General features: G+C 38.1%; 1 protein-coding gene and 1 long non-coding RNA gene across 3 annotated transcripts; one reads left to right on the forward strand and one right to left on the reverse strand.

Moving 5' to 3' along the window:
• Positions 1-17,920: 17,920 nt before the first annotated feature.
• LOC129080612 (uncharacterized) lies at positions 17,921-19,752 on the reverse strand. Its single transcript, XR_008530188.1, has 3 exons — positions 19,723-19,752; positions 18,638-18,743; positions 17,921-17,959 (listed from the first exon to the last, which is right to left on the reverse strand). It is a non-coding gene; the product is annotated as an uncharacterized LOC129080612 (long non-coding RNA).
• Positions 19,753-20,039: 287 nt separating this feature from the next.
• Positions 20,040-111,785, forward strand: CUL3 (cullin 3). Of its 2 annotated transcripts, XM_054585608.1 has the most exons (16): positions 20,040-20,566; positions 42,195-42,392; positions 61,535-61,648; positions 78,586-78,746; positions 79,748-79,862; positions 81,337-81,565; positions 86,051-86,196; positions 86,929-87,105; positions 88,310-88,480; positions 89,049-89,156; positions 92,724-92,848; positions 93,505-93,601; positions 95,870-96,004; positions 103,136-103,322; positions 107,429-107,574; positions 110,015-111,783. In XM_054585608.1, the coding sequence occupies exons 1-16, from the start codon at positions 20,501-20,503 to the stop codon at positions 110,144-110,146; spliced, it is 2,307 nt and encodes a 768-aa protein (XP_054441583.1). In that variant the 5' UTR covers positions 20,040-20,500; the 3' UTR covers positions 110,147-111,783. The 2 variants fall into 2 exon arrangements, with proteins under 2 accessions (XP_054441583.1, XP_054441584.1); XM_054585609.1 differs by lacking the exons at positions 20,040-20,566; positions 42,195-42,392 and adding an exon at positions 43,547-43,640 and having other exon boundaries at positions 110,015-111,785.
• The last annotated feature ends 32,394 nt before the right edge of the window (positions 111,786-144,179 follow it).

A 144,179-nucleotide genomic window follows, 5' to 3' on the forward strand; every position in this document is an offset into this window, starting at 1 on the left:
TTTAGTGCTATTCTCTGGACTTCAAGAAATGTCTTAAATTCATATATGTATGAGAATATATACACATATATTTTTTCTGTCCAGAAAAAGTCCAGCCATTGTTAATATAACCAGAATGATTTGTGCAACATCGATGTAACCTGGCAGCTAAGGAAAGTGGACTGGAATGCGCATGCATAACAATGATGATGTCAGTGTACTAGCCAGTGGGGGCAGTAGATGCTGTTGAGTGATCATGTGTACTATGCGGCCATTGCATTAAAAAATGACTGAGCAAGTAGAGCTATGAATCTGCATCAAATTGATGAGACAGGGCAGCTTAATGGTGATTAGGAGAAATGTGTGAGGTCCCAACGTTCCTACTTTGAAGGGGACCAAGGTGTCATTGTCCTGCATATATTGTTTCCCGTATTTTGTATCTTCTTCAATAAATGTCTCTTTTTTCATTTTACATGGCTGGATACTTTGTCCATTGTTCATTGTATTGCACCTCCCAACTGATAAAGAACATTGAGGTAGTACTCCTTATTAATTGTTTGGCCTGGAGGGGTGTACTCGTTATGGACAACACCTTCCCAATCAAAAAAGACAGTTAACATGGTCTCGATCTTGCTGCGACTTTGCTGCACCTTCTTCAGGCGTGGAGAACCAGACAACTTCCATTGGGATGACTGGGCCTTCATCTCCAGACCATAGCTATAGACCGACCATTCATCTCTGGTTATGACTTTATTGAGGAACTCTGGTTCACTGGTAAGCAGTTTGAATCAAGTCATTAGCAACTGCAGCACGATGTTCCTTCTGCTCGGGTAGCAGAAGCCCTGGAATGAATTTTGCCATGGCACATTTCATGCCAATATCCTGCGTCAAAATCTCGGGCACAGAAGGTTTCGGAATCCCTGGATCACCTTCTAGTTCCCGCACTGTCAGTCACCGGTCTTTGTTGATTGCAGCCCATATACGTTCAGCATTCTCAGGTGTCCTGCTTGTTGCAGGCCTTCCAGAACGTGGATCACTTTCAGCAGGTCACTCCACCTACTTTGGAGCATTTGTGCCACACTGTTATTTGCACTGCACTCATTGCATCGTACCCAAAAACCTCAAATATGTGTGTGCATGTGTGTGTGTGTGTACACACATGTATATACATACACATATAAAATATATATTGTGATGACAGCACAAAATAAGAATGTAAATATGTCAATAATTTTTATATTGACTACATGTTGCAATTGCAATATTGTGTATATATCAGACGCATATGTGTGTGTGTGTATATATTCACCATATATATTACATATAAATATATATAAAACCTAAAGAGATTACCAGATGCTTTTATATTTTCTCAAGGAGCACTGAATGTCAGATATGATCCTGGATCCATTATCACCATTAACAACAATTAGTCATGAATGGATTTTTCAGATTATCTTTCACCCAGAAAAAAAAAATGGGCCCATAAGGACGGAAGACAGGATAACAACTCTTGTTGAAAGAAAGATTTGGTCAGCCTCAGAGCATGTCCAGGCAAGATGAACTTCAGTGGGGCTCTGCAGAGGAACACGGCACAGCAGGTGTGGCTGAGGACCCCAGCTTCAGAGAGGGAAGCGTGAGTAAAAGATGGTGCAAGAAGAGGGGGCAGCAGTGCCACCAAATACACATTTGCCTGCTTTATCTTTCTGATGGAGCTCGTGCTTTGACGATGGTACCCTTTTTGCTAGTCCACTTTCACAGCTCTGCTTTCAGGTTATGGACTTCAAAGTCAGTAGGAGTCTCCCAAGTCCCTGAGGTTCTTTGGATTCGTCTCAGTAGGTGGATGACCTTCCAGAAATGAGCTAACATTTCCTATGGCATTTTAGGATGCTGAGCAGGGCTGGCTGTGAGCTAAGCTGCTGAGGATACGTTCTTTGCCTCTCCCTCCTGCCAAGCCTGCTCGGAGTCCAGTGGGCGGGCAGGTCTGTCGGGAGGTGGTCTCTGCTCCGACAGCACTCTGAGCTGGGCCTACCATCCCCCACTGAAATAACTGAGGGCCTATCTTGTATGAGAAGCCTAGCCTTTTCCTGAGAGTGATTCTTTTCCCTTTTCACTAAGTTGAGATGGGCGCTCATGCTTCTGACAACTTTAATCTCCTGTCAGCTAGAGTCTAGACAAATGCCAAAAGGGACATTTGCCAGGGAGTGGGATGAAGTAATGCAAACAGCTTAGGTGTCTTCCAGAACTCGTGGGTGGCTTTGAGGTCTACACATACATTTTTGTATGAATCATTGGTCTTGTAATTTCTATAAGGAATATACTTCTTAGCTCATGTTCTTTCTAGTACCTGTTCCTGAAATTACATATATACATGTTCACCACATTTAACGAAAACTACATTATGAGCTTTCTGAAGACTGGGATCACTTCTGTCTATTGTCTTATTTTTACTTTTATCCTTGGAGCTAAACAGTGATTGAATGAATAAATGAGCAATGAATTGATTTATTCTCTTGGTGTTATGTAATCTATGTTGATTGTGCATCTTTGCTGTAGTCATTCTTTAAAAGGAATAATAAGATGAATTTGGCTCAATAGGACCCAGCTTCCATGTCTTCATTTGGGAATTCTACTTGAACATATTCTCCATATTTTCCTTAGAAATCTTATACAACAAATCTTTCAAGCTGTGCAAAAGCAAATTCTTAGCTTCCATTAGAAACTCTGGTTCTGCATTACAATCATACATTTATAAAATTTAACTTACATGTTTTTTTAAAAAAGACATTAAAATATGTTCAATATTATTAATGAAAGTCAAACAGTTTTAAATTAACAAAAGACATTGTTATTACAAGATTTTAAAAGATCTGCTTTATAGGAGACAGCTATATCAAGGTATTACTTACTAAAAATTATTTGCTAATAAGCAATTGGGCAAGAACACTCAGAAATTGGAGTTGTGGAAACAAAGAACCCTTTCCTCTAAAGCACCAACTCTTTTTCTACTTGCTATGTGAAAATAATAATAATGGAGATCACATAGAGATAAAATAGTATCTGCACAAAACTGTATGCTGTGGAAAAAAACAGTCACATACATTATTTCAATTTATTCTTACAGCAATCTTCTCAAAGAGAATTTACATTATAGTCTGTTTTATTAATAAAAGAGTAACTTAAGGCCCAACTGAAGTGTAATTGCGGGAAGTATCTCCAATGAGACTGCAAGGGTGGGCTCACTGATTGTGATAAGCTGCTGACTTCAGCTGTGAAAGCCGGAAGTGGAATTTTGTGTAGAGACTGTCAGGCTACAGACTTGCAATTGTAGCTAAAACCGTACTTTATGTTTGACCCCTGGACAACCCTCAGATCTCAATTCTAACGTCTCTTCCTCCAGGAAGCCCTCCCTCTGTTCACAAGGCTGGGTCTGGTCTCCCTAATACACGCTCTCATGGCACCTGGTAGCTTTCATGCATGGTAGTCACCACAGTTGTCTCTTACAGGCTTTTTGTGTGGCATTATTTGATTACTATCTTGTCCCATTGGCCAGAAAGAATGCTGAGTTATCATGGTATTTCTGGAGTGTAGCACACAGTAAGCATTCAATAAATACCATAGCACTAATGAGTAAAGCAACACATAAATATTCAAAGGAAAGAATAGCAATTCTTTTGCACAAGATTTTTGATTGATGTTTACATTTTATAAGAATTTAGAATAATTTTTAAAATTAAAATATAGCAGAGATCGAATTTAATCAGTTATTGCTAAATTACATTATTTTTACAATTACCCATATGCATTAAAAGACCATTTAAAACACTCTTAACATCAATAAATCAGTAATACAGCTTGAACTTACTTTTTTAAAAGTTGGTTTATTTTATGCTTTCTTTATGAAAGCATAGGTTAGGTGCTGAATTTCATTAATTGTTCCTCCCTATTAGCCTGAGTACCCTATGTTTAAGAGAAAAATATTTGACTCACTTTATTTATAATAATATATTGTATTAAACTGAGGCTGAGCAAGAAAGAAAGTGGTAAGAAAATTTGAAGAAATAACAAAAGTCATAGTACATATGGATTAAATTTATAGGAAACTTGATCCTACTTCTTTCTTTAAAAAGTTTTATAAGGCAGTAAGACATACAAAAAAATTTTTTTTTAAGTTGACTAATGGAAGAAAAGAAAGTTTACAGATTTTTTTCAATTCTCCTTGATCCATAATAAAATTATGTATTAAATGTGAAAAAAATGTAGCTAAATCTAAGTTTGTCTAATTAAAAGTGTAAGAGTTTTAATATGGAAGATTTTGGTTACTTTTCTTTCAGTCTAAACACTGATAAAATATTAAGAATTACAATTTTCTTAACATTTTTCATATTCACATATATACAAATATATAGTGCATCAAGATGTCCTTAGACTTAGACAAAGAAAAGATTACTTAAATAAGCAATTGCAGAAGTGAAAAAAGGATTTGGGGGGAAATACTTGAGATAATTTCCTTAACATAAAGACTCTGGAAATACGTAAAAGTGAATGAGATCTTTAAATAAGAGAGTCAGAGCAAGCCAAGAGGACTGTGTGAGGAGAATAAAAGGAAATAGAGGTCAGGGAAGTTACTAGAGTGGGAAATAGGCAAATCTATAGACCGCTGAAGGTTTCCATAAATATGAGCTTTTTCCCTGTTAATCTGTAATTTTCTACTCATGTTGTTTAGCTTAATAGTAGAATTTTACCTTAATCAAGATTTAAGTAGGCTTACTAAAATTCTTGAGTGTTTGTTTTGGTGAATTCCATGGTTACTATGATGCTGATTCACAGGAGTCTGACATGAATGATACATAATGTTAGAAAACTGAGTTTCAAATACACTTCTCTTTTATATCCTCATTCCCATAATAGAATAGAAAATTGAGTCTAATGCTGCTGTGCTACTGACACTTCAATAAGATTTAATTAGTTTCTCTGACAAAGCAGTAAATCTTTAAATTAAAGAGTTCAGGAGTGCTTAGCCCCATAAATCCTCTAAGGAAATTTAAATAGAAATAATAAGGTTTAAACACATCTTTTTTGCTGCTTCCCATGAGGCAGCTAGTGTTGGCCCTTGACAAATGGCGAGCATAAATATACCTTAAATCTACGAGTCTGTTTCAGGCATTTAGTGAAGTACAATTTCACAGAGTTAAGGAATTGGAAGTCAACCTCCAGAATATCAAAAAAATGATGAAGACAAACTATCAATCAATCAATAAATGTCACATCCTTCTATTAAAAAGAACAGCCGCATTTACTAAGGGCTTAAGAAATGCTATAGATTCTTTTAAGTGCTTTACATGGATTGAATTTTTCTTTAACCTTTCTATCAACCTCACGTGGCTGGTGCTATTATTATTCCTATTTTACAGATGAGGAAACAAGGGGCATAAACAGGTTGAGTGACTTCCTAAGAATACGCTGCTAGAGGATGTCAGTAGCAAAGGCTGTGGGTGTGCCAACTATGTTCCCTTGGGTCTTATCAGTGTAGTGCACATCTCAGTCCCAACTGCCAGGGCCCAGTGCAGCTGAGTTTGTGCTGTGTGCAGGACAGGCCAGAAAAGCCAGAGCTCGGACACTGATCCCCCCCTCCCAGGGTCTCTCAATCAGTGATGGATGGGATTTGCATTAAAATATCCCAGGTTCCTTTTCCCTCCCGTAGGATAACTCAGAGTTGCGTGTTCTATATTGGCTACTAATAATTCCCAAGTAGGGTAAAACTTTCGTTACCCACAGTCATAACTTACTTGAAAATTCGCCATTCGGTTACCTTTCCTCCCTTGTCTTATTTCCTAAATTCTTACCAGTGATTCCTGGGACCACCTCCCAAATAAACTGTTTTCACCCATATCCTTATCATAGTGTCTCTGACTAGGGGAACCCAAACTAAAAGAGAGCCCTACACAGATTTAGAACCCAGACAGCCTGGTTGCAAAGCCTATGTGTTTAATTACTACAATATACTGGCTATTCTCCCTCAAATTTAATGTATATTTTACAAAAATTACCTTAAAATATGGTAGGAGGAAGAATCTTTGTATATTTTTTATACCCTACTTCTTGTCAAGAACTGTGAAAGTTCTGAGATTTTACTCCCCTTGCCTGCCACAGTTTGATGAGAGCTGGTAGGAGACATGAGATTCCTGGGTCAGAGACATGAGACTACAGTGCCCACAGCAATAGCAGTAGCTAGAGAATCAGCATTTGCACCAGCTTCCCTAGGCCCATTTCCCACAGGACTGTACAGGTGAGCCCTGACACACAGACAGTGGACTGTGTTATGGAAGAGAACCCTGAGTTTAGGGGACCCAAATCTTTTATACTGGACAGTAAGCAAGCTTGACCTTTGCTCCAGGGAGAGGCACTATCTCTGTCTTTCAGGGATGTTATCTATACAAAATATTTTGAAAAGATAGTCTGTAATAAGGTAATCAGTGCCTCTCTAGAAAGGTGTGCAGATATGCAAGAAACCCCAGGAGAATGGATTTTTTGTGTGTGTTTGAAATCAAGAAAGATGTTCACAGTTTCATTACACAGTGGAAATATGGTTATTATGCCTTACAGAAAGCAGCAGAAACAAATAACAAAATTTGAAAAATTATGTTGTTCTTAACGTTTATGTCTTTGTCATTTTGTTTTCAAAGCATCGGTACATTTTCCTTTGATGCCCACAGTAATCCTGTGAGGCCAAGTATGTCACAGCTGATGGAAAAATGACTTAGAAGATGAGGAACTTCACTGACACCTAGTGAGTGGTGGAGCCAAGAGTTCACCCCAGGACTCCTTAGTCCAAAGCTGCAAAACATTTACTAGTAGCCTTAGAGTAGACAACAACTGCCTAGAACTTAAAACACAAAAGCTAGTGGATCTCTTAATTTCTTGAATGCTGCCACATTTTCATGAGTTGGGTGAAGAGAGAGATGCAAGCACAGAAAAGGACAAAAATATATTCTTTTTAGCTTTTTAATGCTCGCCTTCCCTTTTCTTTGTTCATGCTGTTTTAAGGTGGTTTGCACTGTGTAAATCAGTCACTGCTAAAATAAGTCAAGTCTCAGAAATGTCACAAGTTTCGAAGTGAGCTGTGAAAAAAATTCCAGAATTATCAGAATTACAGCATTTTCACTGAACTAGATAGAATAATATTTATTTCAGAATTTCACGCATTTTTTTCCACTGGGGAAATGTGCCCAGTTTGAGTGCATTCGAAAGCTCAAGCTAACATTACGTTTGGACATACTATTTATAGCATCAGGGTGCTGTCATTTATGACATATATTATACCTGAAAAAAGTATAAATCAATTGTATTCTAGCCAATTATTGTTCAAGTGCATGATGGAAATTTGTTACTTCAAGGAATCCTATAATGAATCCATTTTGTGAAAAAAAAAAAAAACAAACCACACTGCACTTAGAGAGACATCATGATTAGTAGAAAAAGTCTGGGCCAAATAGGAGAAATCTGGGGATTCCAGTACTGCTGACCTTTCTGTCACTTGTATTAACAGGCAGGGAAGTTGAACTAGATAATCTCAAAGTGTCTCTAAATGCAGATTCCCCTTTCCTGGAGCGCAGCGGCGAAGGACATTGGTCGTAGACTCAGACAGATGTGGTCTGACTCTCAGCTCTCAGTGATGCCACTTACTGGGTGCTCAGCAACCCCATCCCACAAGTTATGTAACCTTATACCTTTTCTTAGCCTGTAAAATGAGGATAATAATACACACTTCAAATAAGGATTTTGAGTATTAAACTATATAATGCTTCTTAAGCACTTTGTACAGTGCCTGGCACATACTCAGCACTCAATAAATTACAATCAATATCATTGTTAATTCTGCATTTCCATGCATCAAGCTCATTCACTTTGAGACTTACTATAGCACATGCACATCCTAGACTTTTCTCTATTTCTAAATAAAGTCTCATTCTAAGTCAATCCATGCATTCATGTATTGCCTAACATAATATTCAAAAATTTCAAACCTATTATTAAGTTGAAAGAACTATGTAGTGAATACCTAGATCCTACAATTAACATTTCACTAGATTTGTGTTATCACATACCTGTCTATTCATTTCTAAGTCCATCCAACAAGCCTTCCTTTGAAATTCAGTGGAAGACATCAGTACACTTTCCTCCTAAACATATTGGCCTGCATATATTAAATAGAGTCCATAATGTTTTTCTGTCCTTTTTTTTTTCTATTTGAGGTAAAACATAACATACAACAAAACTATGAATTTATTTTTACATTTGGGGGTGATTTAAATATTCCAAATTGACTCTTTTGTGTTGACTTAAATATTCAAAATTAAATCATCAATTATATTTGCTATAATCTTATAATGTGTTGAAATGCCTTTAAAATCCTGGTGTCAAAGGACAATCCTACCTTCTAAGTCAGCTGAACCATAGCACATTTTTCTTTGGTGGTTGTTTTATTTGGGAACAAGTAATTTGATCCTGGTGTTATATATTCAAACCCATAAAGTAATAAACTGTAATAAAAAAGCGTTCCATTACTATGTGGGGTGATAGATGTTAACTAGACTTATTGTGGTGGTCATTTTGCAATATATACATATATTGAATTATATGTTGTATACTTGAAATTAATATGATGTTATAATCAATTGTATCTCAGTTTTTAAAAAACAAGAAAAATAAATAAATATATAAACATGTAATGAAACATGAAAAATGAATTTTGAGGGTCAGTGATGAGACAAAGGTCGCATTCTGGTTCTAGAATTTGTTTGATTCTACCATGTTTAGGCACTCATACTCAATAGTTCCCATGAGTGGCACTAAGGCAAACACGAGTAAGAGTTCTGCTACTAAAAGAAAAGGCTTTAGCAATCTCGAGACTTACTGGGTGTACTTCAAGAGAAATGATTCTGACATCATTATCCCCTAAAGAGCACCTGTTCAAAGTGTTTTATCATTCACCTACACCCTGCCCACCTCTCATATGTTTTCTGTACAAAATAAACCCTGGACAGAACAAAAAGAAAAAGAAAAAAAGCCAGTTCCACTACAGTTACTGAAAAACATCAATTAACCATAGCTGGGACACTCATATATTTCTAAAATTTCTGGTGAACTAAGGAAATTCATTATGGTCCAAAACCTTTATTGAAACTTTGGTTCATTTCTCTAACATGCTAGGTTATGTCTTAAAGTACACAGACATGGTTTTCATGAGTAAAGACCATAGTGACATAGAATTAATGAAGCTGCAGAGGACATGAAGAATGACTGCCTGTAGGACCTTGTTCCAACCCCAATGAAAACCCACTAAGGAGTTTGTTTTACTCGCTAGTATGTTTGTTTGGTTTGCTTTTCCATTTCTTTCATGTCAGAAAACAAAGCCTGAGTGGATGGTTAATTTTATGGGTCAACTTACTTTACTTGGCTAAGGGATGCCCAGGTAGCAGACAAAACATTATTTCCAGGTGTATCTGTGAGGGTGTTTCCAGAAGAAATCAGCATTTGACTCAGTAGACTGAGTAAAGAAGATAAACCTATGGGGGGGGGCGGTTAGGGGGGTAATTATCCAATCCTTTGAGGGCTCCAATAGAACAAAAGGTCAGAGGTTATTCCCTGCTTGGCCTGGGACTTGCATCTTCTCCTGCCCTTGCACATGGCCCTAATATGGTTCTTGGGCTTTCAGACTCAGTCTGACTTTACACCTCATTCTCCAGCTTACAGAAAGTTAATGGTAGGACTCTTTAGCTTCCATGATGATGGGCCAATTGTTTATAATAAATACATTTATCTATGTATCTAGCAAGCTGGCTTTGTCTTGTTGTTTCTCTAGAGAACCCAAATCTGATTCTTAGGTTGTCGTTTAAGGTCTTGCTATCCATTGTACTAAATTTATTCTGCAGGCACTGAGAGCTTTTTCAAAGCAAGGTAGTGGTCCCATAGGTGGTCAGGGCATGGGTAATGCAGCCACGCACACTTCCCACCAAGGATCTGTTACCTGCAGTTAGGTGAACTCGGGTAAACCAGTTTGCCTTGCCCAAGCCTTGAATATCACTATGCTTTGAAGCTGTTGCTCAAAATTATACTAAGATAGTTTTTCAGGGTCTTAGGCACAGACTTAACATTGGTTGGCCATTCAGCAACATTCACTTAGTGCCCTCTAGGTGCAGAGTGCTCAGGACGATACCAAAATACATTATATTTGATTCCCAACTTTGAGGAGCTTTGTCCTGCTATAAGGTGTGAAATAGAGTATGTGAAATTGATCATTCAGTAGAAAAATGTGCATACTCTAGAAGTGGAGAAATCTTAAAGTAGATTTAAAAAGTTTGAATTCCTCTCTCACAATTTACTTATATGGTGGGCTTTGGTAAGCTACTTAACCTCTCCCGGATATGACAAGTTACTTAGTCTCTCTGAGAAATGACTTTTTTGCCTGCAAAATGAGGAAAACAATAAAATAAGAGCAGACATTAGCTGTTTATTATTTGCAAGGTGCTGAGCAAAGAGCCCTTCAATTTCCCTAACTCATTTAATTCTCAAAACTATCTCATGCCCGCAGAAACTGTTGTTATTCCCTTTTTACCCAGGAGCACCCGGGCCATCCAGCTGGCTCGTGGGGTGCCTGGCATCAGACCCGGCGCCCTTCGTCAGGATGCTAGCAATACTGAATCACGCACGGTCCCTGTGAAGATGAAGTGAGCACGGCTGAGTCATGCAACAGGCATGCAGTAAATGTTCGACCCCTGGCAGCACCCCTTACTTTTGCAAAAATGTACCCAAATGAAGAATACTCAGAAACTTGACTTCAGATGTTTTCTTTCTTTAAGGAAGTTAGTGAATGTAAAAAAAAAAAAAAACAAAAAGCCATGAATTAAGGATAGATCTGACCTAAAATACTAACTTGTATTCCCAAAGGGAATTTTCCTTGTTACACAAGCTCTTTAGTCTTTGGGAGACATACACACCTTTGCTACTGAACAGTAAAGACAGGATCAAGAGCTTGAAAGGTTCAAGAATGATGGATAAGCATTTTGGTATCAATCAAGTAGAAACATTTCTGAACAAAACATCCTAGTACAAAGTGCTCACATACTTACCTACTCATTCTCTTGATGAGGGTCTAAGATGAACCAAAGGTCATACTTCATTCTGGGGTGATATCTTGATTAATTTCCAGTGTAACATGGAGAGAAGACAACCACTTATCAACAAGCAGGCAGTGGAATGAAGAAGGGAATCCCAGGACACCCCTCAGCAGCCAGGCAGGGGAGGAGGAGCTCCCCGAGAGCCAAACCAGCCTCTCCCAGGAATCTTAACTTCATGGCTCTTTCCCACTTATTGGCTCAAGTAGGGCACATGTTTGAATCTTTTGACCACATTATTTTTCCCACGTATTTTACATAGCTATGTTTGTCTTCCTGGAAATCAAGCAAAATGCTAAAGAAGTGGCTTTTCCCTTCCTGAAGATCCCACCCATTGAGGGAATTTGCTTGTTTCCTGGTACACTCAGTCTCGGTGATGTAATAATTGAGGCCGGGGGCTGGTGGCTGTGTCCAACAGAGGAGCCGCTGGCCGTGGGGCTCAGCGTGGGAGGCTGAAGGGTTCGGAGAGACAGCCCAGGGCCTCTCGCACCCCGCTCCATATCGAACCATGTGTATGCCTCAGCAAATAGCTACTTTGGTCCCTCTGTGTTTTTGTGCACTTGGTTTTGCTTTGTTTTGTTTTTTTCTTAAATTTTTTAGAGTGGAGAGTTTGGAGAGTAAAGAGTCTGTTAATCACCTGTCAAGTTGTTCTATGTGGGCAACCAACCACCTTGTCTTCATTTGCCTGTGGCTACCCTTGTCCACAGATCTCATAAAAGCAGACAACAGAGAATAATGTTTCACCAGTGCCTCTGAAAGAGAAGCCTGTGAGCCCTAAAAGACGTGTGCAGCTGTCTGTGTAAATGTGTGAGCCCATGGTGCCTTTTTGAAACAAGCTGTACCTTTCTGTATGTCCCTGGCTGTGATGTTTTTCTTTTTGATCACTTTATCTGTGTCTGAAAGATGTAGGTTTATCTTCTTTACTCAGTCTACTGAGTCAAATGCTGATTTCTTCTGGAAACACCCTCACAGATACACCTGGAAATAATGTTTTGTCTGCTACCTGGGCATCCCTTAGCCAAGTAAAGTAAGTTGACCCATAAAATTAACCATCCATTCAGGCTTTGTTTTCTGACATGAAAGAAATGGAAAAGCAAACCAAACAAACATATTAGTGAGTAAAACAAACTCCTCAGTGGGTTTTCATTGGGTTTAATGTAGTTGGAGCCTGAGATCATGCCCCCATCATCAGACGAGCACCCTATTATTACACACACACGCATGCACATACAACACATTTCCCTTTATACCCCCTCAGAGGCGTCCATCATTGTGTAAAATCTCTTCTGAGATAAATGGGTTCTGTACTAGTAGTTGGTGAAAGCTGACTCCCAACTATTCTACCCCAATTAATTTAAATGATGCCCATTCCCCCTTGCCACTGGGAGTGGGTTAATAGAGACATGTAATCTATTAGTCCTGGCCAATGAGCCAGGAGAGAGTCTTCTGCGACTGCTTCTGGGAACAGTTTTCTAGCTCATAACACAGATCCATAAAAAGAAACAGTCTGTGTCTCTTCTTCCTCTAGTCTAGACTTTGTTGTACCTGGGAGTGATACCTATCATGACCGCAGCCACCTTCCCAGGAGCCAAAGCCAGGCCCAGGAGAGCTGTTACAGAGCTGGATCATAGCTTGTGTGCCATGTCTGGGACCCAGACCCACACCGGACCCTTCGTCATGTGTGAGACAATAGATCTGATTATTGCTTATGCCAATTTGGGTTGCGTTTGCTGTTACTGGCACCAAAAAGTAATTTAGCTGATTCAGATACACTATTTTTATGGACAACCTTCATTGTTAAGAGTTATTAATTTCGCATATTTCTTGAGCTGCTTGTATACTTGATTGTTCTGATACCACCATATGATAATTGCTAATATTCTTTGAGTTCAAATTACATGCCAGGTATAGATACAGAGGAGAATCTGCTGCCTTGTTTTAACAAGTGAAATTGCTTAGAGTCAAGAAATTTCTAATTCTTCTTTATCCCTACCCATGGTCACTTGTTACCATGTATTACTGGTTAGTGTAATGTTAAGTGGTAGCCACGTAAATTCACCAAAAATTGATGGCAAGTGAATTGATCAAACTAGACCCATAGAGCCAGTTTCTTTTGCTTCTAAAAGTCTGAACAATATTATAAAATGGACTTCTTTCATATCAGTAGATCTAAAAATTACTTCAGGTTATATAGCATCACATATTTAATCAAAATTTTAAGGCTACACTGAATTTGGCGTGCATTTAACACTAACAGTGAGACTCACTGTTTTTCAGTTACTGTAACGACGTAAGGTCCAGCTTTGCCGCCCTCGCGTGCAGGACAGGGCAGAGGGGAAGGACGAGCGCCGATCAGGAACCGGACCACACACGTTCCGTAGTCCGAGTTTATAATTTGTGTGTTTCAGAAAGAAACAATACAATAAAAATCATGAGAAGTGACCGTTGGGATACCGCATTTTGTGTGTTTATTTTTAAAAGTCCATTGCTTACCCTTACAAGCAGCATACCAGGTTTAAAGTGTCAATCCGAGAATTGTGGTGACACCAACGTACAGAGGAGGTGTCTTAGTGTTTTAAAGCTTGGGGAAGATTCTGACCTGGATTGAAAGTCAAAGCAGAGTTCCCATCACTGGTTCTTATCAGTTGTTTTTAGAAGCCTTCCTGTTCCCGGGCCTCGCTGGCCGGATAGGTGATTTGGGACCTTCCTCCATTGGTAAGAGACAGCTAGTAAACAGGCCTAGAGAAGCAAAAGTTATAGGGAAGATGAGTGCTGATAGGAAAGCAACGTGATTGAGAGCACAGAAGTGTAGATACCGGATACAGGTGACAGGGAAGCCACCATGTAAGGGGTGATGGGACTGGGCATTGAGAAATAGGTCAAGCAAAATAGGATGCTATGGGGGCTGCACAAATAAAGGTCAAAAATGGAATTAGAAATTAATCACAAAATAGATAATATTCCTGGAGTTCAGACTATAGGATAGATGGGCTACATATTTTAGCTACATTGTTTCACTTAATTCTCACACTGGCCTTGTGAAGTTGAAGCAACTATTAACCTAATTTTAGCCATGAGAATAAATGGGGCTCACTTGATACATTGTAGAACTCATATTAGGATCCAGGTTGTCTCATTCATAGCTGGCACTCTTTACCATGAGGCTCCATTATTTCAGAGTTTAAAATATTAGTGTCCTGGCAAAGCACAGCCAGTGACTGACTGCTGCCCTATATGATGGTTGCAAATAAAAACAGCCAAAGGGCCTGGCCTACCCCCTGGAGAAATCCAGCCTCACAGCTTCACAGCTTCCAAGGCAGTTGGCATCTTTGATCAAGGAAACAGGTGCTCCATCCTTCAAGTGTTGACAGCACTTGTTAGACACATGCCTTGGGCATCAGCCTCCATTTACCTGCTCAGCAAGCCACCATCCTTCAGTGCAAAGACTCTGTAATAATACAAGGGGGCTTTTAAGAGATAACATATGAGTATATCTTACCTTCACCAGTCCAAGTCTTGTTCACAAGCACTCTGCACGGATAGTCCTTATTTGCCCCTCTAGAGCTATGCTCCACCCTTCACATTGCTCTGGGTCTTGGAAGGCTGACCCTCATGAGCTCCATCAAGAGCTCCTTTGCCTCCTGGTTCTCATTTAGCTTCGTCCGTTGGGAGGCACCCGCCAGAAGTCTGAAGATAGGAAGAGGGTGAGGCCAAGGTATTTTGTCCCCTGGCTGCCTCCACACAGAGCCAGCAGTTTGGGTCCTCTCCTAAGCCCTCAGTTGTCAGACAGCCCTCTCCTATAGCTACAGAGAGAATTTTCTCTCCAGGTTCTGATGGCCACTTCTACTCTCGGGCCTTGTAGCCTCGAAGCGCTCCAAGGCTCCCTGCTGTAGCTAGTCCGGGGTGCTTCCTCGTTCCTGATCACTCCCTAACTCTGCCCACACTTCTGTAAACAGTCCCTGCACTAAAGTTACCTTCGACTCCCTGTTTGAGTGAGCCATCTGTTTCCTGCCAGGGCCCTGACTGACACACAGCAGCAACAAGCTTTGCCTAATTTAAGCAAAATGCAATTTGGGGAAGGCATGTTTGGAGTCACGGAAATCAGGGGAGTTGGGGGGATCAGGGTGGGAGAACAAGCAGGAATCAAAGGACTGCTGGAAAGTTGAGGAGCAGGAATGCCAGCTAAAGTCACTTGCTGGGAAGAGCCGAGGCCACCCACAGCCACTGTCTACATGCTCACCAACTGGCCCTGTGTCCTTTATCCACATACTCAAGAGTTTCTAGGAGAGGGCCTGGTTGCCTGAATCTGCATTATACATCCCCAGGCCAACCTGAGAAGTGGGAGGTGGGGGCTGGGGGTCAGAGCCCCTTGGCCACTGTGATAGGAAGTAGACACCACTCACCACCACCGACGAATGGGAAAACCCTTCACAATAAGAAATCAGGGTGCTAAAAGGGAGTAACGCCCCAGCAAAGGACAAATGTTGCTATAATAATTAATAAAATCATACATACAAATGGTTTGTTAACTGGGTTAGATATACAGTTGCTGGATTTATCCTAACAAGGTGCCCATGTTGCACCTCTCTTAGAACTGCACGTTTAAGGGGTCTTCTGCCCAATAACCTGACACCCAAGAACTAGAAGATTCAGAAACCAGAAACTACAAAAAACTTATCTCAAGACAATTATTCATTATATCACTTTTGGGCTAGAAACTGGCCCCAACCATTTTTTTATTTGTTAGTCTTTGAAGGTTATTTTGAATCTCTACCAGCAATCTCTTGTTTTAATCAGATTTTGATTTTTACTAGCTCCATACATAAGAAAGAGTAGTTTTATTGTGTACAAAAGACAAATACCTTATGGAAATTTAAAGATAATGCTGTTTTATTACATTTGTTGACTGTTGTATTCATAATTCACATGATTACTAAATCTAACATAAAATTTCGACTCTTTACTTTCATAGTTCTTTGGAACTATGCTTTATCTCAACCCCAAAATTAATTTACTTCATAAAGACAGAGCTGATGACTTAAGTCAACATACACTTTCCTCATCATGAATGAAAGCAATACGTATTTGTAATTGTCCCCTGGAGAATTTCTTGATACAGTCACTGTTATCAATAAAAGGAAATTCTTTTTCTTCAAAATAAAATGACACGGATGCAATGCCTCTAATTTTCAACTGAGAATTTGTGTTGTGTGAAATTAGGTTATTTGGTTGTATATATAGATATTTTTATTTCAAAATTATTAATTTACTAGAAAAATGGGGAATAAATAGAACACTGACCAGGCCAACTAGAAAGTTTCCAGGGCTGCCAATGAGTTGATTTTATTCAGCATGACAATGTGATGAAAAATGGAGATGGCTTTTTATAACAGGCATTTTGAAATTTTTCTTTAATTCAAGATGTAACCTGTCTCATCTGTTCTTGTGTCTCATATGCTCCTTGTTTTGACGATATATGTATAAAAGTGTCTATGGTTATGTTTCAATGGAATAAGAATGTTACTGCTTTAAATATATACAAATCTAATGGCTTACAATGCTTATTAGTTGCTTTGTGGAGATAAGTAAGAGAACAGAAAATCTAGCCCTTACTTTCAGAGAAGTGATATCTATAGATCTTCCCCTTCCAATTTGAAAAACATACATCTTTCCCTAACACAGTCTTAATCCATTCAAAACCTTTGAACAGGTTTTTCTAAGTGAATTGGTAGGCCACCAGCTGTTTTAATAACCAATATTAGCACAACCAAATCAGCTGGTCTGATACAGTGATTAAAGTGGCTTGGTATCCTGGATATCTAGAAACTCATGCTGAAGAAGAGGCTATTCCCTTTTACTGGCTTCTCACAGAGCGTAATTTCCAATTCTAGACTGAGATGCAGAACAGGGGCTGGCGCATTCAGCCTTCCAGCTTTGACTGCATGTGTGCCATACAAATAGATGGAAATGGGGCCACTGTTTTCCTGTGTCAGGACACTGTCAGCAGAAGTGGGAATACCAACCCACAGGCATGCAACGTCTAGTGAGTTCCAGTTTCAACACTGCTTTCTCTGCTAGATCAGGTGGCAATTGACGGAAAAACTAATATCCTGAAAGTTAATTGCTAGTTACAAGTCTGGAGTATCATTAGGTATAGGAGAAGAGTCTGCTCAGCTGCTTTAGAGAGTATTTCACATACATTTTGAGGATGCTGGTCTCTTAGGAAGAAAAAAATCTCTGATTTCTGGACTGGAATATATAAGCAGTTGTTGCTAAATCCAACTTGGGTCTGTGGTTTCCAAATTTTGAGACGTGAAAAAGAGCTATGTAGTCTGTGATGGATGGTCTCAGCTGTCTTATTCACCTTTGTGCCAGGTCTAAAGCAGCCATTCAATGAATATTTTTTGAATAAATGAAGAGATAACTGGACAAATAAATGAGCAGGAAATTTCTTGATGGCAGTGGCAGATGAATTCATTTTAAAGAGTTTTTCTGGGTCTTTGTGACTAAAAGCCTAACAGAAGACATAGTTGAGAGTGATTCTTTTAAATGCAGTCAAATTTCGCTTAAACAAAATCAACATATAAAAAAATCTGTGTTCACAAAACAAATAAATTAAAGGGTGATTATAAGCATCACAATTACCTGGAAACATGTCTTACTGTAGAGGGTTCCTCAATGTTGTCCCATGACAATTTCTCAGGTTCACAGTGGAATGAGAAATATCAGCTCAGTGTCAATATCAATTTAAGACACTGTCCATTATTCAAAATTGACCTTTCCCCATTCATGTGGTTAAAATACTAAAAAAAAAAAAAAAAAAAAAAGATAATGGACCTAGTTTGTGCTAGTTATTCCTTTTTAAAGCCCTTATTTGCCAAAATAAATTGGGGAACCTATATTGGTTCCCCAGGTTTTTGAAAGTATTTTATTGGTTTGCTAAATCCAAGTGTTGGAGACTAGCTCCACTTTTAAAATAAAATTCATTTTTATAAAAGCATAGAAATATTTCTTTTTAGAAACTTACATATTGAGTAAAGGAAGATAGTATAACATTGGCCTTAATTATCTATGATAATAATAGACAACAGGTGTTGAGTGGCTACTCTGTGTTGAGCATTGTTCTCAGGCTTTTTGAAATGTATTAATTCATTTAAATTTCATAGCAGCCCAAGAAGGACGTATTATTATCCCTACATTACAGATGAGGAGCTCCAAGCACAGAAGTCTTTGCTCCAAAAGACATAAAATACAGTGAGTAAGTTGGTAGAGCTAGGAATCAAACGAATGGCTCCTGAACATACCTGTACATTCTTATATTAAGAAACTGGGCCATATGACATTACAGTCAATTTAAAAAAAATCATTGGTTGTTGTATTCTCATGACCATACAAATGGAGGTTCAATCACCATACATTATAAACTCCTATCCAAGACTCATATTATCTTATATTTAAATTGGAGTCCCTCCCAATCTTACCTTATCAACCCAGTTCTTGATGACCTATTTTTAGCTTCAGTGTTTACACAGATATTACTTCAAGCAACATCCTCATTTCTTAAGCTCTTGTTTTGATTAGCAAGTACTGAAAAACAAAACAAGAAAACATATTTTCAAATGGGGCATTTCAACCAAATAGGAGATGAAAGCATACACTCAAATATGGTCATTAGGATTAAGTTAATTTAGGGCAAATTCAACTACTAAACATTTGTATTTCAATATCTATCTATCTATCTATCTATCTATCTATCTATCTATCTATCTATCTATCTATCATCTATCTCTCCGCAGCTTCCAAATGTAGATACCCATCCCAACAGTAAGTTCTTACTTAAAAAGAGATCACAAACTTTAGTGAGAACTCACATATTTCTCTGCAGTGTCAGAACTGCAAATAAAACATCATTGGGGCAGAGTGGCAAATTAGAAAGTAAAATCCATGACTGATAAATCAAATTAGACGTTTTGACCACAATGAAAAAAATAACTACCAAATTTTCAGTAAATTGAATCAAAAACAATATTTTTGTCTTTCAAAAGCTATAATACTCTTGGTAGTGGTTAAATGGTTAAAAATAGGTTTCTATCATCTTATCTTCTATGTAACACCATTTACCAAAACATTGCACTACATTTTGGGATCTGTCATTTTATTTCAATGGTAAGGAAAATAAATTTTAAGACTAAAAAGTCCTGGGTCCCTCAGAGAGTATCAGCGATTGAAGAGGCCCCGGAACAGTTTAAGGAAATTTTGTGGATTAGAATCTCCACCCCACTGTCTTGGAGTTGGGGTGTGCACATCCAATCCGAATACATTGTTAAGCATACGGGACCCTAATTTGACACTGCAGGTGACTCCTGCACAAACTCTTCTTTCAACTTGCTGGCTTCTGCTCAAGTATCCATTCCTACTAGTCCACATGCCCTAGAAAAACAGAGGAACCAGTTCTAGGACGTAGTTATCCACCTTGCACCCCACGCTCCTCCGGAGACTATCCTCCCGCCCCAACGCCAGCCCCTGCCCCCTCCCTGGCCCAGCTCAGCGAGACCCGGCCCTTTACCATCCGGCTAGGGCTCTCCAAACTTCCCCCGCCCACTGGGTCCACGTGACCAAGAACCACAAACCGACTCCACCAATCAGCAACTACCTCCGTTCAGAACCCGGTCCCCGACGCTCCCCTTTCAAATAGGCAATTTACTCCTCCCGCCCTCAGCCCCGCCCCTTTCCCCACATCTCCGCCCTGCTGGTCCCTCCCACCTTCCCAACTCCCCACTCCCCCCTCCCGCTCCCCGTCTTCGCCCCGCCTTACCTGGGGTAGCGCGCTAGTCCTCTTCTCGCGAGATTTGAGCGTCCCTTCCCCAACGCGGCGGCCGTCCGCCGCCTCCTCCCGTCCTCCCACCTCCCTCCCCCCAATCTCTCCACTCTCCGGCTCTCCTCCCTCCCTCCACCCCCTCCACCCTCTGGGCCGGATCTCGTCTCGCTGAGGCGGAGGAGGAGAAGGAGGAGGAGGACGTTCGGCTTGCGCAGTGAGATGTTTGTCCGTCGCCGCCGCCGCCGCCATCGCGGAGGAGCGCGATAAAGGGAGCTGAGTCGGACGTGAGGGGACCCCGCGGAGCAGCCGCGCCAGCGCAGCACCCCCCCCAAACGAACCTTGGCCGCCGGAGCCTGAGCCGCCGCCGCCCCCGCCGCGGCCGTCCAGGGGCCGGCCAGCTCCCCAGCCCAACCCGGGGGCCGCGCCGCCGCCCCCAGCGTCGCCCCTCGCCTGCCCGCCCGCCTTAAATGTGACACCGGCGCCTCGGAGAGCGACCCAAAGCCGCGGCCGGGAGGGTTCGGGCACCATGTCGAATCTGAGCAAAGGCACGGGCAGCCGGAAGGACACCAAAATGCGGATCCGGGCCTTTCCGGTGAGTCTCTACTCGGCACCCGGGACCCCGGGGCCGGGGAACCGGCCGAGAGCCGCACGCTAGGCCGGGGCTGAACTCCCCTAACAGGCCGCAGGCCCTGCCTCCCCTCCCCCACGCCGCCGGCCGCGGGGCGCGAGCCTTCCCGGCAACGGGGCGGCGCGGGGCCCCTGCGCGGCCGCCCTCCGGGGCCTGGCCGTTCCCGGTGCCGGGTGCCGCGCCCCCGCCCGGAACTGCTCCTCCAGCCGCCCCGCGGGCGTCGGTTGTGGCTGGGACCCCTTCGCCGGCCCCTGCACCTCTCCACGTTACTGGGGTGTATCCCCGACCCCTAGTGCTCCTCTCCCCTCTCAGTTCCCGGGACTCCCAGACCTGCGGGGATGGGGACTATCGAAGTTCTCCTTGTATGGGGCCTGTGTGTAACTTTTCACGTGTGGTTTCGCTGTGGTTTCACAAAATAACCCAGCCTGCAAGAGGGCCAGCCGAACCTTTCGGGTGATGAAGGGGACTGTCCTTTCTCTCTCCCCCACCGGTCCTCAGGAAGCGTTATGCCATCAGCCTACCCCCGACGCAGGGACAGTGGTTCCACGTAATGCTCAGTAGTAATACACTAAAAACCTCAGGTGTATTTAAAGCATCTTTCGTCCGGAAGGTTCCGAAGCACCGTACAAACTCTTGTGCAGGAATTGCCTCTCCTCCCGTAGGAGGGTCAGGAGAAACAAGCAGTAAAAAATTGAACAGCTAGTTCTCCATTTCTAAGTCCTGGAAGCCCAAAGAAATGGGTAGTCAACACCCTGGATCGCTTTACTCTTTAGGTTTTAGTGACAGCAAACATACTCTGTTTAGAAACTTTCTTTTTCAGCCTTACGTGGAGTCGTCCGCTGGCGGTGTTTAGTATGTAGGGTGTAACTTTGGATGTTCTGATTCAGATAGTGAATGGCAAGCAATTAAAATGTATTGTTGTAACAGAGAAATGGACATACTTGCCCATATCGCTACAGTAACACGTATTTGTCAAGATAGACAAACTAACAATTGAACAGAAGGTTTTAAAACAATAAAACTAGAGAAGTATCTTAGGTTTCCTCAGACTCGTAGACGTATCCTATGAGCGGGGCGGGGGCGGGGGGGAAGGGGTTTGTACTCACTTTTTATAAAGCATGATTTTTCTGAAGTGCGGTTTGCAGCGAGGAAAGACTATTAATTGTCGTAGTTAAGTAGGAAACTTACCCAAAGAGCTTGACCTCTCTGAATTCTTAAAATTTAAAAGAATACACCTGATTTAGATTTCTGAGATCGTAATAACAAGTACTAATGCCAATGTGTGGAAACTTCCTGCTTTCTGTAAATATACGTGGGATATACTCGGGGGAATTAAGTGTTTGGAAGGGATTTTGAATCTTTGAAGCTTTTTTCTTTCTAAGTAAATGTGAGAAACTACAAAGTGAGATATTTCGACCAAAGAGCACTAATGCAGTCGACTACCTCGTTTTCCCCTGTACTTAAACGATGAACTTGGTTTATGTATTTGTGCGTAATGTTTTCCTACTAAACCAGTTCTGACCATTTTTTAAGCAAAATTTAGAATTATTTAGTATTTTAAATAATATTATAAAACAAGTTTTCTAGGAAAAGTTTGCTGTTCTTGGAGTCTGAGTTCTTCTACTTCAGATTATTGCTAAAATGTGGAATAGCTCACATTTGACATCCACTTACTTATCTTAACATTCTGATTAACCAGTTCAACCTTTATCTTTTATTGTCAACTCTTTGATCTCTATAGCTTTGCTTGTTCCTACCTGTTCTCCCATTTGTTCATTCATTCAACAGATACTGACTACTGTGTGCCAGGCACTGTTAGAAGGACTTGGGATATATCAGTGTAGCTTGAAAGATCAGGATTGCTGCTTCTGGATCTTGCATTGTTGGGAGAAAATTCCATTATTACTTTAGTTGGAGAGTATAATATGTGATAGTACCAAAACTGATTTTTTTTTAAGTAGAATTATGATTATGAGCTAATTTGGATCCTTTTTGTCTCTAAATTTGTTTTCCTCAATTTTTCTAAAATCCTTTAATGAAGTTTATGACTAGTGTTTGACAATCAAGAGTTAATAATTTTTTTAAAAAACAATTTTTCATTATTGTTTAATAATTATTAACATCATTCATAAGTAGTTCCCAAGGAAAAGAACCATTGTCGTTTTTTCGTATACAAGTTTTTAAGTCACAGTTTCTTGAGCCTTTATTAAGGATAGAGATATGCCTCAGTGGTATGGTATTTCACATGGGTAAATGAGCACTTACAGACCTCTAAAATTTCTCTTCCAGGTTATGATCTTTTGCATAAGTATAGTATGCATAGATTGCTAGTTAGAAGTAGTAAATACATAGGGTTCCATAAAGAAAAAAATACTGTTTATCTGTGTACCTGTGTACATACAAATGCTGTATTTTACATTTCCATTTGGACATACAGTTACTATAATTTAAGGGAAATTATAGTTTAACCAAAGGTCTGAAGTGTTCATTTCAGATTCTGTTTTATAAAATTGATGAGTGAAACATAAAAATATGTTTGGGGATTGTTTTGTTTTCGTTGCAAAAAACTAACAGGATATTTTATCGTTGTGTAAGCCTAGTCCAGATAAAATGCTGTCAGTAGAATGAGGTTCTTTTTAGTATTTGGAGTGCATATTTTAAGTGTGCTTTCATCATTGTTCTCAAGATTAGAAGTTACACCATATCAATTTTATGTACAATTTACATTTTAAATAGACCTTTTCATAAGATTTCAAGAGGAATTGGTTCTTTTTAAGATGGATAACAATAAGGAACTTCCCACATTTATAAATTGTTGCTGAGGAAAAGTTTATGCCAGGTTTTTAAGCTTTCCTGCAGTACACAAAATATATGTCATTTAACATCTTTTTGTTTTTTGGTACCCAAAGTAACAGCAACGGCCACAAAACTTTTTTTAAGGAAGGAGGTTGTAGTTGCCAAACTCCTGGAAGCAATATGGATTTGGGCCAGAGAATGCTGCCCCCAGAAGGTCCTACTCTTCTTTCCTTGCTGTTACCGTGTGTCTCACTCTTGGGCTTGTGTTCTGCTATGTAGGATTAATTGCTGTCAGAGGAACCTTTTGTTCTTATCCCTGAAAAGCCATTCCTCATCATGTGTACTGTCCAGGGTTTTGTCCACATGAGCTTGAGAAGTTGGTTGGATTGGAGAGGATATATTTGAATGGAAGTGCTGGCCCGTCCTTTGATTTGCCTAAATTGGCATAGCCTTCAGAATTTAAGACGTTTTGAAAGTGGTTTGTCTTTAGAGTGTGATCTGTTAATGGCTTCAGTGACTAGTGTATAGAAGCATGCTCATTATGATAAAGAATCCCTGGTGGTGATGTCCAGTCCACCATCTAGATGAGTTTACCTGTGTGTCTTGGACGGGGGTTGATGTGGAGGTTACTGTTAGATGGAACCCACAAAGCAATTAACATTAGTAAGAGATTAAGTTTTAACATTATTTTTTATATACTTAAGCATGCAAGAACTTAACGGCAAATGGGGACAGTTAATGTTTTTGTTTTTCGTAGCTACCTAACACTTGCCAGATTTGGAGGAACAGCTTTGATCTTCATAATAGGTTTTTCTCCCTTAGGGAAAGTAATTGTTGCCCAGAACTACCTGGGCTATCCATACAGGAAAACTGAATAATAGTTTTGCAAATCACACAAGGTGGGGAAATAACTATAAATTTGTTTTTCATGCTCTAGTATTTCCTTATAGAGAAATTCTGGAGTAAGGTGTAGCATGTTCATTAAAGGGTTGCTTATACTTAGACTGATTGTTTTAAATAGTTTTAGGACACCCAGCTGTGTTGTAGCTGTAAGACGTTAAAAAATAAAAGTATAAAGTAGTTATCCATAAAGTATTTGTTTTGTATTACCGTCCTAGATAGCAGTTCAGAGGAACCTGGAAAATTGATACTACCAGTATTGAATTTGAAACTATTTTTGGTAGTAAAGAATATAATATAAGGTTAGAATTTGGTTTTTTAAATAATGCATTAGCCACAAGATACATTCATTCAAACAAAATAGAGAAAGCTTCATTCGTTTGTACGTACATCATTCATTCATTAAATAACAGCATTGGTCTAGTTTGGGAAGATTTTATAATTAAGACTAGAAATGGTAGTATGCCTTCCCTTTGTGTTATCAATTAGGAGACCTTAGAGATAGTTTTTTGCTTTTACTGTCATTCAAGATTATCTTAGTATTCTTTAGCAGTTTTGTTAGGTTTTTATAAAACTTGCTGGATGATTTGTAGTTTTAAATAATGCAACTCAGAATAGTTCATCTGTCCTTTGTAAAGTCAACAAAAAAGTGAAGGTGTTACTAGTAAGAACAAGTCACTGAGATGAAATACAAATTACAGTTAGTGCTTATCGGTATATTGTGAAAACTGTTTAATCATAATCTGTCAAAACATTGAATTCATTTTAGTAGCTTTTCTAATTATAAAAGTGATGCATATTAATAATAGAAAACTTAATAAATATCTAAATTATAAATAAGGAAATAAAAATTACCTGTAACAGTACAGGTATTATATTTTGATGTGTTTCCTTTTAATTTGTCATGCACATGTGAGCACACAGTAAAAGTGAGGTACAATATCATTTTATATACTGCCTTTAAAAAATACAGTATCTTACGCTACACATATTTTCATGTTAAATATATTGGAAACATAATTTTCGATGACTGTGTAATACTCTGTAGCACCTAATTTTGCTTAATCATTTCCTTACTGCCAGGTATTTTGATTAATTCCAGTGAATCCATATTTATTCTGTTATAAATAATGTAGCTGTGACTAGGCATATAAATATTTGAGCTCATTTACGATTATGGAATTACTGGGCTAACCATAATTGTTACGTATTACCAAATTGACAGAAAGGTAGTAACAGCTAACACTTACTGAATGCTGTCTTGTGCCTTGCACTGTTCTCTGTGCTTTGCATATATAAACTCATTTGATTTGCACAACTCTATAGAAACTACTATTCTCATCTGTTTCACAAACGAGGCTTTGAGAGGTTAAGGAATTTGCTTAAGGTCACTGTAATTGTAAGTGGCGGGACTGGGATTCTAACCTAGACTGTCTGGCTCTACAGTGGTGCTCTTCAGAATTAATTATACTTCTCAAGGTTGTGTCATGTTGTGTAGCAGTGTCTTAGTCAACATATACCTTTAATATCGTAGGTGAAAAAACAGTCCTTTAATGTTTTAATTTGCGTTTCTTCGACTACTTGTAAAACTGTGGAGAGTCCTTAGGGAATTTTCATTTATTTTTACATTAGTGTATCCAACATATGTACCGTATTTTGCTGTGTATAATGCACATGTTTTTTGCCCAAATTTTTTGAGGGAAAAATAAGGATGTGCATTATACATGGGCTTCTATAAAAGGATGCACATTACATGTGGGCAGCACTAAAGCTGTGGGTGCGCATTATACATAAGAGTGCATTATACACGGCAAATATGCTGAAAGTCAGGGTTTGAATTGTCAGCTCCACCTCTTCCTAGCTGTGTTATCTTTAACAAGTTAACCAGTTCTAGCCTGGGTTTTCTCCTCTGTAAAATATAAGTACTACTAGTACCTACCTTACACGGTCGTTGTGAGGTAAAAAAAATAAAACATTAGAACAATTCCTCACACACAGTTAGCTATTGCTATACCAGCACGTAGCCATGATTATGCCACAATTTAAATACTAAAATTGATGGTTATTGTCGTAACTAGTTGTATAAGGATACTGTACATTTATTTTAGTGATGCTGTCACTTTTTTGGTAAAGTTTTTAGAACTTGCATTTTGAAAAGCCTACACAATTTGTGGAAAACCACTAAGAAATTAGTCTCAAAGGATACAGGTTTGGTACCACTGGGGCACTTCAAAAGAATACTGCTGGCTCTTGGGGGATAGATTCGAAAGAGAAGTTCCAATAATGAATCTCACTTAATCTTTGGAGTAAGTCTGTAACTTTATTGGAAGAGTAAATACTCATTTGGTATGCACATTCTAATATTTACATTAAGTTTTTATCTATACTATTTTAAGTTTCCTTCCAGTTTTTCCTCCCTTTCTCCTCCACCCTCCTTTTTTGTTTCACTTATGAACTAGGTTGTGGTCCCTGCCCAAAGCTTATACCACACACCCTTTTGAACCACAGAACACTTAGCATAGTGTTAGAAACAGTGTGGATGGTTACTAAGCGATTGGTTAGCTGAGAAACTATTTCTTTAAGCCAAACCATAATAATTGATTGATTTGGTAAGTCAGTGCAAGCAAGCATCCTAGTCTCCTGAAACAATAATGACAAAGTAAAGATAGTATTATGCATTGGCAGTATTGGATTAAGCATCAGAAGTCTTCATCTGCGGTCCAGTGTTTTCTGTGTACCCTACATTTTGTTCCGTTCACCTGGACTGTTTCCTCCCAGCCTGTTCACCTGTACGCTCTGATCCCCTACTTCACTCCTCCATATCCTCAGCCCCGTTCTTGGAATTCTTAGTCTTTTCATCTGAAACCTTGCTTTGCCCTGAGGATACAGGCTATTTTCCTGAATTGAGGTGCTTGTCTTTATAATCCTTGAATCACTGGGCCCAGGTGCCATTTATTGCCACATCCATCATTCTCTTTTATGGTTCAGGCCCTTGTGAACTATTCTTTTGAATCCTCCTTACAATCCTGTCCTGACTTCTTACCTCTGCTCCCCCAGTCAGTGAAGAGTTTAATACCTTCTTTACGGACATTCTTTGTAGTTTAAATCTTAGCTTTATCCAGTGCATATGGGCATAGTTATTAATTCATTGGACTTAAAATACATTTATTGTGTGTTCCTACTAGGTATCAGGTGCTAGATAGACAATGATGATCAAACAAACTTCGCCTCTTCTATACTTGTGATCTTCACCCTGTCTTGGAGGTTGTCATTCTGTTATTTTAGAAATCTTAAATTCCCATATTGCCTTGTATCCTAGCTCCTCCATCTATTAGATGTAGGATTTAAGCAAATCATTTAACATGAACTGCCAGTTTCCACTTTGGAAGTGGGGAAAAAAGGAAAAACAATAGTACCTACCTCATAAGGTTTTTGTAAGAATAGAATTAACTAATACATGTAAAGCTCTTACAGTAGTGCCTGGCACATAGCAAGCGTTATAAATGCATGCATGCTATGATTATTATTTAATTATTTTATCGTGTTGTTTCCTTCTCATATTAATATCCTCTTGGATCTTAAGAAGACTCCTTTCATTCTCCCACTGAATGTTTACTAGCTGCCCCTTCGCTACTGCCTTCTCACAGCAAGGTCAGAACTATCAGCAAAAAGCATCTTGGATCATTCCACCTGTCTGCCTTCACTGCTTGTATATTTTAGGCTATTTTGCACACCCGGTGAAAATTGCAAGACCCAGTGGTCTGTAACTTAGTTTGTCTCTCATGGCCTCTCGAAAGTTTTTTGTGTGTCCCTTGAAAGCTCTCTCTCCTCTTTGCTGCATGAGCTCTTCCAGATTTTAATCACTGCCCTTAAGCTCTTTATTGAGAATTCTCTTAATGCTCTTCAAAAAATTTAACTACTGCTTCATTGTGAAAACTAATGTTAACTTGTGTGAGTTCCTTCAGCTTTCTTCCCTTTCAAAGTTACATCCTTTAACTTGGATCTTTACTCATTCTCAACTCCTCCTCTCAGGTCTCAGAGAAGGAAGATGTTTCTTTTCCTGTCTTCTTTATCATTGTGACTTGTGACTGCCATATCATCTTCATAGCCAAGAGTGTTCAGAGAATAGTCTGTCCTTTATTACAACACAATTTTCTTTAGAAGAGGCATCAAGTCTGTTTGTATTGATCTTTGTTAGTGCAGCACAATAGTATCCCAACAGTGCCAAATGAATGAACTAATAGACTCTTTAGTTTCTTTTCTCATCTTTAAGATGAGAACTGTAGTAATTTTTCTTATGCGTTAATTGTGACAACTGAAAGATAGAATGTCAGAAAGTGCTTTCTAATAAACAGTGGCATCACTGAGACATTTAAAAGAATTTTCCAATCATAAAGACAGAATTTTCAGCAAAAAGTAATATGTGACTAAAGAACACATAGCATAACCCATAGACACAGACAACAATGTGGTGATGGATGGGGTGAGGGGGGTGGAGAATGGGGGCATCTATAAGAGTATAAACAATAAAAATAAAGTAAAAAAAAAAAAAAAAAGTAATGTCTTTCATGTGGGACAGACCCAGGAAGGGTAAAGTTAAGTATCTTCAAAAATCTCCCTCTCTGATAATTTAGAGCAGGTCCTGTGTTGCTATTTGTATTAAGTTGTTGAACTTTAAAATCACCAGTCATTAATTCAGCCTTTTTAAAAAGGAGAGAGTCCTGTTTGCAAGGTTGTTGAAGTTAGTAGGAAATCGAGAATAGTTGCCTTAACCTTTAATCCATAGCTTTACTACTCGAAAGCATTACTTCTTTTTCTTGTCAGTTTTGAAGTTGAAACTATAATTAAGTAACACTTATTAATTTGACTTTTCATTCATTTAGTGCTTGTAATCATTGAGAAAGGAATGGATCCAAATTTGCTCTTTAAATGAGAAAGGCCTACTGCTAAGCAAAAGAATAAAGACTTGAAAGGATGTCTTTATCTACTTTCAGAAAATACAGCATTCTTTAGAGATACTTTTCTCTCAAAGCAAGCTATCATTGCTAAAAGGAATACTTTAACATACTAATTGTAAGTCATTCTTACCTAGAGCAGACCTTTACTGAGCAAAACTTAGCCTCTTCTATTTGCTCTGTCCTCTTGAAAATAATCATGAAAATTTATTTTTCCTTTTTTATTTCCAATTTATTAATAGTATGTGAGAAGTTTCTTCATAAGATTAGTAACCACCACCTGTTGAATGTCTACCTTGTGTTAGGCTTTGTTTTAAGTACTTCAAACTATAATTATCTCAAATCCTCACAACGATCTTTAGGTGTTATGACTCCTGTTTTAAATTTATCTGGGACTCAGAGACCTAGTATAACATATTTACACCTAGTGAAATACATTTAAATCTAGAAGAGGGCAGAGCTGGGATTCAGATCCCAGGCATAACTGACTCAAAAATTTGTGTTCTTTCCGTTAATACCACACTGCCTGATTATATTCTGTTAACAATTTGCTAGATTCTCAAGTATTTACTTTCTTAATAGAAACGTATTGGAAAATTAATTCTAAGGTTTCTGTTTAAATTATTAGCTGGGGCAGATTTTGGGTGACTTAAAGCTTATGCACTGCAGTGCTCTTTATGAAAAGAATTCAAAATTAAGTTCTGGGCCTTGGAAGGAGCATTCTTTTTGCAAGCTTAAGCCTTACTAGATTCAAGGTAAATGCACCACTCATAAGAGTAAATGTTATAAAAACTTTGAACCAATCAAAGTATATATTCAATAAAATTTGAATAGATAAATTGCTTAAAGGGGCCCTAGTGTGTATTGATTTTCATCAAAATTATAACAGACACATTAGTGGTCATATTTATGAGTTAAAACTTTCATTTTCAAATTATAAGGCTGATAGCACATATTTTTAACTTTGTCAGTTAAACTTATTTAAGTGTATGTGTAGGAAAAAGTGATTCCTTGAAGTTGTAAATACATGTAAATACTTTAATCTTTAATATTTTTTTTTTGTCTTTGAGACTATACTAAGAGTTAGGTTCATCAGTAAAATGAATTTTGAAGCACAAAGATCAGATATTTTAAACTCACTTTTCCTCTTGGTGTATGCAAAGACGACCTGAAAAAGGTATTTTTTTTTTTTTAAATGAATGCTATCACTGGCCAAATAAACAAGTGACTTATTTGTTGCTGTTTGTATTCATTCATTTATTTATTTGTTTTTAGAGAGGGAAAGGCCAGGAGAGAGGGAAACACCAGTGTGTGGTTGCATCTCACATGCCCCCTACTGGGGAACCGGCCTGCAACCCAGGCAACTGAACCGGCAACCCTTTGGTTCGCAGGCCGGTGCTCAGTCCACTGAGCCACACTAGCCATGACTGTATTTTAATTTTTAAAAGCTGTAAGGGACATTAGAGAGAATCTGTTCTAATGTTACTAGATTAGCAAACAGAGAACTAGATAGGACTTGAGTTTATGGAAGGACATGATTTAGAAGCATGATTTCCAGTTGAAACATTTTTTTCTCAAGACCAAACTGAAATAAGCATTTAGCTCTAGTCATTTAGTGTTTTAACATTAGCCTATTCAATTATAAAATGATTTCTTAACATTGAGCACCCAGGTGATTGGAGTTGACATAGTGTGAAGGACACACTCTTAGGACACTTGGATTTTTTTCATTGCTCTAATTAGCTGTGTGATCTTGGATAAGCCTTTAGCCACAGTTTCCTCATTTGTAAGAAGAAGAGATTTTAATTTGGGGTTATTTAGGCTCACTTCCAACTCTAAAAATTTTAGTAAAGGCATTGCACTTACATGTATGTCTAGGAAATGAAGGCTGGTATAATCTGTGACCTAAAACATTTTCTGTGATGTTGCAAAAGTCGCCTATCTTTTCAGCCTTACAATTTCCTTTCAAGTAAGAATGGCATATTTCAGCGATGATGATTGAATCCTAATATGAAGCAGTGGGAAAGGTAGCTATGTGTTTTACATCTTTCTGTGTGAGTTGACAGGTTTAGAGAAGTTTTGGGCAGGTTTGATAGCATGAGGTTTGTTCAGAAAGTATCCAGTAATAAGAAAGAGAGACGTATTGAGGAAGATGCAAGAAACATTGTGCATAGGACAGTGATGCCTCAGTCCCCTTCAGAGTGGGCACCTTGAGTACTCACACAGTTGTCCAAGCGTCTCTTCCACTGTTCAAAACACCCTGCAAAATCCTTTGTTGAAATTGCCATCAGCTACCCCATCATATTTTCCTGAATCTCATCGATGGTCTGAAATATCCTCCCTTTCAAAGGTGATGTTACTCATAAGTTTGGGAAAAGCCAGAAGTCAGAGGGCGCCAAACTGGGCTGTAGAGTGGCTAAGTTACCTGGGTGATTTGATGTTTCACCAAACAAGTCTGCATGAGACGAGATGTGATGCATGAGTGCGCCTGTTGGAGAACCAGGCGACTTCATTGGGACGACTCGGCCTTTTGTTTCTGGATCATAGCTGTAGGCCCACAATTCATCTCCGGTTATGACTTTCTTGGGGAACTCTGATTCATTGGTAGCAGTTTGAATCAATTCATTAGCAGCCGCAGCACAACGGTCCTTCTTCTCTGGTAGCAGAAGTCCTGGAATGAATTTTGCCATGGCACGTTTCATTGCAAGATCCTGAGTCAAAATGTCGGACACAGTAGTTTTTGGAATTTTCCAGATCAGCTTCTAGTTCTTGCACTGTCGGTCACTGATCTTTGATGATTGCAGCCTGTACATGTTCAGTATCCCCAGGTGTCTTGCTTGTTGCAGGTCTTGCAGAACATGGATCACTTTCAACAGGTTCTCAACCATCTTTGAAGTGTTTGTGCCACACTTTTATTTACGCTGTACTCATTGCATTTTCCCAGAAAGTCTTCTGAATCATCTGAATAGTTTCTGTAGAGGAATGTTCAAGTTTAATGCAAAATTGGATGCAGATTTGTTGCTCTACTTGCTCAGTCATTTGAATACAATGGCCACACAGTACACATGCTCACTCAAAGGCATCTACCACCCCCACTGACTAGTACAGTGAAGTTATCATTGTTCACACATGTCCATTCCAGTCCACTCTCCTCAGCTGCCAGGTTAAATCAATGTCGCATAAAATGTTTTTGTTAGATTAACAATGGCTGGACTTTTTCTGGACAGACCTCGTATGTTAATAATAATAGTTTTATATGATAGGCCTTTTACTGTCTTACCACATTGGTTTCCGTTATGTTCCTTCAATTAAAAGACAGAGTTAACTGGCAGTTTATACTATTTCACATATTTATCTTTTCCTTTGGATTGTGCGTAGTTGGTTCTAGTATAAACTAATTTGTTACTTACCTTACAGTTTATAGAGCTTTTTACACATTATCATAGTTTTAGAAGAACTGGTTTTCCCATTAAAAAAAGAAACTTAGTTACTTAAGCTAGAGAGGAGACAGTATTACCACTTTTGATTAAAATCAATACTTTTAGATTATAGGATAAAAGTATGGAATTCAGACATACATGTAGATTTAAAGTATTTTCCCTGTAACATAACTACTACTTTGAAATATCACCCAAAATATGAGTTCTACCTTTCTATAATTTCTGTTTTCCAGATGAATGTTTAAATAAAGCAGTTCTATACACAGGATCCTTAATAGTGTTTGGTATTTAATAACATATTGGGAAATACAGCCAATGTTTTTATTAAAGTGTTGATCTTACAGAAGTAATAATTTATCTTAATAAGGAGGCTCTCTGACTGTAATATCTGAAGAGTTTCAGTCAAGGTGAATGTAGTGTAGTCTCTGGAAAAAATGTGTTTCAGGGTGCCAGGTAACATGTCTTTAATACCAACAGAGGATAGTGACTAACTTCTTGCCTCAATGAGAATAGTACTTAGGATTGTATCTTATTTGCTGTGGTCATTATCAGACTGAAATGTTACACGTTTTTTAATAAATGCCAAAGTAATTCACAGAGATACAGTTGAAATAATACTGTATTGTTTGAACTTAAATCACTTGTGATTTAAATGGATTTTAATAGTCAAATCTGGAAGCTCAACTTGCGTCTTTGAAAAAAATGTTCCAAATTTTCAAATTGATTTTTGAACAGCCTAACTCATGTTGAGGTCTGAATTATAGATTGTAATTGAAACTTCTGTTGATGAATTGGCTTTTTCATCATGTTACTCTTCTATAATTTAATAAAGTTGGAGGCCATTTAAGTGTAGATCAGACTTAGTTTGTGATTTCACAGAATTGTCTCAGGCTGTTGTGCTTTTCTAATTGATAATCTTTTTCTTTCTTCCCTTGACATCAGTTACTACTTTGGGCAACCCAGTTTCACTCCTACCTGGTCTCCACTGGAACCAAATAGAAACCAGTTGACCAAACATCAACTGGTAGCCTTAACTTTATATTTAGGTTGAATCTTTAAGACCATGTATGTCTCTTCTGTGTAGTAAAGAAACAGACACATTTATTAAGTGTGCAAAATGTTTTCACAAACTTATGTGCCACACAATACACCATCTTCTCCCATTTCTCACTCCCGAAGCAGGTGAGGAAAGTGAAGTTTGGAAAGTTAAATAATTTACCCAAAGTCTGAATGTTTTCTGCTGGGCTGTTATCCTCAAAACTGGGATCTTTGGCTATATTTTTGCTGGTGTGAGGTTGCTTGAAGATGAACTGATAGATATGATTAATTGCAGATGTCATAAATTATTACATAGTTGTTGGTCATCGAGTAAGATTAATCATCATTAATAATAACTAGACTGCATTTAAGTCATTTTTTATTGTTGTCTAGTCATTGTGCCATGCATTATAAAGGATAAAATAAAGGAAAAAATAAAGGAAGAGAGACTTTATATCACTCTTAGATGCTTACAGTGTGGGAGGGAGCTTCCTTTTCATAATTTATGACTTAGTTGTGTCTGACTAGAACACTGCCATTCCTCAAATATTTGTACCAAAGCAACTTTTTTAAGGCTGAAGCTTAAAATTAAGATAAGCATTTTTCCTTGTTTATTTTTTTCTAGCTGTGTCATTCTGAATTGCTTGGAATTTCAAATTCTCACCCTTTTCCCCCACCCACCCTGTTCTGAATTTCTTATAGAAAATTATTCAGAAGGGACTAAAGACTTCTTGTCCTTTGTATATAGTGAATGTGAATACAGTTCTCTTCATTATAGTTTTAATTGGCCCATGCTGTAGTTCTCCCCAACTCTTAGAAATAAATTACCTGACCTTCAAGATGTGTAAGTATATAAGAGACTTAGATCCTTTCAAATTCGGGCATTTTGGAGGTTATGTTTTTGTATCATTTGAAGTAATGTAGGTAAAAAATCAGAGGTGTTTGTGAAAGAAAATAAAGATGGTTAGCATTATTTTTGTTATTGGTATTTTCTAATGAGGGAATTTTAATCATGGACTGGGGAAAGGTAAGGGGGAGAAGGTCCCTTTTAAAAATTAAAGTCTTGATTTGTTTTTTAAAAGTCTTACTAAATCTTAAGAATTTAAGAATACTTAATTATATCTTTCCTTTAAAGGGGGTCTTTAGCTTCTTTTCCTGCTAAATGATTTTGCTCTGCTTGATGATCACTTTGTAACTCGAGCTTCTTAGGGATAGATACTGTATACACCTAACAATGAACAAATATTAAGTGCTTGTGTGTATATATGTGCATTTTATCATTTTATTGTTTTGCTGAAGTATTGTTACCAGATCCCTTCCTGAGTATGCTTGCAGTCTTAAGTCAGTTTCAGCAAATGGAATTAAAATCCTCCTCACATAATTTAAAATTAGAATGTTGTGGCTCTTTTCTTTTTTAATGTACATAAAACTAGGGCCTTTAAATTTTGTGAAAGCTAATGTGCTCTGTATGAAGGATGGGTGAGTGAGAATGTCAAGTTGTTTATTTGCATAATTATTTTGCCACAGTTGTTGACATGTTCAGTGATGGCAAAAAAAAGTATGTATATGTAGGAATTTGCACTTGAAGCTAGTTTCCTCTGGCATATTGTTTTTGGACTTGTTTAATTTTGGGTAACATTTTGACTATGGATCTTCTCGTTGATGGCCTTTTCCATTCACTGATTTCCTCCCGGTTAACACTTACTAATAAAATTCATGATTAAGCAGCCTTGTGAGGTATTTTGTTACGTGAATGGAAAATGTGAAAATACTACTTGCTATCCAAAATTTGAGTTTGTTGCTTGCACGTTATTGTACTTCATTTCAAGAAATACATTTGACTATTTAAAAATCATGTTAATTGCTGTAAATAAGCACATTAAAATAATTTTCTATAAAGCCCTTTTGAACTTAGTAATTCACATGTTCATGTTTTTAAAATTGCATTGGTGTAATAACATAGGTAAAATGATAATTCATTCACTAGATGTTTACTATGACCTTCTGAATGGCACTGAAGAAAAATGAACAGTCTTAAGTGTATCTCACTCTTGTTAAAAAAGATGCCCAAACATATTATGAAGTATGGGAATGTAGTGTTAGCTATAACCTGAGTATTATGAAACAGCTAAGAAGGAATCATTAGCTTTGCTTTAGGTCAGAGAATGATCCCTGGAGATTGACACCTGAGCTGTGTTTCAGGGCTATGTGAAGAGTCAGATAAAGAAAGTAGGGAGTGGGGGGCATAAGAAGACATGGGAGAGTGGTGAGTGGGTAGGAGGAGTGACAGTGGTCTGGATGTACCGTTGGTTTAATGTTGTTCAGGAATAAAGGTAAACTAAGTAATGGTGAGTGAAAAATGAAGTTAAAGTAGGCATAGACTCCATCTTCAAGATTGTTATATTCCCTTCTAAAATATACCCCCTACAGCCCTGCCATTGAGAGTTGGCTTTTGAATTGAACATGGGCATGATGATGCTCATGTTTATTTTGGTGGTGATTTTGACGAAGATAGATTTGAAGAGAATATTAGAGTTCATGATGGTTGGAAGGCTCTTGCAAAGATCTAGATGAAAGTTTTAAGGCAGTAATAAGCTGGGTGAAAGAATGGGAACATATTTTGCCTAATGTTAACAGCACCTGATGAACGGATGAGAAGGAGTTGAGAGAGAAGAAAAAAGAAAAGTTAAGGGTTATGCTTCTATCTTGTTATAGCTAGGTGGTTGTGTTACCGCTGCAATCTGATAATACGGGAGGAAAATTTGGGTAGGTATGGAGAGTCAGTTTAGCAGGGAAATTTTGGACATGCTAAGTTTGATCCTTGGTCTGGAGCATTTGATTGGAGATGTCTAGCAGCTAGTTGAATAAAGTAGTTTTAGGCTTTAGTAGTTTTGGACTGGCAATATAGATTTGGGGGCAATTAACATATAAGCCAGTAATTTATCTTACTTCATATGTAGGCCAGACTTTTTGGGAAATCTGAGCTAGGAATCCACTCTCCAGAAAGATGTACCTATATTATATTTGCGAAATTTTGTTAGTTAAGAGGCTCCAGAATCCCTTGCGAGTCTAGTGTTGTGAATTTTAGAATCCTAGATGTTTGGGTAGTCGTAACCATGAATGAAAACGCATAGGGACCCAGTGTAAAGCAAAAAGAGCCAAGGACAGAACTCTGAGGATTAAAATGATTTATAAGGCAGTGGATGAATAGGAGACATGAAGTAGGGGAACACTGATTTCTGAAAGAAGGTTACACTATACTGACTTACGTTTATTTAGAACACTTGTACTCTTAAGGTACTTTTGCTTTGGTTCATATTTGTTTATTTGCTAAGCTTGAAAAGCTGTATTTTTTTCTGACATTTGATGCCCACAGATGAGAGGTCAAGATATTCTATCATTGGGTTCTTTTGTTAGTCAGTGTGAAAGGAATTATACTGTGTTCTGGACTGGGCAGAATTCTACTGACATTCTCATTTAATCTTCATGACAATTCTTTGAGATAGATATTGTTATTGAATCTGCTTTACACGTGAGGAAATAAAGGCTTAGAGGAGTTAAGTAACTTGCCCAAGGCCACGTGGCCTGTGAATTTAAAACAGCCATGACACAAATTCAGACCATTCAGACAGGAAAACCTGGGTTCTCTAGTAGTATGCCATTCTGTGTTTACTGAGATAAGTGATTGGCACTGTGATAGTACTTCACCATGTTAGCAAAGTAGCATGTGAGTGAGTCCAAGATTATGGACTAGTTTTGGGATGTATGAATTCTAATCCTAGCTCTATGATTTGGGTTAAGTCATTTAATTTCTATTTTGTTTTCCTTTGTTTGAAAATTTTTATACCTGAGCAATCACCAGAAGAAACATTGTTGTTGTGTTGCTCCAACTCTGCTCAGTAAGTCATAAATGCTGAGGAAAATTCTAATACAATATTGGATTACAAAACAACTTTTATGTGAGAAGTGATTTTATCATAATGTGAGAGTACTTGTACAATATCTGAAGCCTTTTGGTTTATGTTTTTTAAATTCTTTAGTCTCTAAGAGAAAATTCAGTAATTTATGCTGGGTAGAAACATTTTTTTACATTTTCTAGCTTTCATGGAAACTTATGTTATAGAGCTTGAAAGGTCATTTGAAGGTTAGCTCAACTATTAGCAGTATAGTTATCTTTGGAATTTATAGTCCATACATACTCTGCTCTTACTCTGAAATTGTTCTGAATATTCTGCCTTGGCTGTTTGCTATTTAATATTAAGGGGTGGTTTCTTAGTCTGCTTTCTCATAACCTCTGTATATCGTCAGCAAACTAAAACGACATTGCACAGACAGTAGTCCCCCTTGTACATGGGATAAATGCCAGTACCCTCAGTGGATACCTGAGATTGTGGTCGTACCAAACAATAACAAAATAGAAGTTATAACAGTATAATGAAACAAAAATTATATGAATATGGTAATTTGTTTGAGAGGATCCCTTATGCTAAAGTCTACATACAGGCTCAGTGCTTTCTTGCTGCTGTCATTCAGAACCTGTTTTTTGTTCATGTCTTCTACACACAAATTTAGTGCCTTTTCCACCTTAACTAAGGACTTACCATGCCATGCCCTGTGGCTGTTTGACAGCTAAACTAGCACAAATTTCTTTTTCCTTCCTCACGATGTCATGAGTAATACAGTCATTCTTACTGTAGATCTTCACAATTTCAGCATATGTTTTGTTTTGTTTACAAGTTAAGAACTTTAACCTTTTTGCTTAAAAGAAGCACTTCACAACTTCTCTTTGGCATATGCAAATTGCCAGCATCACTACTCTTGTGCTTCGGGGCCATTTTTCAATAAAGTAAGGGTTACTTGAATACAGGTCTAAGAGCTGCCAAGTGACTGATGGGTGGGTAACATATAGTGTGGGCATGGTGGATGGAGGGATGATTTGTGTTCTGGGGTGGACAGAGCAGGATGGTGCAAGATATCATCATGCTATTTAGACGGTGCATAATTTAAAAACTATGAATGTTAATTTCTGGAATTTTTTATTTAATATTTTCAGACCATGGTTGACAGTGGATAATTGAAATCACAGAAGGCAAAATTGTAGATATGCGGAACTACTGTACGTGGAGTAGTGAGCCCATTATCATCACATGGGCTTGTATTTTTTATTTGTGAAAAGTTATAAATAGTTACATCTTACCTTATATTTGATATGGTTGGCACCCTATATATCAGAATATCTGACCAAAAAATAGTGGTTTAGGTGTAGGGGTAAATTCTTGTTAAGGCCATTTCAGAAAAGTTTTATAGACCTGGATTGAATAAGATTTGAGAAACAGGAAAGAAGTTGTTCTCCTGAAGAGTTTCTTTTTATAAGCTCTCCAGAACAGATTTGAGTAATAAGACTCAGTTTGAGTCATCTGCTTAAGAATCCTCTTGATTGATAGTTGAGCTGGTATTTTATTGCTAGGTTGATTGAAAAAACTATTTTCCCTACCAACTCCTTTTTCTTATACATTTATACTCATTGGACATGGCTTGGAGAACTTTTTTTTTTTAACCACTTTATGTAGGTATACAAAAAACTGTACATATATTTAATGTATGCAACTTGATGAGTTTGGACGTAAGTATTCACCTGTGAAACCATCACCACCATCTATACAATAAGCATATCCTTCTTTTCCAACAGTTTTTTCTCTGCCCTCTTTGGAGGGAATTCTTCTAGTTAGTAATTTCTATTCAGGTCAGAAGTATGTGTGAAAGTAATGAGTAATTGTTGCAGGATTTCCCAGGTCGTGAATCTAGAACTTGTATGAGATTCTTTATTTCTAGAAATAAAGAGTCAACGGTGAAAAAAATTCCTGCCTTCATGGAGCTGACATTTGACTGTCGGGAGGGAGGCCAGGAAATGAAGTGTGGAATGTGGGGTTGGGATTTGAGGGTCACTAGTAGGGGGCCGCAGCTACTTTTAAAAGAGTGGGCAGTTAAAGCTGCTTTTTTAGGTGACAGTTGAGCACAGTTGAGGTTGATAAGTGAATGAGCCATGCAGGTATCTGCGTGGTGAACATTTCAGAGAGAGCAGCAGATCCAAATACCCTAAAGTAAACTTTTTGGTGTATTTCAGGGACTAACAAGGAAGCTGATGTGACTGAAGCAGAGTGAGCAAGGAGGAGGGCTAGCTGAAGTCACAGAGATGATCCGATCTACTAAGGCTTTGTGAAATAGTTGAAAGACTTCAAATGAAGTGAGGAGTACCTTGAGGGTTGTGAACAGATGAGTGACACAATTTGATTTATATTTTCAGAGGGTCAGTTTGATTGCTCTCTAATAATAGGCCAAGAGCAGAAACAGTTAGGAGGCTGTTGCAATAATCTGAGAGATGATGGTGGTTTGGACTAGACTACTAGCAGTGGAATTAGTGAGGGGGACTTACATTCTGTGTACATTTTGAAAGCAGAGACAACAGAATTTCCTGTTGGACTGTAAGTGAGGTAAGGGTATAAAGAGGATTACAAGCTTTTTGGCATTAACAGATGTAAGGATGGATTGGACATTTCCTCAGTTGGAGAAAAATGCCAGAGAAGCAGACTTAGGGGGAAAGATGAGGGTTTCTGTTTTAGACTTGATAGTAAGCATTCAAGGAGAAACACTGAGTAGGAAGCTGAATATATGTGTCTGGTATTAGGGGAGAGGGCCAAATAGGATATAAACATGTTTAGGCAAACTTAAAGCCACGAGAATAGATGAGATCAACTTCACCTTCTAAAAACAATATGGATAGACAAATATTTTAGAACCTGAACCTTACGGTTGGAGGTTGTGATGAGTAAGAACTGGTAAGCAGAGTGACAAATAGGGGCCAATAGAATAGAAAGGAAAGAAAGATGTAGTGTCTGGAAGGCAAGTGAAAAATATGTTTCCAGTAGGATTAATCAGCTCTTTCATGCTGCCAGATAGGTCTGATGTGATAAGAACTGAGACTTGGACTATTTCAGTATAGCAATGCGGAAGTCACTGGTGATATTCTTGAGTAATTTCAGTGAAATGGTAGAGATTGAAGCCTTACTAGAGTGTCTTCGAGATATAATGGGAAAAATAGGAACTGGAGACAGTGAACATATTCTCCTTTGCCCTATGATTTTGCTGTAAATGTGAAAGAGAGAAATTAGGTGGTGCTGCAGAAATATGTGGGGTTGTGAAGATTGTTTAAGATGGGAAACTGATGATGTTGAATGCAGATGAAAATTACATAGCACAGAGGAAAAAATTTGATGGTGCTGAGAGGGGAGATTGCTAAAGGCGGTCCTTGAATAGGCGAGTTGTGATGGAACTAGAGCAGTACTTGTTAAACTTCATTCTGTACACATATTACCTGGGTTTCTTGTTAAAATGCAGGTAATGGTTCTGTAGGTCTGGATGGGGGGTCTGAAATCCTTTTCTAACAAGTTCCTAGAATTTGTCTGTTTTTGGTCCCTGTAATTTGAGTATGAGAACTTGGCGTTTTGAGCACAAGAACTGGCAGATTATATTGGTATGCAGTCAGCTAGGTTAATGGATATGGTGAGTTCGTGCAGTTTCTTTTCAGGTTGTTCCTGTTTTCTCAATGGAACAGGAAACAAGTCATTATCCTAGAGTGAGGATGGAGGAGATGGTGGAAAATTATCTAGGAGAGTTGTGTCAGTAGACGAGTAAAGTAGGATTGTGGGGTTGCACTAAGGGCCCACTTGTGATTAATGGCCATGAATTTAGACTGAGATGGATTAAATATGGGTGTATGTTCATTACTTTCCATTACATGGGTGCAGGTGAAGTGTAGGCAGGCAGTTGAGGCTTAGGATGGCGTGTATTTAGAGGGAGGAAAAGAGGAGCAAGTGACTTTCATTGTATAAAAAGTAGTTAAAATGGTGGACCAGGGTGTCTTAAATTGGGAAAGGAGGAAAAGGTGAGAGTGCTATATCTTAAATAGAGAAAATGTGGTGGGATTTTTTTTTGTGTGTTCGTTGGTTGGTTTTGGCTTTGGTTTTTTGTTTGCTTTGTTTTTAATTGCAGGTCTTCTCCCTATCTTTAATTTGCTAAGGAGCTCTGTAAATCTCCAGGAAAGGAAATCTCTGAACTTGTGTTATACTAATAAACTTAGGGGAAGGACGTCTCACACTTTTATCTAAAGCAACTATTAACATCAGGGATTACGGTTTTACATAAAGTGGAGGGTTCTGCTGTAGATAAGAAGGGAGGGAGGTCCTAAAGGATTTTTAAAAAATTGTTTCTATCTGAAAACGATTTTTAAATGTATTTCTTTATTTCTGTTAAAACAGGTTGTTAATATCCTTATAAATCATACAGCTTTATCATTATTATAGCCATATAATAAAATATTTACTCTATGGAAAAATACAAATTTCAACCATTGGTTTTTTGTTTCTTTTTTTTTTTTTGTCTCTTTTTCTCTCTTGGATATTACAGATGACCATGGATGAAAAATATGTAAACAGCATTTGGGACCTTCTGAAAAATGCAATTCAAGAAATCCAGCGTAAGAATAACAGTGGTCTTAGTTTTGAGGAGCTCTATAGAAATGCATATACAATGGTTTTGCATAAACATGGAGAAAAGCTCTACACTGGACTAAGAGAAGTTGTTACCGAACATCTCATAAATAAGGTATCCAACTTTAAAGGACTGTTGCTAATTATATTGAATCTAGAAAATCCTTTATACCATATTTTACTTTGACTAGAAGTAGTATTTTTAAAGGCTCCAGGAAACCTTTAGAAATAATAATTAATTGGTTGTATTTTAAAACCTTTCTCAAAACTTGTAATCAGGTAAATCAGAATTTAAGGAAACATACTTTCAGTAATTTACAAATGCTTATTGATATGTTAATTATATATCTTTTTCCTTAAAATGCTTAATCAATATTAGTTTTCTCCATTTTCTCTGTAAAATACTAAAAGCACATTGTTTTAAAAATATTGTCTTAAGATTTTTAACCATTTGAAATTGACTTTATTCATTTTAACTGAGTTTTGCTATACAAATGTGAATTTAAAAAATATAGTGGTGGGCTGTTAACATTATAAAATAGTTCTTTGGTCCCCAAAAAATGTATTTGTTTTTTTAGAACATGTTTTTATAGAGCAAACTCTTCCACTGCAAGTATGTCTTGCTTTTAAGATTGTCAGATAAAGTGTAAATGCCACAGATAAATAAAAACTTCTCAGAATTTTTGTGGTATTAGAGATTTGATTTTTTTTAATTTTATTTTGAAAAAATGGAAAAGTTGCACCAATAGTACAATGATCTGTTTTACTGTAGATTTTCTAGTTGTTAATATTTTACTGCATTTTTGCCAACCTTTTTATTGATCTTATTACTATTATTGGTGTTATTATTGCTGAACAATTAGAGAATAAGTTTTAGATTTATTTATCCTCAAATACTGTGGAGTGTTTCTCCTGAGAACAAGGAAATTCTCTTATTTAACCAAAGAACAATGTTTAAAACCAGGCAGTTTAACATTATTGTAATACTGTTACCTAATACAGTCCACGTGTAAATTCACCCTTGTGCTGTGTAGCAGTGATGTCTTTTATAGCAGTTTGTTTTCTGATCCAGGATCCAATCCAGGATCACACACACAATTCCTCAGCCTTTCTTTGTCTTTCAACACATTGACATTTTTGAAGAGTATAGGTCAGTTGTTTTGTAGATTGTCCCTCAGTTTTTGGTTTGTCTGATTGTTTCCTCATGACTAGTTTCAGGTTATGCATTTTTGGCAGGAATAATACATAAGTGATGTTGTGTCCTCAGTGCATCACATCAGGAGGCACATGATGTCAGTTTATCCCATTATTGGTGATGTTAACTTTGATCACTTGGTGTTCGCCAGATTTCTCCACTGTAAAGGTACCTTTTTTCCCTTTGTAATTCATAAGTAATTTGTTCAGATATATTTTGAGACTGTGTAAATATCCTGTTCCCCAAGAAACTTTCATGTAATGGTTTCAGCATCCATTGATGATTCTTGCATGAATCATTATTACTGTAGTGGTTACAAAATAGTCACTTTTTATTTCTACTATTCTTTCTGCAGGTCTTTTCCCTTAAGTGGAATTAACGTGAGCAGTAGCTAGTATCATAAAGCAGGTGATTGTGTTGTTCATGCAATTCAACAGTCCTTCATTAAGTGCCTACTGTGCACAGCTTTCTAGGGAAGTACAGTGGATGTACAGTATATAACAATATATGATACTGTCCCTTCCTAGGTTTGTTTTTACTGTAATGTGAGAGATGATACACACATTTAGATAACAGTGTGAGGCATTATATAAATAAGTGGTAAATAAGTTACCCTGGGCCGTAAGGTTTCATGAAAAAGGAGCAATTGGAACTAAGTTGTGACAAATTTGGAATATAAGTAAACAACGGGGAAGGCATTCCAGGGATTGCAGATGTCACATGATTATATAGAAATGTATGCTCAGGTAGTAAGTAAGTAGAGTTTGATTGACGGGGGGCGGGTGGTGGTGTGTGTAATAATTTATGGGGATTAGTGGATTATAGTGTTGCAAAAATGGTTTGGGAACAAATTGGAGAAAAACTTGATTGCCACGTTAAGGGATTTGGACTTAACTGTTGAGATTTATTGGATGTTTTCAGTAGATGATAGTGTGACAGTATTTTAGGAAGATTAAGATGGAAGTGATAGACATGTAGAATTTAGAGGTGGTTTGATAGAAGCAGGGGAAAACCCAGACAAATCTGAGTAGTCCGATAGGCTAGAAATGAATTGATGATACCAGAAATTCTAAAGAAAGACTATATAGAATTTGATTATTTAGAAAATGATGGTGTCACCAATAGAAATATTGTGAAGTTGGAATGGAAAAGTGCTTTGGAAATAGAGGAAATGAAAAATTTTGTTTTAGGTTATATTGGAAATTTTTATAGTTGGCAGGCACCTAGGAAATTATTTTACATTTGAAGAAGATAGAGGGTGAGATTGTAATAAGATGCTCAAGTAGAAATATATGTTTGGAGATACACAGGATTAGAGCTTGGGCAGGAGCACAGCCCTGAAGGTCAGTTCGGCATTTGGTAGCCTATACTGAGGAATAAGTATTGGAGTTCAGAGAACAAATATCCCGGAGCCAGGGGATGAATCTCCAAGAGCAGACTGGTTAAATAGGTATGGGAAAATAAAGAAGACTCATTTGCAAAGCTTGTCAGCAAAAGAAAGGTAGAGTGGAAGAGTTTTGCTTAAAGCTCTTGAATGGGGAGAAGATTGGAGCAACTGAGTTTTTTCGTGCAGAGTTGGGAACTATGGGGAAGTAAAGGTAGAAGAGAGGGGCATGTTCCCATTTGCCAGAGTTCTGTTGGGAATGATGATAACAATCACGACTGACCCTTAATTACTATATACCAGGTCCAGTTCCAATGCTTTTTACAAGTATTAACTTAATGGTCACAATCCAGTGAGTCAGATACTACTATTATCTCTAATTTTACAAGTGAAGAAACTGAGGCACAGAGAATTGGTAATTTGTCCAGATGCACAAAGCTAGTAAATGGCCTAGACATGTTCAGTCAATGTGGCTTCAGGCTGTCCTTGACCTCTATATAGATTGGCTGCTGAGGCATACATAGTGAATGGATCAAGATGCAGTAAATATGCCAGCCTTAAGGGTGCATAGGGGTCTTTAAGTAAATTGGCTCAATGTTTGTAAAGCTATAGTCCTTTAAGTTCTAGGTCTTAGCTTATGTAATTAAAATGAAGAAATTGGCAGTAGTATTTCCGAGATTCCTTAGTTCTAAAACTGTTACGAATCCAATAATTAAACCATGTATCTTCTGAAAATAAGATAAAGAGGCTTGGAGAAGCCCATGTGGAGAATATGCTTAGGAACTGTTAAGTAAGGAAAAAGATAGCTCAGTAGAAAATGGCCTGAATGTGTATTTGGGGTTTTTTTTTTTTTGTTTTTTGTTTTTTAAGCAGTGTTTTGCAGCTTGGGCACAGATGTAGAAAAATATCTGTAGTTATTGTGCTATATTTGAGAATTGGTGAGGTCAATCCAAAAAGTGAGGAGAGGAGGCCAGAGTGTGGGGCCAGTGTTTAAGTTACTGATTTTTGGACTCTGCAACATGGTTAGGTAGAAATTGAAGTCATGTGAACAAATAACTCCATGGTAACAGTGAAAGCTTTAGCGTATTTTCAGTTGCTTAAAGTGGTCCTATATATAAGGTTAACTCTCATTTTTAAATATAGGCAGTTCCCCCAATATATCCCAGAGAAACATGTATTCAAGTTGAATGTGCTAAAGAAATTAAAAATACTTGCTGAGTTCTTTATTATTTTTCATTTTACACAGGCCTTTAATGATGTATCTTCAGCATCTAAAAATGTTCTTTAACTTTTTCCTTTCACTCATTTGCTCAGTTTATACTGTCAGTTTCTGACTAAGAAATGTACCAATTTCAGCATATCTAATTCTTTATCTCAGTGGAATTACTTTTTGAAACTGCTAGTATCTGTGCTTTCATTTTTGTGTTTTCCATTCACCTTAATTGATTTTTACTTTTATTTTATCAAAACTTAACTGTAAATACTACCGTGTGGAGGCACTGCCAAAAGAGGTCTATTTAAGTGGCAGGCTAGGGCCATCATACTGTAGCTCAAAATGTTCGTCCCCCGATGTAGGAAGTTTCACACGTGTTCTACCGAATGGGACTTTTAGGAACGTTTCTGATAAAATGTGCTAAGTGCAGTTGGCATGAAAATCAGTATCAGGGGTCTCAACATTCCACCTTCAGACAGGAAGATGAATAAATGTTTAGGGTTCTGTGGTATCAGTGTAACTTATCTTCGGTCTCAAGGATCATATCCCTTTGTGTTTTGAAAGCATTACTACATGGTCTGTTCTTCAGTTTTTTGTTCATTGCTCTTGTAGTACTTAGTTGAACTTCCATATATATATAATTTTTAGGCAAAGTGAACCTTTGTAGTGTTTTAGTGCTCTTGGTGTAGATAGCCAGAGCCTATCTCTTCGCATTGAAGAACACAAAGGAAATACGATTTTTACTTGGAATCAGTAGAATCAGGGATGGTTCTTAGTTTGTTGGTACCCCGATTTCAAGATGAGAATAGTGAACATTTTGAGGAACATTTTTGGTTAAGCAGAATGGTGCAAACTGAGAGAACACTTCTTTGGGATGAAAGAGTCTGACCATTGACTTCGGAAATGAATTCACAAAATTGAAGCAGGCATAGAAAAGCTAAATGCTAATTTCTGTTTCTTAGTAGTATTTCTTTCTCTCTCTAGAAGAATGTTCCCTTTGAGGAAACTGAGACCGAAAGGAATTCGGTGAATTTCACAAGACCGCAAAACAAAAATGAGGGTGTGATGTGGCTTTTGTGCTTGTCCATAAGAAAAATCTTGTCTTACTTTAGTAAATATGAAAACATTTCAGATTTCACAGGAATTATTTTTTCTTTAACATGTTTTCTAAATAAAATAATTTTAAAAGCATGGTTATATTGGAGAGGAAAAAGTTCTGCTACTTTCCAGTTTTAAGAATTTTTAAGTTATACGTCATTTTGTTAAAGCCTCAAATTGTGTCCTTGTAAAACATCGCAGAATTCAGCATTCACAGGTATTCATTATTTGCCAGGCTCTGACTTAGGTGTAAGAAATATGTTGGTAAATAGAAGGCATCTGGTCCCTGGAACAGATAAACAAATGTTATAAAATATAATGAAGAAAACCGGATACAGTGATAAAGGAAATTGACGAGGGCAAGTACATAGGCCAAAAAAGGGCTCTTTGAGGAAGTAGTGATTTTTAAACTAAGGCTTGAAGAATGAAAAAGGTGTTCATGAGACGAATGGGTTGAAGAGCATTCCAGGCAAAGGGAGTGCTTCTAAAGCCTTTTTTTTTTTTTTTTTTTTTTCCCTTCTGTGAAGGACAAGATAGTCAATATTTTCAGCTTTCCAAGCTAGACGTTCTTTGTCAGGGCTTCTTAACTCTCCTGTTGTAGCACAGTAACAACAATAGACCATATATAATGAATGGTGGGGTGGTACTTCAAGAAAATTTTACTTTAAAAAGGTAGCAAGCCGTCTTTGTCCATCTCTGGACTAGAGAAATTGAAGGATGGGGGGGGGGCCTGTCGTGAATGGGAAGTTAAGAATTGGTGGTGAGGAAGAGTGGGTGCAGATGAGGTCAGAGAGAGAAGCAGAAGCCAGATCATGGCAGCCTTTGAGGTCTGGGTATAAGGACTTCATACTGATTTGTGTATACAGTAGGAAGCCACGCAAGGATTGTAAGCAAGACAGCGACATGATCTAATTAGGGTTTTAAAACACTACTCTGGTTGCTGTGTGGTAAATAAGTTAGAGAGCTCCAAGTTGGAGGGCTCAAGAGTTGAAGTGAGGGGAACAGAAAGGAATAATTCAGTAGCTTTGGGTGAGCGATACTGGTGATTTGCACCAGTCTAGTGACAATGGGGATAGAACAAAATTTCAGGTGTAAAAAAATTGTCTTCAAATTGATTATATATAATGAAGAAGAGGGAAAAATGATTTCTAGATTTGGGGCTCTTGGACAATTCAGTGATTCCATTTCTTTTTTCTTATTTTTTTTAAATCCTCACCAGAGGATATGGTTACTGATTTTTTTCTTTTCTCTTTTGTTTTTTTTGAGAGAGAAACGTTGATCAGTTCCCTGACCAGGGATTGAACCCACAACCTAAGCATGGCCCTGACCAGGAGTCAGACCTGCAGCCTTTTGGTGTACAGGATGACTGTTCAACCAAGCGAGCCATTCGGCCAGGGCCCATGATTCTGTTTCTTGATGTAGATTGGTGGTGAGGGGTGGAGGGGCTCCATTTAAACTGGTTACTTTTAAGATGCCAGTGAAATTGGGTTTGCAAATCTAGTTCTTTGAGAAGTTTGGACTGGAAATGTAAATTTGGGGGTTATGAGCATATAGATGATACATAAAGCCCTGGAAGTGGAAGAAATCACACAGAAAAAAGAAATAAGGGATCCAGATTGAACTCTGATGAATTTAAACATTTCAGGTGGTTTGAGGATTGCAGTGGAGACTGAAAAATGGCCAGAGTGTTAGTGTCACTTTAAGATTCAGTGCTAACCTTAAATTATAAAATAATTTAATTGCAACATTTATCTGAGTTGTAGTTTTCTGTGTGTGTGTGTGTTTGTAATGTTAACGGACAATTTTAAATTCAGTAATAGGGATAATTAGTTTTGTTACTAGTGGGCAGGGTTAGATAAGGCTTGAGTTGTCTTTTTAAAACTTTTTACACAGGTTTACTAAGGTATAATTAACAAATAAAATTGTAAGATATTTGAAGTGGGTTTTTTGGGGTGAGATTATTTACTTTTAGAAGATTCCTTTTTGGGATCCAAACTTGACAGTCTTGTAAGCTCACAGTTCATTAATCTAGGACTTTCCCTTTTCTTCTTTTACTGAGTGTTGAGCATTCTATGTTTAATAATAAGAAATAAGCAGCTACAGTAGAAAAGTACTGGGTAGAAAGTAGGAAGATCTGGACTTTAGGGCTAATTCCGCCACCAGCAGTCTTGAACAAATGACTAGACTTTCCTGAACTTTAGATTATTAATGTATAAAATGAGATTGGGATTGGTTCTATTAGCCAGAACCTTAAAATTACATAATGATTATGTGTCTTGACAATTTGGGGTTATTAAAACTTAGAGTGATCATAGTTTTTGCAGTTTTCTCCTGTGTTGTCATACATGTTTAGAATAAAATTTCCAATTTTAATTATTTTTTAATGTTAGGGGAGAAACTTTCTTTTGTTTTTACTTGTCCACAATTTTATCTTAATTTTGTGATGCTTAACAGGTTTCTTAGATTTGCTTTATGTTTCATTTTCCATTCTCTTCAAATGATCACTCTACAGTAATAATTTATTAATAATGTAGCCTCATAAATAAGCTTATAAAATCTAATTCTTACACTTTGAAGGTTTGTTTTCCTCTTAGAAAAGCAACTAAACAAAAATGATGTTGACTTTTTAGCCTCTTAGTGCTAAAAAGAACATTTATTTCAGTGGCTTTCAAACTCTATTCATATATCCTATTTTTCAAATAATATCTTACTGTGATTGGATGGGAAGACAGCAAAATGAGGAAAGGCTTTGTGCTGCTCACTTTTCATTCCATTCCGAAAACTGCCTATTGAGGACCTACTAGTGCTAGTCACTAGCCTGCTAAATAAGCATTTGCAGTGTACCAGTGATCCCTGCCTTTGAAGAACTCCTTTTGGGTTTACATACTTGAGTCTGCCTTGTAATCCTGCCCAGTTCTAAACTCTTTGCTTTGTAGGTAGAGAATGTGAAGCCTTGACGGGAAATAGCTTCAGCTTTTAAGTGTCTTTCATTTTGGTGGGTTTATTTTTGTAAACTGAAGACTTTGTAGATTATCACCCAACTGTTTATTTTTTGTATGTAGGGTTGCTGAAAATGATGTCTCTACTTAAGCTGTTGTTTTAATATATTAATTTTTCTCCCCAGTTTTAGAGGGAAAATGAGAAGAGCTAGGGTTTTAGATATTATGTTTATTTGTAGGTAAATTAAGATGTTCATGCGAGGGTACTAATTGCATATGGAAATTAAGTTGGTAATTTGATGGTAAACTCTAGACTATTTTGTAGGCCAATTAACCAGACACAGCTTTTATAATAAAGCTTTTTTAGTACTTTTCCTCCCTTTCTAGGCAAATGTGAATGAATGTAGAGAGATTTTTTTAATGGCATTCACGTACAAAATATGTTATAAATATAATGATTGCAGTGAATTATGAAGTATGATAAAAACACTGGAAAATGATTTTTGTTAGCAAAGATAGATTCAGGGGCCCACATATAGCTCTGTCCTGTGTTTAAGCCACCATAAAAATAATTAAGCTGCCATGCTTGTCAGTAGGAAGCTCCCTACTGACAATTTAAGTGAGGTGATCAGATTTGAAGGGGAATTGTACCTGAGGAAGTCAGGGCAGGATAGAAAGAAGAGGTCACTTTGATGAGCTTTAAAGCAATATTAAAGACTAACCATATGAATAAAAAGGCCAAAGATAGTTTTAGTAGGAAAAATGGCATGAGTGAAAAAGGCAGGTAGATCTGAGCCTAGGTCTGGTAGATCTGTGTAAATCAGTGGCTTTCAACTGGTATGCTGCAAGAGTTTTTAAAACATAGCAATACCTGATTATTTCGTCAAGGGCACTGACCTCTTTTCCCTTAGATTGTCAAATTAAAAAAAAAGACAACAGCCAACACAGTAGCTGTATGGTGTGATGCCCCGTCTCGAACCATAAATATATAGGTCATATAATAGAGTTGCATCATGGTCATCTTGCATAATAAGGTTTTATCTGATTGGTTAATTCTTGGTCCCACAAATCCTTATATACAAGAATATAAAAAGTTACTTTGGAGCACAAAGGGTAGGTAGGTAATTACTTCTCTTATTTTGGTAAATCATTCAAAACCATACCTTTTTTTTTTTTTTTTTTTTTTTTTTTTTGGTGTGCTCCAGAATTTGAGTAATTAGTTTATTTGTGCCATGAGATGAAAAAGGTTGAAAATTGCTGATGAAGATGGAACAATAAAAGGCTTTAGTGCATTTGTAGGAAATGAGAATGAGAGTTACTTGGACAGTTTTGGAAGACATTGTAGGAGATTTAGCTTTTATGCTGTGGGTGTTAGGAGCCATTTGTTTTTATTCTTTGAAAGACACTGGAGAAGATGAAGTAAAGGTTTATTAGTAGGAGTGCGTTTTTAGTGCTTTGTTGCTGTTTATCTTTCATTTTGACGTCTTCACATGCCCTTTGTTCCCCACATAGAGTTGCCACCGGAGGCACTTAGGGTAATGACAGGAGTCAGGAAAAGGGGGGGCTGTGAGCTAGGTGTGCCTACCCTTAATGAGTAACGAATAGGGTAATCCCAAAAGAAGAGATTACTAGGGAAAGGGTGGGGAATAGGAATTACTAGTGTATCAGGAAGATGCAGCCAGGGGATGTGAGGGCCATAGGAAGTTGAGTAGCTTCTACTTTGAGAGGATTAGTAGAGAAAATGTTTGAGAACCACCCTTAAAATGTTGTTATTTAGCAAGTTTGACCACGTTGAGCACCAGTTATTTCCACTTACATTGCTGAGTAGACTAGAAGCACTGTGAGGGCTGGTACACCTCTTTATCTTGTTTTCACTTGTATTTTCTAGTGGTAATTCTTTTAATATTTATTAAGTAAGAGACTGAACATGCTAGGATCTGTTTCATTCATCTGTGTGTCTTCTGCTCCTTCATATAGTTGACATTCAGTAACTTTTGAAATGGATCTCTACGAATGTTGCCAGCCTTCAAAGGGTTTTATATCTGTGAACCGCCAAGATGTGTTGTCTTTTATATGTGGGATAATACTTCTGCCCAAGTTAATTACTTAATCTAACCACTGTTTAAGCAGAGTGTGTTTCACCATTTAAAAGTGCAGTATGAATTTTGGGCTGTATTCCTCTAGCTTTTTGAGACTGGAGTTTGTTAGTGTACTTGGGTACTGCATCCTGTGATATTGTGAAACTATGGCTATTTTTTCCCATGGTACTCAACAAAAAGACTAATTGCCATATTGCCATACTTTGTATATGTTTTACTCCTTATTCTGTCAGTGTCTCCATTGCTTAACTAGGGAACTGCTGCTGTGATGGCTTTTAATGTGTATCTTCTTAACCCTTGGAAATGCAGTACTTCACAAACAATAATTCATATTGTCCTTCTGTAGTATACTACTTTTTTCTTTGTTTCCCTTTTAAACCAGTAGGGAAGGCTGCCATTTTTAATGGCATTACTTTGTACTCAGAGATATCCTGATTTTTCTAAGGTGTGTTACTTAAAAAAAAAAAAAAAAAGTTAAAAGTATTTGAATGAAGAATGTATTTTTTTTTAAAGTGCCAAATTTAGATGATTATTTGCTTGGGCATATAGCCAATTTTCTTTATGTATGAAATTATGAAAGTGTGTTGTACTAATTCTCATTGTGTGCCTGTCCTTTTAACCTCATGACATCTCTATCACTAGTCATTGTATTGAGATCCTATGAAAGCTACTATTAGGCTCCTCTTTTCTTCCTTTCCCCATAGAAATTTTAAAGTGGCTTAATGCATTTTATGTCCCCCATAGTGCCTAGCATCCTACTTTGCTTGTTGGAAGTAGTCATTAAATATTTGACGTATTATTTTGGGTAGAGATTTTATGTATTGTTTTGAATTAACAGCTTCACTTTGGACATTTAAAGTGAAGTAGTGTGCTCTTTGCAGAATGCTTAAGTTGATACTACTATCATATGCATTAGTAAATTACTTAGAGAAGAATCTTCCTTCAGCATCAGGAAAAAAGTCTTCCCTACAGTGGACTATCTTGTTTTTTTAATGATAACTGTTATGATTCCTCTGATCAAGACTGTTACCTTTATTCTGAAAATTTAGTGAAAATGAGAACAAACCTGTCGGTCTAGAAAATGCCAAGAGGGCAGTGAATTTTACATCATTCAAGAATCACTTGTCGTTACTGAATTCTTAGAAAGTTTTAAATATCCGCAACAGTTAAGATTAATTCTCCTAACTTTAGGAGAAGCTTATTTGAAATACAGAAATCTTGAGGTGTTACATGTATTACGAGAGGTAACAATGTGTATTCACCAAACTTATATTGAATGTACAAATAATAGGAGATTGGCTACATTACAAGCTCCTCGAAGCATGAAGTAAAAGAATTCCTTCTAGTAATGCAGAAATACCTATTGTATAAAGGACAAGAAAGCAAGAGTCATGTAGAAATTGAGGGTTTAGAAAATACTGTATAAAATATGTGAACATGTGTGTGTATGTTTTATGTCACTAGTTTCTCAAAACTTAAAGCACTTACGAATTTTCTGGTAATCTTGATAAAATGTAGATTCTGATTGTGTATTTCTAACAAGTTTCCAAGTGATGATGATCTTGATCATGATATCGCTCTTTGGAACACACTTGGAGTCACAGATTCAAATACATATATGAATAATATTATGAATGTATAATACAAGAAATATAATAGTAGAAAATGTTTATATGACACTTACTGTAGGCTAGGCACTGTTCTAAGCATTTTTGTGTATGTTAACTCATTTTGTCCACAAAACACCTTCTTGAAGTAGGTGCTGTTATTCCTATTTCATAAAAACTGATACACAAAGTAATTTAAGTTGCTCTAGGTCACACAGCCACTAAGTGTTGGATCTGTGGTTTAAATCAGACCGAGGGGCTTTTCAGCATCCATACTTCTGTGTGGCCACTATTCACTGTATGTGGCTGTTACATAAAAAAAGCAAAACATTGCACTATCTCTTTTTAATCTTTGAAATCAGAAATTCTTGGGGTAAGCAATGAGCTGTAGAACTGTTTTCTAACTATTTGTGTAATTAGGAGAAATATTCTCTATATTCCAAGACTTAGCTTCCATTGAGATTCATTTCTGTGCTAAGCCACTCTTATTGATAGGTTTGGGTCTATGTCACATCACTCTGGTGTGATGAAATTTATTGAGATCTTCAAGGATAATTTTTGATGGCATTTTGTGGAAAAACAGGATTTACATAACTGGTAAAATTTGTAAAGTGACAAGCCCCCAGATCACATAGGTAGGACTCTGAAAAAATTCAGGTGTTATAAATGGGAACTTAGATCCTTTCTTAAATTATGGTAAATGCTGCATATTTATGCAAATACTCTAGTTTCATCAGACAAAACAAGCAATATATTTCAGAATTTAGAGTCAGAAAGGTGTGTTGCAGACATCCAGTGGCTCTCATTTATTTTAAAACAGTAGATAGTCAACCCTACTTTTAAAATCATACAAAACCAATAGAAATCATGTTTAATCAGAAGAAATGGAGCCTGCCCTGCAGTGGTACTAAAGCATTAGTGGAGTGTGGTGTAAGTGTCATTGGTCAAATCAAGCCCAGTCATATTACAGGTAAGAAGAGCTACAGACCAGATGGATTTAGTAACAGTAGCTGCCTTGAGCTTGCAAATACTGATTTGATTGTTTTAGCTGCTGGATGAATGCTAAAATATTACAAATTTCTAGGATGTCATACATTTTAAAATCATAGAATCCCTGTGATACTTTTTAGTTGTCTTTGTGTAATTAGCATGCTTCATTTTATGTTTTTAATACATGATGTCTTTTAATGCAAAATAATGCTAAATACAAATTTCTGTACTTCAGAGATTTAATTAATATTTGAATTAAATATTGTCCTGAGTTTTGAGACTCTTTAAGAAGAAAGTCCTTAACTTTCAGTGATCCACACCATCATTAATTATATGGCTCAGTTCTAACTTCAGTGAACTTTAGAACTAACTTCAGTGAACTTTAATTTTAACTGATGAATTTCTTTGTGTTACCTAGACAGTCTGTTAGGATTGGTTGCCTGGGATTTTGCCTTGGAATTGAAATTTAGAGGGTGAAAAATTTTAATTAATGATTAGAAGTAATTGTGTGTGCGTGTGTGCATGCACACTTTGGGGCAGGGGGTACTGTGCAGACTATTACTGTCCTTCAACTCTCCAACCAGCCAAGAGCTGCTGGCCCAGGGCTAGCCTCCTTGTCAATCGTGTAGATATTTGGATGTGAAAACTCAGGGTAAGCTCATGCCTGCTGTCCTTTTCTGTCATTCTCCTTTCCATCCTCCTCCTCTTCCCTTGGCCAGTAATTTGTTTGATTTGAGGATGTATTTTTTGCAGCTTGGGCATTAATTTATCATTGAATATGTTTTATTATGATGTCAAAAGATAAGGGTTTCCTTTGGACTTAGTAATTCCACTTTAATCTTTGCTAAGTGTGTAAGAAAAAAGACAGGAAAAGCCATATTCACAGAAATGAAGAATGTGGTATGCCAGTTTGAACTATTGCAGGGTCATTCATAAGGCTGATATACTCAAAATAATTCACAGTTATTTCGTTGTTTGGCATTCAGATTGCTTCTATGAGTAAAGATTGTGGTATCATAGCTTACCTTTATGATGTAGTAGTAAAGCAGGACCCAACTTGGGAATCGTAATTGCAAGTTTTTTAAAAAACCAATGTGTAATAAAATTAGCCCTTTCTTTTCATGTATATTTCTTTGTGTTCAATCCCATGTATAAATTAATGTACCACCTATCACAATCAATATAGAACATTCCCTCACACCGGAAAACTCCCTCTGTTTTCCCTGTATAGTCACACCTCTCTTTCACCCCTAATACGTGGCAACCACTGATCTGTTCTCTGTTGCTGCAGTTTTGTTTCCTCAAGAATGTGATATAAATGGAATCAATTTGTAACCTTTAGAGACTTTAATTTCTTTCATTCAGCGTAATTATTTTGAGATTGACCCAAGCTATTGTATGTATCAATAATATTTTTTATTGCTGAGTAATTATTGTATGAATGTACCACAGTTGGCTTATCCGTATACCTGTTATCTTGTTTTAAGACATTTGTGTTGTATGCAGTTTCTCATAATTTTGAATACAGCTGCTTGGAACATTTGTGTACAGGTTTTTGTGTGCATGTATGCTTTCATTTCTCTAGAAGTGGGATTGCTGGGTCGTATGGTGGGCATATATTTAACTTCATAAGATACTCTGTTACTGCCAAACTGTTTTTCTTCAGGGCTGTACCATTTTTGCATTCCTTTACTTTTTTGATGATGCATGAGAGTTCTAGTTGTTGGGAATCATCATCAGCACTTGGAACTGTCAGTATATTTTATTGTTAGCCATTCTAGTGGATGTGTAGTGATATCTCATGCTTTCAATTAGCATTTTGTTAATGGCTGATGATGTTGAAGATCTTCTCGTGCAAAATTGCCTTTATTTGTCTTGGGTGAAGTGTGTGTTCAGGTCTTTTGTCCATTTTTAATTGTTTGCTTTCTTGCAAGAGGGTTTTAAAATATATATAAAAAATATATCAATACTCTGGATACAAGTTATTTGGTATTTTCATTTATAGCTTGTCTTTTTTATTGTTTCAACAGTATCTGTAGGACCAGTTTTTTGATGGGGCACAATTTTATTATTTTTTTCTTTATTGATCATCTTTTAGTATTATGTAGGAAGTTGTTTAAAATCTCAGATGACATTTTTTTCTTTTGTTTCACTCTAATAGACCTTTTTCTTTGAATTACTACGATGCTTTGGAAATGATATGCTATATATAACTAGATATTTTTCTCCTAAAGCAAAGGTTAATGTTGAATCTTAATCGGTGGTTTAAAAAAAAAATCAGGACTCAGAATTGCATCAGTAATAATTATTCCAACTATATGAAAACATATTCATGTTGAAGAAGTTCTGCAAAGAGAAGGTACATAAATGACTGATGTGGTTCTTCTATGCCAGTGGTGACATCAGAATCACCTGGGTATGAAAAAAACAAAATAAGAGATACTCTTTCTTTGGCTCTTGGATAGGCCCCAATTTTTTTTTTAATAGACTTCATTTTTTTTTAGAACAGTTTTAGGTTCACAGCAAAATTGAGCAGAAAGTACAGAGATTTTTCATATGTCCTCTGCCTCCACATACACGCATTCAGCCTGCCCTACTTCCTGCATCTCACACTGGAGGAGCACACTTGCGGCAATGGATGAACCTACATTGATGTATCATTGTCACCACCCAGCCTATAGTTTATGATAAGTCGCTCTTAGTGTACCTTCTGTGGGTTTTAACAAATAAATAAATTTATTCCTTGTTGGAGTACCAAACGGAATAGTTTGGCTGCCTTTTTATTATTCCCTCTACCCTAATCCTTGGCAGCCTGTGGTTTTACAGTCTTCTTAGTTTTACCTTTCCCAGAATGTCTGGCTGTATCTGTTCATCTACTAAAGGACATCTTGGTTGGTTCCAGGTTTTGGCAATTATGAATAAAGTTGCTATAAATATCTGTGGGAGGGATTTTTGTATGGACGTAAGTTGTCAACTCCTTTGGTATTTATACCAAGGAGCGTAGTTGCAGGATCATAATGGTGAGACTATGTCTGGTTTTGTAAGAAACTGCCAGACTGTCTTCCAAAGTAGCTGGTGCCATTTTGCATTGCCACCAGGAGCAAATGAGAGTACTGGTTGATCCACATCCTCACCAGCATTTGGTGTTGCCAGCATTTGGGATTTTGGCCGTTCTAATTGGTATGTAGTGGTATCCCATTGTATTTTTAATTTGCATTTTTTGTGAACAGATATTGAACATCTTTTTATATGCTTATTTAGCATCTGAATTTTTTTGGTGAGGTGTCCAGGTCTTTTGCCAATTTTTTAAATTTGGTCATTTATTTTCTTACTGCTGAGTTTTATGAATTCTTTGTATACAGTAAGTCCTCACTTAACATCATCAGTAGGTTCTGTGACTTTTAAGTGAAAAGACGTATATGAAACAAATTTCACCATAGGCTAGGAAACAAGATTGAATAGTCCTTTATTAGATACGTCTTTTGCAGGTATTTTCTCCCAGTCTGTGTCTTGTCTTCTCGTTCTCTTGATCAAAATCTATTGCTCTTCCAATGATTCTAATTATTTACCAGGTTTGTGATCTGTTTTTGAACTGTTGTCTGTGTATTGCTTTATCCTTTGCAAGGCTCAGTGCCATGCCCAGCCCTCAGTTTTCAGCTACTCCTTTTAGTCTCTGCCACAGCTGACTCCCCTTCTCTCAACTTTATGGCTTTGTTACTTGTTCTTGCGTGTCTCCCCCTTCAACTTCTAACTCTTCGTCTGGACAACCTTCATGTAGGTTTTTTTAAGAAATATTGCTGGCCATACTTACCTGCAGGCCCCTTTGATTCTGGTATTACCTGAACAGCAGGGTTCCTTCCCATTTGTCTTTGCTGGTGCAGAAACAGATGGTTTGTTGTCTTGGGGTATAAGGCTAACGATGTTGCCCCACACACACACTGCCCCCACTTTCTCGTTTTCAAAATTTCCATATTGATAAATTAATAATTCATAAAATGAGGTTAATTTTTTCCCATTTAATGTGTATTTTTCATTTATATGCCTACTTTTCTTTTTAAAAGCCTGTTTAATTTTCATAAAGGTTGAACTTTCATCTGATTCCTACCATTTTATTGTATATATTTGAACAAATATCCATTTACTTTTCATGTATCAGAGTAGAAAGAGTATCAGAGTACTTTCCTTGGGTAGTAGTAAAGAAATAATTTTTTGCTTATAAATTGATTTGAATAATCAAGAGATTACAGCAAGGGTATCTAAGGCATTTTACATCTTATGCATGTGTGTGCATGTGTTGTCACTCAAAAATAAATGTTACAAAATTAACTCTAGCTATTTTTTGCTTAGTAATAGTCACTTTTACTGATTTGCGAGGGTAATTTTTTGAAGTGTGATGCAAATAAAGTTTTATTTATTTTGAAGAGTACTTGTGATTAGTGATGTTATATTTTATCATTTTTTTACTCATTCAAACAAATATACCAAGTCCAGTTTGTTTTCTAAAATCTGAGTAACTTTACTATAGGTAACACATAACTTAATTTTTATACCAAATAAGTATATAGAAGTTAAGTCCTTAAGCATAATTAATTACTAAATATTCTGGTGTTTGGGATATTTCATTTTTGTTACGTGGTAGAGTGTATGTAGTGTTGTCATGATTTTAACTTAATTGCCACTCAAAATTTAGTGGTTCAGTGAAAGAATATGAAGTTTGGTGAAGACTTATAAATAGCTACATTTTCAGCTTACTGTGTTCTTAGCTACCTTGGGAATTTGTATCTGACAAATGGTAGGCTTAATGAGTTAAAATAAGTGATATTTTTTCCATTTTGCATAGTAGTATTTGTTAAACACAGTACTGTAAACTAACCAACTTGGATATTTATCACTGTTGACATAGTCAACATATTTATGGGAGGATTTCTGAGTGATGTATTTTGAAGTTCAGATGCTTCAAAATACACTTGTGTATAACAAAATACAGTTGTGAACAAAAGATTAAGTATAGGCTGGTGGTCTTAGAATAGATATATTGTCCCTGTCTCTAATATCTCTTGAAGACCTCATTTCTTCCAATATTTAAGAAAAAAATAAACTAGATACAGTTTTCTCAATTCGAACTTACTCTCCTGTGTGTTGGGAATAGTGTGCTATGTGTATTTTTTTTTTCCAGTGTTTGGCACTTCCAACCACTTGTTTATTCTAGTTATAATATGCAATGACATTTTACTTACATGTGTTTAGAATTCAGATTTATAGATATCTATATATTTCATTTCATGTATTAAGTAATTTGTTTTTCAAAAAAACATCATGACTTCAGATTCTCCCCAACCTGAAAAAAATTTACTGCTGCAGATTGTGGTAAAGGATGTTTGGAGACACAGATGTATGGTAAGGCTGGAGTTACTGAGAATTGAGCTATAGGAAGATTAGTTGAATTTGAATAACTGGAGACATTGGCAGTATAGTCTCAAAGAGTTAACAGGAACTTAGAGGACAAACACACTACTACTTCACAATAAAGCTAGAACCAGAGTCTAGATTCTGTTTCCTAGTTAAACTCGCTTGCTTTTGGACTAATAACATAGCAGGAAGAAGTGGTCAGTAACATCTTACTGGAGAAAGTGGCAGTATGCATGTAGACTATGTAAAGAAATTCTTGAAATCTGTTTAGTCCTATCAGGATTGCATTAGAAAGGCATTTCAGACTCAGGGAACTTCATGTACAAAGACAGATATCCTGAAAGAGCTTACTATGTTGGAAGTGGATCACAGTATTGGAGGGCGGGGATGAAATAAAGCTTTTTAACATAGGCTGGGCTCTGATGTAGGTGTGGAAGGTTCACATGGAAAAGCCAGAATCCCTGCTGCTGTGGAGCTTACATTTTGGTGGGAGAAGTAATAAACTAGTTATATAGTGGTTGGTATTGAGTACCGTGAGGAAGAATGAACTATAAGGTGAAGGAGTAAAGATACAGGTGGTTGTTTGAAATTAGGTGGTCAGGGGAAACCTGTCTGTGGAGGTGAAACTTGAGAAAAAAATGAGGGCGTGAGCTGTGAATCCAGGCAGAAAAAATGGCAAGAGCACATTTTCTATATGCAGCTCCATTGTGGCTACAGTGTACTAAATTAATAGTTAATGATCCCTGGGTGTTTAATGATTGCCAGGCACTGTTTCTAAGTGTGTTACAAATGTTAATTCAATCCTTGCAATGGTCCAACAAAATGGACACTATTTCACATGTAGGGAAACTGAAACATAGGGATTAAATAATTTACCCAAAGTCACAGAGCTAGTCAGAGAGCTGGGATTCGAGCCCAGATAATTTGACTCCAGAATCAGTGGTCTCACCATTCTTCAAAGATGGGAGAAGGAAGGTGGAGTTGGAGCAATAACCTGGGGCCAGTTCTATAGAGGCTTGTAGTTCCTTACAAGTGTTTAGGATTCTATTCCGACTGTGATGTTAAGAAATGCCCAAGAGGTTGCTTTATGATTTTGGAGGTCAAGGGAAGGGTCTGGACTATACAAAACACATTTGTTAGTCATCTGTACATAGTTATATTATAGCTTAAAATATTTCTGCTGGTTTGTAACATTTCCTTAATTTAAAATTGAAGATTCCACTTCATTATTTTATTGAACAGATTAAGTGCATGTATACATATGAGCGTGTGCACGTGTGTGTGTATGTATAAACAAACTGTAATGAACTCTTCTGTTAATAGGTGCGAGAGGATGTACTTAATTCATTGAATAACAACTTTCTTCAAACGCTAAATCAAGCTTGGAATGATCATCAAACAGCTATGGTGATGATCAGAGACATACTAATGTATATGGTAAGTAGATCTTTTTTGTTGTTATTCCTTTAAGGAGTTGGATATTTCAAAGCAGCGTTTTCTTTTTCATTTATTTGAATAGTATATGTCAGTGTGGAAGATACTTTTTTTTTTTAAATAAACAATATTTCACTTTATTTTACTCATAAGCTAAGGGCCGCCTTAGCTTATGAGTGAAGGATTTAATGTTTCTTATACATAATGATTAGAATGAAAGACTGGGAGGGTAAGATAGAATTTTTCTTCCTGAATACCTAGCGTTTTTGCTTCAAAATGGGAAATATTGAAAAACTTTATTAATATCTCTTCTTGAGTAAGGGTGGTTGAATGACAGTGTGATAGAGGGAAGGTGAACATACTGTTCTAAGTTTTTAAAACCTAATGTCCATATATCTTCAGTGATACGGGTTGTCATTAATACAAACATTTTTGTAACATCTGTACTCTAATAGCTACCCTTTGTCTCTTTTAATAGTATATCCTTGCAATATCCATATTCTTTAGATGTACAAGGAGTGACCAAAAAAAAATACCACAGAATTTATTTATAAAAAATTGTGTATGTATTCTTATATGTTTGAACTTCACTTTCCTTCAAAGTACTTTCCATTCACTGCAATACACCTATCAAGATGTTTTTTCCACTGCTCAGAACAGTTTTTGAACTTGTTAGTTTTGATGTCTTTCAGTGCTTCTGTCCTTTTTTGTTTCACCTCTTCCACACAGGCAAAACCTTTCCCTTTGAGGACTTTTTTCATCCAGGGAAACAAAAGTGTCTTGGGGCATGATTGGGTGAATAGGGAGGGTGGGCATGGGGGTCATGATGTTTTCAGTCAAAACCTGCTGAACACTCAGCACCCTGTGGGCAGGTGCGCTTGTAAATCACCCATGAAATGGGCAACCCTGTTGAAAGAGTCTTCAAAACAAATTCACTGAAGCCAAACGCAGCCTCCCACAGCAATGCCGGCTGGTGCATTGATACAGACGGGTTCCTAGAAGACTCACCTAGCGGGGGAAGCCTGTACTGCAAGGGGCCTGCCCTGTGGAAGGTCATTCTGGTTTTTTGGGGGGGAGGGTCCCCCTTGTATATTTCATTTTCACCTATTATTACTGTTATTTCTTTCAGCTAAGAAAAATATCTTGTTCAGCATGACGATTTGGAAAACATTGACTTGAGCTAAGGTGTTTAATTACTTAAAAGGAGATAAAACTATTGGGTTTGGGTTTTTTTTTAACTTCCTTATGATTATAGAATGAAACTAAACCCATCAAGCTGCTTAATTATTCTGTCACTGCAAAATTACCAAGTCTAATAACATCTTGTTATATCAGTGTTCATGTTTGGGAATTGGAAATAATGATTTTCTTCTAAGTTTTTACTCTTTGACTTTCAGATATTTATTTTGTTTTCTTTAGTTGTAATATAGTGGTGAAGTGCTTTCCTAGTTTCTTTTACTTGATAGAATAAAGTAATGTATGGAAAGAATTCTCAGTGAGAGCAAACACCTGTAAAGTGTTAGGTTCTGCTGAGAAATTCAGTCAGGCCTATTACCCCTGGTTTTGTAGGGGGCCTAGTGGCAAAGGGGGCCAAAAGTAAGTTCATTTTTCAGTAGTTTGGTAAAAGGTGTAACTGTTTAGTGTTTCTGAGCCTCATTTTCCTCTTCGGAATATGGATCCATGTTGTGTTGACATTTTGAGAAAAGGAGATAGTATATGAACACATATCATAATGTCTGGATATAAATGTGAAGTAAGTTATCTTATTGCTATTCTCTTTAAGTTCTGGATTTTGGTAAGTCTTTATATTCTAACACTAAGATAGTAAATCACTTAATTTCATGATCCGTTGCTCTACTGATACAAGTATTTTAAAATTATACACACACTCAATCTTGTTTATTTTTGAAAAGATTTTATTTATTTTTAGAGAGAAGGGATGGGAGAGAGAAAGAGAGGGAGAGAAACATCAGTTGGCTGCCTCTTGCACACCTCCAACCGGGGACCTGGCCCGCAACCCAGCTGTATGCCCCTAGCCAGGAATGCTACTGGTGACCTTTAGGTTTGCAGGCTGGCACTCAACCCACTGAGCCACACCAGCCAAGACTCATGTTATTTTTAAAATTTGTTTTATTTCAGTTATTTATTTATTGTCTCATGAAATGCTAGCTGTTATGTAACCATAGTCAAGTTCGTTCTTCAGCTTCCTCATTTATAAAATGAAATATGGTACCAACTGGGAAGGATATCCATGAGGCTTAAAGGAGCCATTCATGTAAAGTATTTGCAGGGCCCTGGACTGTAACGTGCTCAGTAAAACTTAACTAATATTTATTTTTCTTGTCCCTTCAACATTTCGTCAAACCCATCTGGTAGTGCTGCAGACCTGGATAAACCCAGCAACTTAAACCTTTCCTGGGCCTCTGTTGGAGGAAACGCCACAGAGGGTAGATTAGTGCCACTATTTATCCTTTGTCACAAAACCTCCAGTCAGCCTCCTGCACTGGCCAGCGGTCTCACTCTTTCTCTAGGCAGCTCATCCCACCACTTTGAAATAGTTGTTTCTCTTCAAACCTCCAGCTCTCCTGTTTATACCGTTGCTTTTAATTACTCATCTTGCCTTCAGCCTCTCAGAGAAAAAGAGAAGGCATCAAGTGGAAACTATGTTGTATTTTGCTACTGAATCTACGGTTTTATCTGTATTTCCTCTCCTTTTGTGTGTGTGTGTGTGTGTGTGTGTTTTGTTTTTTTTTTTCTTTTTTCCTTCCTGTTTTAATGGAGGGTAGTTAGTGTCTTTCTGGCAAAACCAATTCTCTACCTATTCTAAGGATCATGTCCCTTTTTACCTTGTCAAAAACCTGACATATTTTCAGGTTCTGCCTTCATACTGGGTCTTACTCATCAGCTTTAGTATGTTTGGGCCATTCCCATCCTCAAAATGAAATTCTACCCAATTTTCTTTTGGGCCCTTGAGTTACTGAATGTCTCATAAGAAATGTTGATGCTTGTTATCTCCCTTTCTTCGTCTTTTATTCAGTTTGAATATGTTCCAGTTAAGCTTCTGTCTTAACTATTCTGTTCAGTCTTATCCTTATCAGGATCACCATATTTGCACATCTCTGAAGGCAAAGATCGCTGATTCTCATGCTCCTTGTTTTTTCTCCAGCAGTATTTGCACAGTTGGGCAGTCTTGTCTTCTAACCTGTTGGGTCCTTAATTTCTGTGACAAAGCACTCCTTTAGTGTGCCTCCTCCCTTTCTGACTTTTTCTTCTTAGCCACGCCTCCTCTGCCTTTTAACTAGAGACATTCTTAGGGCTTTGACCTAGTTCTCCTTCTCCTGGTATACCTCATTTACTACCTTAGCTTCATTTAGTGCCTCTGTGTAGTTGATTCCCAAATTCTGTCTCCAGCTTTATTCTCTTAGATTCACACTCATTCATTTGTCTAGTTGATGGCTCCCTGCGTTGTCTGAGAGGTATTTCAAACTTGGCATTTCCAGATGAGCTCATAATCAGTGTCAATTCATTTCATTTGTTTATGGGACTTATTGTCAATTCCTTCTCCCTCTCTCTGCATCATATATTTCTATAATTGGCAATTTCTGTTTTTATATCTACTACCTAAGACCAAATCACCTTCATTTCTCTTCATACAATAACTGGTCTTAAAACAGTGTACTCCTCTCTCTTCTCTTTTCCATAATGCTCCTACAGTTACTGTTGTAAAGCACATAATGATGTTACTTCCCTGCTGAGATCCTTCTCTCTCATCTTTGAATCTTCATACATGTCTTCTGTCTGGGAATGTTTCTAGAATGTTTCCTCTTTTTATGTGATATATTTCTCCTTATCCTCTAGAACTTAGCTTAAATTTCTAGTAAGGTTTCCCTGACCCATGTAACATGTACTACCTGCTGACCACAACTGCTCTGATTGTACACAGCACTGTTCCTTTGCAGCATTTATCACATTCATTAACAGCTGTTTAGTACCTTGTTTCCCAACTAGACGGGACTCTGTGAGGTCTCTGTCACCACACGGTGTCTCCAGCACCTAGCCGAGCTCCTTGCGCAAACTAGGCATTTAGATATCTCGAATGAGTTAATGGACACAGATTTCAAAATAGCTTATGCTTTTTTAGAATACTTATTGAAAATATGTTCTTTTAGATTCAGAAATTAAAGAGTTGATTAGATATCTTCATGTTTCACAAAGTAGAATTCTTTCACTCTTTATTTTGCCCTTTTTCTGCAGTATTCTGGGCTTAATTAAACAAGTGCTTCTTAAACTTAAGGTAAAATTTATAGACATCGAAATGTGCAGAAATAAAGTGTATAAAACTATTTCTGATAAGTGTATGCATTCATGTAACCAGTATTCTAATCAAAGTAAATAAGTGATTTTACTTCTCCAAAAATCAAAAAAAGTAGTTGATACCTACATTATTTTTGGACACATTACTTGTTAGATAGGGTATATACTTGCGGTGTACTAGTTATACCTTCATGGAGACTAAACAGATTTCTTCTTCCAATGAATACTAGTTCTAACTGCTGGAATTTTAGATCTCAGGCTCAGAGAGGAAGGAGAAAAGATGCTTCACTGTCTACCCACTTACCACCTACTCAGCTAGCTGACCTTACTTTAAACAAGGGGTGTCTGTCTAAAATGTCATACATTCACCTCAGTGTATGGGTACCATGGGGCACACTTAACTCCTGAAAATGAAAATGTATTCACAGATTACATGGAGGCAGCCATTGGTCAAAATTTGTCCCACATAACTTTGTTGTTTGGCAGGTTCTGTGTTTCCAAAAAAAAAAAAAAAAAGGTGTTTATGCCTCTAGGTGGAACATGTGACCTCTAGTTTCTGCCACTCCACCTCTTCCTAACGTTTGAGACTTGCATTACCTGTTTAGCCACTGAAGGCAATGAAGTTTGTAATCTCTGCTTTACTTAAATTGGTTATTTTTAATTCATTCTGTTCTTAAAGAACAGTTATCATGTTGAACTTTTAAGATTGGTTTGGGGTTGTTCAGTATAAGCTTTATTTTCAGCTTTAACTGTTTAAAAGATTAATGGTTGGGGGAAATTTTAAGTATTTTATGGAGGAAGTTTGTTATAGGTTATATGGTATCTTTAATTATTGGTATAATCCATAAATTTAGGTTACTATTAGTTTATTTTTTCCCATTAAACATTGTACAACATCAGGGTGAAATTAAATTATGGATGGTATTCTGTAAGCTACTTTTGAGCAATTAGAATTAATGTCAAAGGAAAGAGAAAAGCATTTTCTATTGTGATACATAGGTTAATTTTTCTGCCTAAAATTATGGTTAATTTCAAAGGTATTTTCATGTTTTTACTCAAATTTGCCTCTATTTCCAGTCATTTTTATGAACAGCAAAGATAGACTAGTATATCAGGTTAAAGATTAGAGGCTGTAAATTCCAAATCATGGGGGAAAAGTTAATGCAGGAAAGGAGGGTCAGTACTTCTCTGAGGTATTTGGAAAGTCATCGAGGATGGGTGAAGAGGTGAGGTGAAACATGGCAACAGCTTTGTGGAGGAAGCTGAGAAACTGTTCTGACGCTCTTCCTAGTAAAGTAGAAGGTGGGACCATCAGTTTAGGGTGACAGGCATGTGAGGTATTGAGGAATGTGGTAGGCCAAATAATAGTCCCCCAGATAGGTCCATGACTAATTTCTGGAACCTAATGATTATTACCTTAAAAGGCAAAGGGAACTTTGCAGATGTGATTAGGTGAAGGATCTTGAGATTGTCCTAGGTTGTCCTGCTGGGCCCAAAGGGATCACAGCGTTGTTACCGAAGGGTCGCAGGGGGTCAGAGTCAAAGGAGAAGGCAGCGTGCAGGCGGAGGCAGAGATGGGAGGGATGCACTGCGAAGATGGAGGGCTACGGCCAAGGAGTACCAGTGGTTATTAGAAGCCGTAAAAGGCACGGGAGTGGGTTGCCCCCTCAGAGCCTCCGAAAGGAACCAGTTCTGCAGTCATCCTGACTTTAGCCCCGTGAAACTAATTTTACTCTAGGACTAGAAGTGAATAGATAAGCTACTAAATTTGTGGTAATTTGTTTAGCAACAGTAGGAAACTAATACAAGGGAAAAGTTTGGAATAACGCCTCTGCTGGGGTCAGCCGTCTGTAAACAAATGGCGGTCTGTGGTTGTGAGAGGGTAATTCAGATGAGAGGGCACACATCTGGTGTCGTGGAGGTAGTCAGCAGGGTTTGTACTCTTTCCGGGAGTTCTCAGCGGTCTCAGAAGAATGTTCAAAATAAGGGAAAGCCACTGATAGACTTTGCCTTATTGGGCCTGGGGGAGATTTCTGATTGTTAGTAGCATTAATGAAGTGGTTGATCATGGACTGTTTTAGTAAGTAGGCAAGTGAATCCTAAGGTTCCAGGAAATAGAAGTATTAGGTCTTAGGGATCAGTAGGTCTGAAGAGCCAGTGAGTTAGAGGAGCAGGTTTGTTAAAGTATAATAAAATAGGGAAAGGTGGAAGGAAAAGTACCTTCAGTGCCAGAAATATTTGGTATTTTCTAATGATAAGTTTCAGGATTTGCCTATATCGGTATCAGGGGAGGGGATCCAAGTATGATGGGAGATGAAAATTAAGGTGTCTGTAAGGACTCTGGCAGACTGGTCGCTATTAGGAATGTTAAAGTTACCAAAGGTAATAGATGGCAAGGAGTAGAGTTGTGAGAAATGTAAGGTATTTGCTCAAGCCACTAAAGATTTGTATTTCCTTGGAAGTCAGAAATAGTGTGAGAAAATGGAGATGGTAGAATCTGTGGGCCTATACTATTTTTTCTGTAGAATTTGATGCTTTTAGATCCAAAAAAAGTTTCTTCTTTATAATGTTCTAGGTGACACATTTAGGGAACTTTGAACATAGCTGTATTCTGGATGAGCACAGATAGTTTGCTTAAGAATCTTCTTGGCACTTTTTCTGCTTTCAAAATGGTATCTTAGAAAAATATGGATCCAGTGACTTTGGGGCTATTAAGCTTCACACATGTTTAATATTTTTACTGGCTGCTTTTGCAAGAGTGGTTTGTTCAAGACAGGCTTTCCCCGTATGTTCTCTAGTTTTTGCGTTTGTGACTGACAGTATTAAACCTTGGCATCTTTGTGGTTAGGTCAAAAGCCCAGTACTAGGCTTTTATGTAAAATAAAACCAGGGCGTCCTCGTAAGTACTTTAAAGGTTAAAGAGTGTTGTACTTCGTAATTAGGAATTCATTGCCTTCCATTTCAGTGGCTGTTTCAAACAAATTAATAGAACCATGAATGCCTTGATTGCTATGACCCATGAACTATTTTTGTTTGTGTGTGAGCAATGATGGTGCAGCAAGCAGTCCATGACATTGAGTTTGGGGAGGCAAGTATACACTAAGCATGAAGTAGGCCCTGTGGTGCAGTCAGAAATAGAGCATGTATTTCTTGATGTAATAAAGGGAGTGAAACTTTTGTACATAAATGGGAAGCTCTCAATGCGCGCTATATATATATATATATATAGGAAATTTGGAGTAGTGAGGAAAATATTTAATAAATTAGGAGACAGTAAGCTTTAGTTCCTACTTTGTCATTAATTTGCTAAAGTCATTTAACTTTTTGGAGTGAGACACTTGTTTCCTTATCTATAAGGAAAATAAGTTTATTGGGTAAGAGCTCTGGTTCTTATCTTTTGGGAGTTATACATTCTTTGGAGAATGGTCAAAAATCATGGGTTCTCTCCTGGAAGATAATGTGTACATGTACGCACCACCCACATACCCTTTTTATTTGCATTTTCAAGGGGCTAATGAGTTGATTTCCTGAAACCTACCTATGGAATGTGGTTGGAAGATGTGTTAGTTTGATCATTTTAAATTTTAGAGCTCTTCCAGCTTTGAAGTTTTATACTATTTAAAACTGAAAGCAAACAGCTGCATGTGATGTCTGAGGAATGGTAATGATGGAGAAAACAGGAGCCGTGGGTAGGTTACTATTAAGTTGATGAAATGCGTTAAGCAACTCTCCAGGTGGGATTATAGAGCTTCGGTTGCCTATGAGTCTCCCCAGTACTGTTCCTTGAAGTAGCAGGTAGCACTTGCACAGCCTAAGTATATTAATTTATTTAATCCTCACGGTATGCTTTATTACAGTTTGGGAAAGCAATAATTTTTTGTTTATTTGAAAAAGTAGAAATATTTTCCTGAATACATAGCAATAGATATCATTTATTATATGGCTATATTCCTGTGCAAATGTTTTAAATACTTGAACTTCAAGGTGAGTATTCTATTCTCCATTTTGCGAATTAATAAACTGAAGCTAGAGAGATTAACAACTGGTGTTAGAGCGATTAACTTGCCACAGTCACACAGTTACTACATTACTAGAGTAGTGAAGGTTTGTTTGTTTTTTTTTAATTCCAAAGTTCACAGTCTTCACCTCAGTGCAGAAAACTTATGTCTATTGGCTCTGCTTTAACAGAACTTACGAGTATGATCATTTACCCTGAGAAATTACGTATGATAATTTGCCCCGAGTTGGGCTAGCATTCATTTGCCTTTTGTGTTTATGAGGATAAAGTCATTTATTCAGAACACATACAGGTGTGCATATGTATCAAGCCCTTGTTCTAAAAAGCTGTGTTTTCTTTTTCCAAGTTGTTCTATCATTGGGAAGTTTTAGGATGTGGACACTTGTGTGGGCAGACAACCCTGGTTTTCCCCAGTCTGATTTAAGAACAGTGACTTACCAGAGATTTTCATCCTTTTTCGTCTCATGGCACATGTAAACTAATTACTGAAATTCTGCAGCACACCAAAAAAGATATTTTTTTGCCAGTCTGACCAAAAAAATTGGTATAATTTGATTCCTTCACACTGGACAGTTGTTGTGTTGGCTATTGTCATTTTTTTATTAGACAGTCTTAAGAGAAAAGAGGTCAGTGCCCTTCAGGTATTGCATGTTTTAAAAATGACAGTGTGCTCTGGCATATTAGTAGAAAATCGCTCTTGTAAGTTATCAAAGCACATTGGCAGTCTTTTGTATTCTGTGTTTTTTTTCTAATTTTTATCAATATTTTCAAATCTGATATTGAAACACTCATTGAAAAATTGGCTAAGACTTATTAGATTCCTAGTTTTCATCAGAAGGTATTTATTACTATAATATTTAGAAACTCACCAGAAAAATCAGATAGAAGCTCTACACTAGCCCTACACTGATTTGAAAGTCCTCTAATTTTTGAAAACATTTTTGTTGATATATAACTTAACATACACAGGCTTTTTTGCCCTTTTTTTTATTTTGTGGAAGTTTGTTACATATTCTGGATAGATGTTATTCGTCAGATATATGTATTGTGAAATACCGTCTTCCATTCTGGGTTTGTCTTTCCTGCTCTTAATCATATCTTTGAAGAAAAGTTTTAAATTTCAGTTAATTCCAGTTTTTCAGGCTACAGTTGTTACATAGTGATACACGTATCAGTTTGGGCAAATTTATTAACCATGTTCAAATCCTTCACATCTTAACTAAAAATATTTTTTGTCTTCTTGTCCTATTCAGCTATTAAGAAATGTTAAAATCTTTAGATTTGTAATATCATTAATTGTAAGTTTGGATTTATTTCTCTTTTTAATTTATATATTTGAAGGTTTTGTTACAAAATGAATATAAGTTTAGAATAGTTTATCTTTCTGTTGAATTGATTCTTATTTCTATGAAATATCCTTCCTTATCTCTAGTTAATACTTCTTGCCTTAACTAAAAGTCTGCTTTGTATGGTATTACTATATGAACTTTCTTTTGATGTTTGCATGGCAAATTTCTTCCCATCTTTTCCTTTCCACCTTTCTGTGTCCTTATATTTAAGGTGTGTCACTTGTAAGCACCAAACAGTAACATGACTTTTAACCCCATCATTTATATGTAATGTTTATTTACATTTAATGTAATTATTGATACATTTGGTTTAAATTTGCCATCCTATTTTTTTCGTTTAGCCTCATCTGTTCTTTATTGACTTTCTCAGCTTTCTTGCTTTCTTTAAGTACATTAAGTATATTTTATTGTCCTGTTCTCTTTCCCCGTTCTCTGTTTTTTACATATTATTCTAAAATTATTTTAGTAGTTATCATAGTGATTATGACATGGATTTTTGACTTGTAGTTTACTTTGTATTAGTTTTGTTTTCAACTACTTCCTGGATACTAAAGAATACTTTAGACTTCCTGTGTTCTTTTCCTCTTGGTTTTCAGACATTTGATCCTGGGGTGCTTTGTTTTGGTGGCGGAACAAACCTGGTAATTTTACCAGCACTGTATATGAAAAATATACAGTGGAGACCCTGGATGGTAGATACTATCTTTCTTTAAAGGAAATACTTTCTTTTGGCAGGCAGGCACAGTATGGGCAGAACACTATGATTTAGTTGAAGTTGGCTTTCAGGCTTTGTGAAAGATTGGGCTGTTTTTACTTTGCGTCTATTTCCAGGGCATATCTTCACTCACAGGGAATAGAGCTTCTGGGGTCTCAGCTAAAAGCCTGAGGTGTTTACCACTTTGCTATACACATTACTCTGCCTTGGAATTCCAACTTCTCTCTCCTCACCACTGCAAGTCAGCTCTTTTGCCTCCCAGCGCTGCTGTGAGGTGTGTTGGTGTCTCATCCATGCTTAGGTAATGTGTCAGTGAACATCTTGATTAAAATTATTTGCAGGATTTCTTGTTCTTTTTTGGATTTCTTTCCTCTTCAGTTTCAGCCCTTCATAAGTCTTGGCTGCTTGATACTTTCTTTTTGGTCTCCTATTTCCAGTTCTCCAAATAGCAGACGACCCAAGGGAACAAAAGATGGATATGGGGCTCCTCTCAGTATACTTGGCTTTTCTCCATAATCTTGACCCCTCAAGTTCAGATTGCCTTATTGCTCTTTGATGCTTTTAAATAGTTAGCTTTAAAAAAAAAATTGTACAATACACATAACAAAATTTATCTTAACTTTATTTTTAAGTGTCCAGTTCAGTGAAAACTAAGTACATTCATGCTGTTATGCAGCCAATACCTCCAACCATCTCCAGAACTTTGATCTTTTCAAAGAAAAACTCTGTACCCATTAAACAATAACTCTCCCTTTCCACTTTCCCTTTCCCTTAGCCCCTGGTCACCACCATTGTACTTTCTGTCTCTAAATTTGATCTCTAATGTGACTCAGAGTTAATCTGTGTTATAGCATGTGTCAGAATTCCCTTCCTTTTTAAGGCTAATAATATTCTATTGTGTGTATGTACCACATTTTGCTTATGCATTCATTTGTCAGTGGATACTTGGGTAGTCTTCACTCTGGTTATTTTGAATAATGCCAGTATGAACACAGATATATAAATATTCCTGTAAGACCCTGCTTTTCTCAGAAGCTTCAATTTCTCCATATCCTCCCCAACACTTGTTACTTTCTGTGATTTGTTTTTTGATAGTAGCTATCTTGATGGATGTTAGGTGGTAGCTTTTTATTTTTACCCATCTTTTATAGATGTTCTTGCCAGAAGAGTTCGTCTTATGAAATTTTCAAATTTCATATTTGTTTTTTCAAATTTAGAAGTGGAAATACATGGACTGGCATCTTGAGGCAGGTTATTTCACAGATGGGAAGCTGATACAGATATTTAAAATCATACCTAGTAAATGCAGAAATATGATTGAAAGGGCCTGTCTGGCTCCTAAATATGTGCTCTGAACCACTGAATTATATCACTTTTCTAATACAGGTCTTCATTCTTAAACATCTTATAATCTCATTGATCCAAGACCTTAAGAGTGATGGTTCTAATACGGACTGTTTACTGGTGTTCTTGTTTTTTCCCCCACCATCAGATGATTAAATTTTGGAGTAGAGAACAGTGCTTTCATGATGGTGTGATTTACACAGCTTTAGGAAAACATGGGTTTTGATTTGTCCAGCATCCTAGGATACAGTCCTTAAAATAAATGAAAATTACTTTTAAATAAAATTTCTTAAAACTACACTATTTTAAAACCTTTCACAGGCCTGAGAGAGGGATTTGGAGCCCATTTTACAGTGATGGAAACTTTGAGCTTTAGTCTAGAGCTGTTTTCAAGCCAGGTTTTTGGCCCCATGTTCTCTGCTTTTTCATTCATTTTGCCAGTAAAGTTAAATCCAGAAACGTTACTGTTTCTGTACGGTTTGCTATTTCATATCTTACTGGTGCCCTTTCAGCAAGGTAGTCAGCCACAAGCTTGTGGAAGATATTGGGACTATTCTTTAAATTTTGAGCTACTTAAACTTGTCTCTAGTGCAAAGTTATTGTGTGTGTTTTGGGGTTTTTTTAAATTTTCTCTGTCTTCATTGTGTTAAGCCATCTTAAGTCATGATTACAAAGGGAACCCTGTTCGGAAACACTTAAATTTATTACATGTTGTAGATTTCCTAGTGATTAAGCTTAGGAAAGAAAGTTAAAACATGGTCTCACACTAGCCACTTGCTATAGAGAATTATTTGCTTGCTTGTTTGTTATTTTAAGTAAGTTTAGCTTTTCAGGGTATATCTCTAGTGTACGAGCAGGATAAATGTTTATTTAATATTTATAAAGTTTCTTAACACTGCTTGCATTCCTCTTTTCCTATCCTCTTTTTATAATAATAAATGAAAACACAGAGATCTTGCTGTGAGGAGAAGAAACCGCAAGAAGGATTATTGAAGAGTTTGATTAACCAGCATTTGCTTGATAAAGCGATTTTCAGTATTTCTGCTTCAGTTTTTGCGGTGGTCTTTGCCTAGCTAAGTAGCTACCAGTTACCACAAGTAGGATCAGGAAAGGCAGTGTAGATGAATGCGTACTGGTCTGTTAACTGCCCTTGTTTCTTTAGTGGTCTTATTAAAAGTACTGAACTACTTGTATTTGAAGCAAAAATTTTATAAAGAGCTCCCTTAAACTTTATAATTAAGACAAAGGACTATTGTATTTGTGTTTGTAGTACTGGGTTTCATAATTGAATGTGACCCAAAGGTTAGTTTTAAAATTTGCTTCCCAGATATCTTTAATTTTGCAAGAAAACATTGTACAGTGAGACACTAGGTATGAGTGATAATGTGAAAGAGCTTATAATTTCTTACTTTCCTTAGGTGCCTCATTGGCTACTGTGCCCAATATCCATTTATCCTACTTTACTTTTCTATGACATAATAACTGTTGGTTAAAAATAATTTGCTGAACCGTTTCTTGCAGGTAAATTAAGTAGTAAAAGTTAAATTTTTGAACTTCATTAACAGATTTTTTGTTCTCTCTTGATTTGTTTTTAATACCATTTTCTCAGTGAAGCTGTGCAGACCACTTACAAAGTCACTCCTTGACTTTGTACAGGTTTAGCTTTTATAAAATTTGCATTTTTACCTAGCACATCTTGACACCCCTAAGAATACTTCTGCATGCTGAGTTTGATCCGTCATACATTAAATATTTAGATGTCTTGATGGATTAGGTATCTTGGTGAAGCCAATAGTTAAGGGGGAAAGGCAGCAAATCTTTTTCAAGATGGTGGTAGTAGTAATACCTGTGGTCTTGTAGACTGACGACCTCTTGTCTGCTGAGACTGTGAAGAGCCCTAGGTTATGAGTAGGTATTTGCTAAAGACGGTTTACATGAACATCAGCTGGGTTAGGTTCCCTTTTTTTGTAGCATGAGGAAGACTGTGCAACTCTCTGTACTGCAGCTCCTAGAGGCCTGCCTGTCCTAGTCCGTGTTTTTAAACAGGCGGTACTTTTTAATTGTTTACCTAGCTATTACAGTTGTTCTTGGCGGGAAGTTGGTCTTACAAAAGCTATTCTCACAAGGATAGAAGTGGGAATTCAGTAGAATAAGATTGTGGGTGGATGTTGCATTACAGATGAAGTGCTTCTAGGTTGGTTTATCAAGTTAACTGTACAGATGAAGTCAGATGCAGAAGCAGTCTGACTTTTTCCCAGCTCTGAAAACAGGAACAATGAAATTATTTTGTCACTGATTACTCCTAACCCCGGTCCATCTAGCTTGTGAAGATTCTTGCACACTTCAAGTTAGCAACTCCTGAGAGGGAACCATAAATTTAGAGATTTAAAATGTAGCTTATCTCTGTGGATGTGAAATCACATCTCTTTAAGTAAATCTGATGTTTGACTCAGACATTAGGCTTTCAAACATGTTTTTCAGAACATTTTATATTTAAAATGTCTGCATTTTGGCTTAAAAAGGCAAAAGCGGCCATCAACTTTCTATCTTTGCTGAGCTCTCTTCAATAGATAAATGACTAATGTTAGACTCATACAAACTACATTTTGGTTAAAAAGCCTGAGGTTAAAGTATTATTACATTTACATTATGTTTAATATTTTTTTCTTTCGGGATGATTTTTTTCTTATCTGCACTTTGAGATTGTGTTTTAACAAGGAGGTTCCTATTAGAAATATTATTAGAAGTTCCCTTAGTATTTTGAAAATGCTATTGTGTACTCATAGGCTGAATGTGCTAATAAGCAATAAACAGATATTCAGCATTTTCATTGGAAAATATTTTCATAGATATTATGTGCACATCACAAGCTTATTGTGAATGTGTGCATGCATATCTGTTTTAAATACGCACACATACACCCGTGGGTGTATGCATGTATAGCTTTTATTTTGCTTGATGGTAATTAATCATATACATACCAGACATTGAATATAAATGACTATTTAGTATTACTAATTTTGATAGCCACACTCAAGTTTGTGGGTTACTCCTTCTCCATTTAGTATCTTTCTGGGATCTCTAATCAAATTTCAGGGTTAATATTATATGTCGTTTAATTACAGTCATTACCTACACCTTGACAGTCTTAACGTTAAAAGACAAAGGTTTAGCTTTTATGCTACAGCATCTGTATTTTCCTTACCCACAGTTGCCTCCCATGCACTTAAATGTTTGATGCTCTGCTCCAACACTCCAGCTGTCACACAGCCAGTTAATGGTAAAGCCAGAGGTCATATGAAGAATTCCCAACTCCACATCTATTATTTTCATATTAAAAAATTTGTAATAATTGATATTTTCACTTTAGAGAAAATAGGTACTTTTCATGTCACTCAGTACTGTTACTCCTAGAAATCTTATCCAAGAAAAATTAAAAGCATATATGCACAAAAAGGTTGTATCTAAATGTTCCTAGCAATATTCGTTAACAGTAGATGAAAACTGGAAATAGCTCAGAATGATGAATGAATAAACTAAATGTGGCATATCCATACAATGGCATACTATTCAGCACTAGCAGGGAATGAAATACTGATACATGTTACATTAATGAACCTTAACTCTATGCTGGGTCAAAAATCAGACATGAAAGAGCATATAATATATGATTCCAATTATGAAATGTCTAGAAAAGGAAACTTAACAGAAAGAAAAAGCAGGGGATTGAAAAAAAAGCTGCAAGAGGGGATTGACTGCAAATGGCTTGAAAGATTTTTGGGGGGAGGAATGATGGAAACAGTCTGGGACTGGATTGTGACAATTGTTATGCAACTGTAGAAACTCACTGTAAATTATTGAACTGTACTTTTAAAATGAGTGAATTTTATAGCATATGCCAGGGCTTGAAGGTCATGAGGAGAAAGAGTAGCTTCATTACACAGGAAACAGTGAAAGCATCAAAAAGGAGGAGAGAGTTGTTTAGGGGGAATCTTGGAACTTAAGGTCTTTCTTATGAAGCCCAGGAACTTGTCAGAAAAATAATGAAAATTTCAAACTCACTAAAGCTGATGTCAGGACTTGAAAAATGTGAGCACCAAAGGTGCTAATAAAAGTGCAAGTTTCCTTGTATCCATTTGTTTATGTACCATTATGTGAGATAAGTAAAACAAGATTGGAAGAAGGGTGTCACGTGAAGAGAGTGCTACTTGTGGTGAATGTAGTAAAAATTGATTGGAAGGTTGATCAATATCATTTTAGTTGCATTGCTAATATGGTAGAACTTCTGTTCATGTTCATCTTGTACTTTGTTTGATGTTGCTTGTAATGCCCACAGTTTGCAGTGGTTCCTAACTGTTTTGGGGTTACAGATGCCTTTAAGAATCTGGTGAAAGCTGTTTCCAAAATACTTACATATGGACAAACACAATTTTATAATTTTAGGAAGTTCACAGACCCACCAAAGCCAGAGAGATCGTAGTTAAGAACAAAAAAGGAATTCGATTACTAATCCTTTTGTGAGTTCTAAACTGTAGTTTTATTTCAGTATATTTTGGTATAAATATGTGTTTTCAAATAAGGCCCAAAATAAGACTTTTATAGTCAGTAATTCTGGATTACCTGTGCTCTATGAAGTGAGACACCTGTAATCATGTTGGTAAGAACTTGAAAATAAGGTGGCTACTAGTAAGCAATCTGTTTAAAATGACGGTAACTGAAGATGTTTAATGCTGCTCTGTTATAAGCCTTAGAGCCTTTTAATATTTACCAGTAAGCAATCAGCTTAAATCATTCGGATCTTAATTTTACTTCATAGAAAATGATCTTCAAGTAGAGTGTTTAATGAAGTAAGAACTGCATTTGGGGAGAAAGGATCTGCCTACCTTCCCTTTACCTTGCTCCTCTGCGCTCTGCTTACTTGCCCCTGACTGGGTGTGTGCTTGCTTTTGTTCTCCTTCTTTCTTAGGGTAAATGGGCGATTACCTACAACCATTGTTTATTTCAATAACAATTGTAAAGTCCTCCTTCTATATAATTTATGAGGTCGTAGAAAATCCCGTGTTGCTTAAGATAGTTTGAAGTGTTTCTCACCTGAAAAATTAACTGCTTTTGGAATTTGATTTCCTTTACTGTTGTAGCTTACAACGATTATGTCTGCAGGAGTTGTACTCATGTTTATATGATTTTCTGTTCACTGCAGGACCGTGTATATGTACAACAAAATAATGTGGAGAATGTCTACAATTTAGGATTAATTATTTTTCGAGATCAAGTTGTACGTTATGGGTGTATTAGGGATCATCTACGACAAACATTATTGGATATGATTGCAAGAGAGCGGAAAGGAGAAGTTGTAGACCGGTATTAATCATCTTTTTACTCAAGTTTTGGTTTTTAGCAGTTATATCCTGAGAATCGATTCACTGTCAAAACTTTATTAAAATAAATAAGTTTGTATAGTACATTATGAAAATTCTTGAAAACCCATATCACAGTTAACGAAGTTGCATAAATATTTACTTTAAAGCACACTTCTATTTTAGAAGCGGCCACCCTAAGCTTTTATTTGGTATACTCTTTTTTTAAAGCAAATCAGCCTCACCATTTGATTTTTCATGTATTTTTTTATGCTGACATTTTGTCTTTTTTTTTTTTTTTTTTTTTTTTGGCTGCTTTCTTGATAACATTGTTTTCCTTTATTTTGTCCTTATCTTTAAAGGCTTTTGGCTAGCCTTCATTCTTAACATATTTAATAAAAATGTTGAACATAGTCTGAAATTATTAACTACTGTACTCCTCTGTCATATCCGTAACGTGATTAGTGTGTCATTTCTGTGACACCAGCTGGAGTGGCTTAAAACATGCAAAATTGCTTCCTCTGCTTCTCTATTCAAAGCAGCTATTAAATGAAGACTTGTGATAGTCTTTTTATTTCAGCTTTGGTGCTTGGTCAGGATTCCTTAAAAGCTATTTGATACAAAAATTTATATTTCAAGCAACACAGCCTCCTTCCCTCCTCCCTACTTCCTAATAACCAGCATTTTTATTCTGTCTGTGTTTTTAAATACGCAGGAATATTTAGACATCTTAAACATATTTCTGTAAAATGTTAAGCAATCCCTGCATGAGAAGAACTTGAGATAAATACCTATGCGGTCATAATATGCCTTCTAATTAAAATTGCTTTACAAACCTTATTTTTAAAATAAGTTGCTTCAGGAAGATTGGTCACTTTGATTAAAAAAAAATGTTCTGAGGGTCTATTTAGATACTGCTATACTGCTGGGGGGTGGTGGTATGTGTGTTTTACATAAACCTTTGGTACAATTTGATTTTCAAATGTTTTTAATGTCTTTTGACAGAGGCGCAATAAGAAATGCTTGCCAGATGTTAATGATTTTAGGTCTTGAAGGACGATCCGTCTATGAAGAAGATTTTGAGGCTCCTTTTTTGGAAATGTCTGCAGAATTTTTTCAGGTAATCAGTGAAGATATAAATAAGTGCTCTTTTAAGATGTTCTTAAAGTTATTGAATGTGGTGACTAATTTGAATGTTTTAACCTTTTTTTACGTAGGGGAAAGAGCATGCAAAAAATACCCTTCAGCATACCTACCCACATTCTCCCATTGCAGTGAAGGAACTCATTAAAAAGAAATTGAAGAGTTTGGATGTAGACACATTCATTGTTTTTTAAATTATATCTTATAAAATATAAAAACTTAGAAATGACTGACATTTTATTGTATGTTGCAGATTACTTACCACCGGTTAATAGGCAGTGCATCACCAATGAAATCTCACTATTCAGTAATTAGTAAAATAAATGTAGAAATACGCATGATCCCATATGCACTGTGGGATCTATTTTTTTTAAAAAAGATTTTATTTATTTATTTTTAGAGAGGGGTCAGGGAGGGAGAAAGAGGAGAGAAATATGAATGTGTGGTTGCCTCTCACTTGTCCCCCCACTGGGAGCCTGGCCTGCAACCGAGGCAGGTGCCCTGACTGGGAATCGAACCAGCAGCCCTTTGGCTCACAGGCTGGCCCTCAATCCACTGAGCCACTCAAGCCAGGGCCCATAGTGCATATGTCTTAAAGACTTAATTGAGAAATTATAGGTCAGTAAGTACAACTGACAGAAATTTGTGGCAGTATATACAACCGAAACACTAACTGAAAAAGACAGTATTTTTAAGGCGATGGTAACCCGGGTTTATCAGAATGGTTTTGCCAAGATTTTTGTTTGGTGTGTTAATGTCAGTTGTTAGAAACTTGATATTTTCAAGGATTAAAACTACTTTTTTGTTAAAAAAGTAAGAAATGTTCATTTGTACATAATTCATATCAACGTATCTTCTATTACATAATTCTTAAGATATGTTCATTAATCCTACTTTCAGATAGGTTTTAAATCATTTGGGTTAACATTGGTAGTTTAGTGGAACTTCTACAAGGCTGGTGTTAGCAGACAAGATTAATAGTTGGTCAAAAGCTCTGTTTCTCCAGCTTCAGTATATATACTCATTTGAGACTGGGGAGTGGGGCGGCAGGAGGGCTTTAGTGAGTAGGAGTATTCCAGCAAAACTGTATGATAAACATGATGGGTCTTTCTAGGCATAATTTTACATTAAAACAGATCAAAGAAGAATTTGCCACTCTCAATTGGAGTCAAATGCTTTACTCTGGCATGCGTTTACTTTTTCTGCTATTTGGAGTACATTGGCAATATTTAAAAACAGTGCTTAAGGATAATGTTTTAATTTAGTCTTAGGTAAGTAATGCTTTTTAAAGGATATAACTCAGGCTGTATGAACATGTGTAATAAACTGTAAAATGTTAATAGTGCTCATGATACTTCATTTGGTTTGTGATAAATACCATAGAAACCCAGTTAAAAGCAGAAACATGTTTTGGTTATATGTTTTTAAAGAATCATGCTTCTTATTTGCAGATGGAAAGCCAGAAATTTTTAGCAGAAAACAGTGCTTCAGTATATATAAAGAAAGTAGAAGCTAGGATTAATGAAGAAATAGAACGGGTGATGCACTGCCTTGACAAATCAACTGAAGAGCCGATTGTAAAGGTGGTTGAGAGGGAACTCATTTCCAAGCACATGAAAACTATAGTAGAAATGGAGAATTCTGGGCTAGTACATATGTTAAAAAATGGAAAGACAGAAGGTAAGTCTTAGCAGTTGAAAAACAATTAAATTCTTACAGTTCTACCAAGTACTTAGTAATTTAATTTTCCTATAATTAAAATAGATTATGAATGTCAGTTTTCAAGAAGTTGTGTATAGCATTAATTTGTCACATGTTATTTTGGTAGGATTTAATGGTAAAGCTTTATACTTAATAAGGAAGATTTTAGATGTTTCTGGTGAATCGAGTGGCTTTTTTCCTGTCTTTCATCTTAAGTCTCCTTACTTTGTGTTTTTCTTAACCCAGAAGAGAAATCTAATATTGGTGAGGCCAGCGAGCTTCTCATCTGTCCCTGTACTTTAGTATTATATGTACTAAAGAGTTTGGACTCTGTTCCCACAGGGTCCTGTAGTTTTTGTGATTCTTTCAAAATATGAAGTTCCCATCTTATAATTTTTGTAGGCTTCCTTGTGGGAGTCAGTTTTGATAAGGGTTCCTAAAATGCAAAAATGGATGTCTTTTGTATTGATATATTTAGATAAATTAGTAAACTGGTTTTGGGGACTCTGAAGTTATAGACTGATAACAGAGAAGGAAGAATTGCATAAAAGTAAGCATTTTGAGATAATTGTAGCATTTACTGCTTTGACTGTTACCTTTATTTTCCTGAAAACAGTTTGTGATAAGAATCCTAGAAGAAATAAGTAAACAGTCATGTTGTGCTTGTTCTTAATTTCTGAAGCTTTGCTTTAAAACAATGAGTTAATAAATAAGTTACTGGCATGATACTAAAAAATAAACATGGTACTTACTCTTCTATTCTCCTGTTTCATGGATGAAGTCTTGGTGGTATTTTAGCCACTTACAGAAGAAATACATATTGCTTGTTTGGGGTAATGACCTAGGAAGGGAATGAAAAGAAAAAAATTAAAGTGAATAAGTTTAAAGAGGGGGTATAAGAGAATGGAAAAGAAAGATGATGAGAAGGATTGCTTCATGCTTCTTCTAATAGAATCCTTGCTTTGTGTTTTGAAATAGTTACATTTCTATATGTGTAATAAGCTCCTGAAAAGTTTTACATAACTTTATTGTTTTTCTTAAACCCCCCCAAAATTGCTTTTTAAAAGCCCCTTCTGGTAAACTGTTTTTTGTAAAAGCAGATATACCTAAAATGATTTTTGTTTTGTAGAACAAAATGTTTTCTAAAATAAGCTGATCCTGACGGTCTAAGTCGGGGGTTAGCAGACCTTCTTGTAAAGGGGCAGACAGTAAATATTTTAGGTGTGTGAATCGTATATTGTAGTAAGCTACTCATCTCTGCTGTGTATTGAGAAAGTAGACAATAACACAAAAGGATAAGCTTGACTATGTGTCTATAAAACTTCATTTGATTTTTTTTTGACCATTTAAAAATGTGGAAATGATTTTTAGTTTATAAGACGTACAGAAAAGACAATGGGCTGTATTTGTATTTGGTCCATAGATTACAGTTTGACCTGATCTAAATGGTCCCTGGCAGATTTGGACATTATGAAACATATTTTCCTCTGCTTAAACAAAATGAGAATAAGTTTTCTAATGTACTCTTTAGCCATTGAGTTCATTCTTTCACCTACCTTGAGGGTATGGGAGGGGGGAAGATTAAATTGGCCGAAGGTTAGGGGCTATAAAATGTTTGATGGAGAGAGATTGTTGTTAGACATGCCTGAATTACAGTATCTCTGTAACCTGCATGGAGACTTGGGTTATAGGCATTAAGTATGCCTGACACATGGCAAGTGCTTAGTAAGTGCGTAAGTGAAGAAGTACCACAATAGCCGCTTACCATAGTTCTCTATTTAGCACTTAATGTTTTCAGCAAGTAAGCAACTTCTGTGATTCTAAATTAAATTGTAAAATCCTGGCTTCAATTTCCTGACTTTCCACTAGAAAACTAATTGTGAAATGTCTTAATTTTGCTAGGCTCTGCTCTTGAGCATTATGTCAAGAATAGGTCAGGGGCACAGCTTCACCATTATGAAGCCAAATGTCTCATAAATCAGAATGTGAAAACAGTTTTCCCACCAGGAATGGAGAATGAATTGGACTGATTATCAGATGCAGATAGTACTGTGAAGTTCAAATGGTATCTCATTTTATTGTTTTATTGTGTACAGAAATAATGATATTTAATTTTGGAATGCCAAGTATTTTTTATTTTCTCATTTACATCCACTACGCCATACATTTATATATAGCGTGAAAGACAATGAAATTGTATTAATTTACATACAGTTTTAATATACAACATATAAATAAGCAAAACTGTAACAACATAGAAACAAAATAGGTAAGTAGGAAACCATTTTGTTAAGGGATATTTGATACGCCAAATTTACTGTGGTATATGAGGTCTGCCCATAAAAAGTCCAACCACTGTTAATATAACTAGAATGGTTTGTGTGACATTGATGTAACTTGGCAGCCAAGGAGAGTGGACTGGAATGCACAAGCATGAAAAATGATGGCTTCACTGTACTAGTCAATGGGGGCAGTAGACACTGTTGAGTGAGCATGTGTACTGTCTGGCTGTTGCATTCAAAATGACTAAGTGAGTAGAGCAACACATCTGCATTAAGCTTGAACATTCCTCCGTCGAACGGAAGCTGTTTGGATGATTCACAAGGCCACAGCTATGGGCAGCTGGGGATTGGTAGCATCATCACGCCCACTCATGCATCACGTCTCATGCAGAGTTTTGTGGCGAAACATCAAATCGCCCAGGTGACGCAGCCTCCCCTGCAGCCCAGATTTGGCGTGCTGCAACTTCTGGCTTTTCCCAAAACTAATATCACCTTTGAAAAGGAAGAGATCTCAGACCGTAGAGATTCCAGAAAACATGGCAGGGCAACTGGTAGCAACTGGGAGAACTGTGTGAGGTCCCAAGGTGCCTACTTTGAAGGGGACAGAGGCATCATTGTCCTATGTACAGTGTTTCTTGTATCTTCAATAAATGTCTCTTTTTCATATTCCATTGCTGGATACTTTCTGGGCAGACCTTGTATATCCATATTCTTGAATTTGTAATACCTGTTTTTAACATGGGAAATTTGGTTGTGTACTAAATGTGAGAAAACTGTAAGCTTTGTTGTATGTAGATTACTTTGGACGTGTATTATTGATGAAAACTTATTTTTAAATAAAATTTACTTTTGTGAGTTACTGAATAATTTTGAAGCCCTTTTTGTAAAACTTGCTTTTAAGTATTTTAAAAATAAATATGTCAGTTTTAGTATCCACATTGCTCTTGTAAATGTATACCAGACTAGTAAATTATAGCCCATTTGCTAAATATGACCTACTGCCAGTTTGGTTGTGGGGGGGGGGGGGATTTAAAAAATAACAATTTTTCATTACACATAAAATTATATAAATTTTAGACTTAATAAAGTTTTATTGTAATAGTCCTGCCCATTTATATATGCATTGCCTGTGGCCTCTTTCTGCACAATTGGCAGCATTGAATAGTCACGGAGACGGACTGTGTATGGTTCACGTATCTGCAGTATTGACTCTGGCAGAAAAGATTTACCAGCTTCTGATCTAGAAACTGTTGTTTTAACTTCATTTTTAAAGTTCTTGATTATAAAACTTTTTTATATCATTGTAAAGTTCTGACACTACAGTTTCCCTGTAAGTTCTTACTTCAAAGAAACACTAGACATAATGAAAAGCATTATTTCAGCTCCACATTTTAACTTTGTGAAAATGATACAAAAAGTGGACAGAGTCTAAAGCTTTCATTCTAAATAAAAGCAAGATAGTGAGATAAACCAATTTTTAAAGTACAGATACTGGCTCTAAGACACATCACCTGGGAACTCTTAGAGATTGATCTGAGGAGAATATTAAAAAATAGGAATTGATGCTATAAATTTCATTTAAACTTTCCCATGATATATAATGAAATAAATCCTAGTATATTTTATTTCCCATAGTTTTCATGGTTGTCATTTGAACTTTTGAGATGGATATACTTAAAAATATCTGTAAGACCAGATGTTTTTTAGATTGGTTTTAAATTTTCCTTTATTACATTGACTACAAATTGCACCATAATTAAACTTATCCTTTTGATATATAATTTCCAGTAATATTAGGTTCTAGATTAGAATTGTATAGGATAAATTAAATTATTTATCCTATATAGAATTATATAGGATAAATCAGAATTTCAGTTTTCAGTTTTTGTGGCTTTATTAATGCTTTTTGGGCATCAACTCTTACCTGTAAACTAAAATTGCAGCGACATTTTATTGATGCTTTCAAAGTGTCTCATTAACACATGTATTTTATAAATAATAGCCATTAACTAGCTTTTTTTTTTTTTTTTTTTACTATTTTGCTGGTTTTTGTAGTTTTTCATGTCAGCAAATGATTATAATGGAGAAATAAGTTTAAGTATCACAAATGAGCATGAACAGAGATTCACATTTTTTTCTTAATCTTTAATGTAGCTGAACTGTGTGTTCTTTCTGATTGCAGACCTTGCTTGCATGTACAAGTTATTTAGTCGTGTGCCAAATGGTTTGAAAACAATGTGTGAGTGTATGAGTTCCTATTTGAGGGAACAAGGTAAAGCCCTTGTTTCTGAGGAAGGCGAAGGAAAGAATCCCGTTGACTATATCCAGGTACGTAAATATAAAAGATTCTCTTTCAAGTTTATAATAAAGTAATGTTGGTAAGTGCTATAAAGGTCACTTTTACTATGCCATGTATTACGTATTTTTGATTTACTTGTCCCAGTGGTAAACTAGTATGTATAATTACCCTAAATATTCTAGAATTTTGCAAAATGTGTATATATCTGGGAGCCAGACTAACCTGCTCCTTTTCATTTATTTTGTCTGGTAAAGACCTTGTTTAAATAGTCTTAAGAATGAAAGCTATTGTTTCTACTTTTTTAGATGCCTAACTGTTCATATACCTTAGTGTGTAAAAAATTCGTTAAATATTTTTTGTTTCAAAATATTTTTTGCTTTCAAGCAATAGTGAGAATAAATTGTGCTCCAGGTTTTTGTGTTTAAATATAAATAATGGGGTTCTGAGGTAGGTACATTCTTAAAGCTAATTTTCATGGACTTGCCCATTTAGTAAAGACAGATAATCAGGAGTAAGAAGTGAGGAGGCTCGTTGATTCATCGGCTATAATACCTAAGTGGAAGATAGAATGCTTCTCTCATCACTCACATTTTTACTACAGACTTAGATATAGGCTTGAAATAATAAAGTATCTATAAATTTAACACTGAATGTACACATTATAGTACTAGCGAAGTTAAAATTAACATACATGTTCATACATGTAATTGTTTCTAGAAAAACTCTAATGTATCTTAAATTTCTGTGTTTTTATTTGGAAGGGCTTATTGGATCTGAAGAGTAGGTTTGATCGCTTCCTCCAGGAATCATTTAATAATGACCGGCTCTTTAAACAAACTATTGCGGGTGACTTCGAGTATTTTCTCAACCTCAACTCCAGGTCCCCTGAATACCTCTCATTATTTATTGATGATAAGCTGAAAAAGGGAGTCAAAGGGGTAAGTATAATGTATTTGAAAATATATTAAATTTTACTTGTAGATAAAAGATTGTGTATAAACTTAAGAAATTAAGTATAAAATTAGGGAATTTTGTAGATATAAAAATAAGCGTAGTCCTTTGCTGTGCTTAAATGTGTGCTGTGATTTTTGTAAAGGATTGTTTAAGGTATGTGAAATGGTCAGAGGTGCTTTGACATTTCACTTAATGTGTAAAAACAAACAACTACACAGCCTTGGTTCTTAAAGCCCTTAGACTGTGAGGGTTGGATACGCTATAGAGATAATGAAGAACTAGAAAACAGTTATCCATACCACAGTATGTTGCTGCAGTCATCTGGTTCTGGGGGTTATGAATCAAGTAGTATTTGGATGCCAAGAATTTGAAGGCATACATTAGAGTAACTGTCAGAAAATAGTTTGAAAACACACTGAAGCTCATTTTTAAACCTTTATTTTATACCTGGGATCTTGGAAGCTAACTATAGCATAGAAAATCAAATTAAACATAGTGTGATCACACATAAATTGGTATTTTTTACTTCATCTTGGAATTTGGGAGATAAAAGGGAAAAGCAACAAATGTCCACAGGTTTTACAGGTTCCTATAATAGAAACAAAAACAAAGATCAAGACACAATAAAAAAGACACATTTGTTTAATCTTCCATATTTTTTAATTTGAGCTTAATACAACCTGCCACAGTATCATTTTTCCCTTAAAATATAAAGGCAAGGGGTCTTTTTACTCTTTAAATTATAACAAATTATTACCCTTCTGTTTGCACAATTTAGATTTTGAATGAGCTAATATGAAAATAATCTTTTGGCTATGTGAATTCCTGCCTAATTATGCAATGGCATCATAAAATACTCTTTTTTTGCAATTACATTTTTACTCCACCTGTTCTTTGTCATCCTTTAATTTGGCCATCTATCATTTCAGCAGTAGCCCTCTAGGGAATGGAACTCCACTTCATCCCCTGCTTAATGCTGCACTAGAATAGGGTGTAAGAGTTGGGGTGTGCTCCTACTGTATGAAGTAGGAGGCACTTTCTCTAGTGAGATCAATCCTGTTGACATAGCTCAAACGAGATACTCGTGTTTGTTGCCACAGCGTTGATTTTAAACTGTTGAACTGTAGTGCTGTTTTTGTATAACTAAAATTTTGGATTTATTAACTAGCCTTTTAATTGATTTTTCAGCTAACAGAACAAGAAGTAGAAACGATATTGGATAAGGCAATGGTCCTTTTTAGGTTTATGCAAGAAAAAGATGTATTTGAACGTTATTATAAACAACACTTGGCAAGGAGACTTCTTACAAATAAAAGTGTTTCAGATGACTCTGAAAAAAATATGATATCTAAATTAAAGGTAAGGTGTATAGAAGGTGAAATGGGGTGCTCTTAAGTAATGTTTGTCACATGATTGAACACCAACAGCATTTGATTAGGAACTATTTAATTAATTATTTTTATAAATTAAAGCTAGAATTTTTTTTGAGCAGGCTGTACTTAATATTTTTTCAAATTCTCAGACATTCAAAGTTTGCTGGGATTTCTCTTGGAGTTGGCAGGGTACATTCATGGCGATCTGGGTAGGCTTAATACAAGGGAAGCAAGGGAGTATTACTGTATAGTTCTGTCACAAAGGTGTGGTCCATAGACTTCTTGTTCCTATATCACTTGAGGTGCTTGGTAAAAACATGAGAGTTCTGGGCCCTGCCTTCAGTGAGGTTATTGGAATTTCTGAAAGGACTTGAAATCTGCATTTTAAAATAAACACCAAACACATTAAAGTTTGGTAGCTGTAGTCATAGAGCAGCTATTGGGAAGATTTAGAAATGGCAGAAGTAACATGGACTAGTTTATTTCTTTGTATGTGTTTTTATAGAAAAATCTATCATTTATTTGTGTATATTTGTGGTTTTTTTCCCCCACAGACTGAATGTGGATGTCAGTTCACATCAAAACTGGAAGGAATGTTTAGGGATATGAGCATCTCAAACACAACTATGGATGAGTTCAGGCAACATCTACAGGCAACTGGGGTAAAATTCCATACTCATTTCTGCTTACGTGTATATGTTTTTATATAAAAATTTTTGTAATGGTCATTTTTATCTATAAATCAAATAATTGTACTGCTGATATCTTTTTTCAAGTCATTAGTGACAACATGTATTGTCCAAAAATATTTTTTCCCATATAACTTATTTTCTATTAATGTTAAATTATTTTTTTATTCTTCTAAAACTTAGTTCATTCTCCCTACTTAAAGGAATGTGCTGAAAATGTAATAAATAGAATGATTCTGCTATTACAGTCATTACAGATTATGGAAAGAACACTGAGCTTAGGCAAGCTTACTGAGTTAGAGTTCTCTTCCTTTCGCTTTTCACCAGGATTGTGCTGTGTCTTTGTTACTTGATATTTCATTGATATTAAATGGACCCGACACCCCCAGGATCAGTGGGGGGATAAGCTGAGTATAAAAACACTGATACTAGTGTGTTGTAAGTGTGGTTTATATTCTTGACTCCCAGAGGAGGGATGAGCTGCAGCTTGTATGGCTTTGGAGTCCAGTGGGGTTTTGTGAGATTTAATAAAGTTCTGAATTTTTTTTGAACTGTTTTTCACCTTTTCCTTAAGTTTAGAGAACTTCACAGTTTTTCTTTAAAAGTCTTCTCTCTCTGGTGACTGTTTATCACTTAAGACATGTCACAATCATTTTTTTAAATTGAGGGTTTTTAAAAATATTTAAGTGTTAGATTATCACTTCTGTGGTCCTACAGTCTCGTAACAAACAAAATATGTGAAAATAGCTAACCCTGTAGAAATGGACAAGTACATGTTAAGGCATTCTGACCAAAGGGATTTGTGATCCCTCTTCATTATAAGTAGTGATGTAGCGATTTCCCTTACAATGTCTACAGTGGAGAATGGCTGAGAGCAAGAAAGATACAAGTGGGTGATGTATTGAAATGTGGGTGGGCAGGAACTGAATAATGTGATTATCTCAGGGTTTTGGTTTTTTCCTTATTGTTTAGGGATTTGTACTTAATTCTGTCTAATATATTGATGTGATTATATTTTCATGTGATACAATTTTTTTCTGTTTATTTTTTTCTTCCACTAATCTTGCACATATTGAGAGGTTTGGGAAAATAACCTGGTCTAAATAAACACTATTGAAACCATCTGTAAGGGACTATTCCTGATAGGTCCAGCACCCATACTATTTTTAAGTGTCTTATTACCTTGACTCGGATAGTTGAAAGCTTTTTGATAGGAAAATTACGGTCTTGACTCCTGATCATTCTGTTGGAGTTGTTTCATTTAAGGCATTTAAGGTGTGGGGTGACCCTTCAACATGATGATTTCATCAGATTGTTTGTCTTTGTTAATTTCTGTTGTTACAAAGTTTGTGAATTTTCTAGTCCTTCATTTTGATTATTCAGACATATCCTTCACTGTGTGGTAGAATATTAGTTAACTATATAGTAAGTAGAGTACTTATCATGGTGCTCAGAATTACAGATCTGCTAATCCAGTTGGAGTTTCCATTTACTGTAAGACCATTGTTTGCGTGCAGTTATTGACTTTCTTATAATTGTTTCTGCTAAGGACTGTAAGCTTTAAGTCTCCTAAGCCTCAATCTACATTAGAAAGATTTGATGAAAAGTAATAAAGTGATCAGATAAATCCTGAGCTTTCTGAAATCTTTGAGCACTTTTAAAATATCACTAATCCTCAAGCAGGTAATCCTCTGTAATTTTCTTGTCCTGTTAAATATATTAAGAAAGTGGCTCTTCCATTTAGTTTTAGATCAGTCTTTGTTATTATGCTGAAAGTAATATATTTATTTTTTCCTGTTTTTATTTTTAAAATGGCGATGGAGCAGGAAAACTACCTTGCTATCATATTTCTGTTTACTTAACAGACTTTTCTGGAACTTCTCCCTCTCTGTTCTTGCCTCTGTCATGCTGTCTTTGAATATAAGCTTAATGGCTTCAAATAGTGAGGAAAAGAAGATACAGACCACTATAATAGTTCTTGGAGGCACGCACTTTTTTTTTCTTTTCCATTTAACAAATAATTCATTAAGTGCTGTCTGTGCTAAGCATTGTCCTAGGCACGGTGTGTACAGCAGAGAGTGGAACAAAGTTCCCTGCCATTATGGTGCTTACTTTCTAATCTGGGAAACAAATAATAAGAAAACTCATAGTTCCTCAGATGGTAATAGAAGATCCAAAGGAAATACGGGGGGCGGGGGAGAAGTGGTCAGAAAAGTCCTCTTTTAAAAGTGGCATTTAAAAAAAAAAAAGACTTGAAGGTTAAGTCTGTGTGGGTCTATGAGAGAAGAGATAACAGACTATTGTCTTGAATGGACTGAACCAAGTTGTAAGCCCTGGCATCCCCCTGCCCCCCCCCCCCCACTGATTTGCCGATGTACCAGCAGTTCTTAGCCCTCCTGTCAGTTCATCATCCAATAGTCTCTGCTATGATCATCTCATCTATATATCATCTAGGGTTTCTAGTTTTAGTTTCTTTAAAATGGAATAATCATTTAATAGATATTTGTGAAGAAACCTGAGTGTGGAATACTTCACAGTATTTTTTAGAAACTGATCTCTTTTTAGAAATCTATGTCACTAAATCATTCAGGTTAGATAAAAATGTGAAAGTGGTTTAGAACAAGCTGTGAATATCAATAATAAAGATAATATTTCACATTTAAGAAGTTTTTTGATGTGCTTTATTTTTTCTTAAAAATTTAATCTGTTTAAAAAGAAGAAAAAATCTAACGTGACAGTAATGCTAGCATATATTTTATAGAGGTAGTTATCCTTTATTCAGATACTCACAGAACACCTATTATGTAGAACTGTACCTAGTGTCCTATGCAAAGGTTGTTAGAATGTGAACTCCATGCAAAAAAAAAACAAAAATGTTGATCAATATACCTCAGATGTGAATGGGATTGGAATATTTTATTTGTGTGTTAAGATGGTAAAAATACTTAAAAGCTGAGATGATATTATCCTAGAATTTTCTTTAAAAATTACACAGATATGGCCACTTAAAATTTTCTCTTCAAAAAAAAAAGCTTGAGCGCCAAAACTTTGCGTTTCTCAATGACAAGCAGTCACTCTTTGTTCACATGTTAACAACTGTCCTTTGGTCAATATATTAAAGTCAACATCTTAAGCAATAATTATAAATATTCACCAGGAGAGTTCGTCTGAAAAACACTGGTCGGTCTAATCTTTAAGAAGACAGTGGTTTAGCCCTGGCTGGTGTGGTTCAGTCGATTGAATGCCGGCCTGCAAATCAGTGGGTTACCAGTTTGATTCCCAGTCAGGGACATATGCCTGGGTTGTGGGCCAGGTCCCCAGTAGAGGGCATGCGAGAGACAACCGCACGTTGATGTTTCTCTCCCTGTCTTTCTCCCTCCTTTCTCTCTCTAAAAATAAATAAAATCTTTTTTAAAAATGTTTTATTTGCTTGATATTGAACTTGGCGTTAACTGCTTTGATAACTAATGCAGTATCTATATGGAACAGATAACAAATCATAGTGAATTGGTGAGGAACATCTCTTTCTCCTGTGCACAGGTATCTTTAGGGGGTGTCGACCTCACAGTTCGGGTGCTCACAACAGGCTACTGGCCCACTCAGTCAGCCACACCAAAGTGCAACATCCCACCAGCACCCAGGCATGCTTTTGAGATATTTAGAAGGTAAGCATAGATCAGACTTCGTACTTCTAAGTAGACATAATTATCCAGAATTGAAATAAATATGAACATTTGTAATGTCCCTGATTGAAGATGAATATACTACATTTTTTTACCTCTTGTTCAAAAGGAGAATTTATCTTTTTATGATTTTAATGGACAGTGCATAAACTCTTTTCAGAGGACTGTTTTATTGATGTCCTTCGGCATTAGTGCATGGTTAAGAATATAGTTTGTATTGTTGATGTCTGCCAGTGACTTAGGACCAATCGATTGTTGGGTTACTGTGGAGAAAGGTGGTCATATCAACAGCAGTGGCTGAGCAGCAGGCTGGGGCAAAGGGTATCAGTAGAAATTCTTTCATGTGCTACGTTTATCTTGTGATACCTAGCCCACTTAGGTCTGTGTTTTTCTCTCTGTCTGTCTCCTCTCCACCCCTCATTTCCTTTCTCTCTCTCTTATTTATTTATTTATTTAGTTTCCTCTTACACAAAAATATTAGAACTGAACCTGATTCCTAAGGTTTCATTTATCGTTTAAACTCTTTTACATATGTATTTGTTAAGGGTTGTTATCCTGCAGTTTATAATTTCAAACTGCAATGTAATTGTAAAATGTAAATTGTGTAATTCTCTGAAACCTGGTTTGATTTGCTAAAGGTTTTACTTAGCGAAACACAGTGGTCGACAGCTCACACTCCAGCATCATATGGGTTCTGCAGATCTCAATGCCACCTTCTATGGACCAGTGAAAAAGGTAGGTAGTGATAGTTTGAACATATTTATATCAAGGAACTTAAAATTAGTCTATAGAACTGATTGGTGATTTTTGTTGACTTGGGTAAATTATTTCTCTTATTTCCCTACCTATTCCATATATTTAAAAAAGGGAAAGAACTTTGGCATTATTTACCTGTGTTCTCTCAGTTGCTAGATAACTTCATTTGACAATATAAAGATTACACCAGTAACCTTTCTTAAGTAGTAAATAAGATAATTACATATTTTATTTATAAGATCAGACTTGAGACCGTAGTGCATAAAATACTAAAATTTAAGTTGATTTGTGGGCATGCAAAGCTGTGTGTTCCTTTTCAAAATTCTCAGTCTCCTGTGATCCTTATTTTCCAGTAGTCAAAACTGGAAACATCATCACTTTAGATTTGTGAGATGTACAAAGTGTTACTAAAGGGATCATTTAAAATGAGCAAGGGACTAGACAGGGGATATCTATGAAGGAACACGGACGTGGACTACAGGGATAGAATGGGAGCGAGGGGTCGGCTGGGAGGAGGAGGGCAAAGGGGAAAATTGGGACAGCTGTGACAGAATGATGATGAAATATTTAATAAAAAAAAGATAGTCGAACTTTTTTTTAAGAGAAAAGAAAACAAAAAAGAAAATGGGCGCTATGCTAGTGAATTACCTTCATTTTAAAAAACAACAGAAATCACTCCCTGGCTGGGTGGCTCAATTGGTTGGAGCACCACCCCAAACACCAAAAGGTGTAAAGGGGAGGCAACCAATCGGTGCTTCTCCCTCTCCCCCTCCCCTTCTGCCTCTCTCTACCTCCTCCCTCTTCCCCTCCCCTCTCCTTAATCCCCTTCCCCTTCCTCCTCCCCCTCCCCCTGCCCCTCTCAATCTCTAAAATCCTTGGGTGAGGATTTTTTTTTTTTTTTTTTTTTTTTGAGGAAGAAAAATACCCGCCTTTTTATATCTAAAATAGGTTTAGAGTACTTTCATTGCTTGGTATAACTCAAATCAGGGTCATTTGCCCTGAAATTGAAAAGTAACGAAAAGCTTCTATCCAAACATTAAAAAAAATATGTAAGGTGTCATCTAGGCAGCAAATAACTGTTTTATTGTTTATGGCAATTAGAATTTTAGTAGTTTTAGCTGTGGCTGGTGCGGCTCAGTGGATTGACAGCCGGCCTGCAAACCAAAAGGTCGCTGGTTCCATTCCAGGTCAACGCACACACCTGGGTTGTGGGCCAGGCCCCCTGCTGGGGGGGTGTGAGGGGCAACTGATTGATGTATCTCTCACACACTGATGTTTCTCTCCCTCTCTTTCTCCCGTCCTTCCCCTCACTCTAAAAATAAATAAAATCTTTTTTTTTTAAAAAAGAACTTTAGTAGTTTTATACGATACCACTGTTACAACAAACTTTTTTTTTAACATTGTTGAAAATGGCTACATGTATCCTAATGGTTATATTTAACTGAAATGGGAAATATTCCTTACAAATCATTTAGTTGAATAATATTAGAAACTATTGTATACTAGGTTTACAGTTTTTTTATGGAAAATAGTACAATAATAAATAATAATACAAAAATAAACTTGGTGTTTTGCATACTCACAACCGTATACCTTCTTTTACCCCACCCTGTATTTAAGTGTAAATGGGAAGGTCAAGGATACTAAAGAACTCAGCTTTTAATAATTGTTTGTTTGTTTTGTTTTTTATTTTAAAAGAGGGTTTTTTCCCCTAAATAGTCATGTTGTCTTTGAAGTTCTGTTAAACAGATAAGTAGGTTTTTAAAATAATTTGTGTTAATTACTGAAGACTTAAATTTCGCCTATGTACTTAAATCATGGAGCAGAAACAGGCTGTAAGGGTGGCAGAGGGCCCCCCCACCCCCACCCCCCCACCAATCTTACGGTGCTGTTTGATCTCTTCACTATGTTCAGACTACACGGAAGCCTGACCCTCTAGTTCTGGTAGTGGTATAAAGGAGTGATGTTTTATAAGTCCATTATTACCCTGTTATGTACTGTTAAAATAATTTTTTGTTGTAAAATTAAAGTGTTTACAATTTAAAAAAAAGACAACCCTAATTAAGGACTTCGAGTGTGTGCATACATACACAAATATGTATAAACATATACACTTTTAAATAGTATTTTCTTTCTATATAGGAATAAATTTTATAGTTTTGTAAAGGGTTATTTCTCAAGCATACTGTGAAAGTTACGGGGAGATAATTTTTATCTACTTTATGTTTTTTTAAAAAAATGAAACAGGAAGATGGATCTGAAGTTGGCGTTGGAGGGGCACAAGTCACTGGCTCTAATACACGGAAGCACATACTGCAAGTCTCCACTTTCCAGATGACCATATTAATGCTCTTTAATAATAGAGAAAAATACACGTTTGAGGTATGGGTTGGGCTGTATAAATTTTAACCAGTTGTGTTGTTACTAATTCTCACATGTTACCTGAGTCTGTCTTACTTGAATAAACCTTCAGAGTCATTATTATTTTAGGATTATTATTATTATTATTACCCTTTGAGTACCATTAGAGGAAACAGCATAAAATTAGGTTTATGGAACTATGTGAACATTGTACACTTGTTGGGTCCTGTTTCATTTGGTTTTTTTAAATCAACTTTATTGAAATAGAGTTTTATGTGACAAAACATACTTCATTTAAGTGCATAATTTGATGAATTTTAACAGATGTACATACCTGTGTAACTGCCATCACAATCTATAGAATATTACTCCCCAAATTTTTTTACTCCATTGTAGTCACTTCCCTCCCATTGTCCCCAGACCCAGGGAGCCAGTGATTGGCTTATATCACCATAGAATAGTTGTGCCTTTTTAGCATTTTCCATAAATGGAATCAGACAATACATACTGCTTTTGTGGTGCTTCTTTTACATAACACAGTGTTTTTGAGATTCATCCATGTTACTGCAAGTATAGTTACAGTAGTTCATTGCTTTTTTTTGCTGAGTAGATTCTATGGATCTACTACATTTTCTGTTGATGGGCATTTGAGTTACCAGATTGAGGCTGTTATGAGTAGAGATATATGTTTAACTTTTTAAGAAACTGCCAGACTGTGTTCCAGAGTGACTGTACACAGTGATTTCATTCCTGCCTACAGCGTAGGAAAGTCCAGTTCCTCACATGCTCTTCAAAATTTAGAAATAGCAGTCTTTTTAATATTAGCCTTTTAACTGATATGTAATTACATCTCATTGGGGATTCAATTTGCCTTTCCTTGATGATTAATGATGTTGAGCATCTTTTATGTGTTCATATGCCACTTACGTGTCTTGTTAGTGAGGTTTCCATATCTTTATTGAGTTTCTGAAAGCTCTTTATAAATTCTGCATATAAATTCTTTGTCAGATCTGTGTCCTGTGGTTATTTTCTCATAGTCTGTCGCTTTTTCAGTGTTTCTTTTGTTTGTTTGTTTGTTTGTTTTTTAGTGGCATCTTTTAAAGAGCAGAATTTTTTTAATACTGATAGAAGCCTGGATTTTTTCCCTTTTACAGTTCCTGCTTTCAATATCCTATCAAAGAAATTGTGGCCACCTCGACATTGCAAAGAATGATAAACACTGATAGTTATTCATCTAGCATCATTTGTCTAAAGCAGTAGTCTTTTCCCTATCAATTATCTTGGCACCTTTATTTTAAAAAGCAATTGACACTACATGTGTGAGTCTGTTTCTGTATTCTCTTATTTGGTTGATTTCAGTGTTTGTCCTTACACTAATTTTACCTTGTCTTGATAGTATCAAGTGTTTTCTTCCTTTTTTTTTTTTTTAATACAGTAATTGTTTTAATATGCTGGCTTTTTTATTACCCTTTTTCTTCCTCCATATACCTTTAAATGGATGGGTTGGAGTTAAAATGAAGACCATGTGATTCTTACTAAGTTTAAATTTAAAATAAAGAATGAGTATTTTTTTAAAAGCTTAAAGTTATTGCCACATTCTAATTGAGAGCCAGTTTTCAGATATAGGTGAACATAGGAAATAGATTAAGTTTGAAGTTCAGAGCAAAATTAAATTTTAGGCCTATTTTAATACTCATCTCCATACTTTTCTTTATGTGAAAGGTATAATTAAGAGATGACCATTTTTATGTGATACTCCTCAAGGAAATGTTTTGAAACCTGAGTTTTTAAGTCAGCAGTTTTTCTCTTAAATATTTCCAGGTGTCTCTTAAGGGAATACCTTAATTTTCATGCACAAGTTATAAACGATTAAGTCCCAAGAATAATGATTGAGCAAATATTGTGTACCTTACTCAGACATTGTAATAAGCTTTTTCAAACAGAGGTAGAATTAAGTTGTCTTTAACAGCTTGGATGTTTTAATCTGCATCTCTCATGGATAATATATTTTAAGCAGAATAAGCTGCTTAGAAAATGCTAGAGTTGGTTTTCTGAGTTTTTGTTTATAAAGAACTGGCAAAATAATGGGATAAACAAAAACATAAATTCATTTTCTTCAACCATTGTTGAAATTGCTAGTACCAATTTGAGGTCATTGATACTAATGAGCAGCGATTAGGTAGAAAATAAAATTAAGTAGAAATTTCCTCTAATATTGTAAATTTTAGCTAAGTCACAAACCAGAAGCCTTTGCATAAATGGCATATGTAGAATGCTGTTCCTATGACTCCAAAGCCTTCTATTCACATCTTGATCTAGGGGCATTGTGAGGGAGGGACACATGAAGTTTGTCGTTACTCATACCACGTGTTTCACCCTAATCTGCGGAAGGTTTGTTAGCCAACTCACAGATCACCTCTACAATTAGAAGAGGTCGTTAACAGCTTTAAAAGAAGTTGATCTTTTATTTTTGAATGTTCTTTATGAGTTCAATAAGATGCTATATTAGTAATTTAATGCTACATAACAAATCCTAAAACTTAACCACTGACAATTTATTGTCTTTCGTGGTTTCGGCAAGTTATGGATTCAGGAAAGGCTTGTTTGGATGGTTTCTAGCTCGACCGCGTGAGGTTGCATTGACATGTCAGCCAGGGCTTCAGTCATCTTGGTTGTTTGGGACTGGAAAATGCACTTCCAAGCTAGTGGTATATGCTGCTTCCACGTGGCTGGCAGGTCCTTTTGGCTGTTGGTAAGAGATCTCCACGTGGGCCTTATTAATCACATGACCGTTTGGTTGTCCTTGAGTTACCGTGGCTAACTTCCTAGAGCAAGCAATCCAAGCAGAACCTGCAGTGCCTTTATGACCTAGCCTTGGAAGCCACATATTGTCATTTATTTTCTTGGTCACCCAGGTCAGCCCTCATACAGTGAGGGAACCACACACGGTTAAAACATACCAAGATTTTTGTGAACAATCTTGGAAACTACCTACAAAAAGGTCGCATATATGTGTAGTTTCACATTTAATTCATAGAAGTCAGGCTACTGTGGCTTTTTCCTCTTTTTTTGTTTTTTTAGTTTTTTTGACTAGAAGTCTGTATTATGGTTTAGAAGTAGAAGAAGGAAATATATACAGTGGTATACCTTGGGCTTTGGTAATTAGCATTTGGCTTTTTAAAGAGCGATGAGTATTGATACAAATTTCCTGAATTTCTTTATGCTTTTAAATTTTTCTGAGAGTAAGTTTGAAATAATAAAAGCTAATTGTGGACAATAGCAAAATTAATGTCAGTAGAATTTAAATAGCAAACCATTAAACAACAGTGATAATATTTTATCAAGAAGCTAACAATTAGTGCTATAACCACAATATATAAAAGAAAATGGTTGGAACTACAAGGAGAAGATTCCACAATCATAGAAATTCCTCACATGTACTGACTGACAGTAACACAATTAGCAAATTAAAATGAAAGCTGTACAGAGAGAACTTTGAACCCCAAAAGTAAAATACACATACCGAGAAATGCACATATTGGGAAATAACTGTCCGGTGTAACCTTAGTACAAAATGGAGCCAGGAAAATACAAAAAAAAAAACAAAAAAAAAAAAACCAGAAAAAGACAGCATGTTACTCAACATAAATGCACGCTCATATTCAGCAGTGTATTGAAAGGGTAATTTACTGTTTCCAAATAGGATGTATCCCTGGAATACAAAGAAGGAATGTATTAACAAATAGTTAACGAGATTTTGTAGTAATAATAAAGAAATTGACTGAACACTTGGTATTGTCAGATACCACTTCAAGGAGGTTATGAATGATTTCTACATACGTACAAAAAGCATTTGCTAAAAATCCCCTTTCCTTACATCCAGTATGGAGGGATTCTTGGCCACCTAAGAATGAAAGGAAATGCCTGCCCTTTAACGTGTTCAGGGTATATCCAGTGAGAGACGTAAGCAAGCAAGCAAGCAAGCAAGCAAGCAAGCAAGCAAGCAAGTGGTAGTTAGTAGTAAAATATTAGATACCTTCCCATTAAGTCAGGAACAAGTTAGGAGACCTACCTTTACTGCTGCTGCTCAGCCTTATTCTGTGGATCCTAATTAACACAGTACAAGAAGAAAAAGGAGTGAAATAAATATCCGGAGTTGACAAAAGTTGTAGACAATATGTTTGTCAACTCTGCTAATCAACTGAGAAACAGTTCCCTAAGAAGAGTTCAGTTGAAAAGTTAACTTTTTTATAAATCATAATTAGAAAATGACACTGGGATATTTTAATAAAGATCATGATCTTCCTAGGAATCATTCTAACAAGAAAGGTAGAACATGTACCAAAAAGGCAATAAAAGAGAAAGAATAGGAAAGGATAAGTGTACCCAAATAGGAAAAATACATGGTACAAAGGAGGTTTGTTTTTTTTTAAGTCATCTATAAATTTAATGAAATGCTAGTAAAAATCTACAAAAGATTTGTTTTCTATGAAACTTGACAAACTATTCCCAAAATTCACCTGGACAAGAATAGGCAGAACATTTTTTGGAGGGGCAGAAAAGTCCAATAACAGGGGAAATAATTTGTCCTAATATCAAAACATATCTTAAAGTTACAGTTGTTTAACATGTATAGACAAATAATTTATTTTAACAAAATAAAGAGTCCAAAGACATTAATACCGAGAGAGGTGACTTATTTGCCATTTCTGAATAAACTCAATTAAAATAATTGTTGCTTCATTTGTGGGACTAAGAGGAGAGTAGTATGGGGATCTTGGTTCCGTGTATCATACTAAATAACAAAATCAGATTTCGGATAGATGTAAATATGGATATATAACAGTAATAGAAGGAAACAATATATTGGTAGGATGTGAGAAAAGCTTTTTCTCCCAAGCGTGTTTCATAAACCACAAAGGAAAAGACTGACAGATTTAACCACATAAAAGTAACAAAACATCTATATAATGAAATATCAAAGTAAGAGAGGATAAAGAGACTAGGAGAAATTATTTACAGCATGTAACATAATTTAAAACCTTAAATATAAAAGAACACTAATAATACAAAAACAAATGAATAGAAAAACGTAGAAGGAATATAAATAGACAAAGCAGGGAAGGAGAGTTAACAAATATCCTTTAAACAAAGTTTTTTATATTGGTCATGGGATTACAAATTAAAATAGTGAGATTCCATTTTTAGCCCAACAGAAGAACAAGAGAAAAAGAAAATTGAGTGTAGAGAGAATGGATACTCTTAGACAGTTGTAAAGATAAATAGTTAAGCAACTTGAAAGGCACTTTATCAAATATGATTATAACTTTGAGAAACCAAGTACACATCTGGAAATCTGCTTCGGAAAACCTGGCTTTTGTGTTCAAAGACGGAAACGCGTGGTCCATCACAAAACTGGGTGCAATCTCAGTCTTCATTTTTATCGTGATAGAGCAGTACTGTGGAATTCCCTGTAGCTTTAAACTTGCTGCTAACATGGAAAATCTCCAAGAAATTAGTAGGAGAATTCATAGTGTGCTCCTGTTTATGTTTAACAGTAATACTTACATAGATGGCATATTCCTCTGTATACACATATATGTGTATTTCTGTTTATGTGTGTATATGTAGATGTATAGGAAAAAGGCATAGAAGAAACTTTGGATTGCAATAGTTACCTCTGGGAATCATGTGTAATTGTAAGCTATAACCTAATAATATATTTCCAGTTCTTTGAATATGACTAAACAATAAAATAAATAAGTCACTTATAGCATGTACATAATAATTATAATCAACATTCTAATAATAACACCTGTTTAATTTCCTAGGGTTAACATGTATAGTATTTACAATGTGTAAAATAGGTGGACATAACCAGAGATCATTTGAAGCAAAGGAAGGTACATCATCCATCATCACTAAAATTTACGTTTCTCTCAATCCTCACTTAACCTGACAGTCATTTAGAAAAATCTCTTGTTGCCCACAGACTCTTGTGAAAAGCACAATGACTCTCTCTGCATTTGATACATAATCTGAGCATCACCATCTTCATGCCCACCTTCCTGTGCTTTTTTAAAGAAACAGCTGTGTACAACAAATCAAAGCGATGTAACCTAATGTGCAGACTTGGTGCATCATACATCCATCCTTCTAGTTGCATAGGAACTAAATTGTATCTGTGTACAGTTCTCTTACTGTCCCATTGATGTAAGATTATAGTGAATTTAAAAATATAGTCGACACTTGAATAAGGTGGAACTTAGGGGCCCAGTACCTGCACACTTGGCATTGAAAATCCACATAGAACGTTTAACTCTACAGTTGTTGGCCCTTTGCATCCCTGGATTCTACCACAGTTGTAAAACGGTAACTGGGAATGCAAAAATACTGTTCTCCATACGAAGCTGGTTGAGTCTGTGGATGTGAAACCCACGAATGTGAAGGGTTGACTGTATTTATTGAGAAACCACAGTATATCCATGTAGTTTAAACCCATGTTGTTCAGGGATCAACTATACATTCATCTTTTTCCTCTGAATTTCTTTTCTCTCTTTAATATTTAGCAACCGTTAACACCTGCACTTCAAAACAGATTTGTTGCTTTTTATATTTAGTATTAATTACCAGGTGTTTAATTTTTTATTTGGTCATACAGGCAGTAGATATGGTCAACTTGGACTATAAATTTTGATTGTATGGTAGAAGGCCTTAGTTCAAGCTTATTTTGCTTCTCTTTATGAAGGAAATTGCTAAGCAAAAGAGCGGTGTGGATAAACTTGGAAGGAAAATTGCTGAGTATGTAAAAGTGACAATTACATGTTAACACTTTTTTAAAAAAATGTAAAGGCACATCCCTAATATTCTCTGCTGGACGATGTCATTTTTAGATTAGGCTTTATATCTCCTGAAACAGAAAAGCATGTGTATTTTCAATATTTTGTAATTTGAAACACCTTTTTTCTCCAGTTTTTTCAAATAAGTGAAATTTTAGTAAAGTATCATAATAGGGAATTCTTGGTTGTAAATTAATACTTTAAGGGATTACCTCTCCAACCACTCTTTGGTCAGTTTTACTTACTAATTAATCTGGTTTAATCTTTCAAAAAGTCTGTATATACAAACTATGTCAATCTGATGAAATTTCAGGAAATTCAGCAAGAAACAGATATCCCCGAAAGAGAACTTGTTCGAGCCCTGCAGTCCCTCGCCTGTGGTAAACCAACACAGCGGGTTCTCACAAAAGAACCGAAGTCAAAGGAAATAGAAAATGGTCACATATTCACAGTTAATGATCAGTTCACGTCCAAACTGCACAGAGTCAAGATTCAAACAGGTATTAGAGTTTTTCTCTTAAAACAAACTGTATTTTTTTCTCTAAAAATTCTTGTCTGATTTTTAGCTTTAAAAAACTAATTATTTTCGGGTGATACATGACACATAGGCTTAAGAAATAAAACAGCTTTTATTGTTACGTGTTCCTGTCAAAATGCAGTTGAATCCAAGTATAGTAAGTATTTTAAAAAGTAATGCAGAGCAGTGAATGTGATACTTATTTCAATAGGTTTTCGATGCATGGAGTACAATTCTGTGAACATAGTACATACTTATAAAGTTACTTTTTTAAACTGGTTAACTAATAGTGGGCGTTTGCCTTTAAAGCAGATTTATAGAATTCTCAAAATTGGAAATTATCTATTTAAAGTTTGATCATAGGTGCAGCTGTTTATATTCCGATGAACATTTCTCAGTTTGAAAGCCTTAAAACTCAATATTTTCTCTCCAACTTAAAAACATAGAAGTGACCCTGTTATGAGCAATTTTTAGTACAGTCTTAAAGCTAATAATAAACATTCTATTTATTGTATATTTAACATAATGTAAGATGTGTGTTTTCTGTGCATTTAAAGAGAAAAAAGGCATTCCACCTTTGTTGACACTCAAACTCTAAAGTAGTTTTCTACTTCGTCTTAAAAGTAGTGTTAGAAAGTTTTTCAGTACTGATTTATTTATTACGGTGAATATATCTTGTGGTAAAACTTTTTAAAATAACATAATGACCACTGCCTTTTTATTTTAAAAAATTGTATTTGTGTTGTATGTTAGTAAAAGATAGTCTTTTTACAATCATTTTAATGCTAAATATAAAATTGACTGCCAAAATACATTGATTCCAGAACCTTATAGACATACTTGTGTTTCCCTTTTTGACCCTGATTGGATCTGTGTGCCTTGTGAAGCAGGGTGGTGTATCTCTGTTAAAGCCTTGACTACTTTGTCCCATAGTTGAAAACCGTGTCATTGTATCTTCATCAACAAAACTGACCCCATATCTTTGGGACACAGATGTAGATTAAAAATAAAACAGAGTAGTCATAGTGAGTCATGGAATAAAATGTCTTTTGTCCTCTGGTGCAAGACATACGAATTTGTCGTTTTGGACAGATACAGGTGTTGGGTTTCAAGACTTAACGTGTTTTGCCTTGTATAATACGCTCCCGTGTGTAATACACGCCCGCATTTGTGGCCCATACTTTCAGGGAAAAAATCTTTTCACTTTAATTTTTTAATGCAATTTTTTACTTATAGTTATATACTTGTTTTTTGTATTATAAAGGAATTTTAGCATTTATTTTTGAACATATTATACAAGAAATTTCATATAACAAATAATTACAAAACACAAGAACAAATACAAGATATTTCAGATACTACCCATGTGTAATGCACATTCTTATTTTTCCTTCAAAAATTTGGGCAAAAAAGTATGCATTATACATGGCAAAATACAGTATTTGGAAAATGTATAGTGACATATATCTGAATTTCTTAGTCTCATGCTGCTTCACCCTAAATAAATGTCTTTGTAGTCACAGATTCCATCACGTTCAGCAATAATGTGCGGTGTGACTATTTAAAAAAAAATAGCCCTGGCTGGTGTGGGTCAGTGGATTGAGTGCCAGCCTGTGATCTTAAAGGTCTCCAATTCAATTCCCAGACAGGAAACCCCCTGGGTTGTGGGCCAGGTCCCCAGCTGGGTGCATGCCAGATGCAACCAATAGATGTTTCTCACAATCCCTCACCCTCTCTCTGGAAATAAGTACATAAAATCTTTTAAAAAACAGAGGATGTTTTTTAAAAAAAGTCCTCCTGATAAATTTTTAATTTTTGGTGTTATATGTGTATAGTGTTTTAGATCTCATTAAAATAGGAATATAGTTACATATGACGAAAAATTTGGCTAGATGCTCTCCTAAATTTGTTTTCAGCTGTAAAATTCTGTAAAGAAATAATATTTTTCATTTTGGAGTGGTATTTAGGTTAGCTTGGCTCTTACTGATATTTTGTGTAAGTTAAAATTTCTTCGCTACTTATAAGTATTGTGACCATATAGGTTTTTTTGTCAGAATACCTGTTGATACTTTGCCTTTTGGAGGAAATATTTGGAATCATAATTAAATATGTACTTAAAGACTCTGGCCATAGCTATTTATGCTGCTTCTTACTGAGGTCGGTAGAAGTTTAAGCAAAGGAGTTAAAAGTACTACCTAATACCACCTTTGGAAAGAACTAGATTCATTTTAATTGTCAGCGATTTCCATAGGTGACAGATTTTCCCATCATCGCCAGTCATCTTCTTCCTCCATTCCCCCATACGTCCGCATACGCAGGTACCCACTTACACAAGCAGTGCCTTCATTGTGCTCTTTAAGTGCAGAGTATTGTGCTTGGCTCTACAAGTAAGCTCCTGTCATCACATTTTAAAAACATCTTAATTCAGTTTGTATCTCCACCAGTCTTCACATATATTTTGGAGTATACCTATTTAGGTGACCAAATCTAGATGAATCAAATGGATTGTTTAAAATATTATTTATTTTTCCTTCCAACTTAAAAAAAAAAAATTTCCAAATCTACGGAAAAGGTGAAAAACACCATGGGCATGGGTATGGCCATCACATACATTTACCAGCCATTAAAAATCTCCATTTGCTTGGCCACCCTTGCCCCCATTCTTCCTCTCTCCCCCGATATAGATACATATTTGCTTCAACATTTTAAAATTAATTTGGAAGCATCATAACACTTCTCTCCAAATACTTCAACGTACATATATCTCCTTATAGTAATATATTTTCCCCCATAATTGTAATAATATTTCAAACCCAGTAAAATTAATAATGGTATACAGCTATTTACCACCTGTGCTTTTATTTCTGCACTTGTATCAAAAATGCCTTTAATACCTTACTTTTGGGATCCAGGATTCAGTCAAGTTTTTCCACATTAAATTGATTTAAAACAATGCCTGTCCTTTTTAATGACACTGACTTTTTTGAAGAAAAGCATTATTGTTTCTCAGTCGATCATTTAAATCTAACTCTACTCTTTTTTTAAGATTGGTTGTCTTTAACTTGGGAAGACACTGAAAGCAGAATTCTCAACCAAGGGGTTGTAGTTAGGAACAGCTCGGTGGATGGGCTCACCAGGGCGGTCTGCTGTCTCATGAGCCTGCCTAGTCCTACGACAGCAGCGTCCCATGTGGTTCTTCACAGTTCTCCGATTTCTGCTGCCAGAAATGTCACAGCTATCCACTACTGAAGACCAATAAACCAACATGCAGTTACCACTTTCCTTTCTCTGCCTCGTCAATTAGAGCCAAGTTGTAGGAGAAAGTAACTTCTATAATTACTTAGCAATTGCCTTGTGCTCTATAGAGGATAACAGTAAGACTTCTCTTAAAGATTGGAATGTAGTATGTTTAGTGACAGTGAGATTGTGTGGGGGGGGGGGATTAGATACATGACAAGAAGTTGTTAGGTAATTGGTGAGAGATACAAATGAATTGTTAGGGAGTTTCTTTAATTGACAGCCTAATGATAGTTTTTAATTATTTTTTGACCTAACTAAATCTTAGCAAAACATGCCCTTTCCTCCTCTTTAAGCGTTCGTACAGCCACATTTTGAGTTGGTAAGATACCGGTTATTCTCTTATCTGAGATCTTTCAGTGAGGTTTAACTAGGAGTCAAGGTGGTAAAAATAGTAGTTTACCTACCAAACTCACAAGCAATGAAAATGACTAATAACTACTAAATATATTTAGTTACCCTTTTTTTTTTTTTTTTTAGGAAAGGAGTCATTATATTCTATAAAAATAAAATCTGTTTTATTACCTCTGTAAAAATAAATTCCTAGTATTTAAAAGGAATAATTTAGAATTGTAGGATTTTTGTATCACTGCTTGTTACTTAAATATTTATTAAACACTGAATTCGGCAGTTTTTGGATGTTTACTTGGAATGAGTATATATGTAAACTTAGGTTGAAATAGGGTTTTCCCCCAGTGGATGTTACTAATTTGTACTGTTTGTTTATAAACCACATTTTTTAAATTACATTTCAAACTTCATGATAATCACAAAAGTGTCTTTCTCTTTTAGTTGCTGCCAAACAAGGTGAATCTGACCCAGAAAGGAAAGAAACAAGGCAAAAAGTAGATGATGACAGAAAACATGAGATAGAAGCTGCTATAGTGCGGATAATGAAATCTAGAAAGAAGATGCAGCACAATGTGTTAGTAGCAGAGGTGAGAACACTAAGAATGGATGAATGTAGAAAAGCAAAACAACCTGAACAATAGAAATTTAGTAAAGTACTATATTCAGTCGATTTTAGATAATAATTTTAAAATTAGGAAACTGCATTCAGGTAATACATACTAAAAGCATGGCACTTGATATTTAAACATAACAGTACATCGAAATAGGTGCATACTTTAAAAACTGAATATGTTTGTTATAAAAATCCATTGTTACATGAAGAATAAACAAAATTTTCACTACTATTTAATACTTCTGTGTAAAACAAACTACATTTATGTCTATAATTAATAGTTGTTGCCATTTATTGAGTGTTTACATATTACAAATTCAGAAATCATGGAAAAACCAAATCAAATAAATAAGTAAGACATATTGACAATGAAGATGACTGGCTAGTTTCCCCAGACATTCTCATGGGGCTGGTAAGAGTGGGTATTTGGTGGCAGTGCCTGGAGAAGTGAATGGAGGTGCGGCGCGAGAGGAGCTTGTCCTTTGAGATGTCGGCTCATGGGGAAAGGCAGAGAGCAGCGCTGCAGGACTGAGGGTTGCGTTGAGGGGTTCTGGGTTTCATTTTTCTAGAAGGGAAGATACTCAGTGTGTTTATATACTGAGGATACAAAAGGAATGCTTAAAAGCAAAGGAGAAGCAATGAAATCAGGAGTTCATTGATGTCCCAAAGTCAGAGGAAAGGCAAGAGGATTGTACAGAGCGCAGGCAGGTGGGAGATGTGTTAACAGGGGTGTTACTGAATGTGCCTCTTCCTGAGAATCCAGGGCACAGGGTGGAGGGGTTTGTGTTACAGGATGGATACAAATATGGCTAAATGTGTAAGTTGGTGGGAGTTTGAGGAATTTCAAACTGAAATGGTCTCTTCTCCATATGTAATAAGGATGTGAGGTTATTGTCCTCAGAAACTTGCCAGACTTGAATACTATAACTTTGTGTATCACGTCTGGGCCTTTTGGCTGAGATCGAGTGTAATTTGTGTCAACCGTCTATTTCAGAGATTGGCAGCCTGGGGCGGGGGGGGGGGGGGGGGGGGGATGTTGTTTGAATAACCATCTGTAGCATGAAAGCAGCCATAGATAACGAGTGAGCATGGCTGTGTGTTCTGGTGAGAATTAAGAAAACAGGCAATGGGTTGTATTAGGCGGGCCCATGGGCTGCAGTTTGCTGGCTCCTGGTCCACACACACAGAATCACAAACTACAGCTTGACACTGTTGCTCAGCAGGGGACTGAGTGGTAGATTTTGAATGATTCGTGAATATAGAAAAGGTGTTGAAGGAATAGAAACAAAGGAATCTGGGAGTTTCGGGTGCTACTGAGTGTGTGCTGAAATGATCCTTATGTGCAGTGTACCATCAGGGATGAGCTAGATCAAAAGAGGTCATTCCCAGCTTAGAAGAAAGGGCCAGAGGATCAAGGTCTCAGGTGGGTTGAGAACAGGTTTGTTGATAGTGGAATGATAATACTAGAAGGATGGTAGTCTTTAATTGGAGAGTGAAGTGCTGAAGTTTCAGATTTCAAAGAATTTTCGATTTGTTATGGCCTTGGAAAATGAGCTGACCCAGCAGGAGTAAAAGAGAAGCAGGCAGGCTTGTGGATAGATGCTCTGCGATAGAGGCAGTGGGCTCTGGGCAGAGACGGGTAGGTGCTCACCTCCAGCCACTGGTTCGCTCTACTACTGCCGGTGGCAGTTTTCTGGTCGGGCTCACTTTCCTCATTTGAAAAAGTTAGACAACCTACTTTCTGGGGCTAAGAGCATTCAGTAAATTAATATGTGAAATGACTGATATGTAGTGCACAGTCCGGCTTTGGCTGCTGCTATAGTTACTGTTTTGTTATAACCGATGTCACAGTACTTAGAATCCTGACAGCAGTTGGGAAAAGAATGGCAGCAGTAGCACTTACTATGCACTGGGCATTATTCTAAAAGCATCACGTCTGTTAACTCATTCAGTACACACAGCAGCTCGATGAGGCCGTGTGACATTCCTGGGGTCCAGAGCAGCCAGGAAGTGGGAGAGCTGGGCTGCGAGGCCAGGAAGTTGAGGTCCAGAGTTTGCTGCCCACACACATTGTGCTGCCCAGATTCTGGAGGGGAAGGCAACCCAGAAGTCAGTCAGAATGGTTGAATTGTAGGTGGTATACGTTCATATTGATATATTCCAATTAATTGTAGTTCACTTTAGTATTCACGTTCTGTTATGAGAAAGTATGTTTTAGCCATACATTACATCTTCAAATAAAACCTTTTTAAACTTCTGGTATTTTTACCTTGGGTAATCAGATGACTTAAGTTTGAGCTGAGTCTTAAAATGGCACATCAGTTCTATTCAAAGATACGAATTTTTGTGTTATGGAGATGTTAACATTTTTTAAATTTTCTGCTGAAAAAGTGTTTTTTTACCTTCTGTTCTAGGTAACTCAGCAGTTAAAGGCTCGATTCTTACCAAGTCCAGTTGTTATTAAGAAACGTATTGAAGGACTTATTGAGAGAGAATACTTGGCACGAACACCTGAGGATCGCAAAGTATACACATATGTAGCATAAAATGCGTTCAGAAATTTGATTTATTCTTGGACTGACTGTACTCTTCGCATGGACTGGGAAGTTCTTTTAAATCATTAAATATTAAGGCGACCATCTCTTCTATTAAATTACATGTTCTAGACCATTCAGATCAAGCCTTTACTCCCTTTGAGAGTTTTCAACATCACTTGATTGAGCTTCAGGCTTTACAACGTTTAACCCTGTAGAGATCATCTTTACATCTCCTCGGGAAAATGTGAATGTGCCGCGTTTTGTTTTCAATACTGTATGAAAACAGGAAAAAATAAAACAAAAATTTAGAAAATACAGCTCATTAAAATAAAATTGTTGGATTTCATTTCCCCAGGTCTTCAGTGTTGATGTAAATGTGTTTTTTGTAGTGTTGCTTAGCACTTTGCGCATTGTATAAGTTGGGTAACAAAAATGGTAAAAGAAATGACATGATTCCCAATTATCTTGCTCTGCTTAAGGCATTTCTTTAGCTAGTCTTGTTTAATTTAAAGGTTTGATAAATATACAAAGACCCAAGCATACAATTTGAGCATGCTTTATTCTACCACTTGCACTTACTAATCTTAATAGCCTTACGACCAGGAACCTTTGTTTTGGGCTCAGTACACACCCTGATTTGGTTTTTCCCTGTTGTAATTTGAGAATTCCCAAATTAACTCTTAAAATGATTAGGTTTTGTTCTGCATTATCACTAGAGAAAGAAAATATTTTAGTATGTATAAATTGTACAATAATTTTTCGCTGTTGTACTCACTGCTAATAGTGGATTGTATAAGGCAGTGTTTTTATTTCATTTATTGTTGACAAAAATAAATGAATTTAGCATACACATACCCACTAATTCAAGTATGTCAGAGCACAACGTTGGCAGCTGGTTATATTTAATTCAGCCCCTTTGAAAAGCACATATAGTCTACACTTTGTTTATAAAATATTGTAGGTTCCCCCTCTCTTAAATATATATATTTTGGTGAAGCTGGGGTGCATGTTAATTTTGTTTTGAAATGCATTCTAAAGATGCAATAAATATGATTACCTTGATATTTTTTAACAAGATCTTCAGTTCTTGCAGCTAACGGTGTTTTGGAAAGTGATTAAGCAATATTTTTCAAACCCGATGATTCTTGGATATTTAACTATTGTCCTCCAAAGAATATCTATCGTTTCATGTTTTTAAAGATGTGCTTTGTGCTGAAGATTGTCTTGGTTATCCTGTGCTTCCAACTTCCACCAATGTTTTTTTACCTGATTGATCTGCCAAGGATTATAGTTTGCTTTATTTTTAATACCTGATTCAGAGTATTTTTATCTTCAACTTTATTTAATTTTGTTTCATTTGTTTTCATAAGACATTGTTTCAGATATGTAATTGGGGCAAACCACTATAGATTTCTATTGGATAGAGAAATGAAATGTTACTAAGAAGTTCAAATAACTGACCCTTCATTGACTATCAATACTGTTGATACCTTTATTAGAATGTATGTCTCAGAAGATGGTTTCTGTTTAAGTTTATGGTCAAGTTACAACAATTGAATTCTAATATGGATTAAAAATTCCATATAAATCTTTTTCCCCATGCGTCTTGGGTTATAATTTTCCTTTATAGACTTGCAGATATGCTCTTAGTGCATTTAATTTTGTCTTCATTTGTACTGTAGAATTATAAACCTTATGCTCTAAATCTGCATTTTCCACTTTTACATGATGCAATTAAGATACAAATGAAACTATGATGAACATCAGTCTCAGGTTATTTTCATCATACTTAAGCGATAATAGGTGTGAAAGCTGAAGGGTTTCACTTTCTTATTTTTACATAATTGAAATTTCTGTAATAGAAATCTGCAGGAAGACACTGGTATTTCAGATTTCAGAATTTTTTTATTGCTCTCAATTCCCACTTACATGGTAACACCTTGGGAATTAGAATAACTCAGATTGTGATGTTAATAAATAACGAAGAATGTAAAAACTTCATTTGAAATTTAAATGAGATGTTAAAAGAGAAAGTTAAGTGCTAGTTTAAACTATTAAAAAATCAGTAACTTTAAATTTATGTCATTGTTTCAAGTGTGGACATAGAAATGAAATCTAGAGTTTAGAGACATGCTTGTCAGTTTTGGAGCACAAGTTTGATATTTATGCTTCAAAATGCTTCTATATAAGTTAAAACATTTCTGAATTGCAGTGGAATTGCCTGGGTGATGCAGCCATTTGCACTCATGTGCATTGCAATCGATTGCAGTTGAGTTGAATGATCAGAGAATGATGCTGCGTTGAAAAACAGTTGGGTCACCTAACACGCTTATGTGTTTTAACTCATAAGTATTATTTAGGTCTGTAATATGTTTTGGCATTGCTTTCTTTTTAGCAAGAAGTCATCCATGCTATTTTTGTTTCTTCTTAAGATGTTATTTATTTATTTTCAGAGAGGGGAAGGGAGAGAGAGAGGGAGTGAAACATTGATGTATGAGAGAAACATCAATCAGTTGCCTCTCGCATGCCCCCAACCAGGGACTTGGCCTGCAGCTCAGGCGTGTGCCCTGACAGGGAATCAAACAGTGACCTTGTGCTTTGCAGAGTGATTCCCAACCCACTGAGCCACGCCCATCAGGGCTTTTTTTTTTTTCCTGTTTTTTAATGTCTTAATTTCAAAGAATAATGCATTCTAACCATTTATTTAATCCTATTGATGTGAATAAATTTTGGTGACATACTTGAAGAAATTTAAGGAGGGTGGATACGTAGTTATCCAACTGCAAAAATGATGTAACCTTTGTTCACTTGTTAAATTGTAATGCTCTGGTATCATCAAATCCAGGACAGTGTTTACTTTGAATTGTTATATAGATATATTATTTAAAGATTGAAAATTCATTGCAATTGGGGAACACAGCCTCACAAAATAAAATGTGGTGATTGCAAGGATTCTTTATGTCGGTGAATTTTAAAAGGGGGTGGGGGAAGGGATATATGTCTCTAAAGGATGTATTAGAATCACCTCTATAGCATTGTGTACCAAACATGTTCTACTCCCAGACCCGCAAGATGCTGGGGTGCCTTCTCAATAAGCATTCTTGTCATGGTAAAGCACTGTTGATGTTCTAGTTCCTCAGTAACAAGTGAAATTGTGAAATTTCAATACTCAGATATGAATGTACAGTCCAAATAATACCTAAAACTTTTAAGAATTCTTGCAGTTTGGGGATAAATTAAAATCTCAAACTTCTGCACTTGCGATAAGTAAATGCCTCAGCACACTGGCATGTGGTGGGCGTAGGCACTCAGTAAAGCTCAGAAGAATGTGCTGAATGATCACTAAATGTCTTAGAAGAAAGTCTTAAAATGATAAAATTTGTACTGCATTATTGGGGGTATGAGAAACAATATATAAGGATTATATTTTTACTTTTATAAATGGAACCTATTTGATCTTGGGTTTCAACTAATTAAAAAGTAGAAAATGTGGACTGACTGCTGGGTTGTTGGCAGACAGTTTTAAATGCTGGTTGTAAAGCTCCCTCAAGTCAAGCATCCTGTGAAAGCAACCAGACTTTCTGCTGTAAAGATTCATTCAAGACCCCACTCATAGATAGTGAGGAGCAGGAATTTGGGTCCAATTCATTCTCATTTTGAAATGTGTATTTTTGATGAGTTAATGTGTCCCCAGTTTTGGAAGAATCTGGACAGAACTTGCCAATTGAATTTGGATCTGAAAGTAAGTTTTCTTGGTGAGTGTTGTGGTGAAAGTTTATTTTGATGAATTAGAAAGTGTTCCTTGGAGAACTTGAGATTGTGGAACTTTTATAGATCCTGACCAAGAGAAAATTTTGTGATACTAGTTGTGCATATTAGTGTATATGTTTTATGTGAATTGTGTTTATCTGTTTATAGAACTGTATAGATCTGTAGAATTAATTTTAACATTTCCTATATCATGCTGTATTAAAAAGTAACCACTAGACTGATGTTTTAAATGGAGTGGAAATGTAGGACGGAAGAGACAGATAAACTTAGCCAAAGGGCATGGCGTCATTTGGGGGGAGGACATCTCCATTTTGTTCTTTGTAGCCTTAGCAATAGGCAACCAGTTTGTGTAAGTACAAAATGGAGAGGTTCTGTCCAAAACCCACTGCAATTTTACCTTTGAAGAGGGAGGGTAAAAGGGAATACCTTTGCAATGTGAAGGAGTCGATACATAATGTGTTCATCGCCTTTTAGAAATTGCCCTCCAACGTTTGCCTGTGAAGCCGTTTTGCAGTACTAAGGAAAGTATTTACTGTGTTTTTAACCAAAATTAGCATTGTCCAAATTTCTAATAAGGCATTTGTATTCACCAAACTGACTTGAACTGGTTAGAAAATAATGCAGTCCATTCTCAAAGAAATCAAAGGGTGTTCTCATTAAGGTAATACAAGAATGCTGCAGACTAAAGCTATTCCCAAAGAGGAGTCTCGAGTGCTCTGGTGTTTTAAAACAATTTCCTAGGGAAGCCTCAAAACAAAACTAATGCCTCTCGTAGATTTGATTTTGTAGGTTCGTGGTAATCTTGTGCAGCCAGATATGGGAACCATTGCTTTAGATTATAAGTTACAATAAAGCATACAAGCACCCACTTTTACTAATAAGGGAACATCATTGGCTACGATGCAAGTTGCGAGAGCTGTAACATCATGTATGTGCTCGCTGCGCCTCAGCTGGTTAAGGCAACATGTTGGTCTAGGTAAGAGGTTTAATCGAAAGTGGAACGATTTCATGCTATTCATAGTCGGGTCACAGTGACCATCCCGACTGACAGAGCGAACCCACCTCACCGGGGAGAGGCAGTCACGGCGCCCCTTGCAGCCTGTGGTCTAACAGTTTTCATAGGCGCTTCCACGGGGGGACACTGGGTTTAAAAACTTAAGTATTCAGAGCTCAGAGACCTCTATCCTGTTAGCACAAGTGTAGCTAACAACGCGAAAAGTGATTCTAAGTAAAAAAAGCAAATGTCTACGGAACAGATTGGGACTTTTTTTGCGTTAGAACCTCAGGTTGTGAAGCAATTTAGTGAGACCTGGGTGACAAAAATTGGTGTGTTTGTGCTGCCAACTTTGTACGGTCATGAACAACTGGGAACTACCGTGTGGGCCATCGAAGTGTTTCCAGGGGAACTCAGCTGCCTGTGTCATGACCACCCGCTCAAATCTGACAAGAAGTGATTCCTTTAAGACCATGATACCACTCTAATATTCAGACCAGACATCGGATTATTTTTCAGTCACGTACATTCATGGAATCACCCATATTTTCTTTTACCAGGAATTAAGCAAAGTATATGTTTTTAAAATTGTTTTTTCTCTTGAAAACAAAAATTGAGGGTCATAAAAATAGCTCCTCCTTCAGGTCGGTGCATAGAGTAAGATTTAAGTGCATAAGGAAACCTCTAAGCTCCTCAAGGGGGAATTCACAAGGTTGGCGAGACAGGGAGGGCTTCCGCCAGCCCGTGCTCCGGCCCCAGTGGGTGCGCTTTGGCCATTTCCCGCTAAGGCCCGCTGTTCTCATGGCCCTGGGCACCGCAACTGCTGTTTCGGCCCAGGTGTGGGTACATAGCCCGCTCCTATTGACTTCTTTTTACAACTTCTCCACGGGCTTCAGCTGGCAGTGGCAGATCTGGGTGGCAAATGCCACTACTGTGTCTGAGGGAGAAGTCTCCCTGTAGCTCCTAGGAAACGTGGGGCTTGGATTTACCAAAGCAACGGCGGCGGCATGCTGCCACCCTGCCCGCTCTTAGCATCATACACCCTGTCTGCAAGTCCTGGGGCAAAGCCGACTTCATTCCATCTTCTAGTAACAGCGTTCGCCTCTGAGGCAGCGCAGGGTCCCCCTGCCGTGTACCGAGTAGGCCTGCAGCAAACCTGAGCCGGTGCGGTGGCCGCATCACACCGCGCTCTCACCGACTGGACCTCCCGCGTGAACACCGGTGTATCCACTGAGCCGGTTCACACCGCCTCCCTTCTTTGAGCTAGGGTAACTCCTTGAAATATAAAGCTGGGTTTCTGTTATGAAAGTTCGGCAGTTCTTGCTTAAAGGGTCCATGTTTGATACTTAGTTTTTACAATCACTGGAGCCAAAAAGGGAGTTACTAAAAGTTATAATACATCACAATGTTGAAATCATTTTGTGTCAATGTTTTGCACATATATGCATGTATGTATATATGTATATACATGTGTGCAAATTGGCATAAGCATGATGGATGACAGTTCTTAAAATGTAATGGATGGCTGGGTAGATCGGTAATTTCCGCTATAAATTACTACTAGATACATAGCTTATCAAGTCGCAAACAACATAGTAATAAGTTTAAATCCATTTTATTTCACTACCTTCACTAAGAAACAGTTGTATTATTACATATCAATAAAATTCTATGATAGGCAGAAAATGCTCACATACATGCAGGCCTTAACATAGGTGGAACTCTAGGAAATGTGTTGACTAAGAAACTAAAGTTGTGTTCATAAGTTAAGTTCTCATGGTTACATATGCTATCAGATATGATGATGTAAATAACTTATAAAAATAAGCCCTAGAAATGCATAAACAGAAAGATGTCTACATATAGTATACAAAAGTTACATTTTATCTAAAGCAGCCGAATATTTACATGATTTATATTCTTTTCACAACTTCTGATGTAATTTTTGTGCAACTGTGTTACACACGTTGGCATCTTTTTAAAAAAAGGTGATGGGCATGTCACCTGATCTGTCTCTGAGACCGGGTGGGTGACCGTCAAGTGCAGTTGTTAAAGTTCTTCCTGTGCCTTCTAAAGGGTCCACAGCCCCCTTGCTTCTCTGCTGGATGGAGGAAAACAAAATGACCACCTGGCTTGGTGAGAATTTGTTTATCCTTTGCTAGGCATCTTGGGTTTGGATTCTAAAGTGCAGGGGAAATCTAACCTCCAGAATAATGACGTGTACCTGAATAATATAAAGCTGCCCCTCTCCATGGACTACTTTTTTATTGACTTTATTGGGGTGACAATGGTTAATAAAATGACGTAGGTCTCAGGTGTACAATTCTATAGTACATCGCCTGTATACTGTCCTGTGCGTTCGCCCCAAGGTAAGCCTCCTTCTGTCATCTTCTGCCCTCCTCTACCCTCTTCTACGCACCCTCGCCTCTCTTCCACTCTTGTAACCACCATGCTGTCGTCTGTGTCCGTGAGGTTTTTCCCCCTTTGCTTCATCCCCTCAACTTTTCCACCCACGCCCCCCGAACCCTTCCCCTCTGACAGCTGTTCGTTCTGTGTCTATGAGTCTTTCTATTTTGCTTCTTCAGTTTGTTCCTTAGATTCCACATGTAAGTAAAAACATAAGGTACTTGTCTTTCTCTGACTGGCTTGTTTCACTTAGCAAAATGCTCTCCGGGTCCTTCCATGCTGTCATAAAAGGTAAGATTTCCTTTTTATGGCCAAGTAGCTGTATAAATGTATAAATGTACCACAGCCTTTTTATCCATGCATCTGCTCATGGGCACTTGGGCTGCTTCCAAATCTTGGCGATTGTCAATAATGCTGCAGTGAACGTAGGAATGCATATATTCTTTCCAATTAGTGTTTGGGTTTCTTCGGATAAATTCCCTATAAATAGAAATGCTGGGTCATAAGGCAGTTCCCTTTTTAAATTTCTTTTGAGGTATCTCCATAAAGTTTCCACAGTGGCTGCACCATTTGCATTCCCACCAACAGTGCACAGATCCTTACACAAGATTCCCAGGTGAGAGACTCGGCTCCTAAAAGAATTCTCAACTCCTTTACACCCCCCACCTGCTAAGTGGTGGGAAAATTGTTCAATTTTGGCCCAATGGAGATTGATTCCAGTTTGGCTGAAAACAATAGTTTATACAATCTCTAGGCTTAAATCAGTTTACGGAGGGCTAACTTCAGTCTTGTAGTTTCTAACCCCCTTGTCCCTTTCTAACATGGTGTCTGGAGCACGGGATGGGGACAGCCGTCTCATGTCATTTCGGGGTAAAAGGAGCCCTTGATTTCACGCTGGTCCTCGGATGTGCACTTGGGTCTGAGAGTCGACGGTCCCATCCTGTGGGGGGTGTCTTGCTGGTGTTTGCGTCTGGCCTCTGGAAGGGATGACTTCACAGTGGATTCTTTCCCTGCTCCATCAGGGCCTGGCGCCCCTTCCCTCTTGCCTCGTCGTCCTCCCTTTGATTTCCACGGAAGCTGAGACCCCTATCCAGATGTTCCTTCCCAGCTGTAGCTCCACATGCCACCCAGAGCCGGTGGGCTCAGCATCCCCTACCTCTCGGGCGTGAGCGAGGAAGATGGGGGCCGCAGGTGGGGACCCCCCCGTGACACCTGCACAGCCCGTCCTCCTCCGGTCAGGGCCGCCCGGCTCCTCCGGTGCAGCCCGCAGCCTCGCAGGAAACTCGGGCCTCATCACCACCTTAGCGCAAGTCTCCGCCACCAAGCGAAGGCTCCCAGACACAGGGACGCCCGTTTCATTCCCGCCTGCGTGTTACAGTCTCTGCTGGCCTCTTCGCCTTGTCCTTCCAGCCATCATCCCCCAGGACCAGAAGGGACAAACTCCTCTCACTCCCTCTGGTTAATATCTCCCCTGTTATTGACCCCATCTCCTTGGTTAAACACACCCCCATCTCCCACTGGCAAACAAATATTTTTTTTAAATAAAGTATAGGAGCATTAGTGCTTTTTTTTTTTTTTTTTTTTTGCCTACCATTTGCTATACTGAGTAGACGCAAAGGAATTTAGGCATCTCTTTGTTTTCAATGGACTGTCAAGCATATTTGCCTATTGTCTTCCTGCAAAATGTCATTTAAATGTCATGTCAGAAACTGAAAACTCTGTTCATCATTACAGTTTTTCTCTACAAATGAATCTCGTTAATTCTCCTTTTCCAACATCTCTTGATGGCAGACGAACACCTTGGGCTCAAGTTTGGAAGGCAGGAGAGAAAAGCATATAAATTTCTTTAAAAACATTACCTCCATATGCTACAGAAACTTCATGGTTACACCTAGATAGTTGTCATAAGGTAGTCATGAAGTGTACAGGTGATAAAAAAAATTAAAATAGGAGCGTCAAAATGTAAAAAAGTAAAAATTTTAGTAAAACTTTTGCTATTTACTTTCAATGTTGGTCAGTAAAGCAAGATAAGATGTCAAAAAGATTTTTAAAATCCTGTTTGAAAAATTGAGACTGCTCTTCTAAGTAACTCCTGTCACAAAGGAAATCAAAACTGAAACTACAAGCTCCTTAGAATGGAATGACAATGGGAATATTAGATATCAATAACTACGGAATTTGGCCACACCACATGCTAAAGAAAATTCAGGATTCAATACTTTTGTTAATAAAAGACTAAGCATTCAAGCACATACTAAAAATAACCACAAGTCAAAAGAAAAGAAAAGGATATAATAAACACAAAACTAGAAATTAATTGATAAGCAAGAGAATATAGAAGTCATGGATAAAACCAAGAGTTTGACCTTGGGTGGGAGAGAGTGAATTAATCATGGATACGTTTTTAGCAAAATAAATTGGTTCTCAAGTTCATTCGAAAGAACAGATAGAGAGCATTCATTAAAAATATCAGATTGTTGGACACACATTTAACCTCCTCTCCCTCCTGAAATCCGACAAAAATGAGAGTAAGGGTATTTTTCTTTGTTTGAATTTTGCATAAATCCTCAAGGCCACAGAGCAGGAGAATGTTAGGATCTGCTAGGCAGATGGGTCAGGACAACTGATGCAGCACTTCCTAGAAAGGATCCTAAAGGGTAGGATCCAGGCAGCGGGGGAATGTGTACCCCTTTGCCTGAGAGGGACTAGCAGATTTTCTCCAATGACACAATGATGCCAGAAACATTGTGCTTGAAATAGAGGGACTGATGGTGGGGACCAAAACATGTGAATAAACTGTGTAGCTACTAGGAGGCCACTGATGTTTCAAAGGGAGACATCCAACAGATCCCAGAAAAAAATTAGACAAGCGATTTTAAATGAAACAGAAAAAGATTGAATGCACTTTAATAATTACAATTAAAATTAATTAAAATATCCTTCATAGAAATGTAACCTGGGTTTTTCCCAAGGAATTTGGACAGAGTATTTGGTTCTAGCACATCACAGCCTTCTACTCTTCTATGATTCATCTCACGCTCTTTAATTATGCTCGTCAGTTAAAAATACAGCATACCGAGGTTGGTTTCTGATTTTAAATTCTTAAACTTTAAGATGACTGCATTACAAAGCATAGAAAAAATTTAAACTTGTATAACATGTAATGTTTTAACTCTGTAAAATGTTTCAAATAATATACAGGACTTTTTTTTTTTTTTTTACTTAAAACACAATTCATATATGAATTCACTTGAAGATGAATATTTTCCCCATACTGGACTTTGTCTACAAGTGTGCCGCTTTAATTTACAAAAGTAGCCCATTATAGCATGACTGAGGTTTTGCTACATTTTTGGAAAGTAAGAGTGAATCATGGAAAGAACGGAAGCTTTGGGTGTGACCTCAGGACAGGCAGAGGCTTAACCTTTCTGAGAGACTTAAGTACGGAAGGTCAGGCCAGAAGGGTTGGTCCAATCAAGCACCCACGCCAAGTTTTACTTGTGTGTGCGTTTTGCCAATGTTTTGTTTAGGATATTGAGTTTATATGCCTTTGCTGGAGCCTGCACTCTCCAGTTTTATCTTAGTTGACACCATATCAATTGTCATATTCAGCTTTGTGACACATTTACATAACCTGCCTGGCTTCTGAAGGCATTTGAGTCTGTGGCTCGTGGAATAAGATCTATTCCATCTCCAAAAATTGTACTAAATAGGCGCTTGTTGAATCCACCAGGGGTCAGCACACCAAGCACTACTACTCCCATAGTAATATATTTTGAACAACAACAAAAAAAATTAGAAGGCTTAGAAAAGAAAAATTCCTTTTGAAACGTGTATATGATCATAACTATATTTTTCTCCTCTCAGGCAAGTTTGCCGCCCCTGCTGACTCTGCAGAGCTTTGGTTCTTCACTCTGAGGCCCGGGAGCTCAGCAGCCATTAACTCTGATTTCTAGTCAAGATGACTCCATCAGTTAGCCTTTTGGAAATTAAAGAACTACATAGCACGTAAGCTTCTCTAAGAAGTGTCACTGCAAAGTGTTTACTTTTTTTTCAGTCCCTATTTATTGAATCAATATCTGTTTTACCATGAAACCCTTTTATTCACCTGATTCCTTCATGATGCACTTTGGAAAATGCTGTTTTCAGCTGTTTAGCTGAAGAGGGCACTGAAGAACCCAATGTTCGAAGCACCTTAGAAATCAGACACCCTTTGTAAAATCATCTTCCTTTTGAACTTTTTGAGCGTTGGAAGTGTGATGGAACATGCGTTTGCTCTCTTAAGGCTCAGCGGGGAAAGTGGCCCGGCTTCCCTTTCTTTAAAGGCTCCGGTCTTTAAAGCTAAGGCTGCATCCTTTTCTCTAGCCCCAGGTCTCGCCACTGCCCGGAGGGATTGCCCCTCGAGGAAGCCTTACCAGGGCCTTGCGGGACTGGGTGGAAGGTGGAGTCAGAAACTCCTGAATCCTTTTCCACTTCTGTGATTCCAAGACTGCGACTTCACTTAATGCCTTTGGGCTCTGCTTTCCCATCTCTGCCACTTGGACAGTCTTTAAAAATGTATCAGCGCTTTGAAAGACAAACTGGGTGGTCCTTGCTATACCACTTGATGTCACTGAGAAAATTAATAACCCCACTGAGCCCGGCGGTTCCTTTTATAGGCCGAGACACCCAAGACTTAACCCTCATGAAACAAGTAACCCACAAAGCTGCCTCCAATTTGGTGCCCATTTTCCTCGAGACCGTCTCAGGGATGACAGCTTTCGGGCCCTCCCTGAGACCCCTGCCCCTCCCACCAGACTTCCCGGATGGGGGAGGGGGGAGGGGGCAGTTGAAAGATAAGGGGATACCTCTGGGTCAAACCCGCGAAAGCACAGGGAAGAAAGGGCTGAAAACCTAAATTTCCAAAATAGACTTTTAAAACAAAGTTTTGTAATTAAAAAACATTTTTTTTTTTTTTTGTAATTTTTCTTTAGGAGAACCCTAGCCTGCCCCGAGTGCTAGGAAAGCGGGGGTGGGCGGGAGGGCAAGGCGTGCCGTCCCCTCGCGGAGACAGACTCGAGGCGAGAGGGGGAGGGCGTCCGACAAAGAGCCGAGACCAGCCTGGCCGGTCGCGTTTGCGCCCCTGGGCGGGCCCTGCAGCTCTCGAGCTCGGGCTGCGCGCGTGTACGCGGGCGAGCAGCCAAGGCCCTTGCGGGCTATTGATGCGCGCGGACGAAGGACAGAAGGAAAAACTGCAAGCCTGAAAATCTGGAGTCCCTGAGGTCGCGGGGGAGGGGAGGTTGTTTTTCAGAGGGGAGGTCAATGCTGTTAACTGCAGAATGGTTCGGGGCCGTGGGTTTGCCGCCGAAGGGGTCAGGGACGCCGGGCAATCCGGATGCTTCTTTGAGCGCTTCTCACTCTCAAAGCAGGTGGAGGGCGTGTGTGTGTGCGCGCGCGCACGCGCGCGGAGGCTGAAAGGCATATTTAGACAGGACAGTCACCGCGCAAGTGGTGTGAGATAGAGGAGGAGCTGCTACAGGCCCTTAGTCGGAAAATAACCATTTTGAAAAGGAAAAAAGCGCACCAAACGACAATACTAAGCTCATCCCAGGGGGGAAGTGCTGGCTTCTCCCTTCCGGCTCTGCGCCTCCAGGGCGCCTTCCGGGATAGCGCCCCCTCCCCGCAGAGCACAGTCGGGCCTGGGCGGACCGGATCCCCGGCTGCCTCGACTCGACTCGCAGCGGCCTCGGCTCTCGGTGTTGTTCGGGGCGAGGGCGCAAGTCCGGGTAGCACGGTGCCCACAGCCAGGCGAGACCCCAACCCCGGCCCCCGCGCCAGCCTCGGGAGGCGACTGCGGCCGCGCGTAGGGCATGGGCGGGGCAGAGCGGCGCGGGTTCCAGTCCGGAACGGACCGGCCCGGAACAGCGCCAGGGAGGCTTTGGAGAGCGCAGAGCGACCGCAGCGACTGCCTCCGCGGCCCCGGTGGAGGAGCGCATCCCGCCAGTCCTTTTGTTCGTCGGCGGCACTCCACGTGGCCGGGGCAGGGGCGTGGAGGGCGCGGCCCGAGATCCGGGCCTGGGCGGGGGGGGGGGCGGGAAGCCCGGGGCTCCTGACCCGACGTGATGTGGGCCCGGGTCTGGGCAAAGGGACGCACGTCCCCGGACTGGACCCGCGTGATGTCCGGGATGGTGGGGGGCGGAGCCCGGCCTGCCTTTGTCTCATACCCCCCGCCTGCGGGATGGGAGGGGGTGGCGGGGAGTCAGCGTCTGCTGCTTCCCTCTCTTTGGCTCTGGGTCCGGGGTTTTGGCTTTATCTCGTTGCCCAAGTTATTCTGGTTCCTGAATCCTGACGCCCTAACTCTGTTTGGCTTCCCATTTTCCATCTCCCCTGAGCTCACGTCGCCCTATCTCGCCCCTCCCCCATCTTTCACAACACACAGCGGTCAGTTTGCACTTTAGGTAAACTAAACAAAACCCCCTCGCACACTAAAGTACTGCCCTAACCCCACCGCGATCCCCTCTCTGCGCTCATCACGTGAAGATCCAATGGCAGACTTAGACACCAGGTTACTGGAAGGCTCTTTCCTTCTTTCCTCTGTTCTCAAAGCTGAGGGGTGATACCCGCACGATTGTTAGAGGGGAGGTTCGAGGCCTGGGTGGGCGGAAAATGGCCTGAGCTGGAGGAGGCCCGGCAACTCAAGTACCCGCGGTATCAACGGGACATTTCTCCTCCCCGTTTTAAGCCACTACTTGGGCTGGTTAGGTGTTGCTTTTTGATAAAGGCCACACTGAGGACAGCTAACTTCCGCAGTGCTGTCCCGATGAAGAGAAAAACGCAAATAGTGACTGCCGTTTGCTTGACAAATGGATACCATAGAGAATAATGGCGCAAGTTAGAGGGGACCTGCCACCAAATACCCTCGCTAACTATGGGGAGTAGGAAATAAACTGTAGGAGTGAGAAATAGCTTCATTAATCGGCAAGGTTCAGATGAGCGTTCAGGGAACGTTTAATAGCGCGGGCTCCCAACGCGCAAACAAGCAAGAGTCCTTATGGCACAGCTTTAAGCTGGAGAATATCAGGCACAAGAAAAAGAAAAATAAGAGGAGAAAATCAAAAGCATCGGGTGGAACTGAGGAGTGAAAAAGACAAATACGGGTAAACCCAGTTCAAGGATTATCACTTTAATGGATTGGACAGTGCTTGCAAACCAGAGATGGGGAATGTTCATGGCTTTAATAATAAATCATATAAGATATTTTCTAGACTGACTGAGGATATTTTAATCCCATCTCTCTTATTTGCATTAAGGCCTGTAGCGGCCCATGGCAGTTGGGACCAGGAGAAATCAATGTCAATCCTAACTCAGGCCTTTCCAGGCAGCAAGAGCCCAGGAAAGGTGGGGGCCGGGGGGGGGGGGGGGGGGGGCGGGTGACTGACCTCTCAGGGCCTCTGGCTGTTCACCTGTGACAAAGAATTGTGCGAGAATTAAGTGATGTACCATGCCTGTGTACACCCGGTAGCTGCTATTAACAAATATAGTCATCACTAAAAATAATAAACTATTTTTGTGGAAGTTACACTATGGCTTTAATAGGCATTAAATAAATATTTTTTTAAAATAAACAAATGGCTCTAAGTCATAAGTAATAAATACCATCTAGGTCTTGTATTTAGTCACAGGCTTCCTAAAGACAGTATTACGCAAACTAAAATGCTGGCAACTTCTTGGTTTTGATTTGTTCTATTTAATAATACTAGAAAAGTTTACTGTGGCATAAAGAAGCTGGTAAAATTCTGTAATCGAATTTATGACCAGTCAAACAAAAGAATCAGAAAGGGACCTCACGGAGCCACAACACTCATTTTGATTTGGGGTGTTTCCCAATTTTTCTTGTCATTCTCAAGGTCAATGTCTAGTCTTCCCAGGTTGCAAAGATGCTTTGAAATGTGAGAAAAAAGTGAAAGATATTCTTCCCACCCCTGGGAATCCTTACATTCCAGGGGGTGTTGGGGAGAAGGGGGAATAACTAAACAGTAAGTACACAAATATTGATCTCATTCTGTGCACAGGGGCCATACAAATGGATTTACATTACAAGGGTTGAATTTACATTATAAAGTCCCTTAAGTATTTTACAACTAAATCCTCTTAGACAAAGGCTTGTAAAGACTTGCCTGGACAGACTTTATAAAATATCCCTTTTCCGCATAAAACCAAGTGAACAGCTGTATGGTGAATGCTGTTTGGAGTAAGTCTGAAAGGACTTGGTGGGTGGGAGAGACGGCTGGGTGGCGGAGGGACAGCTGAGTGGAATGTATGGACAAAAGCTGACACGGCATGGGGAGGGGGCTGAAATTGGAGAGAGGTGTGCTGCGGTCAGCAGCAGGTGACTTCCATACCTGGGTGACTGGTGGGTCCTAGTGCTGAGTGGTGAGTTTGTGCAGGGGGTAGGAATTAGCTCCTGAATGAAAAGAGGGTGGGGGAGGGGCGGGGAGGGGAAGAATGGGCTGCTTTGGAAAAACCTTAGAGCCCTGGGCAGGAATTTTCTCATGACGTGAGGAGCCAATGGGGAAAAGAGTGACAACGTTCAAAAGCGTGTCAGTGTGTCATCTTCCTGACAGCTCTAGGATTTCCAGTGTAGGAGGCAGCCACCTCCTTCGGGACACCTGAGTATTTGTCTGGAAGCTCCTGTGTGGGCCAAAGGTACTGATTTTACTTAGATTGCACATGTATTTCGAGTGGCTCCTCCAGATTAAAGAGCTAAGAGCTGCTAAAGTGATACCCCTCCAAACGACCTCTTTTTTTTTTTTTAAATCCTCACCAGAGGACGTGCTTATTGATTTTAGAGAGAGGGGAAGAGAGGGAGAGAGAAAGGGAGAGGAACATTGGTGGTTGCCTCTCCTATGCACCCTGACCTAACCAGGGACCGAACACGCAACCCAGGCACATGCCCTGACTGGGAATCGAACACACAGCCTTTCAGTTTACAGGACGACAGTCCAGCCAACTGAGGCACATGAGCCAGGGCAACCACCTGTTGTTTTATTTATATTGTCTTGATTGCAAAAAGTGATAATTGCAAAAAAAAAAAAAAAGTTTTAGAGGTTATATTATAAAGATATTAGGGAAATTGGGGCCTTGGTTACTTATGTTCCCAGCAGCCTTCACAGAGGCCGTAACAGAATCCTGGAACCAGGTTCCTGCAGGAATCCTTTAGCATGTTCCCTTGCAGTGACCTATCTTTTTGTTCTGTCCCCAGTTGCTGCTGCTTACCAAGGCTGTCCGTCTTCCTTCTGGGGTCTCTTTGACATCAACTAACTGTTGGTCTCTGAGTTACCCACTCCTACCTCCCTCGAAAGAACACCCAACCGGTCGACTTAGCCTCCAGGGGGCCAGGAGCCGAGCTCTGCCCTGCCCAAAGTTGCAGGGAGGGAGTCACTCCGGAAGGCTGCCTGGGGCTGCTTCTCAAAGTGGGGTCTGTAGGAGGCACGTCCATCAAAGGGACGACAACTCTCTCCTCCTCCCACCCACCCCCAGACACACTCTACACTGTTTGCCCCTCTGAGGGAGCATGAGGTCTGCGGAAGGCGCTCCGGTTACCTTCGTCTCAGCACCTGTTGACTGTGTGGGTAGGAAGAGGACCTCAGAGGGTTTAAGAAACAGTCTCCTTTAAAAACAAAACAAACAACAAAAAAAAGATCTCCCTTTACAACATTCCAGGCAAGTCATTCAGCCTCGCTTTGAAAACGACAGCAGCGACAGCAGGCCACTTTGGTGGGGTGTTTATTACCTGGCAGGAACAGGTGCAGCGCTCTGCACTTTTCTGGCCCTGAGAATCACACACACTCACTGCTCCTCCCAGCATGGTAAGGTATGTAAGCGCTCTGGACGTAACTAGCCATATTTTACAGATGAATCATCTATTTCTATGTAACAAGCCAACCCAAAACTTAATGGACTTAACCACCATTTTATTTATTCAGATCCGGTGGTCAGGGTCAGGTGGGGCTCAGCAGCTCAGCTCGGCTCTGCTCTAGAGGTTAGGGGCCTCAGCGAAGCTGGCTGGGACTGGCCGGCTCTCTTCTAATGAGATGTCGGGGTGCTTACGTGGGGCTGGATAACCCAAGATGGCCTCATTCACACGCCTGGGACTTTGGTCTGGCTGTTGGCGGGGGCGGGGGGGGGACCCCAAGTCCCCTCCGGGTGGTCAGCCTCTGTCTCTCCATGGCCTCTAATCCTTAGGTAAGATGACCTTCTTTACATGGTAGGTGGCTTCCAAGCCTCCTAAGAAAGAGGTCTGAAGTCACATAGCATCACTTCACCACTATCCCTGGGGCAAAGCAAGTCACAGAGTGAGCCCAGATTCCAGGAGAGGGAGGACCAGCCCCGTGTGCACAGGGGGATGGATGGAGGAATGTTAGCAGCCATCTCTGCAGGCAGGCCCCCGTGGGCTATGAGAGCAATGAAAATAGCAGAGCCAGCTTTTTAATTGAGACTGACCCTCAAGTCCATGCTTGAAACTACCTCAAATTTCTGGTGACAGCTCAGGCAGCATTGGACTTCTGCATTTATTTGAAATATTTTGTATGTAGCTGAAATCTGCTCCGTCTTCCAGGGTGCTGTCTGAACTTAGGCTCTTTAAGCCTTCCTGCTGTTATGAAACACTCATCTTTTCCTCTTCAACAATTACTAATAATGGTTCAGACAGGACACTTGAATGGTTGTCCACCAATGGTCATTGGCGCCAATTCAGTGCCAACGGGAACCCCCAATTTGGCGTGCAGTGAAGAAGGACATTATTCAGTGCGAACAACTCATTAGTGACACAGCGGGGCTGTGAGCACAGCAAGGCCGTGGGACGGCTCCATAGGGTCGGCTCCATACGCTCCAGGGACACGTCTCCAGCTCTAGCTGGACAAATGCAACCTTCAGCCTCTGGTGGGAAGTGCACTCTCTAAGCAGGAAAGCAGCTGGCCTCTATGGACAGAAGTCTCTGCCCCTGGTTCCTGATTTGTCCATCCTCATGCAAATGAGGACACCAAATCATCAAAGTTTGATTGGTCCAAAAGGCACTGCCCTAATAGGTCAGAATAGAGCCTCACTGATTGGTCAGAGCTGCGCAGCTCTGATTGGATGGGGTAGACCTCAGTCCTATTGGCTGTAATAGGATTTCAGGAAAATTTTAGAGGGGCTGGCTCAGGTGGCAGAACCATAGTGCAGGCGGGCAGTTCAGGGCTGGCTTTTCCCTGAGGGGCAGCTTTTGTGAGACGCCTCTGTGCAGAAGTGCTTGCTAGCGTCTGCCTTGTTTTTAAGTTCAGTTATTCACCAGGAGCCCTTCTTAGTAGGTGTTTTTGTTTGTTTTTTCCTTCAGGGTTCACTTAGTAAAGGACATATACACCTTTCTGCTGTAAAGCAGTCCACCAGTTCTTGGTGGTCCCAGGACAGTGGAGAATGTCACAAAGCTTCACAGTGAAAATCCTTAGGATATCCTCTCTCCCATTGAGACATCACCTGCAATGGTAATGCTTAGAGCAGCAAGCCATTGTTTGTCTTTTTATCTCTCATCCTTTCAAATATGCCTCAATCCAGCCATTTGCCTTTTTCTCTACCTGGATTCAGTTGATGAACTATCATCCAAGAAAGAAATTGTACAGAGTTATGCCTCTCTCATTTTTGTGGATTATAGACCATTTACTGAGCAACGTGAAGGCTTGAACTGTCAGAATACTTAGCGGTAGGCCTGGCTCTTGTGTTTTTCTTGTTAACTGAATATTTAGCTCTAGTCATTTCTGCTCCTGGTGAAACATGCATTTAATTTCCTGCTTTTATAATTGCAGTATTCGAAACTTTTAAATTTTGGCTGGTAAGTGAACACCTTTAGGCTCAGGATCAGCTTTCTGGACATTATTTTCTGAGGTAGCTATGTCAGAACCAAGCGCCTGAGCTAAATACGGAGTCCCCAGGAAGTGACTTTGTTGATGAAGTTTGATGGTTTTACTATAATTTTCTATTTTTGTTTTCTGATCAAACTAAAGGCAGCTCCTCTTTTCAAAAAAGATAGTGTACTTGGAGATTTTACTATAAACTTAAATACTTGCAACCAAATAAAGGGAAACCATTTGGCCATTTAATCACAGAAAAGTTCACTCTTGTTTAATCTGAGTCTTCAAGAGGAAATTGGTAATTAGTAGGGGATTGGTCTGCATCTGCACGGAATCCCACTTCTTCCTGAGAGGAAGGCCTGAACAATAGGGGATATGAACTTTTATTGGACTATTAGTATAATAAATAGGCGTGTCTGTCCAGACACATTCTTTTCTGAACTCCTGTTTCTGTTAAACCTTTTATCTCTCACACATTGCCCTGTCAGATTCCTGATGCCCGTTGAAAGAGAAGATTTGCATAAAAAGCGATAAATAGTATTACTAGGGCTGGATGCTCTTGGTACTTGACTGAGTAAAGTTTAACTCTGAGGAAAAGTTATTTGATTTGTATTTTAAAAAGGAACCCCTCCAAACACAGTGACGTTGTTTGCCCAACCAAGCATGGTTTACAGAGTGGCAGCCCCTTGCACATGCCCCCACGGCTCTGCTGAGCGTGCTGAGGCTGAACATCGGTGTGAGGAGTTAACCGAGGAACCCATCCATGCAGGCGTGTTCCTAGGCCAAAGGGGACCATGGCAAGATCATAACTGATCATCGTGGTGGAGAGATGGTAATGAGTAGCCGTGGATCCCATCTCTGTGACCTGCAGAGGTGGCCAGCCTGAGATGACCCTGGGAGGGAGGGAGGAGAGGGAATAATATCCTGCCTTCACTGTCCTGCAGTGCACAGTCCCCCTCTCTGTCCCAACAGCCAGATGCCATAGGGCAGGCAGGCAGTCTTGGGACACAGAGCAGGTGGGGAAGGGTAGGGGGTCAGAGGAAAAATGGAAGCTTCCAGCATGGCTCGGCCAAAGGAGCTGGGCTAAGAGAAGCTGAGCAGCAAGGCCAGGCTGGGCTTGGGGACCACCAAGTGAAGAACTAGAGCAAGTAACGCTGGGACCATCCCAGGAAATCGAGCCCAGGGCACATTTGTGGCCCCTTTGGGCACCACAGACCCCTTCGTCTTCTTCCCTCAGGTTTTGGACTCAGAGGACAGACAGTGAAACTAACCCCACACTTGGCAGATCAGCAGGGGCTCCCGTCACAGAACCTCCGTCTGCCTGCCCCTTGTGGTACTTTCTGTTGCTTAGTAAAGAAATTGTCAGATTTTTTCCAGGTGTTCCCAGCAGTCACATGCATGCTGACAAGGTAACTGAATTATGGCCTGGAGACCATTAAGAAAGGCCCCCTTCTCCCTCCTTCAGGTAAAGAGAGATCGTATCAGTGTGTGTATGTGTGTGCATGTACGGAGAGAGGAGGACAGGGAGAGAGGGAGAGAGAAGAGAGAATGAATGAAGGGCCGGAAGTGAGATCGGATAAAACCGAAGTCAGAGCTGGACCACACAGCTAAACAAAGTGCCCACTCGGCATGTTTCTTGTCAGCACCTCGTGGCTCCCCAGCCCCTGACCTGTGACGCGGTGGTGGGTGTGCCGCAGAGCAAGAGTGGGGGATCGTGGCTGGGATTCCAGGCTTCTCAAGGACTCTCCAGACAGTGACGTTGGCAATCTTTGGGGAGCAGCCTTTTTTTTTGGGGGCGGGGGGGAAGCTGGCGGTGCCCGCTGTGCCATTTTGTGATGCCTGCTCTCTCTGCCCAGGAGCACCTGAAAAAGTGGTAGGTTTGAATTTTGATTTAGGTAGCTCTGAAATTCCATGTTCGTTGGTGAAAATTAACATGAGATGAGTATTTATGTATGTCTTACAATGTACAGAAAGTTAAATTAGATGGAGGTGGAAATCTCAACAGGCTTTTTTTTTTTTTTTGGTGGGATTTGTGGTGAATCTTTTTCATTTGCTGAGCACCGGTTGCGTCCTTGCTGGCCTGCTCCGATCAGAGCACACGTGGCACCTGCACCCCGAATTGGATCTGGGATGGTCAACCGGGCTTCCGGCTTCCTTCCGTTTTGCTCTGGCCACGGGGAGGTTCAACACCAGTTCCTGTGTTAGTTTGTTCTCCTGGAGTATGTTTCTCCCTTCTCATGATTTTGGTTTCTCTTTTTACTCCAATGTTGTCATTATTTCACTTTATGTTTTTTATAGTAAGGACATTTAAAACGTGTTGATGGAGAATAAATAAATGTAAATAGAATAGGACAGAGCATTCAATCCGAGAAGTAAATAGCATACTGATTTTTTTCAAATCACGCTTCATTGCTCTAATATTACCTGTCAAATAAAGTCAGAAAACTAAGCTACAGAGAGTATTTATTGTCAAGGATTATTTATTGTAGCAAGTCATGGTCCTGGTTTTCTCTGGATTACTAATCAGACTGGTTTAGTGCTGGTTGCTACACAGCATGGGATATGTTTTGACTCTAAACTTTAGCATCCTCATGACTGCATATTTTTTTTCCTGCGTTCAGATTTCATTCCTCAATTTATTCATAAGATGTACTTTGTTCATTTCCTGAGTACCTCACTCAAGTGGGGCAGGCGGTGGGAGACAAGGATGTCTGGATGTTTTACTTGCATCTCTATCCTCACCACCTAGAACAATGCCTGACCCATAGCAGGTGCCCAATAAATAGTCACTGAATGAATGAATAACGGCACAGATTTTTAAGGTAAGGAAAAAAAAGCAAATGTATGTCCAGGTATTTTGACAGGGGAAAAAATTCTGAAATTTCTGAAAAGTGAGAATGTTCTGCACTGTCCCAGCCACAGGTTTTGCAGGCTCGGAGCCGAGAGCCGTCACACCGACTTCCTGCCTCCGTCCTGTGCGCCCAGCTCCGAGCGAGCCCCCAGCTGTGCGCAGAGCCCCCATATTAGGGGAAAGAGTCAGAGGGTGTTATGGGGAACAGAAAATTGTTTTTTCCTGTTTTTGACATATTAGATGATTTCTCACTGGGGTGATACTTGAACCCTACGTACTAGAAATTGTTTCTCTGGAAATTGAAATATTTGATGAACTTATAAGCTGTCCTTCCATTATCATTTTGAAATTTCATATAGCTCCAACAGCCTCTCTTTAGTGGTTTGCAAAATCTGTCAAATATATTTCACCAACAATTGTTATTTTGGCCAATGATAATTCAAGGAAATTAATATCTTTTTTATTTTTATTGTTAGAGGTGGCTGGTGCCAATATTGAGAAGAAAACCATGAACCAACTCATTTTCAACTGGCATCTTTTCTGTACAGTCAAAGCAATATCAGAGCCTGTGGGGTTTACTACCTGAGAAGGAAATGCTTATTCCAACTCCACATCATTATTTTAACACAGGTGGAACTTGAATGATGCTGTTGAGCCAGTTAAACGCCGTGCTGTCTCCCAGTGCATAGCATAGCACCAGGGAAACAGGAGTGAGAGCGAAGGTTTGCTGAACACAACCACAGCTACTGAGCGTTCCTGTGCTCACAACCGTGGCCGGCGTTGTCGGGAGCAGGGCAGGACTCTGAGGCAGGATCTCTGTACTTTGTAGGTGTACAGTCTCTCTAAGGAGCTAGTAGGACCGCTGAAACGATCAGCACAGGGGAGCCTACACGGAGCACGTGCAGACTGTGCTATTGACTTGCTCAGGTGCAGCTTGGGGCCGCTCTTCTCTAAGCTCACTCTTGTGGCGATCGCACCCAGGGCTGCTCCTTTTAAAGAAAATTATTTTATCTTATTATAATAAGGAAAATTCTATGATGCGTTGTGGTGGTTAAACAAAAACACACTAGTCCAGTTTCACTCAGCTTTTCATGGCTTTAAATACAGCCTCTGTACTGCGTTCTCTCAGAGGCATGTCTTCCATCTGAAGTCCTCACGCTTGCATCTCAAACTCGCAGGTTCAAGGCGGCCTGGCCCAACCTGCTCCTTGACCAGCTAAAGGTCATCACTGTTCCCTTGACTTTCCAAGCCAGAAACCTGGAGTATTTTCATTTCTCCCCTTTCTTCATCCCCTACATCCAGTAACCCCAAGCCTTGTTTCTTCTACCTCCCAAAGAATCCCATTTCATTTTCACCGTCTCTGACCCCCACCCATTCTTCTCATAGCAGTTGGTATCAAAAAACATAAGTCAGGTAATACCACTTATTTCAAACCCTTCACTGGCACCTTCACGTGGGATAAAATGGAATAGAACAGCACATGCATACAAACGGAAGGCGTATAAAAGTTGAGAAAGCTGAGTAAGGTCTGCGATCTCATTACCAGTGTTGTAACCAGCGTTCCTCTCTCCTGATTTTGATATTGCAGGATGTTTCTATAAGATGCCACCATTGTTGGAAGTTGGGTTAAAGGAACGTGGCAATCTATGAACTATTTTTGCAATTTACTGTGAGTTTATAATTAGCTAAAAATAAAGTGTAAAAAACTTGCTTAAGAATAAAGAAAATCGTTGTTTTCCACTGCAACAGATCCACCTCTAACCGCAGCCCCGCTGCCGATTTCATTGCCTGCCCTGGTTCTTGCCTACCCCCTAGCTCCTCCCTTGTCACTTTCCCTTCAGTTTCTCTCCCTCAGTGACACTGGATTCCTGGCGGATCTTAATACACAGCAAACGCCTGCCTGCATCAGGACATTTACACATGCAGTCCCATCTGCTTAGAATATTCCCGTGGTGGTGCTTCCTTATTCATTAGAGAAGCCTTTTATGACACCTGACACCAATATTGGACCCCCTATTTGCTTCTTTTCCTTAATAGAACTGTTTGTGATCTATTAATAGTATTATTTGTAATGAATACTTGCAGAGTATTCATTGGCACATACGGTCTATTGAGAGAACATGAACAGATCATGTTTGTTTTGTTTACTGCTGTATTCTTGGTCCCTAGCACAGTGCTTGGTCTGTAATCAGTGTTCAATAAATATTTACTGATAAAAAGAAAGACCAAAGAAACATGCTGTCAGATCCCAGGAAATGGGGGTGTCAGTGTGGTAAGGAGCTTGGAGAAAAGTTTCATTTGAGAATGTGTTAAAAATGTGAATTAACAAAGGCTACCCGGTTTGGTAAATGTTTTGAGCATGTGTGTGTGCACAGTTAAGATTCTGTTTTCAGAATATAAATTTATATCATGGATATGCACAATTCCATTTTACATTTTATTAACTTGGAGATTTTTTAAATCTTTTTTAAAACCAATCGCAAGAACTACTGGAAGGTCTAGTATTTTAAGTCTCCTCCAATAATCTTTGAATTTATTTTGACTCATTTTACCACTATTTTTATGTAGGATAAAGGAGAGGGGTGCTGCACTTAAGTTACTTGTTAAAAAATATATTGTTTTCTTCTAATTAAATAATTTAGAAAATACAGAAAGATAAAAATGGAAAGAAATACCACAGTTGTCCCATGATCCAGAGATCACACTGTTCACACTTGTATTTTCCTACTGTTCTTTTTAGAAATTTTTTTTTTACCAAGATTAGAACCATACTCTATGTGAAATATTATACCCTGGCTTTTAAAATTTAACATTAACATAGCAGTTTTATATCAGTCGGTAGTATTCGAAAGAAGTTTTCAGATTCTAGGGCCATGATTAATTTCACTATGCTTTATTGTATAGATGCACTCTATTTTTATCTTATTTGAAACATAGGCTATTTTTTCCACTTTCACAGATTTGCAAAGTGATGAATGTCTTTGTCCACAAATATCTGCCAGAGTTTCTAATATTTGCTTAGAATAGCTTTTCAGAGCAGAATTACTGAGTCAAAAGCTATTCACATTTTTAAAGCTCTTAATAATCTATGGCCCAGTTGTTTTCCTGAAAACCTACATTCCCATGGCTATTCCTTTGTTTCCAAGCCACTTTGGCATTTCACTTTACGGAAATTGGTATAACTCAGGCCTGTGCTGGATCTCTTCCAAGAGATGTATTACTAAGGTACCAGAATGGCCTCGCTCTGGGGTGGTCTTGCATTAAAAATGATCTCAGTGCGTGGAGACCCAAAGACAGCATTATCCCAAGCATCCTGCACATTTGCTTCCTCATTATTCTAGGGAGAAATATTAGTATTCGGGTCTGGTTTCCTGAGCTTGAAGTTGGACAGAAATTGGAGGAAGTGGGTTAGTTTAAATTCCCAGAGCATTCCTTCGCATCAGTGAAAAGTTACAATTTTTGAATAGATACCTGTATTTCAGCTGGTCCCATGGTGCCTGAAGAATTTAGGGCATGATTAAAAGAGTTGAAAGGAAGCAGTGTCAAAAGACCCAGAAAATCTAGTGTGTCGAGACCAAAAACAAGATTTCAAGCCTTTGAATTCCACCACCTCATTCCCAGCCATGCATCCTGTCAGATTTGGGCCACTGGGTAAACAGCGTGGGAAGAGAGCATTGGACATTTACCGTAAAAAAATTTTTTGAAGCTGAAGGAACACAAACAATTGCAATTACAATAGGCTGACTAGTTTTCTGGAAAATAGTTATTTTTATTCTTTACGAGGTAGGATATGAGTATTTTTGGCGCTTCCATATGCTTCTCCAGTACTTAGTTTCAAACTTGTGTTGACGGAACACAGTGAGGATTTTTTCACGGTCTTGATGGTGGTGATTAATAACAAGTGCACAGTGTGTTTTTGTGCATGCACATGTGTGTGTGCAGAGAGTGCATGCTAGTGTGCACCAGAAGCATATATTCTGTAGATCACAGAATCCAGAATGTCCCAGGAGCTCCAGAACAACAGATCTTGGCATGGCTGTTCCTATCTGCACAGCAGCAGTTCTCGTGAAGCCAAACTCCTTTGACTCCGTATTTCCTGTTGTTCTGGAGCTTAGGTTGCTAGCAGAGACACGAATCACTGTGCATGTGTCACGCTCTGCTTTGAAGTGATGCTAGGGTGTTAACTAATTACTAGGCTAATGGACAATTATGTCTAAAAGGTTTTTTAAGCTTGTTTGTCGATACCATGATTAGGCTATTTATAGTGTTCTTTTCAAACAGTTTCTGAGTCTTTGTGAAAGCAAACATTAATAGACATGGTACAGCAGGGTGCAGCGATGTCAGCTCTGTTGGTAAGAATGTGGTGCTCATGAGGGCATGATCCCCCCAAAGATCAGAAAAACAATTCCATTGGCACTGACAGAGAATCCTCACCTCCACCAGCCATCCAGACTTGGGGCCATTTATCATGGGAAGAACTGGGTCGATGGGACAAGATGTTCAGAGCAAACTTAGGCCATCTAGGGTCCTCCTCCCGGCAATGAACAGTCATCACTGCCTTCTCTGAATGTGATGACTTTCTTCTTGAAAATATGCTTCACGATTCATTCCTGGCTTTCCTTTACAAAAGCAGGGGTCAACCGCCAAAGCTGATGCTCGAGTGGGGCGCGGAGAGAGGGCATCGGCTGTGCTCAGAGGAGGGAGGAAGTGCAAGGTGTCCCGGTGGCTGTGGCAAGCCCCAGCGATGCCGGTTTCAAACCCACCTCCTGTGCAGGGGCCTGGGGCTTGCTCTGGGCATGGCTCTCACCACATCTCAGGCGCTCAGGAAACACTCTGTGATGAAAGCGGGAACTATGAAGCCTGCTCTTTCACAACTGCATCAGGCCCTTCCTTCCTTCCTTCCTTCCTTCCTTCCTTCCTTCCTTCCTTCCTTCCTTCCTTCCTTCCTTCCTTCCTTCCTTCCTTCCTTATTGTATTTATTTATTTTTTAGAGAGAGGGGAAGGGAGAGAGAAAAAGAGGGAGAGGAACATCAATGACTGAGAGAAGCACCGCTTGGTTGCCTCTTGCACATTCCCAACTGCAGACCAGGCCTGCCACCCAGGCATGTGCCCTGACTGGGAATTGAACTGGGAACCTTTTGGTTTGTGGGATGATGCCTAACCCACTGAACTACATACACCAGTGAGGGCTGTCCCTCTTTTTCCATCCCACCCAGAGTATCATTCATAGCTGGTCAAGTCTATGAATGGAGTAAAGGGGACTAACGGATTTTTCTGATCATGTCTTTGACTCTGTTAAAAACATGTTCTAATTTATCAGGAGAATTTTACTACAGCTTTTTCCCCTCCAGCCTTTTTTTCCCTTGTGTATATTATAATTGCTTAGAATTCTATGGTCGCAGACAGTCACACAGTCAACACTAAGTGCTGTTAAAGACATTTGTAAAATTAAAAACATTACTATAAAATTATAGCTTTAAAAAGTTTTTAATATTCACTTTCAAAGGATCATAACTAATACCTAAATGAAAAGTATTCCATTTTTTAAAATTTTATTTGTTAACTTGAGAGAGAGAAAGAGGAAGGGACAGAGAGAGAGAGAAAGAGGGGGGAAGACATTGATTATTGTATCACTTATGTATGCATTCATTAGTTGGTCCTTGTATGTGCACTGACCAGGGATTGAACCCACAACCTTGGTGCATTGGGATAACATTCTATAAAGTGTTCTATTTCTTTTAAGGAATATGAAAGAAATATGGCTTCCATGGTTCTAGGTAGAAATAGATGAACATGATAAATCAAAGGATGTCATACAGGGTGGCGATTCTATCCCTTCAAAAAATAATTATGTCTCTTTGCTTTGGGTGGCTGATGAGTACAGTAGAAACTAATTAGCTAATTTATTTCATCTATTACTTTTATTTAAAGTTATTATAATATCATGACTTTTTTCCTTATAAATAAGGACTATGCATCTTTAAAAAGTAGTGACATTTTCCTACCTAACTACAATATCATTATCGCCCTTAACAAAATAAATATTAATTTTTTTATTAAGTTATTCCTTAGTTGTATCTCATTCTCACAATTTTCTTCCAAATTTCCCCAATTGTCCCTAAATGTCATTTACAATTGGTTTATTTGATCAAAATCAACACACTGCATTTGGTTATGTCTCTTAAACTTTTTTTAATCTAGAACAGTTTTTTTCCTCTCCCCCCACCTCATTGACTTGACGAAGAAATATCCAACCATTTTATAACAATTAGTCTCATTTTATTAATTGCAGACCAAGAATGGGCCAAAGAGTCTTGCAGAGTTAATGAAATCAGGTGTCTTCATTCCATGATTGATATTTTTAATCTGGAGTTTACTGATATTTAACTGCAAGAGCAAAGAAAGGAAAAAACAAACCAAACCGTGACTTCAACTTGGATATGACTATACATGTGGTAGTTCTACAGCAGAATCCTATGACTCAGTTTCCTGAATCTCTGAGTCAATGCCTGTGTTTCACTATTTGGTTTCACTATTCAGTTATTGTGAATGTCTACTGTGATTTTCCTCTACCTCCCCTTGATTCTCAACAGTCAAGTCAATCTTCAGGCAGCCAGCAATCTTTACCTGTGGGTGGCCTTTCCGAAGGTATGCAACCGCCTACCAGCTCTGTAAAGTATCTCCCTGGGAAGGAGACCATGTTAAGTGGAAAGATGTTTACTGAATTTCCCTTTCACTGGTTACATCCGACCTTTGTCTCTACCCTTTTCTCACACCATAAAGAAAACTCTCGTGAGAGAATGGCAGTTAGTACTAGTATTCACTCCTGTAACTAGTCACCTAAATCTTAGAGCGCACGTGTATTAGAGCTGTGGGGGAAGGGTCCTTGATTCATAATGAAATAAAACTTCCACTTGAAAAATGTGACTCCTACAGCAAGTGCTTAGAAAACAGTACCCAATGGTTAACTAGGATGGTGTAGAGATTATTTTTTCTTCGACCTGTGGAATCAAAGTGCATTCCTCAGACTGTGTTCTAGCTCTAGTTGAACCACATTAAGTTGGGAGACCTGAGGCCACCCACCCGCGTTCCCTAGCCTCATATGCTCAATCGAGAAAGTCAGATTGGACTAGATGTCTAAGATCATATCTAGCTATTGAGCTTGATGACTTAATCATGTTAATAACAAGTCCAATTTTCCCAATTTGACTCTCGTCTCATCCCATAAATAACCTCTTCCACCTGGCACTTGCCTTTGTGTGTGTTGGGAGCCTCCGTAATGGTTTGGGAGCCATGAGTCAAGAGGTCCTTGTTCTTAATCTTTAAGTATGACTTTGCCAAACAGGTAATTTCATGTCTAGGTTTATGCACTGTAGGTTTCCCACAAATAGAAACTGCTCACCTTTTTAATTAAGACCAATGAGCCCAAATCCATTTATGTTAAAATGGGTGCTATCATACAGTTGTGTGGAACAGGCTGGGTTAAAAAAAAAAAAAGCAACAAGCAAGCAAATATGCTAGCACTGAATGGAAGAGCAGAAAACACAATGCATACCATACTGAAAAATAAAAAGGGGTGTTATTGGGCACGCACCTTGTGCGAGGTACATGCAGGCTCATTTTCTCACTAATCCTCACAGCCCGTTTTGGAAATGAGCAAAGAGACAACCTTGTGCATAATTCTAACCTGTTCTTCTCCTCCCTCAGACCAGTATCCTCCCAATGTTGGAACTCAACTTTGTGTGTTTGAGCTATATTATTATTTATAGTTATACGTGATTGAGGAGCTGTTCCCTTTTTCTTGTGTTATCTTTTAGGATAGATACCACAGACAAGTTTAAAAGCCTTTTCAGGATGATTCCTACTGGGAGCAAACTTCAGCCACAAGATATTTGTATTTACTAGGTAGCCATAGAAACTGCGACCTCAGTTGGTGTCTCATCAAAAAGTCCTTTTATGAAGTCCAATAGACCAAAATTCCAGCTTTGTGTTTTAAAAACAGAGTGGTTATTAATGTGCATGGTTATATCTTCTATTTTTAGTCTGGCCAGCGTAGCCTGCCTTTTACAGCAGCTGGGATGTAAACACCAAGTGGGAATGGAGGCCCATTAGCCGCGGGAGAACAGCTGACGGAGCAAGCGCAGCCCCAGCGCTGCAGGGCCGCCGGCCCGCCCGGGCACGTTGGTTTCGGTCGGATTGGCCTGCCTGCCCGATGCTGAGCGAGCTTTAATGATTTAAAGGTTGGCCTGGGAAGCGGTGTTTCTCGCTGTGAGAATATCCATCTCTGTTTGTAACTACGTGGTAATGAAGGCCAGACTTTTTGGTGGAGCCTCATCCTTGCAGAATTTGAGGCGTGGTATTATCTTATCTGCCCACTTCTAGCTTATTTTTAAAGGTTCACACTGTATGTTAGTAAAATATTTAAAAATTGTTTATGGTTCACAGTGAGTTGGTGTCCTTACCAGTTTATAGAAGTGTCACTTCATGGACCTAAGTCCTAATGTTGGAAAGGTGCTTGTTTAACACTGAGGCGAGTATTTACAACATCTATGGTCCTTTTTGCAAACCCTGGCAGGGTTTTTGTTTTTGTTGTTTTGGTTTGTTTGTTATTTGGTGTAGTTTACTTTTGGGTCATGTTGAAAACTTCTAATGAGAAAAGATTGCAATTGTTTAGTAATTATAGTTGACCTACAACTCAAATTACTGACAAAGAGCTAACATTTTTCTACCTGGGGAATAGAAAACATGTGCATATATGCAATAGAAAAACTGTCATATGTATTTAACAGTTTACTGTAGCAAAAAAATTTATAGGGCGCCAGTGGAACCTTCAAACAGTATTTGGATGTGACCTCAGTCCTCCAGAGGCACGCAGCTGTTTTCCCCAGTTCAGTGAATGGCAAAATGTTGTAAAATATAAATATATGTAAAAGTAAATTATTGTAAATATAATTATTTATTTTTATTTTAATATTTTACTATATTCTGTATTATCCTTCATAAATATAAACTATGTTTAATTTATTCCAATTTTAATTTATTAATAATTTAAATTATTTTAAAGTTTAATGAATTAAAATGTGTTACATTTATTAATGTATAAGATATAAGGTATATACTTGTATTAATAAATTGTTATAATTATAAATTCATATTTAATTATATATAAATATGAGTGTCTAGTTTTTTAAAAATATCATAACAAAAAGCAAAGATGCCAAAAATTGAACAGTTGTTGTGGCTTTACATTGTCATAGATGTCATATGACCAAAACTTCTACACTTCCATTTTTTCTCCATCTGTTACTCAGTTTCCTCATCTGTAAAATGGGCATAAGCAGACTACCTACCTCATTATGCTGTCATGACGATTAGTTAGTTATTCATGTATAATTAGCTAACCTACATCAATGTTTAAAACAGAGCCTGGCGCAGAGGAGGCGCTCAACAAGTATTAGCAATTATTATCATCTGACCGGTGACTGGATTTGCTGCTTCTCTGGTTTGCTAGGAGCATTCTGCATTATATGACATTTTTTCAGAGCTCACATATCAAAAACCTTCCAGCCAAACCTGTTTGTTTGTAGAATTTCCCATCTGAACATGGTGCCACCAGCTGCGTAAGCCAGTCTTTCCTGCCAGCATGCCCCTGGCTGCCACAGGGTCTTTGCATAGCCGGCCCTTGTCCTCGAGTGTTGACCGCGTCTCCCAGGTAACTTCTCCTCATTTTCAAAGATCGCAGCTTTCTTCTGTTGAGATGTGCTGCTTGACCTCCCTGAACAAGTCAAATCCTATGTACCACGTGTCTGTAACTTCCCACACAGGTGCCATTTTACACATCGTTGGGGGATTATTTCTCTACGGTCCGTCTCTCCCACCAGAGCAGAAGCTCCACCAGAACCAGGGCTGCACTAGGTTTTCTGAGTCAGGGCCTCCACAACGCCAGCCCAGTGTCTGAATTAACAGGTGTGTAATAAACGTCCATTAAAAGAATGGTTTAGGAGGCTGTAGTTCATGTATTGTTTGAATTAGCTCTTGCGCTCTTTATTATTTAACTACAAAAGTAATACATAGTATTTGTAATAAATACAAATAGTGCAGAAATATCTGAAATAAGAAATGAAATTGCTCTTATACCTTATAATCCCATCTCCCAGGGGTATCCACTATTGACACACTGCTGATACAAGCTCGGGCTGTGTCCTTTCAGACTTTTTTTTTTTTTTCTATTTTACCAATAATACACAAATGTACATATGCACATATATAGTTCTTATAGGAAAGTAGAATCATATGCTATGTATGCTTTTGTTTAACACTACAGTGGAGCTATGTTTCTTGGTTGGTACATAATAGATCTCCCTCATTAAAATGATTACGAAATACTTCAGAAAGTTCTGAATAATAATACAATGAGTGCTCATGGACCCACCACCCAGCTTATTACATGAAGGTAATGAATGTATTGATCGCAGTCCCTCCAGAGCCGAGATAACCACCATCTTGAATTGGGCGTTTCTCATTGCCATGCATTTTTTGATTCTTTGACTCTGTCTGTATCTGTAACCAATAGAGATTCTTTGCATATGCCCAAATTTTATATAACTGGTATGATTCTGTGTGCATTTTCTGCAACTTGATTTTTCTTTTGCTCAACTTTGTTTGCATGAGATTGAAACGGAAATGGGTAGTTTAGTTTTATTCATCTTCATGGATGTAGCATATTCTGCAAGAAGATACAATTAGTATCCATTCTTCTAACCATGTGCATTTAGGGGTTTCCCTCTCTCCCTCCATATGTATATATTTTTTGCTGTTTCAGTAACGCAGCTATAAAACATTCTGGAATCTGCCCCCTTTTGTGCGTATGTGAGAGAAGTTCTCCAGAGAATTTACCCGGGAGGGAAAATGCCGAAGTGAGTGTTAAAACAATGTTAGATACAAAATCTTCCGTGCTGAGACGATTACGCTGGCGGAGCGCTTGAGAGCTTGGAAGGCCGTCTGGGGCACTTCGGGTCCTTTGATCCGCGCAGAGAGTCAGGTCAGTTATCACCACGGCTGCCTTCTATGCCCGTGAAGACGGCGACACTCAGCCCGAGGGACGAGGAATCCCAGGTCGGGCCTGGCTGCGCCGCGGAGCCGGGTCTTCGGGTCTCCGGGCCTCTGGGTGGGCGGCTCGCAGCGCGTCGCTCTGCGCTTCTCTGCCTCCCTTCCCGGCTGCGGGGTGGGTGCCGCCGAGAGCGACAGCGGCCGGAGCCTGGGAATCGATGTCACAGCAGAAGACCACAACAAAGAACCGGAGGAAACGTGCTTTTATTTGTCGCACCTGTGAAAAGGCCAGGGTATCGGCGCACAGGCTGCATTGTCCTGGGAAAGGGGGAAACAGATGGCCGTTTCAAGGAACCTGATAGCATTGTGTGGGGCCGGCCGGGGGAGCCCCGGGGGGCCGGAGAGGAGCGTCCAGCAAAGCGCCGCGGCGACGCGGAGAGGAGCGCGCCGCTTCCTCCCGGGAGGAGGGGCGCAGAGAGGGTGGGGTGGGCAGGCCTCCATTGTCTGCGTGCTGCTGTTGCTGCCTGGACTCCCCCGAGGAGCCAGGTGTGTGTGTGTGTGTGTGTCTGTGTGTGTGGGTGTCGGGAGAAGGGCTGAAGCGGTGCAAGCTGAGGACAGGCATGACACCGGCAGGAATGCCTAGGGTGGGGAAGCACGGTAGCCAGCCGTGTCCCGGGCGTCGTGGGACTGGAGCAATCCACGTCATGCCCGTTCCTCGCATCTTCCTTCTTCCTTCCTGCGTGCCGGCTGTGTGTCCTGAGCTTGGACGGCTCTCACCCGAGCAGACAGGGCTGCTGTGCATGGCCTCCCTTAGGAGTGGTGGCGAAACGTGGTTTCAAACCGGAATTCCAGGCTCTGCCACTAAGCAGCCATGCAGCGCTGGGCAGGTCTCTTAACCTCCTGGGATTCCTAGGAGATGCCAAGGTGCCTCCTCCGCTAGGGATCTGCCGGCGCCTCCGAGGCAGGTCCCGGGGTGCAGGCTGCTGTGAGGGGTTGAAAAGTGAGTATGGACGGATTCGTTCCCAGCACCTCTTCTCTAGTGTGGCCTTTAGTTCTACCGTGCCTCGTCCCTGGTGAGCAACCGAGTTCAAAGGAGTGGAGCTAAAG

This window comes from Pteronotus mesoamericanus, unplaced genomic scaffold (assembly GCF_021234165.1).
Source record: "Pteronotus mesoamericanus isolate MK-2021 breed Mesoamerican mustached bat unplaced genomic scaffold, CSHL_Meso_final contig_90, whole genome shotgun sequence".
Taxonomy (NCBI): domain Eukaryota; kingdom Metazoa; phylum Chordata; class Mammalia; order Chiroptera; family Mormoopidae; genus Pteronotus; species Pteronotus mesoamericanus.

Excerpts from the sequence above, each read along its gene's own strand:
- CUL3 (XM_054585608.1), top strand. The coding sequence starts at position 20,501 with ATGTCGAATCTGAGCAAAGGCACGGGCAGCCGGAAGGACACCAAAATG. Across the intron at positions 79,863-81,336 it reads TGTCTGCAGAATTTTTTCAG|ATGGAAAGCCAGAAATTTTT; the intron begins GTAATCAGTGAA and ends TCTTATTTGCAG. Across the intron at positions 86,197-86,928 it reads ATCCCGTTGACTATATCCAG|GGCTTATTGGATCTGAAGAG; the intron begins GTACGTAAATAT and ends TTTATTTGGAAG.